The sequence below is a fragment of the Prionailurus bengalensis genome, chromosome A3, assembly GCF_016509475.1.
Source record: "Prionailurus bengalensis isolate Pbe53 chromosome A3, Fcat_Pben_1.1_paternal_pri, whole genome shotgun sequence".
NCBI classification, from domain to species: Eukaryota; Metazoa; Chordata; class Mammalia; order Carnivora; family Felidae; genus Prionailurus; species Prionailurus bengalensis.
Window position 1 is genome coordinate 78902657 of NC_057354.1, and position 132594 is coordinate 79035250.

Genomic DNA, 132594 nt, shown 5'->3' on the forward strand with positions numbered 1-132594 from the left:
AAATAGCAACCAACACCGCAGAAGTACAAACAATTATAGGAGAATATTATGAAAAATTATATGCCAACAAATCGGACAATCTGGACAAAATGGATAAATTCCTAGAAACATATAAACTACCAAAACTGAAGCAGGAACAAGTAGAAAACTTGAACAGGCTTATAACCAGCAAAGAAACTGATTAATAATCAAAGATCTCCCAACAAACAAAAGTTCAGGACCAGATGGCTTCACAAGGGAATTCTACCAAACATTTAAGGAAGAGTCAATACCTATTCTCCTATAACTGTTCCAAAAGATAGAAATGGAAGGAAAACTTCCAAATTCACTCTGTGAGGCCAGCATTACCCTGATTCTAAAACCAGACAAAGACTCCACTAAAAAAGGGGACTATAGGCCAATGTCCTGATGAACTTGGATGCAAAAGTTATCAACAAAATACTAGCAAGTCAAATCCAACAGTACATTTAAAGAATCGTTCGCCACAATCAAGTGGGATTTATTCCTGGCTTGCAAGGATGGTTCAATATTTGCAAATCAATCAACACAATACACCACATTAATAAAAGAAAGGATAAGAACCGTATGATCCTTCAATAGATGCAGAAAGGGCGTTTGACAAAGTACAACATCCATTCATGATAAAAACCCTCAACAAAGTAGGGTTGGAGGGAACATACCTCAACATAATAAAAGCCATACATGAAAAACCCATAGCTAATATGATCCTCAATGGGAACAACTGAGATCTTTTCCTCTATGGTCAGGAACAAGACAGGGATGTCCACTCTCATCACTGTTATTTACCATAGTACTCAAAGTACCCAGTCTCAGCAATCAGACAACAAAAAGAAATAAAAGGCATCCAAATCAACAAGGAAGAAGTCAAACTTTCACTATTTGCAGATGACATGATACTCCATGTGGAAAACCCAAAAGACTCCACCGAAAATTGCTAGAAATGTTACATGAATTCAGTAAACTTTCAGTCTACAAAATTAACGTAGAGAGCTATTACCTTTCTATGCACCAATAATGAAGCAGTTGAAAGAGAAATCAAGGAAATGATCGCATTTACTATTGCACCAAAAACAGTAAGATACCCAGGAATAAACCTAATCAAAGAAGTAAAAGATCTGTACTCTTAAAACTATAAAACACTGATGAGAGAAATTGAAGATGACACAGGAAATGGAAAAACATTCCAAGCTCATGGTTGGAGGCACAAAGATTGCTACCCAAAGCAATCTACACATTTAATGCAATCCTGATCAAAATACCACCAGCATTTTTCACAGAACTAGGACAAACAATCCTAAAATTTGTGTGGACCCACAAAAGACTCTGAATAGTCAAAGCAACCTTGAAAAAGAAAAGCAAAGCTGGAGGCATCACTATTCTGAACATCAAGTTATATTACAAAGCTGGAATGATCAAGACAGTATGGTACTGACACAAAAACAGACACATAGATCAATGCAACAGAATAGAAAACCCAGAAATGAACCCACAGCTATATGGTCAACTAATCTTCAACAAAGTAGGAAAGAATATCTAATGGAAAAATGACAATCTCTTCAAAAAATGCTTCTGGGAAAACTGGAGGGTGACATACAGAAGAATGAAACTGGACCACTCTCTTACACCTTACACAAAAATAAATCAAAATGGATGAAAGACCTAAATGTGAGACAGGAAACCATCAAAACCCTAGTAGAGAACACAGGCAGCAACCTCTATGACATTGGCTAGAGCAACTTCCTACTAGACATGTCACCGAAGGCAAGGCAAACAAAAGCAAACATGAACTTCGTTAAGATAAAAAACTTCTTGGGGCGCCTGGGTGGCGCAGTCGGTTAAGCGTCCGACTTCAGCCAGGTCACGATCTTGCGGTCCGTGAGTTCGAGCCCCACGTCGGGCTCTGGGCTGATAGCTCAGAGCCTGGAGCCTGTTTCCGATTCTGTGTCTCCCTCTCTCTCTGCCCTTCCCCCGTTCATGCTCTGTCTCTCTCTGTCCCAAAAATAAATAAACATTGAAAAAAAAATTAAAAAAAAAAAAGATAAAAAACTTCTTCACAGCAAAGGAAAGAATCAACAAAACTAAAAGGCAGCCTACAGAATGGGGGAAGATATTTGCAAATGACATATCTGATAAAGATTTAGTATCCAAAATATATACAAACTTATCAAACTCAACATCCAAAAAACAAACAACCCAGGGCGCCTGGGTGGCTCAGTCGGTTAAGCGTCCGACTTCGGCTCAGGTCATGATCTCACGGTCCGTGAGTTCGAGCCTCGCCTTGGGCTCTGTGCTGACAGCTCAGAGCCTGGAACCCGTTTCAGATTCTGTGTCTCCCTCTCTCTCTGACCCTCCCCTGTTCATGCTCTGTCTCTCTCTGTCTCAAAAATAAATAAATGTTAAAAAAAATTTTTAAAAAACAAACCAAAAATGAACAACCCAGTTAAGAAATGGGCAGAAGACATGAATAGACATGTTTCCAAAGAAGACATTCAGATGGCTAACAGACATATGAAAGGATGTCCAACTTCACTCATCATCAGGGAAATACAAATCAAAACTATGATGAGATATCATATCACACATGTCAGAATGGCTAAAATGAACAACACAGGAAACAACAGGTGTCAATGAGGACGTAGAAAAAAGTGAACCCTCTAACACTATTGGTTGGAATGCAAACTGGTGCAGCCACTCTGGAAAACAGTATAGAGATTCCTCAAAAAGTTAAAAATATTACCCAGCAATTATACTGCTAGGTATTTACCCAAATGATATAAAAATATAAACTTGAAGGGATACATACACTCCAATGTTTATAGCAGCATTATCAACAATAGCTAAATATGGAACGAGCCCAAATGTCCATCAACTGATGAATGGATAAAGAAGATGTGGTATACACATATACATACAACAGAGTATTATTCAGCCGTAAATACATTGAAATCTTGCCATTTGCAATGACAGAGCATTATGCTAAGCCAAATAAGTCAAAGAAAGACGAATATCATATGATTTCATTCATATGTGGAATTTAAGAAACAAAAGAGAAGAACATAGGTGGAAAAAGAGAAAGGCCAGAAAACTGACTTGTAACTTTAGAGAACAAACAGGGTTATTGGAGGGGTGGTGGGCGGGGGGATGGGTTAAGTGGGTGATGCGTATTAAAGAGGACACTTGTGATGAGCACTGCATGTTATATGTCAGTGATAAATCACTAAATTCTACAGCTGAAACTAATACTACACTGTATATTAACTAACTGGAATTGAGATAAAAACTTGAAAAAAATAAAAAAATTAAAAGTCCTCTTGTCAATCTATTTGTAACTGTCCCTCCTTGCCCTCCTCCTTTCCTAAATCATTACGAAACTGACACTCTCTTGGCCCCTGTTCTAGGCCTCATTGTCGATAATATTTTTTGAAACTTTGCAGATGGCTGATCCTAGCATGCCTCACACCTTTTCATCCTTGGCCAAGATGTAAAGTACTTGTGTTTTCTTTCCTTTGGCCCACTGGCCCGCTGCTCCCTCCCCCAAGCTTTATACTTTGCCCTATTCCACAGTAAATGCACTCCTCAACATTGTCAACTCCCCACTACCCCATTAAGCCTCTCCATCCTCTTGCCCTGAAAGTTGGCTCTCCTGAAAGTGTAGTTACCCTGCATTGCCTCTAGCAAAGGGGCTCATTCTCCCAAGTTCCCAATACCACAAATAGAACTGGCATTCATTCTGTTGCCAATGCCACTCTCAAAGCACCACTTCTCTTGTTTGTGCAATCCTGCTGCTCCACTGTCACCAATATACAAGGCTTTAAGTTCTCGTTTCCATCCAGTACCATCCCTATTCTGTGTAGCTTTAGCAACCATGTAAACAACAAGTCTTTACCTTAACCCCTTTCTTCCACCAACACCTGAGACCTCACATTGGACCTCAGATTTACCCTAATAATTGTCTCACTAGCTCATTCATACCCCCTCACACCACACTTGTCGTTCACTCTCATTAAGATGTCCAGGGTATCTTTGCCCACATAGCTCAGGCTTGTCACCTCTCTTCTTAGCCATCCTACCCTCCCCACTACTATTTTTCCACTTTAATACCCTTAATCATTTATATTTCTCCCCCAACTTCTCCCCTGGCCAAAAGTGCAACTGAATAAAGCTAACTGTTCTCCTTTTCTGCTCCCTCACTAATTACTGCTGTGAAGATACCAATAGCAAATATTTACTGACAACTGTATTAGGTAATACTATTGTTACCAACATATTACAAATGAGAAAAATAAAGCCCAGAGGAAATAAGTAAATTGCCATAGATCACATATCTAGTAAGCCAGACAATTTGCTTTAATCAAATGTCTTTGAAATATACAAAGCAAAAATTGATAGAACTACAGGGAGAAATTGACAAATTATCATCAAAGTGGAAGATTTCAGTTCACCTCCCCAGATCATTGGTAGGTCAGGCATTCAAAAACTTAGCAAAGAGGGGTTCCTGGCTGGCTCAGTCAGTACATAATGCGAGTCTTGATCTCAAGGTTGTCAGTTCAAGCTCCACATTGGACCTACAGCAAAAAGCAAAACAAAACAAAACAACACACAACTATACAACTTAGTATAGAAATACATGATAAGAAAACACTTAGGAACTTTGATTTAGTGGACATATATGGAGTCCTGTCTCTAAAAATTAGCACATATGGTATATTTACAAAAATTTACAATAAGCTAGACCAGTTATTCTTAAAATTTTTAGTCTCAGGAACCCTTTTATAGTCTTTTTTTCTTTTTGCAGTTTGGTAATCTTTATTAAAAGACTTAAAAATGGAGGAGAGAGCTAAGAGTGGAGTAGCTCTTAGCTACTCCATGGTGGAGTAGGAGGACTCATCTCGTCCCTCGAACACAACTAGGTAATTATCAAATCATTTTAAATACCCCAGAAATCAACCTAAGACTGACAGAATAAACTGCACAACTAGAGAAAGAGAAGAGGCCACATTCCAGAAGGTAGGAAATGCAGAGAAGCAGTTTAGGGGAGAAAGGGATCATGGGTGCTGCAGAGGGAAGGGAGCCCTGGTCGTGGAGAAAGGAGAGAAGGAGTGGAACACACAGGGATATGCACAAGGAGAACCCTTCCCCAGAGCCATTGTCTGGGAAAATGAAAGAGGCTGAATTTTATGAGTTCTTAAAAATAGTGGGGCTTAAAGATGAATTTTAAGCTTGGTGGGCTTGACTGGGGTAGAGCCCTGAGGGCACTGCCCTACTCCTGGAGGGAAGGCAAGCAAATAGCCCTGGGGGTGAGGGTAGATGGTGTGTAAACAGCAATCTGAAGAACACTTGGGGCACAGAGAGGGAAATCATTCACTCTTCTTAGAGCACATCTCTGAGAGGCAGAGTACGGGAGATGCCTCTTTGGGCACAAAGGAGAGGGCAGACACTATTTCCCTCCCCCTGCCTCCTCAGCATAAACACAGAGCCACCTGCAGGAAGCAGTGCATCACAAACACTGGCTGCCTAATTTGCTTATGCCAAGTCCCATGCCCCTGTGCTCTGGCGCAACTGCCTTCTCCATCTAGCTTGCAACTATCCCAGCATGGCAGGACCCTCCCCCAGAAGACCAGCTCAGGCTCCCACCACAGTCCATCCCTAAAGCCTGGAGTTTTAAAAGTCAGCGGGTCTGGCTGGGATACAGCCCAGAGGGGACTGCGCTGCTTCTGGAGAGAAGGAAGGCAAACAACCTGGAGGCAAACTGTGAAAACAGTGATCTGAAAAACACCGGGGATGCACAGGATAGGTGATTATTCGCATTCTCAGAATATTTCCCAGAAAGGCAGCATGCACAGTGATGCCTCTTGGGAACAAAGCAGCTGGTGAGTGCCATTTCCCTCTCCCGCCCCTCAGCATAGAAACAGAGCCACCTGTAGTAAATAGCACAGCACCAGCACTAGTTGCGTAGTCTGCTTACACAAGGCCCCACACACCTACACTCTGTCGCTACTGCTCTTCTCTTTCAAGTTTTCCTCAGTCCCAGTGCAGAGGTCCCCTTCCCCAGAAGACCAAAAGAAACCCCTGCCCACACCATATCTCCCAACCAGAGAGTTCTGCAAGGCCTCAGTTCCAGTGGAAGGAGCATGTCTCATTTAACAAGCAGACCAGAGCACACCTAGTTAAAACTTGCCACATTCTGGCCAAAGTTCAAACACTCCTCATTGCAGTCAAGGAAAAACCTCTGCAGATGACTGGCCTGAGGGAGAGAGCAGCCAAAACAAAACAAAACAAAACAACAGAGCACATGCAGGACACACTACAGACACTCCCTGAAGTGCCAGGCCCTGGACACTATATGACCTCTTCTTTATAAAGCCATTACACACAGGAGCAGGAAATATAACAAGCTTTTCTAACACAGAGAAGAAGAGAGACTCAGACAAACTGCCAAGACAGAGAAGTCATCACAAATCAAAGAACAAGATAAGGTGACAGAGATCTAATCAAAACAGGTATAAGTAACAAGCCTGATGGAGAATTTAAAGCAACAATCATGAGGATACTAGCTGGGTTTGGGAAAGGAAGGAGGACTACAGGGAGGCCCTTACTGCAGAGATAAATCAGCTAAAAAACAAGAGGGCCAAAATAAAAAATGCAATAACTGAGATTTGAAAATTAACTGTATGTAATGATCACAAGGATGGAAGAAGCAGAGGAACGAATAAGTGATACAGAAGATAGAATTATGGAAAATAACGAAGCTGGAAAACAGAAAAAATTCACAAAAGTACACTTAGGGAACTCAGAAACTCCATCAAACATAACATTAGTATCATAGGAGTCGAGAAGCAGAAGGATTCTCTGAGGAAATTATAGCTGAAAACTTCCCTAATCTAGGGAAGGAAACAGATATACAGATCCAGCAGGCATAGAGAAGGTCCATCAAAATCAACCAAAGCAGGCCAAAACCAAGACATATGTAATTACATTTGCAAAACACAGTGATAAAGAAAAAACCCTAAAAACAACAAGACAAAAGAAGTCCCTAACTCACAAGGGAAGACCCATAAGGCTACGTGCAGATTTCTCAACAGAAACATGGCAAGCCAGAAGGTAGTGGCATGACATATTCAATGTGCTGACCAAGAAAAATCTGCTGCCAAGAATACTCTATCCAGCAAGACTATCATTCCAAATAGAGGGAGAGATGAAGAGTTTCTGACATAAACAAAAACTAAAGGAGTTCATGACCACTAAACCAGCCCTGCAAGAAATATTAAAGGGGACTCTTTGAGTAGAAAGGAAAGACAAAAAGTGACAAAGACTAGAAAGGAGTAGAGAAAATCTCCAGAAACAAGGACAAAACAAGAAATAAAATGGCACTAAGTACATATCTATTAGTAATTACTCTGAATGTAAATGGACAGAACACTCCAATCAAAAGACATAGGGTGTCAGAATGGATTTAAAAAAACAAGACCCATCTATATGCTGCCTACAAGAGACTTGTTTGAGACCTAAAGACACCTATAATTTGAAAGTGAGGGCATGGAGAGGCATTTCTCATGCAAATGGATGTCAAAAGAAAGCCAGAGTGTCAATACTTATATCAGATAAACTGTATTTAAACCAAAGAATGTAATGGGAGACGAGGAAGGGCACTAGATCACAATAAAGGGAGCTATTCAACAAGAAAATCTAACCATTGTAAATATTTATAGCTCCAACTTGTGAGCACCCAAATATATACAACAATTAACAACAAACATAAAGGAACTTGTTGAGAATAACACAATACTACTAGGGGACTTTAACACCCCACTTACAATGATGGACAGATCATCTAAGCAGAAAATCAACAAGGAAACAATGGCCTTGAATGACACACTGGACCAGATGGACTTAACAGATATAGTCAGAACATTCCACCCTAAAGCAGCAGAACACACGTTCCTTTTGAGTGCACATGGGACATTCTCCAGAATAGATCACATGCCAGGTCACAAATCAGGCCCCAACAAGTACACAAAGACTGAGATCATACCATGCATATTTTCTGACCACAATGCTATGAAACTGACGTCAACCACAAGAAAAAAATGGAAAGAACATAAATACATGGAGGTTAAACAACATGCTACTAAAGAATGAATGGGTCAACCAGGAAAACTAAGAAGAAACTTAAAAATGCATGGAAACAAACAGAAATGAAAACATGACAGTCCCAAACCTTTGGGATGCAGCAAAAGCAGTCATAAGAGGGAAGTACATAGCAATATGGCTCTACCTCAAGAAGCAAGAAAAATCTCAGATAAACAACCTAACCTTACACCTATTGGAGCTGGGGGGGGGGGGGGGGTAAAACCTAAAGCCAGCAGAAGAAGGGAAATACTAATGATTAGCACAGAAATAAATGATATAGAAACTATAACCACAATAGATGAGATCAGTGAAACCAGGAACTCGTTCTTTGAAAAATTAACAAAATTGATAGCCCCCTAGCCAGACTTATCAAAAAGAAAAGAGAAGAGGCCCAAATTAAAAAATCACAAATGAGAGAGAAGAAATAGCAACCAACACCGCAGAAGTACAAACAATTATAGGAGAATATTATGAAAAATTATATGCCAACAAATCGGACAATCTGGACAAAATGGATAAATTCCTAGAAACATATAAACTACCAAAACTGAAGCAGGAACAAGTAGAAAACTTGAACAGGCTTATAACCAGCAAAGAAACTGATTAATAATCAAAGATCTCCCAACAAACAAAAGTTCAGGACCAGATGGCTTCACAAGGGAATTCTACCAAACATTTAAGGAAGAGTCAATACCTATTCTCCTATAACTGTTCCAAAAGATAGAAATGGAAGGAAAACTTCCAAATTCACTCTGTGAGGCCAGCATTACCCTGATTCTAAAACCAGACAAAGACTCCACTAAAAAAGGGGACTATAGGCCAATGTCCTGATGAACTTGGATGCAAAAGTTATCAACAAAATACTAGCAAGTCAAATCCAACAGTACATTTAAAGAATCGTTCGCCACAATCAAGTGGGATTTATTCCTGGCTTGCAAGGATGGTTCAATATTTGCAAATCAATCAACACAATACACCACATTAATAAAAGAAAGGATAAGAACCGTATGATCCTTCAATAGATGCAGAAAGGGCGTTTGACAAAGTACAACATCCATTCATGATAAAAACCCTCAACAAAGTAGGGTTGGAGGGAACATACCTCAACATAATAAAAGCCATACATGAAAAACCCATAGCTAATATGATCCTCAATGGGAACAACTGAGATCTTTTCCTCTATGGTCAGGAACAAGACAGGGATGTCCACTCTCATCACTGTTATTTACCATAGTACTCAAAGTACCCAGTCTCAGCAATCAGACAACAAAAAGAAATAAAAGGCATCCAAATCAACAAGGAAGAAGTCAAACTTTCACTATTTGCAAGACACATATAGAAAACCCAGGAGCACCTAGGTGGCTCAGTTGGTTGGGCATCTCACTCTTGATTTAGGCTTGGGTCATGGTCTCACAGTTCATGAGATTGAGCCCCACAAAAGGCATGGAGCCTGCTTTGGATTTTCTCTCCTTCTCTCCCTGTTCATCTCTCTCTCTCTCTCTCTCTCTCTCTCTCTCTCTCTCTTTCTCTCTCTCTCTCTTCCTCTCTCTCTCTCATAATAAATATATAAACATTTAAAAAAAAAAAAGGAGGGGTACCTGGGTGGCTCAGTCGGTTAAGCACCCGATTCAGCTCAGGTCATGATTTTGTGGTTCCTGACTTCGAGCCCCACATTGGGCTCTGTGCTGACAGCTTGGAGCCTAGAGCCTGCTTCAGATTCTGTCTCCCATTCTCTCTACCCCTCCCCCTTGCACTCTCTCTCTCTCTCTCTCAAAAATAAATAAACATGGGGCACCTGGGTGGCTCAGTCTGTTGAGCATCCAACTTGGCTCAGGTCATAATCTCGCGGTTCATGAGTTCGAGCCCTGTGTCCGGCTCCATGCTGACAGCTCAGAACCTGGAGCCTGCTTCAGATTCTGTGTCTCCTCTCTCTCTCTGCCCCATTCCTGCTTGTGCTTCGTCTCTCTCTGTCAAAAATGAATAAACATAAAAAATATTTTAAAAATAAAAACAAAAAATAAATAAATACGCATAAAAAAATATTTTAAAGAAAAGAAAACCCAAAGACTCTACCAAAAAGTTTTTAGAACTGATACACAAATCAATAGAGTTGCAGGATACAAAATCAGTGATATCTGTTGCATTTCTTCTTTAAAAATATTTTTAATGTTTATTTTTGAGAGAGAGACAGACCATGAGTGGGGGAAGGGCAGAGAGAGAGGGACACACGGAATCTGAAGCATACTCCAGGCTGTGAGCTATCAGCACAGAGCCCGACAAAGGGCTCAAACTCATGAACCGCGAGTTCATGACCTGAACCAAAGTTGGATGCTTAAACAACTGAGCCACCCAGGCGCCCCACGTCTGTTGAATTTCTATACACCAATAATGTAGAAAAAAGAGAAATCAAGGTATTGATCCCATTGACAATTACACCAAAAACCATAAGACACCTAGAATAAAGCTAACCAATGATGTAAAAGATTTGTACTCTGAAAACTTTAAGCACTTATTCAGGAAACTGAAGATGACAGAAAGAAATGGAAACACATTTCCATGATCATGGATGAGAAGAATAAACATCATCAAAATGCCTATACTACCCAAAGCAATCTACACATTTAATGTAATCCCGATCACAATACCACCAGTTTTTCACAGAATTTTACAACTCCCTATTTGTATTCCATACTAATACAAAAATTTGTATGGAACCAAAAGACCCCAAATAGCCAAAGTAACCTTGAAAAAGGAAAGCAAAGCTGGAGGCATTACAGTTCTGGACTTCAAGTTATAGTACCTAAACTGTAGTGATTTAGACAGTATAGTACTGGCACAAAAACAGACACATAGATCAATGGAACAGAATAGAAAACCCAGAAATGAACCCACAACTATATGGTCAACTAATCTTCAACAAAGCAGGAAGGAATATCTAATGGAAAAATGACAATCTCTTCAAAAAATGCTTCTGGGAAAACTGGAGGGTGACATACAGAAGAATGAAACCAGACCACTCTCTTACACCATACACAATAATAAATTCAAAATGGATGAAAGACCTAAATGTGAGAGAGGAAACCATCAACATAAGCAATAACCTCTTTGACATCACCCATAGCTATTTCTGACTAGATATGTCTCCTGAGGCAAAGGAAACAAAAGCAAAAATAAATTATTGAGACTTCATCAAGATAAAAAGCTTCTGCACAGCAAAGGAAACCATCAACAAAACTAAAAGGCAATATTCAGAATGGGGGAAGATATTTGCAATGACATGTCCGATAAATGGTTAATATCCAAAATATATAAGGAACTTATCTAAGTCAACACCACAAACACAAATAATCAAAAATCCAGTAAAAAATGAGCAGAAGACACGAATAGACATGTTTCCAAAGAAGACATCCTGATGGCTAACAGACACATGAAAAGATGCTCAACTGGAATTTTAAAAGAAGAAAAACTAGGGGCACCTGGGTGTCTCAGTTGGTTAAGCATCTGACTCTTGGTTTCAGCTCAGGTCATGATCTCATGGCTCGTGAGTTCAAGCCCTGCATTGGGCTCTCTGCTGTCAGCACAGAGCCTACTTCAGATCCTCTGTCTTCCTCTCTCTCTGCCCCTCCCTCCCTCCCTCTCTCATAAATAAATAAATAAATAAATAAATAAATCATTTAAAAAGTTAAAAGAAAAAATAAAGACTTAAAATGTCTGTACTTCCAAATTTAATTCTATGTTTTGATAACATTCTTTATCTTTTTTAAGTATTTATTTAACATAGACTTAGCTAACACAGTGTTACTTTAGTTTCAGGTATACAATATAGTGATTCAACACTTCTATACGTCACATGGTGCTCGTCATGACAAGTGCTTTCCTTAATCCCCATCACCTATTTCACCAATCCCCCCACCCGCTTCCCCTCTGATAACCATCAATTTGTTCTCTATAGTTAAGAATCTTTTTCTTAGTTTGTCTCTCTCTTTTGTTTTTCCCCTCTGCTCATTTGTTCTGTTTCTTAAATTCCACACATGAGTGAAATCATATGGTATTTGTCTTTGTCTGACTCATTTCCCTTGGCATAATACTCTCTAGCTCTGTCCATGTCTTTGTAAATGGCAAGATTTCATTCCTTTTGATGGCTTAGCAATATTTCATTGTATGTATGTGTATATCTGTGTATGTATATATATATATAATTTCTTATATATATTTCTTTCTTATATAATTTCTTAGAAGTTGGCTGAATGTAGAATCTGAAACCATCTCAGTGAACTCTGCACACTCCATCACATTAAAATCCATCAGTCTGTTTTGTGCTTTGAGTCAGTCTTTTACCTAAAAAAAGAAAAAAAATTTAGTACATGACAAAACTTTTAGGCTATAGCAAAAATTATATTTAAGGAAAAATTGTAGTCTTAAGTGCTTATATAAGGAAAAAAGACTAAAAATTAATTATATAAATAACTCGAGTTAACAAGGTGAAAATAGCAACAGAATGGCCCAGGTGTGCCTGGGCGTCTCAGTCGGTTGAGCACCCGACTTCAGCTTAGGTCATGATCTCACAGTTTGTGAGTTTGAGCCCCCCATCTGGCTCATTGCTGTCAGTGCAGAGCCCTCTTTGGATTCTCTGACCCCATCTTTCTCTGTCCCTCCCCCCACTTGCTCTCCTTCTCTCTCTCAAAAATAAATAAACATTTTCTAAAAAAAGAGTAGAATGGGTTCAAAAACATAGATGATCATAAGAATAAGAGAAGAAATTAAAGAAATGATAGGAAGGGTGAAAAAAACCCAAAAGTTGATTCTTTGAAAAGATACAAACTTGCGTCACACTAAACAGCAGAATGGAGGGATAGAGCAAAGAATTTGTAAACTGACAAAGTATTTCAATTTTCCTAATTTCAATTCTTTTGGACAAATATATTTCTGGATATCAGGTTCTTAAAGAGCTCTCTCCACTCCCATGTTCACTGAAGCACTATTCACAATAGCCAAGATATAGAAATAACCCATATGTCCGTTGACAGATGAATGGATAAAGAAAATGTGGTATATACATACAATGAAATATAATTCAGCCTTTAAAAAGGAAAGGAAATCTTGCCATATGGAACAACATGGATGAACCTACAGGATATTATGCTCAGGGAAATCAGCCAGTCACAGGACAGCTGATTCTGTACTATTCCACTTATATGAGGTCTCTGAAGTGGTCAACTTACAGAAGCAGATAGTCAAATGGTAGTTTCCAGAGGCTGGGAATGAATAAGTTCTATAAATCTGCTATATAATATAGAGCCTACACTTAAAAATACTGTCTTGTGTACTTTAAAAATTGTGAAATGGGTAAATCTCATATTAAGTGTTCTCACCACAACAAAAGAGGCAGAGCACAAGGAAACTTTTGGAGGTGATGGATATGTTTATTACCTTGATTGTGATGACAGTTTCATGATTGTATGCCTATGTCCAAACTCACCAAAATGCATACATTAAATTCGTGCAGGGTTTTTTTTGTATTATATCAATTATACATCAGTAAAGCTGTTGATTAAAAAAAGGAAAAGAATGAATTGAGATATCACCTCAGACCCTGCAGACATCAAAAGGATAAGGAAACACTAAAAAAAGCAAAAACAAAAAAACAAAAAACAAAACGAACAAAAAAAAAAAACCCTCTACACACCTGAATGTGACAACTTACATGAAATGAACAAATTCCTTGGAAAACACAAATTATCAAACAGTCTATAAAACAAACTGTTTGAATAGCCCTATAACTATTAAGGGCATTGAATTCATAATTTTAAAACTCCTAAAAAAGAAATCTCTAGGCCCTGGTGGTTTCACTGGAAAATTCTACCAAACAATTAAAGAGTTAATATCAACTCTACACAATCTCTTCCAAAAAATAGAACATTTCCTAATTCCTTTTATGGAGTTAGTGTTACTCTGGAACCAAAACCAGACAGAAATAGTGCAAAAAAGAAAACTACAGACCAATATCTCTCATGAACTTACATGCAAAAATTCTTAACAAATATTAACAAATCCAACCCAGGAATGTGTAAGAAAATATACTATAACCATAGTGAGACTTATTAGAAGAATGCAAAGCTGGGTCAACATTTTTTAAACAATCAGTGTAATCCACCATATCCACAAGCTAAACAATAAAAATTACATGATCAGATTGATTGATGTAGAAAACTTCATTTGATAAAACTGAATATCCATTTATTTTTTAATATACATAATTTTTGTATCTTAATTAGTTAACATACAGTGCACTATTTGCTTCAGGAGTAGAATTCAGTGATTCATCACTTAAATATAACACCCAGTGCTCATCACAAATGCCCTCCTTAATACCCATCACCCATCTAGCTCATCTCCCACCCACCTCCCTCCATCGACCCTCAGTTTGTTTCACTATTATTAAGACTCTCTAGTGGTTTGTTTCCTTCTCTCTTTTCCTCTCTCCTTCCCATATGTTCATCTGTTTTGTTCCTTAAATTCCACATGTGAGTGAAATAATATGATATTTGTCTTTCTCTGACTGACTTATTTCACTTAGCATAACATGTTCTAGCTCCATCTACATTATTGCAAATGGCAAGATTTCACTCTTTTTTTTTTTTTTAATTTTTTTTTTCAACGTTTATTTATTTTTGGGACAGAGAGAGACAGAGCATGAACGGGGGAGGGGCAGAGAGAGAGGGAGACACAGAATCGGAAACAGGCTCCAGGCTCTGAGCCATCAGCCCAGAGCCCGACGCGGGGCTCGAACTCACAGACCGCGAGATCGTGACCTGGCTGAAGTCGGACGCTTAACCAACTGCGCCACCCAGGCGCCCCAAGATTTCACTCTTTTTGATGGCTGAGTAATATTCCATAATACAAATACACCACATTTTCTTTTCTTTATCCATTCATCAGTTGATGGACATTGGGACTCTCTCCATAGTTTGGCCATTGTTGATAATGCTGCTATAAATGGAGTGCTGTATTTTTCAAATCTGTATTATTGTATCCTTTGGATGAATACCTAATAGTGCAATCACTGGTTCATAGGGTAGTTCTATTTTCAGTTTCTTGAGGAACCTCCATACTGTTCTCCAGAGTGGCTGCACCGGTTTGCATTCCCACCAACAGTGCAAGAGGGTTCCCCTTTCTCCACATCCTCACCAACACCTGTTGTTGTTTTTTGTGTTGTTAATTTTAGCCATTCTGACAGGTGTGAGGTGGTAACTCATAGTGGTTTTAATTTGTATTTCCCTAGTGATGAATGATGCTGAGATCTTTTCATGTGTCTTTTAGCCATCTGGATGTCTTCTTTGGAAATGTGTCCCAACAGTTCATTTTGCTTTTGTTCCCCTTGCCTTCAGTGACATGTCTAGTAAGAAGCTGTTTACCGATGTCAAAGAGGTTGCTGCCTGTGTTCTCCTATAGGATTTTGATGGTTTCCTGTCTCACATTTACGCCTTTCATCAATTTTGAATTTATTTTTGTGTATGGTGTAAGAGAGTGGTCCAGTTTCACTCTTCGGCATGCCACCCTCCACTTTTCCCTTTTTCCATTTCCATTTCTTTGCATCCTCTTCAAATTCGTTAATAAATGTTCTATAGTTTTTAGTATACAGAACTATTCCCTCTTTACTTAGGTTTATTCCTAGTTATCTTATGGGTTTTGATGCAATTTCAAATGGGATTAATTCCTTGACTTCTTTGTCGACTGCCTCATTATTGGTTTATAGTACTGCAACAGATTTCTGCATGTTGATTTTATATCCTGTGACCTTATTGAATTCATGCTATCCATTTATGATAAAAATAAGAATAGAGGGAAATTTTCCCAACTTTATAACGAGCATCTATAAAAAACGTATAGGTAACATTATTCTTAATGATCAAAGAATGAATATTTGCCCCCTAAGATCAGGAACAAGGCAAGATGTCCTTTCTGAACACTTTTATTTGGCATAGTGCTAGAAGTTTGCAAATAATTGTTTGTCTTATGTTGATGCTTCTTGGAAGTGATTAAATACTCATTGTTGATGTCAAACATTCATAGGTTATCTAAGACAGAGGAGCTGCAGGTGGCAGGTTAAGGTAGTCAAGAATGAAGAACCTCCCACGAAGCCTATTTCTCCCACTGTTTAGCTCTTCCAAGGGAATGTGCCTGAAGTACAGGGTACCCATGGAGCACCTGAAGTACAAGAGCCCCTAGAAGGTATCCAAACAAGTTAAGAGAGGGCTGCTATGACTTCCTGCCCCAGGAGGTCAATGCAGCCATGATTGTGGCCAAATATGCAGGTACTATTACTTTCCAGATTTACCCTTTTCTTAATGATATAATTTGTAATATATTTCAAAGGTGAACTATTCTACATACCTCAAGTCATTTTTTAAGCCAAGTTAAATTCAAATCAGATTCAGAAATTAATAATTAATCCCCTTGGCTCTTGCAAGCTAGATAGTTCCACCCAGAATGTACTGCTGAAGAGATGTAGCAGATCACCTGGTCCCTCCTTAACATCTTTGTGCCTCAGCTTCCTCACCTGTAAAGGAGTGATCATCATAACTCCTATCTTGTAGGGACCTGGAAGGGATTGAAGGAGTTAATTCAGGGGATGCACTTAGAACAGTGCTTGCACACAGTAGGCCCCCAGAAGTGCTTCCAGTCTCTGCCCACACTTATTAAGGGGACTGGTCTTTCTGAAGGGTTTAGGAGAGACTGCTTTATATCAATCCCATTCTGCATCCAGAAATGATTAGCCAACACTGCTTGCTCATCACTAGTAACTAAAGGCTGATGAAAGGAGAGATCATTAGGAGAGTGAACCAGAGATCACCCGCTGCCTGCCTGCATCTGCCTGCATCCATGTTTTATTTGATCTGATTCTCATCACCTGTCTGGCCCCCTGAAGCATTTGAATTTGTGATGTCTGATATTTTGCTAATTTTCTACATTATAGAATTTCCCACCACTTCACCCAAAGAGCCGTGGCTGAATGGCTGAGAGAGAGCAGTCTTCTCAGAGGAAAGAGAATAAAGGAAAGATTTTTGCATTTACCATCACTTTATGCCAAGTCACTTATTTAAAGATTTCAAAGAAAGAAAGAAAGAAAGAAAGAAAGAAAGAAAGAAAGAAAGAAGAAAGAAAGAGAGAGAGAGAGAGAAAGAAAGAAAGAAAGAAAGAAAGAAAGAAAGAAAGAAAGGTTTCATATATGAAACATCAAGACTAAGTGGAGGAGGGGCTGGGGGTGCTTTGAGGGATTTTCAAGGGTGCTTTGAAACTGGGACCCTCCTGGGCCTCTCATCACCCTCCTCCCATGCTCTGTGCCCAGGACTGCATCAACAGGCTGTTTTGCCTTCTGTCTTCCAGTCGGGTTCAGCTAAAGGTAGGGGGCCCTGGCAGAAGACGGAAGAGCAAGAGAACAAAGTCAGAGTATTTATTTCCCAATAGGGTCACTTTAGAGATCTCTGCTCCTGATAGGTAACTTTGTCCATACAGCTTTCTCTATCTCTGAATGCTGTAACTACTCCCTCCTGTGGGCTGGCAGTTGAAACAGAACCTGCAAGTGAAGTCCCAAGTACAGCAAAGTCCCTCAGGGCTTACCTACACACCCTGGTAAGTAGTCCCTGTGAAATAGTAAGAACTGTATATATTGGTCTCTGCCCCTTGCTCCTGCCTGACACAGGACTCCTAAAACCCTTGTAAATAGGAGTGCTAGGAAAATCTTTGATTCTAATATTAGTTTTTGACAACTGTTCCTGTCCCAGAACTCCTAAGACCTTTGTAATTTCCTGAGGGATAGGAGCATCTAACACATCTAAAACACACTCCTAAATCTCTTGGAATCCCCTGGGTGATAGGAATGTCTTTTGTTCTAATGAGGCAAATTTTGGTGGGCTTCTGGATGGGGCTGACTACCAGAAAGACCATGATTAGAAGCTTGGAACTTTCAGCCCTTCTCTCCCCCAGTTCTCAGGAGAGGGGAGAGAAGCTGGATGTGGAGTTGATAATCAAATCACGGCTAGGTGATGAAGCCCTCCATAAACATCCCCAAAGTATGGGATTCAGAGAGCTTCTGGGTTGGTGAACCCTTCCATGCTCCAAGAGGGTGGCACAGGACAACTCCATGGGAACCGAAGTTCCTACATTGTGTATTTCTTCATCTGTCTGTTCCTTTGTATCCTTTAAAATATTATTTTTAATTAATTAGCAATAGTAAGTAAACTGTCTTTCCTGAATTCTGTGAGCTGCTCTAACAATTTATTAAACCCAAGGAGGGGGTTGTGGGAACTCCCAATCTGTAGCCACATCCAACAGAAGTTGTGGGTAACTTGGGGACCTATTACCTGTGAATGGAGTCTGAAGTGGGGGCACTCTTGTAGGACCAATCCCTTAAACTGTGGTGTCTGTGCTAATTCTGGTTAGTGTTAGAATTGAATTGAATTGAGGATACCCAGCTAGTGTCAGAGAATTGGTCAGTGTGGGGAAAATCCACATACTTGGTGTCAGAAATGTATGTGAGAGTAAAGAAAATACAATGAATGAAAACATTCCCTTTTTAAATTCTCCTGAAATACCTTCTTTCGGCAGTGCATCTACTTCTTAGCACTATAACTAATGATATATGTATATAAAGCTTCACATTCATCTTTGAACCTAACCCCTGGGTAAAGTATGATTCCTTGTGCTAAGGGCCAGGGTCAGTAAAGAAGGCAGTTTCAAACCTCAGCCTGAAAACCTCTCAAGTGTATAGAAAACACAATGTTTTCTATTTATCTATAACTCGGCTTAATTTCTATTTCAACCACAGTCCTCCATGATTGCAAAAACATAAGCTAAATCACTTCATGGTCCCTCCTGACAATAAAAAACACAATAAATAAGTGTAAAAGCAGAACTACACACTAGGAATTTGGGAGCCAAGAGGAGCAACACCTAACACAGCCTCAAAGGAAGAACGGAGTGCCAGGGAACTTCCTGGACAGTGTGATGTCTGCATTGAGACAAAAGGATGAATGGGGTTAAACCAAGCAAAGAAAGAAAACGGCATGCTAGGCACAGGGCAAAGACACAGAGGCAGGGAACTACAAGTAATTCAGTGTTGTTAGAGGATAAGGTCAAGGCATGGAAAGGTGACAGATAAAACAGTGACCAGATCTTGAGGGCTCTATTATACCAGGTTAAGGAGCTTGATCTTTATTATAGGTCAGTGGTCCCCCAAAGTGAGGTGCACACATCCCAGGGTGTACACAAGAACGTTCACTGGACACCAGGAAGAAAATATTAGAAATTCTATCTTCTGCTTAAATTGTGTGTGTGTGTGTGTGTTGTATAATGTACATAGTATATTAGTGCCATAGGACAAATTATATAATAAACAAATAAATATTAGGTACACTCTGAAGTTTGGGTTCAACCTCAGAATTCACCCATAATCTGACAATTGACTTTGGCTCTGACCAAGTGCCCACTTGAATATCATATCTAACATCACTGTAACTGTGTGTAATCAGTGATTCTGTGAAAGCAGACATCACCATCCTATCTAATCAGTGTATCAGCAACAATTATATAAACAAGGTATGTGACTTGGTTTCACTGTTAGTATTAAAATGTTTGTTTTCCAAAATGAGTGAGTTTTCTAGATGTAATTTTGAATACATTTTCCTTATGTGTTTTATAAGTGGAAATTCTACATGGTAGATGAAATACATATATAGATTCATATTTATTATTGCAAGAGTAAAATACTACAGTAATCAATGATGACTGTGAAGCTAATGATTTTGCATACAAAGTCAATTTGAAACTTTCAAATTATTAAATAGGGAAATAGATTGCACTTAATATGAAGATTTAGAAAGAGTGAAGTGGCTGAATAACTTTATGAAACATATTTTTGAGCCACATGCTTATAAAATTTTTAAGAATAATGTAACATAGCAGGGCACCTGGGTGGCTTAGTTGGTTAAGCGTCTGACTCTTGATTTCAGCTCAGGTCAGATCTAGCAGTTCATGGGTTCAAACCCCATGGTGGGCTCTGCACTGATGGCATGGAGCCCGCTTAGGATTCTCTATCCTCCCCTCTCTCTCTACCCCTCCTACACTCATTCTCTCTCTCCCTCTCTCTTTTTCTCTCTCAAAAATAAATAAACATTTTTAAAAATAATAAAATGTAGAGTAAAACAGATTCTATTATAACTTATGGAAGCACTTGGTGCTACTAGCCTGCATTTATAATACAAAATAACCTGTAAGAACTGTATTAAAGTTTTCATTACTTAATTCCATTTTGGCCATGAGTCTTTCAAAAAAAAAAAAAACTTACACCTGTCAAATCGGCTATAATCAAAATGTCAAGAAATAAAAAGTGTGAGCAAGAATGTGGAGAAAAAGGAACCCTCCTGTGCGATTAGTGGGAATGTAAATTGGTGCAGCCACTGCATAAAACAGAATGGAGGTTCCTCAAAAAATTCAAAATATAAATCAAATATGATCCAATAATCCCACACCTGGGCATTTACCCAAAGAAAATGAAAATACTAATTTAAAAAGATATGTGTATCCCTGTGTTTATTGCAGCATTATTTACAATAGCCAAAATATGGAAGCAACCTAAATGTCCACTGATAGATGAATGGATAAGGAAGATGTGTATACACATACAACGGATTATTATGCAGCTATAAACAAGGATGAGACTGTGCCATTGCAGTCACATGGATGGACCTAGAGAGTATTATGCGAAGTGAAATAAGTCAGACTGAGAAAGACAAAAACCATATGATTTCACTCATATGTGGAATTTTAAAAACAAAACAAATGAATGAACAAACAAATAAAAAGTGGAATCATATCTGTAAATACAGAGAACGACTAATGGTTATTAGTCAGGGGAGGGGGAAGGGGATGGGAAGATGGGCAAAATGGGTGAAGGGGAGTGGGAAATTTTGGACTTTTGGTTATGGAAGGAATAAGCTGTGGGAGTAGAAGGTACAACATAGGTAATGTAGTCAATGGTATTATCATAGTGTTGTGACAGATACAGCTACACTTCTGGTGAGCATAGCGTAACATATAGAGAATTTGGATCATGATGGTGTACATTTGAAACTAATGTAACATTGTGTGTGAGCTGTACTAAAAAAATATTTTTTAAGAACATTTATTTGGGTGTTCTTTAATCCTGTGAAAGCATGGTGTCAACTCTGATACTTCAGAATTTTACTCCTATGTCAAGCACCACAGCATCCTTGATACCTTATCTTTAATTGAGATATAATAAGGAATATAAATAGCACATTTTTTAAAAAGGAAACTTTTAGAGAAAAATGAAGTTCTCAAAACATATTGCGATTTCATCAAACTTCCATCATTTTCCCTAGGTGAAGTAAAAAAATCTTTTGAGATTTCCCAAGTTATAAATCCAAGGTACAAAGTTTCTCCAAGAACTCAAGGTACTGGAAAATCTTTTCCAGAATCTAATTTGCTGAGCACAAAAAGGATAGTGCTTTTATTGAATGTATTCCTTTGGTGGTGTTTGTGTAGACATTTGGGCATGTGGAGAAAATACGGCATTTTTAAGTTTAACGGCTCTGTGGAATAATGACTAAGTCAACTCTCCTATTTTCCTTGGTGGCTGAGATAACTTAGGATCTCCCTAAAACTAATAGCATGGTAAATCTGACTGATGAAACACTAACAGAATGGAAAATCATTTAGGTAAACAAACAAGGTAAAGAATGATTAAGGAGTCACAAACATTCAGTATTTTATTCAAATCCGTTAGCTATATTCAATAAGGTAATTACAGTAAAGCATAATATAACAGGGTTACTAGCCAAGGATTAGCCAATGGTGGGCCCTCTCATCATTTTCAGCTAAAAGCAAGCTAATGAACATAGAAGAGGTTTAGAAGCTCTCTTTTACTTATTATAAAAGATGCTCAAATAAGATGGAACAGTAGCTGCTACATGTTTTTAAAGCATTTGAACAGAAGAAAGGCTTAATGTACTCCACAGAAAACAATAGCAATGAAGCAGGCTTAGCAGCAGGTTGATAGTTGCTTACAGAAAAACTGCTTCGGGGGCTCCTGGGTGGCTCAGTTGGTTGAGCACCCGACTCTTGGTTTCAGCTCAGGTCATAATCTCATGGTTCATGAGATCGAGCCCTGCTTCGGGCTCTGCAGTGAGCCTGTTTGGGATTCTCTCTCTCCCTCCTTGACCTTCCCCTGCTCCTGCTATCTCTCTCAAAATAAGTTAAAAACTTATAAAAAAATGCAATGACATAGTTAAGTTGAAGTAAAAGGATGAAAAAAAGTTATGCAAACATTAATCAAAAACATCTGAGGCTCTATTTTTTTTTAATTTTTAATGTTTATTTTTGAGAGAGAGAGAGACAGAGCACGAGTGGGGGAGGAGCAAAGAAAGGAGACACAGAATCCAAAGCAGGATCCAGGCTCTGAGCTGTCAGCACAGAGCCTGACACGGAGCTCAAACCCATGAACAGCAAGATCATGACCTGAGCCAAAGTCAGACACTTAACCAACTGAGCCACCCAGGCACCCCTGAGTACCTCTATTAATACCAGATAAGTACACATCAGAGCAAAGAAAGTTACTAGAGACAAAAAGGGACGTTATGTAATGATAAAAGGTAAATGATAAGTGTTCATCCACCAGGAAGACATTGCAATCTTAAATGTGAATCCACCAAGTAAATGAAGCTCATACATGAGCCACAAATCACATGAAGCAGACACTGATAGAGCTGAAAGGAGAAATAGACAAACACACAATTATAGTTGGGGAATTCAATACTCCATTCACAATGATTGATAGAACTTCTTAAGCAGGAAATCAGCAAGGATATCTAAGAACTGAACGAGACAGTCGACCAACAGAATCTAATATCCAATACCCAACAGCAGTGGAATAACATTTTTGTTAAATATCCACAGAACACTCTTTAACCTAAAAGAGTTAAAGTCATAGAGAGCATGTTCTCTGACCACATGACATCAAACTAGAAATCAATACCAAGAAAACATCCAAACATTTAGAAATTAAATAACACACTTCTAAATAATGCATTGGTAAAATAGGAAGTCTCAAGTCAAAAATACATAATTGAATGAAAATGAAAATATAGCATATCAAAATTTGTGGAATTTAGCTAAAGCAATGCTGAAATCAGGGGAAAAAAAATTGTAACACTAAAAGCTGTATTGGAAAAAAGAACAGGCTTCAAACCAAATCAGTAATGGGGCACCTGATTGGCTCAGATGGTTAAGCGCCTGACTTTAGCTCAGGTCACGATCTCACAGTTTGTGAGTTGGAGTCCCACATCAGGTTCTCTGCTATCAGTATGGAGCCTGCTTCAGATCCTCTGTCCCCCTCTCTCTATGCCCCTTCCCCCTCTCAAAAATAAAGAAACATTAAAAAAAAAGAAAAGTCTTCAAATCAAATCAATAATATAAGTTCCTAAATTGAGAAACTAGAAGATAAGAACAAAAATACCCAAAGCACACAGAAGAAAGTAATAAAGATAAGAGTATACATCAACAAATTTGAACAGAAAAAGAATGGAGAAAATCAATGAAACAAAAAGCTGGAACTTTTTGGAACTTTGAAAAAAATCAATAAAGTTGATCAATTTTTAGCAAGAATGACCAAAAAAAGGAAGAAAAAATGAATTACCAATATTAGAAATGAAACAGGGAATATCGCTACAGATTCTGCAGCTACTAAAAGGATGGCAAAGAAATACTACAATTTTACATTTATAAAATTGACAACTCAGAAAAAAAGGGGATAAATTGCTTAAACACTACAAACTACTAAAACTCAACCAAGAAAAAAATAGGCAACTTAAGTAGTCCTGTAGCCATTACAAAAATTCTATTTGTAATTTAAAATCTCCCCACCCCACACACAAAAATCTTCAATTCCAGATGGTTCCACTAGAGAATTAAATAGAACATTTAAAGAATTAACATTAATTTCACATAATCTCTTCCAGAAAATAGAAGAGGAGGGAACATATCCCAACTTATTTTATGAGGCTAACACCAAAGACAGTACAAAAATAGAAAACTGCAAACCAATATCCCACAATATCTCATTTAGATACAAAAATCCCCAACAAAAGATTAACAAACCTGATCTAGCAGCATATTAAAAAATTGTACACCATAGCCAAGTGGGATTTACTCCAAGTATGGAAGACTGGTTCAACATGCTTAAAAATAATCAGTGCAATCCACCATATCCACAAACTAAAGAAAAGTCATATGATCATATCCATTGATAGAGCAAAGCATTTAACACAATCCAACACTCATTTAAAAAAAAACTCTCAGTAAACTAGAAATAGAATGAAGTTCCCCAAACTGGAAAAGAGCATTTACTAAAAAACCTACAGTTAAGATCATACTTAATGGTAAAATACTGAATGCTTTCCCTCTAAAACAGGAGGTTCTCTCATTATTGTCATTCAACATATACTAAAAGTCCTAGCCAGTGCAACGAGTTGGAAGAAAGAAAGAAGAAAGAAAGAAAGAAAGAAAGAAAGAAAGAAAGAAAAGAAAAGAAGGAAGGAAGAGGGAGGAAGGAAGGAGGGAAGAAGAGAGGGAGGCAAGAAAAAAAAGAGGCAAAGAAAGAGAGAAAGAAAGCAATGGAAGAAAGGGAGGAAAGGAGGAAGGGAGGGGAAAAAGGAAGGAAGGAAGAGAGGGAGAGAAGGAGAGGAAGGAAGGGAGATATAAAGATGAAAGGAAATAAAGAAGGAAGGAAGAAGGAAAGAAAGGCAAAAAAGCAGTCTGGAAAGTAAAAAATAAAATCCCAATCTGCAGATGACATGATTGTCTAAGTAGAAAATCCCAAAGAATATACAAAACAAAACAAAAACAACCACACATAAAACAGGATACAAGATCAACACATAAAGTTTGTTTGCATTCCTATATGCTAATAATGAACATGTGGAAATTGAAACTTAAAACACAATACTATTGGGGTGCCTGGGTGGCTCAGTCGGTTGAGCATCTGACTTCGGCTCAGGTCATGATCTCACAGTTCGTGGGTTCGAGCCCTGAATCAGGCCCTGTGCTGACAGCTCAGAGCCTGGAGCCTGCTTCAGATTCTGTGTCTCCCTCTCTCTCTGCCCCTCCCCTACTCATGTTTTGTCTCACTCTGTTTCTCAAAAATAAATAAATGTAAAAAGAGGCCATAAGCTATTTATAACCACTCCAAAGAAAATGAAATACTAAGGTATAAATTTACAAAACGTGTACAGGATCTGTATGCTGAAAATTAAAAAATGCTAATGAAAGAAAAAATACCTAAATAAATGGAGAGACATACCATGCTCATGCATTGGAAACAACCTAGCAAGAGTGTGAGCACTCCCCAAATTTATCCATTCAATTTCTATAAGAAATCGTGGACATGGACAAACTTATTCTAAAATGTATATGGAAAGGCACAGGCCCTAGAACAATTCAAACAATCTTGAAAAATAAGAATCAACTGAGAAGAATCACTCTATCCAATATTACCGTTTACTATGTAGCTGGTGATCTACAGAGTGAGATACTGTTGGAGGGATAGTCACATAGATCAATGGAACAGAACAGAAAACCCAAAAATAGATCCACACACGTATGACCAACTGATTTTTGATGAAACTGTAAAAAGCATTACAATAGAGGAGGGATAGCCTTTTCAACAAATAATGCTAGAGCAATTGAACATCCTTAACCAAAAAAATTTAACCTGCCTAAACCTCACACCTTCTATAAAATTTAGCAGAAAATGGACCCTAGACTTAAATGTAAAATATAAAACTATAAAACTTTTAGAAAAAAATGAGAGAAGGTTTTAGGGCTATCAAGCTAGGGAAAGAGTTCATAGACTTGGCACCAAAAGTATGATCAATAAAAGAAAAAATTGATACATTGGACCTCATCACAACAAAAAAGTTTGCTCGATAAAAGAGTCTGTTAAGAGGATAAAAAAACAAGCTACAGACTAGAGGAAAATGTTTCCAAGCCTTTAATCTGGCAAAGTATGATTACCTGGAATATATAAAGAATACTCAAGGCTCAACAGTAAAAATGTAAACAATCCAGGGGCACCTGGGTGGTTCAGTCAGCCAAGCGTCTGACTTGGTTCAGGCCATTATTTTATGGTTCATGAGATAGAGCCTTCCATTGGGCTCCACACTGACGGCGAGGAGTCTGCTTGGGATTCTCTCCCTCTCCCTCCCTCTGCCTCTCCCCTACTCTCTCTCAAAACAAATAAATTTAAAAACTTGAAAAAAGAAAGTACACATTAAATGTGATTTCATAAATTTAACATGAAAGATGATTGCATAGATCAGAACATGAGCACAAGACATGAACAGATATTTCATCAAAGAAAATATTCAGAAGGCAAATAAGTGTATAAATGGATGTTCAACATCGTTGGCCATTAAATAAATGCAAACTGAAACGACAATGAGATGTCACTACACACCTATCAGAATAACCAAAATAAAGTGTAGTGACAGCTCCAAATGCTGGCGAGTATGTGGAGAAACTGGACTACTCACACATTGCTGATGGGGATGTAAAATGATACATCCACTCTGGAAAACAGTTTGGCAGTTTCCTATAAAATTAAATATGCAACCACCATTCAACTCAGCAACTGTCCCCCTGAACTTTTATCCCAGAGAAATGAAAACTAATGTTCACACAAAAACCTGTACAGAAACGTTATAGCAGCTTTATTTTTTAAATTTCTTAATGTTTATTTATTTTTGAGAGGGAGACAGAGTGCCAACATGGGAGGGGCAGAGAGAGAGGGAGACATAGAATCCGAAGCAGGTTCCAGGCTCTGAGCTGTCAGCACAGATGCGCGCCTGATGCGCGGCTCGAACTCCCAGAGCCAAAGTCGGATGCTTAACTGACTGAGCCACGCAGGCACCCCTATAGCAGCTTTATTTATAATAGCCAAAATCTAGAAACAACCCAGATGTCTTTCAACAAGTAAACTATGGTACCATGGAATTCTAGCTGGGAATAAGAAGGAATGAACTATGGATACACCACACAACTTGAATGAGTCTCCAGGGGTGTTGTGAGGTGTTAGACCACCATGTCAGCAATTCATGCTCCAATGGTTCAAGGAAAAACTACTCTTTGCCCTATTCTTGCAAGCCTGAAATTATTTCAAAAGGAAAACCAAGTAACTGACAGAATTAAAGTTTAATTGGACATGAGAAAGGCAGGAGTCAAGAAAGACTCCCAGGTTCCTAATTTAGGTCACGGGGGTTACCAGCTGAGGCTGAAATGCAAGGCTTCCCATCTTAATTACGATGTATATTAAATATTATTTCATAAATTTAATATAAAAAAGGATTGCATAGATTAGAGAGTCTCTTTTACTATCGCATATTCATTTATTAAGGTGATCTTGACAAATTTCCGTATCCTCAGCTAACTTCTTTCTTTTTCTTTTTTTAAATTTATTTTCTTAGATTCAAGTTAGTTAACATACAGTGTAGTATTGATTTAAAAAGTAGAACCCAGTGATTCATCACTTACATATAACACCCAGTGCTCATCCTATCAAGTGCCCTCCTTAATACCCATCACTCATTTAGCCCATCCCCCCCACTCACCTCCCCTCTAGCAACCCCCAGTCTGTTCTCTGTATTTGAGAGTCTCTTATGGTTTACCTCCCTCTCAGCTAACTTCTAAGAGTTGCCTGTGGTCAAATGGTTTGGTGCAAGAACAAGAATCAGAAATCCTAAGCCTTATTCCTGGCTCTAATTTTACACAGAGCACTAAATTTCTTCAATGCTTGCTTTCTCATCTATGAAGTGGGACCAATAATTCTAGTCTGCAAAATGCTTTCCTCAGGAGAGAGTCATAATTTGAGTGCAGTTAACAGCTTCTAATTTTTCAAAAAATAAAATTCTGCCTAATAGTGGAGACACAATGTCCCAAACTAATTGTTTCTACAAGTGATCACTATTTGGAAGCCATCAATTCATTTTGTGATAATTTTATGAAATGGCGACTAAATTGGAACTAACTCATATGAAAATAATATCTTTTAATATTAGCTGTAATGACAGCTTGATATCTTAATAGGGAAGTTGTGTAACATGAGAAAGGGGAAGAGATAAAAACAATGAAAAGTGTATTCCTACTTAAAACTCCAATTTTAAGCAGTGGTATCCACCTCTCCTATAAGTTTTCTCAGAAAGCACCAGACAGAATTATATGTAGTCCCCACGAGAAACTAATGAACTCAATACAAACAATACCACTAGACATGATAAGAGATGCTGCCTTGGAGTACTAGTGTCAGACTTGAATACTGAAGACCAAACTGGAGCCATACCTTAATCTAAAGGGACTGGGTCCAAACAAGATGCTTCTGGTTGCCCATTGTTAAGCCCCTTCCCTGACCTCTTCAGAGTGCTTTTAGGTTGTTCTTTAGAAGAAAAGACCAGGAGGACTCGGAGAGAAAGAACAGTTCATGCATTCGTCATCTCTCCTCACAGAGAAACAATGATTTTTATAGTACTGTACAATAATTTTTAAGTGGTTCCCTTTCCTATTTTAATGTGAGTCCTTAGTTTAAATAGATTCATAAAATGATAAGTCATAAAATTATGAAATATGCCTATAGTAGCAGAAATAAAAGAAACTAATGCTTAGAACATGTTTGAATAAAATTCTAGTCACTCTGCAGGGTTTGAGGGGCCATAGGTCATAGTATCGTTAAATTTTTAAGAATTTATATTTGAGGGGTGCCTGGGTGGCTAAGTCAGCTGAGCATCTGAATCTTGATTTCAGCTCAGGTCCTGATCCCCAGGTTGTGGGATCAAGCCCTGTGTTGGGATCCACAATGAGTGTGGAGCCTATTTGGGATTCTCTGTCTCTCTCCCTTTGCCCCTCTTCCCCACTTGCATGCTCTCTCTCTTTCTCTCTAAAATAGAAAAAAGGAGAGGTGCCTTGATAGCTCAGTCAATTGAGAGTCTGACTTCAGCTCAGGTCACGATCTCATAGTTCATGAGTTTGAGCCCCGCATGGGGCTTGCTGCTGCTCAGAGCCTACTTTGGATACTCTGACCCCTTCTCTCTCCCTGCCCCTCACCCACTCACACTCTCTTTCTCAAAAATGAATGAAAGTTTATTTTTTTAAAAAGGGAAAAAAATTTAGTAATTCTTATTTAAGTATAGCATACATACAGAAAGTGCATAAATCCTAAGTGTACAAATTGATAAATAATAAAAAGTGACCACATCTATGTAACCAACAATCAGGTCACGAAATAGTAATACATGAAAAACTAATTCCTGATACAAATTGGTCAGAATAGTGGTTAATGTTGGGAGTTGTCAGGGTGCCTGGGTGGCTCAGTCAGTTAAGCGTCTCATTTCAACTCAGGTCATGATCCCACGGTTTGTGGGTTCGAACCCCATATCAGGCTCTGTGCTGACAGCTCAGAGCCTGGAGCCTGATTCGGATTCTGTGTCTCCCTCTCTCTCTCTACCCGTTCCCTACTTGTGTTCTGTCTCTCTCTCTCTCTCTGTCTCTGTCTCTCAAAAATAAATAAACATTAAAAAAATTAACGTTGGGAGCTGTCATGTGGGTGAAGGATATGCTCACTGCGGTATTGAAAATGTTCTAAATCTTGGGGCGCCTGGGTGGCGCAGTCGGTTAAGCGTCCGACTTCAGCCAGGTCACAATCTCGCCGTCCGGGAGTTCGAGCCCCGCGTCAGGCTCTGGGCTGATGGCTCAGAGCCTGGAGCCTGTTTCCAATTCTGTGTCTCCCTCTCTCTCTGCCCCTCCCCCGTTCATGCTCTGTCTCTCTCTGTCCCAAAAATAAATAAACGTTGAAAAAAATTAAAAAAAAAAAAAAAAGAAAATGTTCTATATCTTGATCTGGGTGATGGTTATCACAAGTGTTTACTTATGTAACAATTATCCTGTACATTTAAGATTCATGCGTTTTCTCTACTTAAGTTATAGTTCAATAAAAAGTAAAAAATGTTAAAGGATTAGTTTTGCCTGTTTTTGAACTGGATGAAAATAAAATCATACCACATGTGTTCTTTTATACTTTGCCCAACATCATATTTGGGAAATTAATCCATGTGGTTCAATATAGTTGCGATTCATTCATTTTTTTCAATAGTGTTCAATCATATGAATATACCACAACTTATTTATCCATTATACTTCTGGGTTATATCCAGTTTGGGGCTGATATGAATATTATTTATGTACATGTCTTTTGGTATGTTTGTGTACACATTCTTACAGGGTATACGTTTAGGAGTAACATTGCTGGATCTTAGGGTGTGTGTGTATGCAACGGATATACTGCCAAAGAGTCTTCCAACATGCTCACCGATTTACATCCCCACCCACGAATGTATGAGAGTTCCCACCAGCCCCATATCCTTGCCAGTAGTTGATGCTGTCAGTTTTTGTAATCTTAGTTATTCTGGTCAAAGCATACAGTGCATTTTATTGTTTTCATTTTAATTTCATTGATTGCTAGTGAGTTTGAATAGTTTTTCATGTATGAGTAGTCATTTTGTGAAATTTGCTCAAATCTTTACCCCCTTTTTAAAATAGCCTGTCTGTATTTGCCTTACTGATCTAAAAGAGTTCTCTCTTTTTAAAATTTTTTAAATAAATTCTACCCCCCCCCAACTTGGGGCTCAGACTCATGACCCCGAGATCAAGAGTTGCATGCTCTACTGACTGAGCTAGCCAGGTGCCCCTGAAAGAGTTCTTTATATATTTTGGATATAAATCCTATGGCTTTCCTTTTCACCTTTGTAATGGTATCTTTGGTGAACAGATGTTTTTAATATTAGTTTGGTCCAACTTATCGATCTTTTTCTTCATGGCTAGTGCACTCTTTGTGTCCTACTTAAGAAATATTTTTCATCGTGGTCATAAAAATTGTTTCCTATGTTACTTTTAGAAGGATCATAAAGATTGTGTTCTATATTAGTTTTGTAAGTTTATTTTTAGATCTGTAATTTTGTAGTATTTAATATTCTATGTGATATGATGTAAAGGTCAGGTTTCATTTTTTCCGCATGGATATCCAATTGTATTCGCACTAGTTATTGAAAAGTTCAGCTTTTCCCACTGCTCTGAAGTGTCATCTTTGTCATAAATCAAATGTCCATGTGTATGTATCTACTGCCAGTCACTCTATTCTGTCTAGTTGATCTAATTTATCTTCCTTGCACCATATTATGCTGTCTTAATAACTTTAGATTTACAGTAAGTTTTGATACTCAATGGCAAACCTTTCTACCTTCTTCTTTTTAAAAATTGTCTTAACTATTTTTGCCTCTTTGAATTTTCATATAAATTTTTAAATAAGCTTTTCAAAACCCACCAAAACAAACAAACAGGAAGCTTGCTAGGAATTTTATTGGGGCTGCACAAAAATTTCAAACAATGTAAGGAGAATCATATTCTGTCCATGAACAGGATACTTTCCTCCATTTACACAATTGAGAATAAATTGCAGACATTTTACCATTGCTTTTATTAAAAACAAATTGAAATATTTAAAGGTAGAGGTGCCTGGGTGTCTCAGTAGTTAAGCATCCAACTTAGGCTCAGGTAGTGGTCTCATGGTTCATGAGTTTGAGCCCCATATCAGGCTCTCTGCTGTCAGCACAGAGCCCACTTCTGATCCTCTGTCTCCCTCTCTCTGTTCCTCCCCCATTAGCGTTCTCTCTCTCTCTCTCTCTCTCTCTCTCAAAAATAAAATAAACATTTTTAAATGAAATATTTAGAGGTAAAATATCTAGCAATTTGTGTTTTTAAATAGATTTCTACATATGTCTCATTGACCAAAACCGTGTCACATGGTGTCTCCTTACTACAAGGGATGAGATGGGACTGAGAACACGAGGTTTACATCTTTTTGTCCCCAGGAGCAGCTGGGTGGCTCAGTTGGTTGAGCATCCAACTCTTGATTTTGGCTCAGGCTATCATCCCAGGGTCATAGGATGAAGCCTTGCATAAGGCTCTGTGCTGAGGGTGGAGGCTGCTCAAGATTCTCTCTCTCTCTCTCTCTCTCTCTCTCTCTCTCTCATTCTCACTCTGTCTAAAATAAAATTTAAAAATTGTTTAAATTATTTTCATTTTAATAATTTATCAGTAATTTGTGAATTTTCTATATATACAAGTATGTCAATTGCATATAATGACAGGGTTTTTTTTGCCCTAAGCCTTATACATTTTATTTTGTTTCTTGCCTTTTGTACTGGCTAGCATAATATTACATAGAAATGGTGATAGTAAACATCCTTGTCTTGTTCCCAACTGCAGGGGGAAAGGTTTTGATATTCTACTATTTAATACATTTGTTATAGAGTTTGTGTAGAACCACCTGTGATATTACAGAAGATCCTTTCTATCCATTCACACTAGGCTTTTTTTTTCAGTAATGAATATATGTAGAATTTTACCAAAAACCTTTTCTTTCTTTCTTACACTGAGAATATTCTGCCTTTATCCTGTAAATATATTTAATTACATTTATTAACTTTTTAATGTTAAACCAACCTTGCATTTCTGGAATAAACCTGACATAGTCATCCATAGTCATACCCACTGGCTATGGTCTTTTCTGGGTTCTTGTCTTTTAAGACTAAATTGCAGTTACCCCCAAATCGTTAAAAAGAAAATCTCAAATATAACTTAGGGTAATTTATGCCTAGGTTATGCTTAATTTTGGTAACTGTTTCGGACTCCCTTTTCCAGACACTATGGTTATGTAACAAATCACCATAACTTAATGACTTAGAACAATAATAATTTTTCTCTCTCATGGTGTCCATGTGTCAAGAATTCCAGAGCAGCTCAGCAGGCCCAGCTCTGCTCAAGGTCTCTTATGGGTTACAAATCAGATTGGTTGGGACTGGAGTTATTTCAAAGGCCTTATTCACATCCCTAGTGCCTGGGCTGGGGGGACTCCAACAGCTGGCTACTGGAACATGGGGGTCTCATCAAACATCCCCCTCTGACTCTGTTGTCATCTCTGGCAAGACAGCTTCAGGGTGGTAGGATTTTTTGTATCAGCTCAGGGTTCGAGAGGCATGTGTCCCGAGGCAGAAGCAGAAGGAAACTATATTGCCTATTATGACCTAGCCTTAGAAGTCACATAGAATCATTCTACCATACTATTGGTCAGGTAGTTACAAAAGCCCACTCAGTTTCAAGGGTTAGGAACATAGGCCCATCTCCCAGTGGAGGAGTGTTAAGTCACACTGTAAGGAGAACATATGGAGCAGATGTATGTCAGCAAAGCCATCTTTAGAAGATACAACCTGCCACAGCAACATCTCCACAGCCAACCTACACAGTCATCTTTACCATCACCCACCTTTGGCCGGTCTATTTTAGGTCCCACACCTCCTTTCTTACCTCTGCCCCCAGTAGTATGGTGCCCATCTTCATTGTCCTTCATGTACAGCCACATACTGGGGTCCCACAAGATCACTCTTAAGACTCATTTCTCAGATATCTTCCCTAGAGTTTTGGAGGGAACCCAGTGGGCTTAAGAAATGGGTATCAAATGTTACCCCAGCCAGAGGTCCCAAGGAATGTTATTATGTACTTGGGACAGCTGGACAGACCTCTGAGTGCATTTTCATGACAATGTGCCAAGATGAAATTCTTTCCTCAATTCCAAGGATCTTCTCAGTGAGGGCCTTCTCCAGACCAGGACTGTGTTAGAAGCTGGGCGCATGAAAAAAGTAGGAACTCACAGTGGAAAGATGTGTCTGTAAACTTGTCAGCACATGACCCAGAGGAAAGGGAAGATTAAAAGATACTAAGCCAAGAAGTGTCACGATCAGGTTTGCACTTTGGAAAGATCATAACTATGGGGCGTCTGGCTAGCTCAGTCAGTGGAGCCTGCGACCCTTGATCTCAGGGTTGTGAGTTTGAGCCCCATTTTGGGTGTAGAGATTACTTAAAAATAAAATATATTGAAAAGAGAGGGAGGAAGGGAGGGAGAGAGAGAGAAAGAAAGAGAAAAAGGGAGGGAGAGAAAGCAAGCAAGCAAACAAGCAGGAAAAGTCATCACTATGTTTAAGTAAAGCTTGTCCCTTACTGCCAGGAACAATGCATACTCAGTGGCACTGTGTGTACAAATCTGCATTTCAATGTATTAGACCTGAGGGGGATTTCTTTGATATGAAGCCTCTTTGAGACAGAATCATCAAGGCCTCGCTTGTTTATATACATACCAGAAGCACACTTTGAAGAAAACCTGCAGTGGAATGGAGTCTGCTTTCCTCAGTTCAGAAAACTGGAGGATTTGGAGTTGGAGTAGCGACTACCTCATCTAAAGAATTTACTCCAGGGGAGACTGGGTGGCTCAGTTGGTGAAGTGTCCAACTCTTGATTTCAACTCAGGTCACGATCTCACAGTTGGTCACGATTTCACGGTCGGTTGGGAGATCAAGCCCTGCATCGAGCCCCGTATTGAGCTGTGCATTGAGTCCCATATGGGGCTTCGAAACAGGCGTGGAGACTGCTTAAGATATTCTCTCTTTGGGGCGCCTGGGTGGCTCAGTCGGTTGAGCGGCCGACTTCAGCTCAGGTCATGATCTCGCGGTCCGTGAGTTCGAGCCCCGTGTCAGGCTCTGTGCTGACAGCTCAGAGCCTGGAGCCTGTTTCAGATTCTGTGTCTCCCTTTCTCTGACCCTCCCCCGTTCATGCTCTGTCTCTCTCTGTCTCAAAAATAAATAAACGTTAAAAAAATTAAAAAGAAAAAGATATTCTCTCTTTCTCTCTCTCTCTCTCTCTCCCCCCCACCACCCCCTTCTCTCAAAAAAAAATTTACTCCAAAATCTGAATTCGTTATTAATGTTCACCATCCCAACAGATAAAGACTAATTTGATTCCGTAGCTGAAAAATGAGCATAGCAACATCCTTTGTAAAATATTTTGGAAATGTCCCTGATTTATTGAAAATGCTATGACAAATCATGACAAAGATCATAAAGAATTTTCACAATAGTCTTTTGTGGAATCCAGAGCAGCAGCAGCTATTCCTGGTAGTACTGTCTTTCCCTGCGCTCTAACCATCATTGGACAAGGAAACTGTACACCTGATTGATTCAGGAAATCAAAGTAATAAAACTGCCAGCAACAATGCGGCCAAGTGATTAAAAGAAGGCTGGTTGAAAATTTAAACACCCTTTTTACTCATTAATCTCCAACTGCTAAAGACAAACAAAAAGCAAAATTAACATGATTGTAAACTAAGCACTTGTGTCCTGTGGCTACCGTGTTAGCCTGCTGAGAGGGAATGGGCTGATCAAAGCCGCGGAGTCCGCAGAGAACTGTGGCTAAGAGCTGCTTCGGGGAACGCACAGCCAGGATCCATTACCGGCCCGGTTCAGAAACAGGTGAGTACCGTAATTAATCTTGCCCTCAATTTGGAGGGAAGTGGGAAACCCACCTGCTCTGTCCACTGAGTTTATATGTTAATCCTCCGAGCTCTGGGAAAAAGTTTTTAAATTGGTGTAAAGACTTTTTCTGCCCTTCCGAAAGTGTAGAGAAGAAACAGTTGGGAGGGGGTGTTGAGGTCTCTAACTTCAGGCAGTTAAGATGCCTCCCAGGAAAGCTGTTGATTGCTACCTTGCTTGGTTTGACGCATCTAAGCCCACAGAGCAAAGGCTCTTTCAATGAAGCTAGCAGGTTTTTTAATGCAAGAAATACTCAGAGACACAGAGGGCCTCACCCCACAAACATAAACCATGAAAATCCAGATACTTGGAATTAGAATTGATCTTGGGGACAAATCCACTAACCAATGGTCTCTTGAATTGCTTAAAGTATATCCAGTACTTTATATATTATTCTAGATAAGAAAAATGAATAGGCGTCTGCTTTGTCCCTTCTCTGCACCAAATTCATATTAAAAAAAAAAAAAACAATAGGGGCTCCTGGGTGGCTCAGTCGGTTGAACATCCAACTTCGGCCCAGTTCATGATCCCACCTGTCATGGGTTCAAGCCCCGCATCGGGCTCTGTGCTGACAGCTCGGAGCCTGGAGCCTGCTTCGGACTCTGTGTCTCCCTCTCTCTCCTCCCCTCTCCCACTCTCTCTGCCTCCCAAAAATAAATAAACATTAAAAAGCAATAAACTGTACAAACAAAATATCTGCATCAGCAATAGAGATTTCACATTAGAAAAACTGAGAACTACTAAAACTCAGTGCTGAATAAATGGGGTAACAAAGTCAAACCACAGAAAGCAATCTTTCTTCTGCAACGAGACAACAAATTATGGGCATAAGCAGAAGACGCTAGAAGGTGCCCTCTGACACCCCTAACATGGAGCGGTAGAGGCCACTCTGTGGCAGAAGGCTGAAAGCAAAGCTGTTTGAGGCGCCCGGTAGAAACTGTAATGCTTGGGTGCTCCTCCTTCTGAGACACCCTCAGTGATGCGCTGAGGCCCCAATGGGGCCCCAATTAGTCATCCAAGCATAAAACCTTAAAAAGCAAGGTCCCTTTCCTAGAGAACCTGCCCACAATGATAGAGGTGTGGCTTCACCAGAACTACCTCCCCCATTCCACTCTGCTCCCCGCCCCCCACAGTTCTATGATAAACTATTGCTACATTTCTGAAATGTCATTGCTGCCAGCTTCTTTTCCTCTTTATTTATCTGGATCTGCTATCCTACAATTAAAAATTTGGTTGGGACCTGTCTTAGTTTGGCCTGCTACAACAAGACCATAGACGGGGTGGCTTAAAACACAGAAATTTATTTCTCACAATTCTGGAAGCTGAAAAATCCAAGATCAAAATGCCAGTAGATTCGGCGTCTGGTAAGAGCCCATCTTCCTGGTGGCTCTCTTCTCACTGTATCCTCCCATGGCAGGGACCAAAAAGAGAGAAGCAAGAACTTTCCTGTCTCCTCTTATAAGGGCACTAATCTCATCATGAAGACTCCACTCTCACGACCTATTATCTCCTGAAGGCTCCATCTCCAGGTACCAGCACATTGGGGATTAGAGTGTCAGTTTATGTATTTGGGGGCAGGGTGGCAAGTGGCATCAAACACGCAGTCTGTAACAGGACCCATATCAATTTCTGACAACATCCAACTCCTATTTGTTCAAAATCAACTGAGCAGCACCGAACCTGAATCTATTGAGAGCAGATTCAACCACATATTTTATTTTAGTTGTTCAAATAGGTAGGGAGTCCCTGCATGGTCACTACCTATCGAGCAACAGGGTTTAGGATGAATTCCATATGGTCATTCAGCTTGAGTTAAGGAACAGTCTTTAATGGGGGAAATTACAAGCCGGGGGTCAGAAAGAGAAGATGGCAGAGTCTAGGATCTTCCAAACATCCAAGAGACAGGGGTGCTATGGCTGGGTGCTGTGTGTGTTCCAGTGGAGGAATATGTCCCCCCAGATTAGATCTTCTTAGAGTAAACTTGTGAGGAAGCAGCCTCATCAGAATGTTTCCCAAAGAAATTATTTAGAGCCAGGGTAACTGAAGTTAGGTGCCAGCTGCCCAATACCTGGTGATCTTAAGAAGTTCAGCCCTGCGGCACCTATGTGGTTAGTCATTTAAGCGTCCGACTTCAGCTCAGGTCATGATCTCAAAGTTGATGAGTTCGAGCCCCACATCGGGCTCTGTGCTGACACCTCAGAGCCTGGAGCCTGCTTCAGATTCTGTGTCTCCCTTTCTCTCTGCCCTCCCCCTTGCGCACTCTCTCTCTCTCTCTCTCTCTCTCTTTCTCTCTCCCTCTCAAAAATAAATAAACATGAAAAAAAAAAGAAGTTGCAGCCCCTTATGCAAGGGGTAGAAACCCATCCCAGGAAGCTAAGTGTGGGCACAGCTGTTTCTGCTGGTAGAAAGAGAGACCCTAGTCCTTTCTGGCACAATATGTGGGCAACCCCAGTGTCATCTCCCAAGGTCATTTTTGGATGATCCTACCTGAAGCACCATACTCTTCTATTCATACTTTATTATTTATTTATTTTTTAAAAGTGTATTTATTTTGAGAGAGACAGGGACAGCACAAGTGGGGGAAGGCAGAGAGAGGGAGAGGGAAAATCCTAAGCAGGCTTGACGTTATCAGTGCAGAGCCCAACACAGGGCTTGAACTCACGAACCGTGAGATCATGACCTGAGCCAAAACCAAGAGTTGGACACGTAACCAAATGAGCCACTTAGGCGTCCCTATTCGTACTTTAAAAAGTGTTAGTTATAACCTGCAAATGACCAGTACGAACAATCCTATGCTACAACAATCTGCCAGAGAAAGGAAATGCTTTGAGCTAGTAAAGGTTGTTCAGAGATGAAAAGGTTCCAATAGAATACTTGTATAACATTCAGACACATCAGAATATTAAGTTGAAGGCAAAGTGGAGATTGTCTACCAATTGGGGCAAAAAGATGGAGAGATAATAAGATGAAGGAAGACATAAGGGAGAATAATATTTGAAATTAATTCCTGCAACAAATATTTATGTTTATGAAGTTCTGAGACTGAGCTGGTGAGCAAGACAGATATGCCCTACTTGTTCTATAGACAAGTAAACAGCCCAGTAGATGTTTAAAAAGCTAAAATAATTTTAAAAGATTTTTCCCCTGAATTACTTGCATGAACATTTTAAACTCTCCCAAGTTGCATTTCTGTTTACCTGAACAAACAAACAAAAAAGAGCTGATTGATGGAACACAAGGAATTTTCAAAGTTAAAAAAAGGCGGGGGGGGGACTTAACCTAATCTTTTAAAAAGTACTCAGGAAAAAAATGTTCAATGTTTACTATGTTCTAGACACATTTTAGGGAAAAGACCGTCATACAAAGGCCTATTTGGACAGAATTTTTAAACTTCAAAAATAAGAATTGTACAAGTGTTTAAGACTCACCAGGGAACAATAAAGCACCATCTACCAAGCTTTGAAGGGAATGTTATGATTTAGTAAAAGGGCATTTTCAAATATGCCAGAACTAGGAAAATGTACCCCCTTTCTAAATAACCTATTTCAAGACTCATTCTAGAGCAAGAGATGATCATAAAGAAAAACTCAAGGATAGGGAAGTTGTAGCTGGAAGAGACTGGCAGTAAGCACCGAAAACATTTCATTTGTAGGGGTGAGTCTTGATAATTGGTGTAAATACAGTTATACCACAAGGAAAGTAGACAAAACATGAATCCACAGAGTAGGAAATATAAATGGCTGGTGAAATACCACTGATCAGAGACATGTAAATTAAAACCACAAAAAAAAATACCACTTTCCAACCTATCATACTGATTTAAAAAAATTTTTTTAATACTGGCAGAGGAACCAGCTTGACGGAGGAACCCACTGGCCAAAGCTGGGATAATTTTAGCATCAAAAGAACCATAACTGTAATTGATTGAAACATGCTGAATACATTAGAAAAATGAATCCATGTGATACTAAAAAAAAAAGAGGAATAAAATAAGCAATCAAATAAATAAGAATTTCTTTGAATGGGCCATTATACCAAGTTCTTAACTCTGGAAGGAAAAGGAATATTTTTTTTCTTTGCAGTAGGAATCATATTGCAGGATAACTAACAGCCCTAGTTAATGAGAAAAAAAGCTCTTCTTTCTATAAAAATGCCAGCTATAAATGTAGACAGAATTGGAAATCACAATTTGCAACCCCTAAGGAAATAATTAAGCCAAGAGTATCAACAGATGCTGAAACCATCAGGTGAATGGTTGATGGAGAGCTGGATATCCACCTAGTGCCAAAGTTATCACCCCACAGATTACTAGTTTGTTCCAAGATGACTGTCACTACATAAACCCTTAGTATCTTGGTATCACCAATGATAGGATAACCAGAGCTTCATAATGTGACTCCTGGTGTGATGCAGTGTTTAGTCTGAATCTAATCAAGCCTTCAGATCTAGCTTCCAATAATAGAAAATATGGCGCTTACTGTTAAATTACACCACAAGGGACCAGTCAGAAAAATCCAGAAATTGGGACATTCTAGGAAACAACTATCCTGGTCTTTCTGAATCAATGTCATTGGAAAAATAAAAAGCCGGGGGTGGGAGGTGAGGAGGAGATGAGAAGGGATAAGAAAGGGTGTGTCTCTTCTAAATCTAAATACACTTCAGAGACCCAGCAACCAAATACAATCATGGCTCTTAACTGGATCCTTATATGAACAAACTTGCTGCAAAAGACATTTGGGGGACAAGAGGGGGGAACTTGGGTGTTTTGGTATTATTGTGGTTATGCAGAAAAGTGTTCCTATTTATATATACATAACAAAATTTAGGAATAAAATGTCATGATATCTGTATTTACTTTAAATTTCTTCAAAAATAGGTGAAACATGACAAAATACTAAAATAATTGTTTAATCAATGTGATAAGCATATGGTGTTTATTATACTACTCTACTTTTACGTACGTTTATAATATTCATAATAAGTATAAAAAGTATTTTTAATATCTAGCATTTGTGAGGGTTTGAGGAAACAGACCATTCTATACATATTGTTGGTAGTAGTTAAATTGTTATAACCTTCTTAGAGAACAATTTAGAATATATAAATATCATTTTAGAGGTGCCTGGGTGGCTCAGTCAGTTGAGCGTCCGACTTCAATTCAGGTCATGGTTTTGCAGTTTGTGAATTTGAGCCCCGTGTCGGGCTCTGTGCTAACAAAGGGCTCAGAGTGTGGAGCCTGCTTCAGATTCTGTCTGTCTGTCTCTCTCTCCCTCCCCTGCTCATTCTCTGCCTCTCTCTGTCTCTCAAAAATAAATAAATGTTAAAAAAAATAAATATTATTTTAAAATATACATACCCTTTAACATAGTAATCTCATCATTAAGAATCCATTCATGGGACACCTGGGTGGCTTAGCTGGTTAAGCGTCTGACTCTTCGTTTCAGCTCTGGTCATGATCTCTCAGTTTTGTGAGTTCGAGCCCCGAGTCGGACTCTGCACTGGCAGCACGGAGCCTTTGTGGGATTCTGTCTCTCTCCCTCTCTCTGTCCCCCACCCCCACTCGCTCTGTCTCTCTCAAAATAAATAAATAAACTTGCAAAAACAATAATCCAGGGGTGCGTGGGTGGCTCAGTCAACCAATTAAGTAATCCAACTTTGGCTCAGGTCATGATCTCACAGTTGGTGAGTTCTAGCCCCACAGCGGGCTCTCTGCTTATCAGCACAGAGCCTGCTTCGGACCTTCTGTCCGCCCCCCTCCTCAAAAATAAACATTTTTTTTAAAACTTAAAAAAAAGAATCCATTCAATAACTAGTGACAGAAGAATAGAGGATGTATTATAAAGATATTTATTATAGCATATTGATAATATAAACAAATATGAGACAATAGAAAATGGTTAAGTATATTTCGACAATATATATTATCTATGACAAAGAACACCATGTTACTGTTAAAAAGGACAAAGTAGGTGCACATTTACTGTTCTGGTTTGCTAGAGCTTCCTGACAAAGTACCACTGACTGGGTGGGTGGCTCAAACAACAGAAATGTATTTTGTCACAATTCTGGAGGCCACAAGACTGAGACACGGTGTGTGCACGGCTGGTTTCTTCTGGGGCCTCTCTCCTTGGCTTATAGGTGGCCGTCTTCTCCTAGTGCCTTCACATGGCCTTCCCTGTGTACCCAGCTGTGTCCAAATTTCCTCTTCTTACAAGAACACCTGTCATCTTGGAGTAGAGGCCACACTAATAACTTCATTTAAACTTAATTATCTTGGGGAGCCTGGGTGGCTCAGTCGGTTGAGTGTCCAACTCTTGATTTCGGCTTAGGCCATGATCTCACGGTTCTGTGAATTTGAGCCCCATGTCAGCATGCTGACCCACACTGTCAGCACAGAGCCTGCTTGGGATTCTCTCTCTCTCCCTCTCTCTCTGTTCCTCCCCAGCTCGTGCACACATTCTCTCTCTCTCTCTCTTAAAATAAATCAATAAATAAAAACAAAAAAATTAATTTAATTCTCTCTGTAAAGACCCTGTCTCCAGGTACAGTCACATTCTGAGGTACTGGGAGTTGGGGCTCCAACATATGAAACTTTAGGGGCACACATCGTAACATTTACTGACATGGAAAGATGTGCATGACTTTTAGGCTAAAAAAAATTAAGAAGCAGAACAACATGTACAGTATCCCTTTTTCTCAAAATTTAAAAATAACAAAAGCAAACCTCTGGTACATATTTATACATAGCTTGGGATATATTGAAAACATACCTATCTGAAAGGATAGATATCCACCTGTTACAAAGGCTCCCTGGGGAATAAAATGGAGTTGGGAATGAAAGGGAAGGACATATTTCCACTCTTTCTTTATAAGCATAGGTTACTTTTGTAATTAGAAAATTTTAGCTTAAAAAAAAAAGAAAGACCCTTACAATGAGCTCCGGACAAGACCTGGAGGCATCAGAGACTCTCCAGTCCCAAGTGCCATGAGGCCAGGAAAGTAGACTTAGCCGCGCCGAGGACCAGACGTGCACAATCTGTCCTACCTCCGCTAATACATTGGCACCATCTCAAGAATTGGGGAAGGGTGACCAAGATTGTCTTTGTCTGCCAGCTCAGAAGAATGAGGGATTCAGGGTCAAAAATTCAGTTTTAGAAAATAAAGTGATATTTCTTGCATGTCTGAACTTTTAGACTGAGATCCATATGGCTACACATACTGTACTCATTTAATTCTCTCACAATCTTACTATCTTCATTTTACAAATGAAGACAGGGCTTTTTAAGGTTAATTTTCCTGAGTATGTAGCAAAACTGGAACTCAAATTTGGGCCTCCCTTGCACTGAAGCCCACACTACCTACTACTCTATGCTGCATGGAATAGGTTTTGCCTCTTCTCTCCACCACCTGTACCCAATCCCGACTACCAAACCTTGCTAATTCAGGCGGCATCCTCTCTTCTAGGAAGCCACTTTCCAACATCTCCTCTAACTTTAGGTGGCCTCTTAGGCCTCCCTAAATCCCTATCTGTATTTCCATGATCTCTGTGTATGTTTGTCCTCCTCCACAAGACTGTGAAGGGCAGGAGTTACATATCTCTAGTGCCTGACACACAGTAGGTGCTTTAGTTCTACGACAGAAGAACATCACTTACATTTTATTGTTTCCTCACTAAACTCTGAATTTCATAAGGTTAAAGAATACATCCGGTTTTATGCACCATTAAGCCACTGGTACCTAACAGCATTTGGTTTTCAGTAAATATTTTTGAAAGAATGAATGGATAATTTTATAAGCAATCGCCTCTATTTCCTGGGACTCTGAGTCACATTCCGAGAAAAAGCAGCTTCCTGACATCCTTTTCCTTGTAATGGTTTAGTGTATTAAATTATTTCTTGGATATCCTTCCATTGCAAACTGCTAGCGATTCTCACTTAACTGACAGAATGTCATGAATCAAGGGAGGTAGAGGTGAAGTGAACAGGTTAGCCTCCAATTTACAAGCTTGCTTTCCACTGGTTTAATTGTAAAGTCACACGTTCCTCGGTGTGACCCTCTCACGACAAAATCTCCACGAGTGGATTGATCACGTAGAACTCTGACTAATTAAAGATGTAGGATAACAGAAGAGTTAAAATTGTATTTGCTAGGCAAGGTTGTGATCTTTTAAAAAATATGTTATAGTCTTTCATTGGTGAAACAAGGAAAATATGGTCCAAATTACCTTCCAAGCGGTTTGCCTAGATTGACAGTCCCACGGACAAAGGAGGGGACAAAACACTCCTTCCGACCGGCGTTTGAGGCCAGAGCCGGCGCCCCCTGTGGGCGGGACCACTCGAGCCTCCGGGGACCCAAAGGAGGAGGGGGCGGGGTCGAAGGCGGGTCCAGGCCTCCGGGGGCGGGGCCGCAGCGGGCGAGGGGCAGGCTGGGAAGCGGCGCCATATTGGCGTCGGCCGCGCTGTATTGTCATAAATAGAGCCGGTTTTGTGGTGTTTTCACTACTCGGTTGGATGCCTCGGCCGTAGTAAGTGAGAAAGTGAGCGAGCAAGCGAGCTACAAGCAACCGGAGGAAAGTGGACAGGAGGAGAAGGAAAGAGCAAGAACTTGACTCCAGAGCGAAAGATACTCGGCGGTGAGGGAGACGCAGGAAGCGATGAAAGAGATGTCTGCGTAAGTGATGGGGGGCGGCGGTTGGGGGCGAAGCGGAGAGGGGTGGTTTGGGTGGTCGGCCGGGACCCCGTTTCCGTTCCCTGCCCCTCGCACCCTGCCCATAGCTCGCCGGAGTGGTCTCCTTCCCCGCTCCTGGCCGGTCGGCAAGGGCACCTCCCCTACACCGGGCGGCTCACCTGGCCACCCCTGAACAGACTGGGGGACTCTTGGAGCCCCCATCTGCCCTCGCCTGTCCCGCCTGTGAGGATGCCCCCAGGCAAATAAGCAGCCGGAGAGGCGCGGGTGTCCGTGGGGAGAAATTGTCGGTCACTCTCCTGCCCCCAGCGCTGTCTGAGCCCGTCTCTGCTCCTGTCTGCATTGGCGCAAATACCATCCCCCTACCTCCCCCTCCTCCCTCCCGACCGGCTGTCTCCTGGTCTTCAGGAGTGAATGACCCATGGGTTTCTTTTTAATAAAGACTATGATCTTTTCGCTCTCCCCCAGCCTCCCCCACCTACCCATAGTATATCTACCAGTCTGGACCTCCTGCTCACACTTTGATAAGTCACAAACGGTTTCCGTGCTTGGCAAGATTTTGTTGTGGCTTCTAACATTTTGGCTTATTAGGAAGTAATTTAAGCAGAAAAATGCAGAGAATAACATAAGCATCATTTGTGTAGTCACCATCCATCTCTCTCAAAGCATAACATTCTGTATGTGTGGAGTGTGTGTGTGTGTGTGTGTGTGTACATAAATACCTTTATTTAGAAGAAATCAACTATTACAGATGTGTTTGAAGGATTCTCCTACCTCCTCTGGTTCCATTCACCTCCCTCCCCATAGTACCCCACAGTCCTGAATTTGATGTTTATTGCTGCATTTTTAAAAATGCTCTTACAACATATGTACATAATAACTGGCATTGTTTTACTTGTTTTTAAGCTTTGTATAACTGGTGTCACACTTGTCATTCTGCATCTTCTTTAAGTGCAACGTAGTTAGTATCTTTGAACTTTGTCCCTGTTAATATTTTCAACTCTAATGAATTCATAATAAGTACTATATTGTATTCCATTGTAGTGATACACCTTAGTTTAGGTTTTTTTTTTTTTTCCTGTTTTGACTATTTCAGGTTGTTTTGAAGGTTTTTTTTAACTTTATTTAGAGAGAGTGCTCACACAAGCAGGGAAGAGGGGCTGAGAGAGAATCTTTTTTTTTTGTTGTTAATGTTTTTAAATGTATTTTTGAGAGAGAGAGTGCGCAAGCGGACAAGGGGCAGAGAGAGAGAGAGAGACAGAGGATTGTGAGCCTGATGTGGGGCTCAAACTCACAAAATGTGAGATCATGACCTGAGCCAAAGTCCAAGTCAGATGCCCAACCACTTGAGCCACCCAGGCACCCCATGTTTCTAAGTTCTTAATGGTACAGTGTGGCAGTAAACATTCTTGTACATGTTTCCTTGTACACTTGTACTAGAATTTCTCTAGAGTGTTTACTTGTAAGTGAAATTGATGCATTGAAGGGAATGTGGAATTCCTTTGCTTGCTTTTTCTTCCCCCCTTCTAGATGAGGGAGTTTCAGAATCATAGATTTAGAATTTTAGTGCTGGTAGGCATGTTCTTAGCTAACTTTTTCAGCATACAGATGAGAAAGTGGGACCCAGGATCATAGTATCGGAACTGAAGTACTTGTTGAAGGGAGAATGGAGTGGTGGAAAGATCTTGGGTTTTGGAGTTCAGATTCTGGCTCTTCGTATCCCTTGGATCTTGGGTACCTATCTGTAAGATGGCACTTATTCACTACCTACCTCTTACAGTTATTGTTGAGATTAATTGATCATATATACTCTGTCCCATCCATTTACCATACACTTATAAACACATTTTGTTTATTCAACAGGAAAATTGATACCAGAAAGAAATTAAAGTCACTAATACTGATGTTTCCCTTTTGTGTCTCTTAATCATTTCAGAAGATACATAGGCTATTGTATCTTTCATTTGCTTCTCCCTCCCTACCTAATCAAATCTTTACCCAAGGAGCATGCCTTACTGTATGAACTTAGTGAATAAGACACTGTTTTGACCAGTTAAAATTCAAAACAATCACTACTGTATTTTGGTGTGTTATTGTTTACAGGGCTGATGTATTATTTAAAAGACTGTTCTTTTATATTTTGAGATTACATTCTTAACTGTTGTTGTTGATGGTCCTTACTGTTGAATGGTAAAGATAGATGGTAGGGTTACTTGGTTATCGTGTATGTTTATTTTTACTTTACTTTCTTAGCAGAATAAAAAGTTATACCAACCCATGGTGGTCGCAAGATTTATTTTGAAATTATTGGCCTGTGTAAATACAAAATCAGAAATTGAGCTGTACTTTATTCAAAACTGTAATTCCCTGTTAGGATCTTTTGGAGGCTAGCTTATATTGTATCTATAAAAGTATAAAGAATTTGATAATTATTTAGTGTGACAATGGACTGGGTACCAATCTAAATAAAGAGAACAATTAACCAGAGTCAATGTTAGGACTGTAACTTCTGATTTGAGCAAAGGATGTTAATGTAGGTTTCTCAAGGACAAATCCTAGTTGTGATTTCTTTTTAAAAGCGAGTCACAAGGACCTACCTTCTAATGTGATGTTTTGTTTCTTTCCTGGGGGGGGGGGGGGACATTGTTCTTACTCAGAGCTTTCTTTTCAAGTGGCTGACTGCTCTTCAAAGATTGAATATAGATGGTACTTGACTTAAGTCCGCAGGGTGTAGTGGAGGTGGCCCTGGCCCAGCTCCCATTCAGGCTCTTTGCCTTTGAGCTAAGTGGTGCTGGCACAGTTGTCCTGATGCCAACACATGCTGCTTTTGGCTTGAAAAGACATCCTAACCATGAAAGCTGGAGGCAGTATGAATAGCCCTTCATCAAAATAAACACAAAATACCCTTTTTTCCCTTAAAAAAAAAAGAAAGTGCCTGCCCCAACTGTTAGTACTAAGTAAACTTTTAAGGTAGCTAAATTAATGAGTGGATTGAGAGATCCATGTATCAGTATGATATGATACTTTAAATTTTTTCTGCTGTTTCATTTTTCTTGAACAGAAACACCATGCTGGACAGCCAGCGTCAACAAAAGCATTATGGAATCACTTCTCCAATTAGTTTGGCATGTCCAAAAGAAATTGATCATATTTACACACAGAAATTGATTGATGCCATGAAACCATTTGGAGTGTTTGAAGATGAAGAAGAACTGAACCACAGGTATGTCATATAAAAATGCAAAATATTTAATAGCACATTAAATATTTAATCATTAATTCTGTAAATATATATCAGGTACTTACCATTATCCTGCCTAGGGATACAAAAATGACCAAATGTAGAGAAATTTTGGCCCTCCTAGAGCTTCTGTTTTTAGGTGGTTAGGGGAAAAGACAATTAGCCAAATAAGTACAATAAATACAATGTTACACATAAGAAGTGCTGCTGAGAAAAATGAAGCTGGAAGTGGAGTTGTCAGGAAGGCCTCATTAACATTTGAGGAAAAATTTGAGAGGGAGGGAACTATGTAGATATTTGAGGGAAGAGCATTCTAGGCAGAAGTTTTCAGGTGGGAGTGTACCTGGTATATTTAAGGAATATATAGTAAGGTAACCAAAGTGTCCAAACAGGGGGATATGGTCTTAAAGAATATGAGGTGGGAAGGAGCTTGGAGAGCTAGGTCACTTAGGACCTTATAAGCCATTATAAAAGTTTTGGCTTTAACTCTGAGTGAAATAGGAAGCCGTTACGTTTTTGAGCAGAAAATGGACATGATTTACTCATGCCTTAAGACAGTCCGTCTGGCTGCTATATTGAGAATAGCCTGAAGAGGGATCAAGGGAAGAAATGGGGAAACGAGTTAGAAGGCTATTACAAGAACCCAGGGAGGAAAGGACGGTGAGTTGAACTAGGGCGATGGTAGTGGAAGTGATAAGTAGTAGAGTTCTGAATATATTTTAAAGGTAGGGTTGTTTAATGACTGGAATGTGTGTGAGAGAGAGGTTAAGGATGATGTCAAGGGTTTGGATGTTAGCACCTCAAAGGATGGAATTTCATTACCTGGAGAAGGCTGAGGGAGAAGCACGTTTGGACGTCTCAGGAATTCCATTTTTCATGTCATCTTTGAGATGCCTAAACTCTACTCTTCCCCAACCTCTTTTTTTTTTTTTTTTTTTAATGTGGATTTGGATATGCTGTTGGTTGGAAGTTTGGTTTAATATCAAATTCTTTTATTAAGTAATATTATTTCATAAAAATTAGCCAGTATTTAATTTACTCATTTTAATTATCCGAAGACCTATGACTGTCAGTGAGACAATGCTAACCTCTATCACCACGTTCAATTGATTTTATTCCATAGTAAGGCCAAGAAAGTTGACAATTCAGTTGGCCTCTGCAGACTTATTGAAGGTAATTTTGATTTTTTATTAGGCTTTTTGAATTTTGAAAATAGCTCAAAGACCAAAATACTGTCATCACATTTGTCATTTCTTTGGAACTCTTAGGGACCTAAGAATGCCAAAGAGATGTGCCATGTACCAACAGATGCGACAGCATTAGCCCATGTATAATGTGCTTTTACTCTAGCACCAACACAAAGGTTCTGCCTATATGTTTAACTACTTTTTTAAATACTGGTTTTGGGTTTTCTTAGTTTTAATCTAAAGCATGTTATTTTTTATTATAGGCTGGTTGTTCTTGGTAAATTGAACAATTTAGTAAAAGAATGGATTTCAGATGTCAGTGAGAGTAAGGTAAGACTCTAAACTGCATTGAATTCATAGTTCATTATGTCCTGGTCCTTTGTCCTAGTTAATAAGATGTAGAAATTGAGAATAATCTGAAATATATTAAAACTAGGCTTTTTGCTCTGCTTGGTAATGAATTGGTCTAGATAGTTGAGTCTCTAAGTGAGAATTTCACTAGTGTCTAGCTATAGATCTACATAGATTTCTTGCTTGAATTATATATAGTGGGCCAAAGTGTAAATATCAAGGGATTTTAGCTTAAAAGCCAGATTTCAGACATCTTGTGAAATACCAGGTCTGGCAACATTGGACCTGCCTTTGGGCAAAGCAGGAAGAGGCTTCAGTGGATTTGGGCTCCTGCCTTCCAGTGCCTCGTGGCCCCCACCAATGCCTGGTCTCTCTGACACAGCACTTGTCACTTATCAATCAATTTTGTGTTTCTTATGTATACTTCCCTCCATTTGCATACCTGCCTGGCCCCTGAGACATAAGAGTTTGCAAATCCTAATTTGTAATTATACAACTTTTTTTTCCCCTTCCGGTAGCTTAACTATTTTTCTTCTAAAATAAGTTACATTTTCTTACTTTCTTAGAGTATTTTGAATGTAATTGAATTTTCATTTGAAAATCACTGAATATTATTTTACTGAGTATACTAAATTGAAATAGGGTGTGTGCGACTGGGTGATACCATTTTCCCCTTCACTATGTGGTCCAGACTGTTGTATTTTAAGTTTTTTGTTTGTTTTTATAATTTTTCCATTTCTCCCTTAACAATAATCAGTTGAAAGTTAATGTCTCACAGCAGTCAGTGTGTCTCTCTAAATTCTTTCTGCCCCTTACTCTGCCTGATTTTAGAAATTAGATAAACACCTGTCAGAATTCTTTCTTTTGTAAGTTTTATTTATTTCTGTACCTATGATACATGTTTAAAATTGGTTCTTTTAGACTCATGCGCTCTCAAAAATAAATAAAAAAACATTTAAAAAAATTTTTTTATTTCCAAAATTGGTTCTTTTAGACTCTGAATAAGGTCATGAGGGACTCTGGTACGTCTTCAGTCATTGAGTTTAAATAAATGGTCTTTATGTTGTTTATTTTTGCTGCCAGATAGCTATCTGACTCGTTTCTGAGCTCTCAGCAGGATTATCAGTAGTTGAGATTTTCAGATAAGTTGAATTCTGAGCAGGTGAAATGCTAGTCATGAGTAACAAAAAAAAAAATTCACTTTTGTTTTTCTGCTACTAGGTGATCAACTCCTTAAGAAAAAAGACCTGTCTTGGTCATCTGCCTAACTTCACGACAGAACTCAGGCATTAAATAAATGTTAAAGGAATCCATTGTCCCTTTCTAATCAGCCTATAATTGTTACAAATGTCCAAACCAAATACTCACTAGAATTATTTTAAAATCATAATAACAAGCTTTATGATTTATTGTGTGTGGTCTTTATGTCAGCTATTATGGTTGTACTAAGGTCTTTGTTTCCATCCCCATTCTATGATGCATTCAAGATAAATCAAGTGGTATTATCCACAAAAGAGGCTATAATAATTTTTTGAGAGATGTACCTAGTTTTCTTCACAATTTCTTTGCACTTAACTGAAAAATCCAGTAGAATTCTGTTTCTAGGTCAAAAGGTGTTTGTTTTTTATTAAATTGCTTTTTCTCCCATGTTAACTCACATCAGTAGTTTAATCTGCATAAAGCAATCACTGGTTTACATTTAATTTTTAGGCATAATAATTTAAGACTGCCACAATTTGGCTTTTTGTAGGCACAGTAAGTAAAATATCTAATTATGAAAAAAATTTTTAATTGGTTTTGACATCTTCCATTGTGTGGATAGAGTGATTTTTCATTTTCTGTATCAACTATTCCTTTTATCAATGCATATTTTAGTTTGGAAAATATTGGAAGAATATGAGTTAGATCAAAGCTCATTAAATATTCTACACACAGTTCGGATATTTTTAGATTGTAAACAATCTAAAACTCAAATTAGATCATTTTAATTACTGTGGTTTGTGATGGAATTTTGTTTCTAATGTGGAACGCTTCACAAATCAGTGTGTCATCCTTGCGCAGGGGCCATGCTAATCTTCTCTGTATCGTTGCAGTTTTAGTATTTGTTGCTGAAGCGAGCACTGTAATGAAAATATTGTACCCTGGTTAAGTGTATCATTTTCTCATAAAATCTGTAAGAATCTTGCTTTTCAAAGTAGAAAAGTAAAAAATAGAAAGTAGGAAGGTAAGCTAAAAGTTCCCTATCTTCTCTTCTCTACCTTTTTGGTTCATATTAGTCATCAGTATCTTTACTGACTTCTTGCTCTAAAATTACGTGTGGTACTCTTGAAACATTAATATCCATTAAACAGGGAATAACAAGCATATCTTGTTACACAGATAATTTCATTCAAGTGAATCAAGGATATTCTTTGGAACTTGCCCTGGGCATTATAAAAACTAAGAGAAGTAGTAGAGACAATTCTCATTTTTAAGGAATTTATAGTTGAAGAGATGGGACATATATTCAGCAAAGAAAGGTCAATAAATGTATAATAGAGGAGCAGAGAGGGAAAAGAGCTTGTTATGGAAGAGAGGGGGATCACCAGAGAAGGCTTCATGAAAAAAGGTAGAACTTGAAATGAATTTTGAAAAAATAGTTGGTACTGAGATACCCAGAGAAGGATGGACAAGTGCGATGGAAAGGAGACTAGATTGTGTAACATGTTGGCAGTTGGGGCTTTAAAAGGATCCAGGGATCCTTACCTCAGTAGTCAGAGAAGAGTGCATTAGTAAGTTTTGAGCAGAAGAGTTATATAGTAAGAACATCAGCAAGTGAGTTTTGTACAAAAAGAAATAGAAAATACAGACGAAAGGCAAGAAAGTAGCTTAAGATCCTAGAATTAAGGATTAAATTAGAACCTAGAATTAAGGGGGTAGTAGTTGAATAGGAAGGAGGTGACATGTGAGGGATATAAACTACAAATTGGTAAGCCAAGAAGAATAATGACTATAGGTAACAGGTGGTAAGGAGAATGAGGAACAGAAAGAGAAATCAGACAGGATACCTGTTTATCATAGGAAGAATATTTTGTTTCAAGCATGGCTATTGAAGTGGATCAGAATGTCTGAGTGAAAATACCGAAGGGGAAGTTAGAATTGGCTCGAGAGAGAGGTGAAAAGTAGCCTTATAATTCTGGTACAGTCTAAAAGATTTTATTAAAGTTGTTAGATTCGGTCATAAGGAGATCATGTCAAGAATGGCTCCACTTTCTTACAGAAAGGTTGCAAAGCTAGGATAAAGAAATTAAGCATATTTGTCGCAATAACTAAAGGGGAAATGGAGTCAGTTAAGTGTATGGTACTGGAAAGAACTGAAAGTGCATTAGTTTGGTGCTTAAGACCTCCTTGGTGACTTCTGAGTGATGGAGCCATTGAAAGACAGGCCATTGGAAGGGGACAAGTAGGGTCAAGTGATAAAAAATGTTTTTCATTGAGATTTGTGCATGCATGAATTTGTTTTATCTTCCCTCAGGAAATACTCTGATTACTTCAAGCTATAGCCCAAAAGAGCTCTGAAGTACTTTCACAAATCTCAATTTACCTAAGTTGACAAATGTAGTATATATCACTAGTATTTAGGCAATTTTTATGCTAAAAATTTTGAAAAATGGAATGCCATTTGTTTAATTTAATTTAATTTAATTTAATTTAATTTAATTTAATTTAATTTAATTTTAGAATCTCCCACCTTCTGTCGTGGCTACTGTTGGTGGTAAAATTTTCACATTTGGCTCCTACAGGCTTGGAGTACACACCAAAGGTAATTGCTTTTCTGTGTTCTACTGATAAGAACTTTCAGTAACAAGCTCTTATTTATTCATAATTTGAAAGTAAAGAAGAGGAAAATACCCATTATCTCACTACTCAGCTAATCATTGTTAACGCTTTCCTATATTCATTTTACATATTTTCTTCTGTACATGTTTGAATATACTTTAACAAAAACATACTTTACTCTTGTTGAGTAAATCAATAACTTTGATTTGCAGGAGCTGATATTGATGCACTTTGTGTAGCTCCAAGACATGTGGAGAGATCTGATTTTTTTCAGTCTTTTTTTGAAAAATTGAAACATCAAGATGGCATTAGAAACTTAAGAGTAAGTATCCTTTAGTATTTAATATTTTGAACTTATTAAGAAAAGCTAGGGCTTACGGTTGTCAAAATATTTAAGAAGTCACTACATCTGGAGGACCTGGGTGACTTAGTCGGTTACACATCCGACTTTGGCCCAGGTCATGGTCTCGCAGTTGGTGAGTTCAAGCCCTGCCATGGGCTCTATGTTGACATCTCAAAGCCTGGAGCCTGCTTTGGATTCTGTGTCTCCCTCTCTCTATGCCCCTCTGCCACTTGCGCTCTCTCTCTCAAATAAATAAACATTAAAAATTTTTTTTTAATTTAAAAAAAAAGGAAGCCGCTACATTTTATTAAAATAACAAATGATTGAAAACATGGGCTTTACAGTTATACAGACCTGGGTTTGAATCTGGAATCTACCACATATTAACTTTTAGATTTTAAGTTACCTATTCTCTTTGAGCCTAGTTTCCTCAGCTGTAAAATGGAGATGTAGTGATAACTTGTTACAAGGTTTTTCTGAGGATCAGTGAGATAATTGACATAAACATTTACTATAAGATCTGATAAATGGTTGATGCATATCAAACGATGGCTATTATTATGTATAAGATTAATAGTAACTTTGTGTATATGTAGCCATTCATTCAGCAAATGAAATTTCAGCACCAGTGATTTGTCAGATACTGTCCTTAGTCCCACAAATACAGTAGTGAATAAGACCGTTTATGGGAGGGAGGGATTGGGGAAATTAAACAGATAGCTTCAATACTATCTGAAGTGCTAGGATAAGGTGAAGTTGAAAGGATCTGCATTATTTGGGTATCTGGGAATGGAGAAGGAGGTTAAGAATTTGTTAGGCTGAGGGATTAAGGAAAGCTCAGAAAGACATCGGTTTCTACTAAATCAAATTATATTGATTGTATTTTTCTAACAGATTAAATCATGAGCTCTGGTCATGTTTTTATTTCCAGTACTAGTGCCCTTTGTAAATAATCAGTTTTCAATTTAATCTCAACAAATAGTACCCAGATGATAGCAGTTCTGCCTGCTAGTTTCTGATGAAGATTTTTAGGAGGATAATAAATTTGATAACTATGGTCTTGACATTTTGTGTGTCTTAAATAACACAAGCACAGAGTAGAAGTATTTTTCTAGAATGTGAGACCCAAGAATATTTTTGCTTTTTAGCAAAATTATTCACATTGGCACTTTAGGAAGGATAAAGAAAGGATTACACCTTTGAAGGGATTACTTATGTGTTGTCTTTGTTGTCCTCTCGTAGGCTGTAGAAGATGCCTTTGTACCTGTTATAAAGTTTGAATTTGATGGAATTGAAGTAAGTGTTTAATATTTTTCTGACTTTGTAATTGAACTGTTTAATACATAAGGTTTTTTCAGTTTTGTTTTCTTTTTTAAGTCAGACTCACACAGACACATATTTTAAAGAATCAAATAGTCTTTAAATAGTTCCTCACCTATCTTTCTCCTGTATCTATTGACTTCTCACTGTGGAAAATGAACCAGCTTCCATCCCTACCCCCATGAGTTTTATACACACCCTTTGCATTCCCATAATCTAAAATAATTGTATTACTATAATTTTGGTTGGAACATATTCAATATTTACATTATAATGATCTTATAAATGATGTTCAAAACTGAGCATAACGTGTACTAGATTACCATTCTTTGCTCTGTGGCACCTGTTTCTTGGGAGTCAATAATTGTTTTTGCATTTTGTTTGCTTGGTTTTTATACATAACACTATTTCAAACTCAGTCTCTGCTAGCTGTCTAAATCTCCAAATAGATTTAGATTTCTCAGGTGTTCTGTCATTATCAACTTAAAAAGATATCTGACTCTTCTCACCTGTTCGAATGCACACCCAATTCTCCATGAATGATATACAACTAGCATCCTGGCATCTTTCTTTACTATCATCCCGGGATTTCCTTTCACTTCTCTCTAGAGGTTTCTTCTTTTTTGACTTCCTGTCATTTTATGGGCACTCATCCACTAGCTTCCTGAAAAAGAGCACATATTTTTGAGATCTTGGATGTTTAAAAGTGACTTTATTTTGTTCTCACACCAAAATAATAGTTTGGCTGAGTATAGAGCTCTAGGTGGGAAATAATGTATCTCAGAATTTTGAAGACCTTGCTTCATTGTCTTCTACCTTCCATGCTTTGTTGAAAAGTGTGATGCCATTTTGATTTCACATCCTTTGCTTGTGACCTGTTTTACCTCTTTGGACACTTAATGTGATCTTTTTTTTCCTGGGCTTCATAGTTGTTAAATTCATGGCAGTAATATACTTTGGTATATCTTTTCAACCAAATATGCTAGGCACTAATAGTCCTCTTAAGCACTTTGGAAACTCCTATCCTTCTGTTCTTGGAAATTGTATTGAATTCTGTTGGGATTTCTTACCTTTGTTTTCTCTCGTTTTTCTGTGTATTAGACCTCCACATCCCTATATTTTTGTTCTGCTTTTTGGGGTTTTCTCATCTTCCAAACTTCCTATTGTCCTCCCTTTCTGCTGTCATATTTTTAAGAATAACTTTTTTATTCTCTAAATGTTCCCTTTCTATTTATGTATGTGTTTATTTACAGCCTCCTTCTTTCCTGGTTATAATATTTTTTATCTCTTAAATCTGCTGAGTCAGTTACCACTCATCCCCATCTGCTTTCATCATTTTTGCTGTTGTCTCTTTATTACCTTTGTCCTAGTGGGTGATGCCTTCAAAAACAAAATAATATAAAAAACAAATGAAATTATGCTGGTATTTTAATGGGGTTTCAATAGGGAGTGAATGTAAATGTGTGTTGGATCTGCCATCTTTTCTAGAAGTTCACTCATAAGATTTTGATGTTCTTTTTAATGCTCGGCATATATGCTAAATTAAAATGCTTTCTCTTAATTTGCAAACTTAATTACCATCACAGAACTTTGGTGATTTTCCCATGTGAGATTGCCTAGATAGGCTTTTTGAAGTTTTGGTAGACCTTCCCAAACTAATAATTAGAACTTTATGCTTTTAAGGTTGGTGGGGGGGAGAATGGACTAGAAGGAGAAAAAGTAATATTTTTCTCTTTTTTTTCTTTTATTCTCTTTTTTTTTTTTTTCATCTTTCCAAAGATTGATCTAGTCTTTGCAAGACTGGCAATACAAACCATATCAGATAATTTAGATCTAAGAGACGACTCTCGACTGAGAAGCCTTGATATAAGGTGTATTCGCAGCCTAAATGGTAAGCTTCTAAAAAGAAATCTCAGATACCTGCTTGAAAACAATTAGACAAAGAGATCTTTTTGCAGAACTATTAATGGACTTTTCAAGGGATTGGACTAAGTCAGTTAAAAATGATGTGATTTTCTTTATATAGATCATCTGACCACATTTAGGCGTTTTAAAAGATACATTTATTTGAAATGTTGTTTGTAGTAATGGTGCACAAACCTAATGGTCTCAGGACCCCTTTGCACTTTGAAAATTTATTGAGGACCCCAAAATCTTCCATTTATGTGGGTTATATCTGTCAGTATTTACTGTATTAGAAGTAAAAACAAAATTTTAAAGTATGAGTTTATTTCAAAATAATAAACCCATTCTAAGTGAATATAAATGCATCTTTTCTGTGAGAATGGCATTTTTTGCATTTTTGCAAATCTCTTTAATATTTCCAATATTTAATATTGGAAAAAGGAAGATAATTTTAATAGCTTTTTCAGAAAATTATGGATATTCTTTGATGCTACACCAAAACTTGACCAGCGACAGTGTCTTTTTTTTTTTTTCTCCAACAGCTCTATTAAGGTATAATTATATGCCATAAAATTTGTCCCTTTTGGGGTACAATTCCATAGTCTTTACTGTATTCACAGAGTTGTCCACCACAGTCCAATTTTAGAACATTTCATCATCTTCAAAAGATCCCTCTTACACATTTACGGTCATTCTCCTTTCCAACCCCCAGTCCTAGGCAACCACTAATCTACCTTCTGTCTATAAATTTGCTTTTTCTGGACATTTCATATAAATGGGATCATACAATATGTGGTCTTTTGTGTCTGACTTCTTTCACTTAGCATAATGTTTGTGAGGTTCATCCATGTTTGTAACATGTATCAGTAGTTCCCTTTTATTTCTAAATAAAAGACTTTTTTTTAAGGTTAATTTGAATATCAGTTAACTTTTTATACTCTTATATTAAAATCTATTGGTCTGTTTTGTTCTTTGAATGGATCTTTTACCCATACATGATTTTATATACAGTCATGCCTTAGTTGTTTGGAAAACTCTGGTTCACAAAGTTATTTGGATCTTCTAAATGTTAACACACAATTTCCTTATAAGGTACCCCAAAAAATCACATTCATTAATGTCCCCACCAATCTCACCAGACAAGTCTTTAAATACTGGAAAGCTGCCAGGCTGACAGCAGATACTGGTTGTCCAAAATTTTAGTTTTTACTTGAAAGCTCCAATTTTATTGTTGGTAGCAAGTTTTGTTGTTCGTTTTCCTTGAAGCGAAGGACTCACTTTGTTTGTTCATTGTTTTAGAATCTAAGTAAAACTGTTCCTTGAGAAAAGCAGGTCATTCAGCTTTCTTCAAACTTTTCAGACACTGCAGGGTTCCTTTACTGTTTTCTAACTGCAAATGTGTAGTGGTGAAGATACACTGTTTACTAGTACAGCTTTGGTACCAGCACTTTTACCCACCACTGCTTTTGCACCATCAGTGCAAATGTTAACACAGTAAAAGAGGCAAAACCTTATTGTTATTATAAGAACAGGTTTGACGAACTTTGGAGGAAAAAAAATAGGTTGACCTGACAGATTCCCCGGGGATCCACAGACTGCACTTCCGAGAACCGCTGGCTTATAGCATCTTTTATTTAATCATTGCATTTTTGTTGTACTTCAGGGTCCAACAGTAAATCACAGTGTTTGTGAAATAAGGTTTACTTTAAAGGAAAAAGTTTTGTAAGTTGGGGACATTGGATTAACAGTAAAGTCAAATGTTGGAGAAAGCTAAAGATACTCAGACCCACGTCTTCCTTTAATGTTGAATTACGTTACCCATGTGCTTTTTAATTCTTTAAAAGCAAAGTGATTCCTCATAAAAGTGCTAAATTTCAAATACATAGAGAAAATAAACCCTCGCATTTTATTATCTTTGATTTTTTAACCTTTGAGAGTCTGGAAATTAGAAGCCGTCTGAATTAACTGGATGTTGTTGCATAATGAAAAATGAATGCTTTATCTTTTTCAGGATGTAGAGTTACTGATGAAATTTTGCATTTAGTGCCAAATAAAGAAACTTTCAGACTCACCCTAAGAGCAGTCAAATTATGGGCAAAACGTAAGTATCCCAGATCTTTTAAGTTTACACTGTAAAATTACCGCTTTCAGTTACTAATGATAGAAGCACATATGAAAATTCCTGAACCTATTGATACTGTTAGGGATTGAGGTCCAGTAAGTTTTGGAGAATCTGTTTCTTTTTCAGGTACAGTGGTTATGGTGATCTGATATGTGACTATACCTCCTTCTTGCTTGATTGAAAACTAAAAACTCCTGACTTCCCATCTTGGGTTTTAGCCAGCCAGTCAGAATGAGTTAGAACTTAAGGAGTGAAACCTTCGTTGTTCTTCATGCTCTCTATGGGGCAGGACCATCTTATTCATCTTTGTCTCCCCATTACCATCAGAGTATAATTTATAGTAGGTATTCGGTAAAGTTATTAAGTGGAGAGCCTATAGTGATAGTTTCAGCTTCTTTCTGTTTTTGCCTTGTAACACTTTTCTAGTAAAGCCTGGAACTAATTTATATATATACATAGGGTATGGTTCATAAAAGGCCCAAACCTAAGCTGGCACAGCACATTTTTCATAATTTGTAATTATATTTAAGTAGTGCTATACTTCTGGCACCACGTTTTACATAGTCTAAAAATGCACTCGCCGATAAAATTTTTTGTGATGATGGAAATGTTTTCTGTGCTGTCCAAAAGTAACCATGTGGCTATTGATCACTTGAAATGTGCAACTGAGAAACCGAATTTTTTAATCAAATTAAAATTTAAGAGAAGTGAGAGCATATATTCATGTAAAAATTTGTACACAGATGTTCATAGCATTCTTCATAATAGCCAAAAAGTAGAGACAACCTCATATTCATGAATTGATGAATGGATAAACTAAAAGTGATAGGTATAGCCATAATGTGGAATATTACTTGGCAATAAAAAGGACTGAAGTAAATTCCATTTATATAAAATGTTCACATTAGGCAAATGTAGAGAGAGAAAAAGTAGATGAGTATTTGCCTAGGTCTGGGAAGACTGGGAGCAGATAGGAGGGGAGCAACTGCTAAAGGTTTCTTTTTGGGGTGGTGAAAGGGTTCCAGAATTAATTATGGTGATGATTGCACAACTCTGTGAATATACTAAAAGCCATTAATTTTAATCTGTTACATGGATGAATCTTATGGTATGTGAATGATATTTCAATAAAACTATTACAAAAAAAAAAAAGTACATATGATTTGTGGCTACCATGTTGGAAGTACATATCTAAAAAGACCTCAGGCAAGTAGGAGTTGTCCTTGGACTCAGTTACCTGGTATAGTCAGGATAAAGTAAGTTGCAAGAAAGGGGTATCACAATTTTTTTTCCTTACAAATTAAATTACATAACATGTTTTGTCAATCCTTAGATGTATATTTTACCCATTTAACATATCTAAAATTGAAATTTTTGTATCTTTTTCTCTTGCTTGCTTAGTGGGACATAAAATAACACTATGTTGGGGCACCTGGGTGGCTCAGTTGGTTAAGCATCCGACTCTTGATTTTGGCTCAGGTCACAGTCTCCTAGTTCATGGGATCAAGCTCCATGTCGAGCTCTTCTGCACTGACAGCTCAGAGCCTGCTTGGGATTCTCTCTCTGCCCATCCCCTACTTGTGCACGTGCTCTCTCTCAAAATAAAAACATTAAAAAAAAATGTCCTATTATGTAATTGAGGACTTAGTAGTTTTGATCAAATATGGTAATATTTTATAGATTGCTACAAGAAACAATCATAAGAAAAATGAGTACTATCAATGGTGTATTGTACTTTATGGAGAGGTACCCAAAGTCTGCAAAATTAGTCCAGCTTTACACTTGATTTTTAAATGCCCGTGAATATAACTAATGAAATGTTTATTCTTCCTACTTGTAGTCCCTCCAGATATCTTTTCTCTTTGTTTTCATTTTTTTCTCAACCATAGCTATTGAAAAGTGGGAAATTCCAATGTTTTATAGTAGAGCCTGCTTGGGCAGTCAGAACTGGGGCAGAGAACTGAGGGGTCTGTTTTTGGAGGGCAAAATAGGGGGATAGGATGCAGTTAATGGCTTACTAATAGAACTGTGGGCCTAGCATGAAGGTCTGCTTATTGATAGTAATGTTACTTCAATAACTAAGCAACAATCTTAGGAACTAAGTTATCCTATTCCTTAGAGTTGAATGTCATGGATAGTAGATCCTAACAATAGTTAACAAAACATTAATTTTCTAGGACGTGGTATTTATTCCAACATGCTGGGATTTCTTGGTGGTGTCTCCTGGGCAATGCTGGTTGCAAGAACTTGCCAATTATATCCAAATGCAGCAGCTTCTACTTTAGTTCATAAGTTCTTTTTAGTTTTTTCCAAATGGTAAGTATTTATGGGCATACTTTCACTATCTTATTAACTTCTCCCTGTATGTAAATTTGTTTGGCAATTTAAGAGTGATGCAGAGACGTTTTCTCTTGTCTTACATTCTTTTTAAGTTAAAAGTTTAAAAATGTCAAATTTGAGACAATGATGAGACACCAGATGGTGCTGTCTTCTGGCATTGAGGGTTTCTATAAATGTAGGCTTTTAGCTTGAGAGTGGTCATGATAGATTTTGCTCTGCTGACTACTAGCTATGTAGAGGTTAACATATCCTATGTAAAATGGAGGTGATAATCATAGCTACTGCATGGATTTATTAGGAGTATTTTCAGTTAATGTCAGCTCTTAACTGCTATTAAATTATCAGTTAAATCCATAAAAGCAAATAGAAGGAAGGGGAAAATTCAGATTTAAATTAGCTACAGCTTAATGAGCAAAACAGTATTTGTTTTGCCCTTTCAGAAGATACATTTAAAATAAGCAGCTTTTAAAAAAATAAAATAAAATAAAACAAAATAAAATAATAAAAAATAAATAAAATAAGCAGCTTTTTCCTTTGTGTACTTCCTTCCCTTGCCCACTTTTTTTTTTTTTTTTTAATACCAAATACCCAGCCATAATGTTTGCCATATGAAAGTTGAAACAGAGTCTAACGACTTTTATGGTTCCTGAAGTGAGGTCCTATGTCAGTTAATTTGCCTTATTCATGTTAGGGAATGGCCAAATCCTGTCCTGCTGAAGCAACCAGAAGAAAGCAATTTGAATTTGCCTGTTTGGGATCCTCGGGTATGTGACTTATTATGGAAATTAATTAAACCTTTTAGGAAAAGGACGATTCTCTAAACTGCAATCTAAAGATAATTTCTCTTGTTTCTGCTCATCTTCCTTCTGTATAGCTATAGTTCTTTCCTTCTGTCTGCTGTGTCTTTTGGTGAAGATGACCTGTATTCCAAATTCTGATCCAAATGTTATGTCATTAAAAATCACCCACATAACACTAGATGAGTGAGTGTATCAACCAAAATGTTGTAATCTGTTGCTAAAAACTTACAAGTAATTAATTACTAAAAGTGCTGAAGTATATAAAAGATTTACTTTGCAGTGCAATTTAAAGCAGACTCATGGTTCTAAGCTAGCATAACTCTCACCTTGCATTTTAATTTGCTTTTAGATTGAGTGCTCATTCCTCTGAGTTACCTAGGGGAAATTACCCATTGAGTAGGTGCAGAAAGAGGAGTGAGAAACCATTGGATTAATGCTTTTTGCAGCTCTGATACTGTGTTTCCTTGGTTTTAAGAGACCATCGTTTATAAGATGCACCATCCATTTAACAGCTTTTCAGGGGAAAAATAAACTTCTGCAGAGTTTCCTTTGACTATCAGACACATCTGACTTCAGAAATAAATGTAGTTGGGGAGGGAAAATGTACTTCTTAGAATTGAGGAACTGTAGTATTAAATTTATATTTCATATTCTTCAGACTTTTGGGGAAATGAAGTGAGGACAACTGAAATAGGAGAATAGATCAATTATTCTGCTTCTAATTTCACAGGTAAATCCATCAGATAGGTATCATCTCATGCCCATAATCACCCCTGCCTACCCACAGCAGAATTCTACGTATAATGTGTCCACCTCAACTCGAACAGTAATGGTAGAAGAATTTAAACAAGGTAAACTTGTTGGCCCTTTGCCCTTTATGTATTCCCACAAGTTTTTGGTTTACAACAGTTTTATTCTAAAGTTTAGTTATGCCTATTATTTCTAAAAATTCTTTCAAATATGTATTTTTTCAGTAGTTAGTTTTCTAAAATATAATATTAAGTCCAAAATGGAGCCAGCCCAATCTGTTTGAAATTGATTTTTGTGTTATGAGAAATTCCTTTTTTTTGTTTTGTTTTTTTACTCAAGAGTTTGTTGAGGTTAGAGATTTTGGGGGTAGGTTGATACAGAAACTGATAATAAAATAGCCAGTTTTCAAAATCAGTCTCTGTCTCGTTTTTAATTTAGGTCTTGCAGTCACAGATGAAATCCTTCAAGGGAAATCAGACTGGTCCAAACTACTTGAGCCACCAAATTTTTTTCAAAAGTATAGGTATTTGAAATTTTTCATTTTGTGTGTGTGTTTAAGGAAGAATGTTAAATTTACGAAGTTAATATATGATGGGTGACTGTTGTCCCTTACATTTCAAGTGAGGTAGAGAATAGGTTAGCAGAAATCCTAAATGATGAGTTTGTGTATTCTAGTAGTATCTCACCCAGTATTAGTGGTGTTTTTGCTTTTAGTGAATTGATTTTTGATTATAGGTCTAGAATTGATTTTGTGAAAATCAGAGCGTGTTCTAATTTTCATAAGCTATGTGTCTGCATTAGTTCTTATGTTCATTGGGAGGAAGAAAGGAAAAATAATGATGGAAAAGCAGACCTAACAATGTTTCTGGCTTTTTTTTTTCCATGACTGTTGCTAAAAATTCTTCACAGACATTATATAGTATTGACTGCCAGTGCATCAACAGAAGAAAACCATCTAGAGTGGTAAGTGATATTCAAGTTCTGTACTTAAATTTGTAGTGATAACACTTATATGATGTTTTAGGTTTATAAAATACTTTATCACTAAAATTATTAAATCTTATTAGTGACTGTTATACATGACCACGGAGCATCAGTGTTTAAGAAATGCCATCAAATGAATGTTTCAGAATTAGAGGTAATACAGGATAAGGATATATGTATGTTCTTTGCCTTTGCCACTTCTCAGATTTAAGCAAAATTGTGAGGCACTTCAAACAATTCTGATACCTAGGCTCAAGTTTTCCATCCTTGCCATCATGTTTCCCCTTCAAAACTAAAAGGAAAAGATATTTTATATATTCTTTTAATTTAGGAGATTAGGGACATGAAAGCTTCTGTCAACAGAGAGGCATTTTTGGTCAAGGAGCAGTGCTTTCTTTCTAGTACATCTAAGTTCATGCCCTTTGCCTCCAGTGTATAGACATCCCTAACTCTATTAGGCAGAAGCTATTAGGCCACCAGAGATGGTTGTGCTTTCCTTGGGTCTGACTTCTGGGAAAGAAAAACACAACACTGTCTTACTTTTGCTTCCAAAGTTTAGTGCTTATTTTATTGATAATTAAAGAGGCACTGAAAAGAATCCTTTCACTAAAACAACGTATTTCATTTGTCTAGATTGGGAATCAGGAAACTATGATCTGGGCCAAACCTAGTCTGCCACATGTTTTTATAAATAGTTTTATTGAAATACAGCCACACTCACTCATTTATATGTTGTGTATGACTGCTTTCCTGCTATATGGCAGGGTTGAATAGTTACAACAGAAACTATAGCCACAAAGCCCAAAATACTTACTCTCTGACCAACACTGAGTAGTAACTCAGTGTTTCATAAATGTGCTGTTGAAGCACACACAATTACAACGTATAAGCTTTTTCAAGTGTTTGAATAATTAAAAATGTTCTTGTAGTTTTTCTAATTAATAAAATCATTGTAAATTTACATAGCTGACAGCAGTCACATGTGTTAAATGAGATAGAAAATAAAGTTGCAGATACCTGATGAAACTTTCTATATTTTAGTAGTATCTGTTCTGACTTTACTGAATTCTGTTTTAAATGTAATATCTAGTACCAATTTTATGAAAATCAGCATGTTTTATTTCATTTAGTGCCAGTTATTAGCTTTTTTTGTTCACATGATTTAAACATATCTTAGCCTTACAGTTTAGATACAAGATTTGAAAGTGAAAAAAATCAACAGTTTTTGTTCATACTGAGATCATGACTATTTTATGGTCTAAACAGGCAGGGTAGTTTAGATTAGGAATTCATTAAGTAGATCATTTCTTTTAAGGGGGGGGGACACAGAAATTGACAAAGTAACTTGTCATTTACTTAAATGGTATTTTAAACAGTCCCTAATATATTAGACTGAAATTTTTTTTTTTTTTTTTTTTTTTTTTTTTTTTTTATTGAGCATGTAAAGCATCATATGCCTTTTTGGGTTACTTAGGTGTAGTTTCCAAATTTCATATGGAAAAATTTTGTCCACTCTTCTATTTCAGGGTTGGATTAGTAGAATCTAAAATCCGTGTGCTTGTTGGAAACTTGGAACGGAACGAATTTATTACTCTTGCCCATGTAAATCCCCAGTCATTCCCAGGAAATAAGGAACATCATAAAGAGTAAGTTAAATATTTTTTAATACTATGTTTCTTAAATAATGTTATTTGACAACAGGCATGATTTAAGATCAGTTGTGACATTGTCATTTAACAAACATTGATGGGGGATGATGATACATTATGTATTTGAACATGAGTGGTCCTACATTAAAACTAGTATATGCTATGTCGGTAGCCCACAGACTCCAGCAGAAACTCCCATCACAAGTTTGGAGCATCTTTATGAATATATTTGATACGTTACTTTCAAAGCCATTTAATCCTCTTTATTGCAACACAGGGTAACTGATCAGTGTTTTTTGGTGTCAATTTTAAGAATTTAGCCAAACCAGGGTGGGGGGCCACCTGGGTGGCACAGCCAAGCATCCAACTCTTGATCTCAGCTCAGGTCATGATCTCACAGTTCCTGAGTTTGAGCCCCACATGGGGCTCTATGCTGATGGTGCAGAGCCTGCTTGGGATTCTGTCTCTCCTCTCTGCCCCTCCCCTGCTTGTATGTATGTACACTTTCTCTCTCTCAAAATAAATAAATAAGCTTAAAAAAAAAAAAGAATTTAGCCAAACCAGGGAGACTGGGTGGCTCAGTCAGTTAAGCATCTGACTCTTGATTTCAACTCTGGTCATGATCTCCTAGTTCATGAGTTTGAGCCTTTGGGCGGAGCCTGCTTGGGATTCTCTCCCTCTCTCTCTGCGCCTCTCCTGCTCATGCTCGCTCTCTAAATAAATAAATAAATAAATAAACTTACAAAAAAAAGAATTTAGCCAAACCATTGCAAGTTGTATTTATGTTTCCATGGAGATTGAGTTTGAATTACCAAATGACATCTGTAAAATTATAATAAATAAATAAATAAATAAATAAATAAATAAATAAATAAATAGAAATTAAATTTTTTTATTTTATAGCAACAATTACGTGTCAATGTGGTTCCTTGGAATAATTTTTCGGAGAGTTGAAAATGCAGAAAGTGTTAACATAGACCTGACCTATGATATACAGTCGTTTACTGATACAGGTAAGACTTTGTCATCATGGAGCTATGGTTCTCAAGTTTGGTTGTAACACAGTATCATCTGCCATGGATCTGGCTGGCTAGATTTGTTAATTGGTTAAATGAATGTGTACATCCATATTATGAAAACCTATGCTGCTATTTTAAAAAGGCATAGTGAAATAATTTCCAAGACATTAAGTGGGGCTAAAGTTGCAAAACAGTATGTATAGTATGCTACAATTTCTGTAAATAAATAAACACATTTGCTTGTAAGTACCTAGAATATCTTTGGAAGGATATATAGTTTTAAAAAAAAGAAGGTGGTAGAACTGGTTGCTTTTTAGGTCAAGGAACCAGGTGTGTCTAGGGGATAATGTGAGGAGACTTCTTTGAACTGCTTGAGTTTTGTACCAAGTGATGGCATTATCTATTTCAGAACAAAAAGAAGACTAAAGAAACTGTACAGGTTATTTTTATTTTCAGTGTGCGCAGATATGTGCACTTGATAGCCTTGATTAGGTTTCAGAATCAGAGAAAGAGTGTCTTTTACATCTAGCTCCCTAATAACAGCCCTCTGGAATATCTTAACGTATCTTTTATAAATTTAGAGTTGTATTAATCTGGAATAGTGTACATTCATACTATTAATATTTTTGGCTTGGCTTATCTGAGTTTTCTAAATTCTTCTAAACTAGCTTTCACATTTATCATGAAAATGCAGATTCCTGTACATCACGTCGGCACTACCGAATCCCACACTCTGGGAGTGGAGCCAGAGAATCTGCAAGTTGAACAAGCACTCCTGGTGATGCTTTTATAAGCAATCTGGAATGAAAACATGGATATACATTTTTCCATTCTAATTTGGGCTCATTTTTCCAAAAGCAGGAGATTGGGAAGCTATGTTTGTTGTAGATTTATAGAATGTTCTTCTCCAGATAGAGATTCTGAGACCCCAAACGAGGAGATAATGTACCACATTTCACAGTAGTTAACTATGCAAAAGAAGCCTCTCCTCTGTGTCTTCAGTAAGCTTATGATCTAATTTGGTATTCACAGTTAAACGTACATTAAATAATTCGTGTTAATAAAACTGACTTTGTTACAAGATGTGAAAAGTGCTAGAAAGGGACTCTAGGGCTGTGTGTATTCCACCATCAGCAAGTATTCAGGGCTTTTGAGCCTCATTTCCCCACCTGTACAATAAGGATGTACTTCTGGATAGTTCCTGACAGTCCAATATTCTATGATTAGTGTAGTAAAAGAAACATCATGGTGGATGACAACTTGTATTGCATCTTGGATCTTTAGTATAAGGATTAGCTTAGACTTGGGTAATTATGAGAAGAGATTGTCTTTTGGGAAAATAACAGAAAACAGGATTTGGAAAAAACTTTTTTCATGCATTTTAATGAGATTTGATTATTGGAAAGTCTTAGAAGTTGGACATGGGAAAACTAGTTGGTACTTAAATAGGATTGTGAAATGAAAATGTTTTAAAAATACTTGTTCTGTAAGCAGAGTGGGTATGTATGTTTGTGAGATTATGGGGACATATCAAATATATGCATTTTGGAAAAAGAAAACAGACTTCCTGGTTGAGGAAGAAGTTGCCCATTTAACATACTAACATTGTTACAGTGTACAGACAGGCAAACAATATAAACATGCTAAAGGAAGGGATGAAAATTGAAGCAACTCATGTTAAAAAAAAGCAACTTCATCACTACCTTCCCGCAGAGATTCTTCAAAAGAAGAAAAAGGTGAGTTTGTAATGTTGACTCTCCAGTATGGTTCCCCTCAGACAGATGTTCCTGGGATCAGATTGGCATTCTCACAGCTCCCAAACCTATTAAGAAAAAAAGGAAAGAAAAGTACATTTCAGTCTAGAACTAAAATCTCCCCTTCATTCATCACAAAAGATTCATTTTATGTACTTCAGAATTGAAACCAGTAATTATTCTCATTTGCTTTTTGAAATCCTAACTGCTTTTCCCTCTTTCAGCAAAGTCTTTCTGATGTCAGTAGAAGTTCAGGTGGACCTCCATCCAAAAGATCATCTCTGGATAGCAATTGTTTGGATAGCTCCAGAGACACTGATAATGGAACTCCTTTTAATTCCCCAGTGTCTGCAAACAAACCTTCCAAGCCTGACGTTCTTCCTTCAGGAGAAACGGAAAGGTCTGCACTTCAGAATTTTCCTTTCAGTCTTCAGTTTGAGGATGATGTAAACTTTTCTGTACTTAGCTAAGTATCTTAACTGTTAAAATGCCTTAGCAGTTACTAGTCATTTTCTGACTAGAAATACTTGACAATGCGTTGTAATCCTGTGGAACGTGGTATCGGCTCATGAATATGTAGGACTTTAAAAGTACGCAGAAATGCCCAGGTCTTTGCAGTTTTTTCTCATTTTCCACTCAGTCCTCTGCCTTTTTTCCGCTTTTCTCTTCTTCCAATGGAACATTAAAGTAGGAGTACTTGAAAGAAGTCATCCTGAATGTTAGAATATGAGTGTTTTAAATAAGTCACACAAAGTATTTAATGATAATTCAACACTTTTAATAGGAATAATACTGAGCCTGCTGCTGTAATTGCGGAAAAGCCACTGAGTGTGCCACAAGCTCAAGGACTGTCTATCCCAGTCATTGGTGCAAGTAGGTATCTGCACTTCTGTTAATAACCATTCTACTATGTATATATTTAATTGCTAGAATTTTTCTTTTTTCCTTTTCAGAAGTTGATTCTGCAGTAAAAGCCGTATCGCCCCCAGCTGTGTGCACCATTCCTACTGTAGTCGGACGAAATGTCATTCCTAGAATCCCAACACCCCACAACCCTGCCCAAGGACAGCCACATCTTAATGGAATGTCAAACATAACTAAGAATGTTGCACATAAGAGGTCCCATTCCCCATCCGTAGATGGGTCGTCTAAGAGGTTGAAAGAAATAGAAAAGGTAAAGTTACAACCTTAGTGGTAGTCCTTTTTTTTAAGTTAAACTAGCACTAAAGAAATTCACAACTCTCCATAGCTGTCTTAGTGTTCTGTTAGGATTTGTTTAAAAAGAATATTTACCCAAACCCTAAAGGAATAATACTGATTGTTCATCCTAAATTCAGATTACTAAAACTTGATCTGAAAACTTGAGTAATTGGTCTGAGTTTCTCTTTGACTTACACAGAAGTTACTATTGGTAACCAGTCATATTTATTGTGTTATAATGTTGATGTTTTCTGCCTCCAGTAGGTGGTGGTAAAACTATTATCATCTGAATTGATTTAACTGAAAAGGTCACTCAAGTTGAAGTTAAAGGTGGCAGCTAAATTTAGTCTAATTTAAGTTGCAGTAGTTTTGACAGTAGCCTTATCATTAGCCTCTCAGTTTATATAGATTGTATGGGTTTTGTAGGTGATAATAGCAATTCATCTTAGTATTTATATTCCAGTTTATTCGACTTGAATCAACATTTAAGGAATCACGTGCTCCTGAAGACAGAAAAAGAAAAGCAATGGTAAATACGTTAACAGTGTGCTTCAAAATATTACTTTCAAAGAGCCATAGATCAGGAAAAGGACTGTATATTTGAAAATGGATCATATTAGATAGGTCTGTGAAGTTTGGGTTATGTTTTATTTTGTGTAGACATAAGCATACATAGGAAGGAAAGTTTTCATTTGTATATAATTCTATTTTTAGGATGCCATTGGAGGAGAATGTATGCCTATTCCAACTATTGATACATCACGCAAAAAGGTAAAGTCTTACTCGTAGATAATCTACAGGTACAAAAAGCTTAAGAGCCATGCACTGGGTGAAAGAAAAGGGTAATAAGATTTTGTCCCTGTCCTCAAAGATGAGCAGTATAGTTTGGAGTTGGGGTAGAAACGCAAGCAAGGTCTGGTCTTAAATGTATGTACTTCCAAAGTCAGGAAAAGAGGAAGTTATTTAAGCTTAGCTATTTATTCACATTATGTTCAACCTTTGTTCCTTTTTCAAGCACAGTAATTTCTTACCAACGCTTGATAGATCTTTTGATGTATACCATTGCTTACTGTCAAAACTTAGGCTTGATACTTATTAATATTTTGGAAGAACCTAATGTAATGGAATACATAGTACCTTTAAAACATGAGCTAAAGAACCCCTAAATCTTAATTTCAAAATTTATTTTTCAAAGAATTGCCATTGAAACTAATAATACAGTATTATTAAGCATGGAAGGCTAATAAGTAGGTGCTGAAAACTCAGCCTTGTGTAGATCAGAGAAGTCCTTTTCTGGGCATTTACAGTCAACAAAATGGCTTATTTTCACCCCTATCAAAGAGTAAAGTACTTATCACAATCAACCAGGCTCCTCACAATGTAATAGCCATTTAATTTTATTTGTTAAAGTTTATTTATTTTGGGAGAGTGCAAGTGGGGGAGGGACAGAGAGAGGGAGAGAGAGAATCCCAATGCAGGGCTCCATCTTCCAAACCGTGAGATCATGACCTGAGCCGAAGTCAAGAATCAGATGCTTAACCGACTGAGCCACCCAGGCACCCCTTTACTGGCTTTTGAAGCAAATAGTATCATACTTTCTATTATCTGTAGAATTCATAAAGTTCCTTTTAACATAAAGAGTACATTACAAAAAATATGAGTATGTGATTATATGTGATAATGGAAGAAAAAAATCTGATATGGTTATTAAGGTACAAGACCATGAAATGACAGGCTGGGTCTAGGTTGAAAATATTTCAAGTATAGAGGGTAAGGATATAAACCAAACAAATGTGGCAAATGTTTAATAATGTCTGAGTGTTAATTGTGGCATTAAAAAGTCTTCATTGTCGTATTCTCTACTTTTTTTCTATGTCTGAAATTTTTCATGTTTTTTGAATGGCTGTGGGTATGTAGGTTTGGCCAAGTTAGTGACATGAGAGAATTAACTCTCGCGTACTGTTTCCATCACACAACTATCTATAAGAGGTCTCCTTCTCAATTTCTCAGGATTTACCTTCATGATATAATCATCTTTAGTATCCTCAGAAGCCTTCATATAGATGTACCTGAGTTTCACTATCACTGAAGTTAACATTACCTGGTCTGACTACAAAGTCCATTTTCCTGAAAACTCATCTCACAAGTGGGATTTACAGTGTTGTTCTCCACGAATATATGACAGATCCTGTTTTTTTCTGTAGCACACTCATTTTTCACCCACCACCACTTTCCTGCTTAGTGACCCTGCTTTTCGTACTTCTCTTTACCATTGCCTGACTTTGTGCATTTCTCAATCCAGAAGTGGCGAGTGATTTAACAAAGCCCTTTTTCCTATACATACACTCCTCCCACTTGACCCTTTCCCTGTGCCTCTGCTTTTCACCTCTGACTGCATAAAAAAAGTCCCCAAACCAAGGAAATGACTATGAACATTGGAAGAAAGTATTTAACACATATGTGAGTGTTTAAGAGCTTAAGGAATTTGAAGGAAAACTCAGTTTTGTGACTGATTTACTAGTTGAGGCTTTATAATATATGTTTGCTTTTCCTTCTTTATTTCTATTCCTTTCTAATAGAGACTACCCAGTAAAGAACTACCAGATTCATCATCTCCGGTTCCAGCAAATAACATTCGAGTCATCAAAAATTCCATTCGACTGACCCTTAATCGGTAAAAGCAGTGCCTCCTTACTTAAGTGAATATGCAATCATTTAGTGGCATAGAGCAGCCACTCTTTTTAAAATAGAAGTGGCTGTCACACATATAATAAGGTGAAAGTTACAGTCATCGGACTAACAAGCTTGAAGTGGTTTTGAACTCTCACACTTTGACCTGCAGATGCCGTAGCATTCTCTCATTGATTTGCTACGTACACTTCTGTGAGGATCATCTGCTATCAGATTGTCATCTACAATGTTATGGCTTTGCGTTGGAGGTTTTACTGCCTTAACTTTCGATGCTTGTTTCTCTGTTGTGGGAACCAGTTCTCGGCTCTTTGGACATGGATAAAACGAGTCCAGAACTTTTTTTCTTTTTTCTTTTTTTTTAAGTCTTATGTTATAATCATTGTATAGAACTGAAAAAGTTGAAAACAAAAAAATTGTAATTTTCCAAATGTTAACACATTTACTTTAGCCTTGAAGCCACTTTGTGAAACCTGAGATAAGTGAATGTGAGGTATCTTTTCTGCTTTCCTCATTTGTGTAGATGTACTTATTGTCTATTCTGTTGATTTAAATTATTTTTTTCCAGAATGGCACATGGGAATATTTAAATTTTTATTTTTTTGTGCCTTTCTGTCCAAATGTTGCATAGTTACCAGGGAGGATTAGTCCAGTGATTACATAAGAGTTGGGCACCATAAATTCTCTATATTTTGCCTCCCATGGAGGCCTTCGAAATGCATCTTTATTAAGAATCAAAATGTAACCAAGATACTGAAAGTCAGTATATGAATGGTGAAATTGTTACATATCCTAGCTCATGCCATTCTTGTTAGTTGACTGGTGTTTTTTACCGAGGAGCAACTCATTCCAGCATCAACAATGAGATACCTTTAAATATGGCAGACTTGTATTCTTGAGGTGTAAAATTAACTCGGCATGATAATTCTTGACCATTACTTACCCCACAACTTCAAATAGTTTCTTCATGGACTAGGCATGCAGAAATAAGCAGTGGATTTTACTGAAACCTAAGGCATTTTTTGGACGACATTGTTACCAACCATTAATTGGCTCAGGACCTTTGTAATTTTTATTTAACGATATGAGTTGTCTTTTTTTACACTGCTTTTTTCAATGCATTTCTTAATATTTTTTAAGTTTCATGAACGCATGCTCAGTTTATTAAAATCCATAACCATGTAATTCTTGTAATATGTTGATTCAGTGTTTTGTAAATGAAGTCGTATGTATTTTCAGAGTATTTTTGTATGTACTGTAAGATACCATCTTTTCAAAGAGAAAACTTTAAAACCTTTACTGTCTCTCTTTAATTTTTTTAAATATGGATTATGCTTGAATTACTCTTAAAATGAAAATGTATAGATTGCACAGCCAGGAATGCTGGTATTTATTACTTTCTTCAGCTTTCACTCAGCAATTTAGTAGGTTCTGGTAGGAAAAACACAAATGGTACATTTGAATGGAGCAGGGAAAATACTTGGTTGTATATTTTATAGGACTCATGGGACCCGTTTAGCCCGTGGAATAATAGTCCATTTTCTCTCACAAGCCCCTTACCACAGAGTTGAAATGCTTGGAATCCTGATAGAGAGCAGTATCCTTCTCCCACTCCTGTTCCGTGATCCCTCGGTTGCTGAAACGGAAATTCTAGTATTTAATCTCTTACAAGGGACAACTTAGAAGAGCAAGGAAAAAATAGTTGTTGTTCTGTTACTCTCTTTTTACATAGTAAAAGGCAAAAGTGAAATCCTGTAACCAAGTTGTAGCTCACTTGGAAAGCTCTTCTTTTAGCCAACCCTTTCCTTTATTCAAATATTTTTAAATTTGTCCTATAAAAACTCTTTGAGCAGAAGTAAAAGATTATGAAAGGACTCAATAATTAAAAAATTCTTCAGTTAGGAAGATTTGATTAAATTTTCTGTATGTGCTATGTTTGCGTTTCTGTGTTTAATATCTATTTTCCCCTTCTTTTATCAGTATTCAAGTCTCTAAGAATTCTGTTTGCCTTCCTATATAAACATTCTTTAGAATGACTAGTAGAGTTTTTCTTCAATAAGAAAGCAACAGGCCTAACCCTTATACCACAGTATAGTCATTTCTTGTCTGTTCAGCATGGGGTTGAGACACAGCCAAATCGGTTGAATGTTAGACACCTCAAAGATCACATTCTTCAACCTGTTTGATAACTTGGGAGTTGAAGAGATACTTTTGAGATGGTGGGTTTGGTCAGAAATGAAGTGTTTTCTATCCTAAACAGTAGATAGAATGTTCAGTACACTTTGTGAGCGTATAGTAGGAAAGCTCCATTGTACTGGTTCCAAGTAAGTAAAAGGGGAAGGTTTGTATTGGGATTGTATGTTATGTTCAGAGGCACTAAATAAATGGGTCTTCAAGTTTGAAACTTACCCAGAAATATATTTTGTAAAGTTAATAACCTCCGGTATGTAGACACATGTTCATTTTCCCAAGGGTATGAAATCTTAATCTCAGTGTTCAGGACTGGCTCTGAAGAATAGTATGTATCAAAGGAAAATACTTGTCTGCTAGCTTAAATCACAGGGACTTAATTCATTTGAGTGGGTACATGGCTTAAAACCTTGTAAAATTGGGGCAAAATGAATTTTTAAAGACTATTGGTGCTTACAATAACTGTCTTAAAGCGACAAGTAACCTTATTAAAATGCTTACTTTACTACAGTAGCAATAAAGTACAGATGAACAGTGTGGAAATGGGCTAAACTTATTTTGTGTTCCTCAGCTTTGAAATAGGAATTCCTAACTCGGGGATCATGGGCCTTTGGGAATCCTTTGCAAATGTATATAAGAAATTTGTTTATATGCGTTTTTGTTTTGTTCTTTTCTGGCGGGGGCGGGGGAATTCATAAATTTGATCAGCTTCTCAAAGTGGTTCATGATCCTTAAAAAAAAAGGGATGATGGGGCATTCTTAGGAACCACAGCTTTGCAACATTGAATTATCCCAGACCCTTTGAGGTTTTTTCCCATAAGCTTTCTCTGTTGTAGATTTCTGAAAATGTAGTATGGCTCTTAACTAGTAAAGTGGGCTGTTGGAGGATTCTGGAATACCAAATTTCTCCGAATTTCTTTATATATTTCAGATGAACCAGTGTTTAGATGAATCAGTATTTAGAAGAATGCTTACTATTGAATTTATAAATGTCCTCATGTTTACATTCATTAACAGGGTCAAACTTTAATAACTTTCAACCTAAGACTGATCAGAGCAGAATAGCTCAGAATGATCTTTAGAAATAGTAAACAATAGAATTAATCAGTGAGGATCCTAATCCTTTGGTTTCAGCAGCATTAACGTTCTCTCTTGTTCCTTCAGGTTTGTGGTTCAGAGCAGAACAGTCTGAACAGAAAGATAAAGAGAGAACTTTAGTTTTAAAAAATAACGTGTTCTTAAATAACCATCAAATCTTCCAAAGCTTAGAATTTAGGTCATAATGATAGTGGTAAACAGTGCAGACAATGGAAGAAAACAGGTCTCAATAATGGTAACTATTTCCTTTGGGTTTTTTTAAAGACTTGTACAAGGTAAGATCCTCACCAGATTCCCTATTTTTTCTGAATTTTACTGATACCATTTTATATCTGTAGTTGAACATAAGATTATCATCGGGTTTGCTACAATTTTTAAGCCATTGCTGCATTTCAGCAAAGAGTCACATAATTACCTTATAAAGAACTTAAGATATCTTTGAGGTAAATGGTGCTACATCATTCCACAGTATTATGTAAAATGAATGCAGCTGCCGTTCCTTTGTAGATAGCTGTTTGTGTAGTTCATACTAATATTTCCTGCCTTTTATTTGGATTGTCTTATTTCTTAGTTGTACACACAAGCCTCACTTGTCTGGAATAAGTAATCAAATAAACTTGCTTTGCTAAATAGGTGTTGATGATTGATATTATTTGGGAGCAAGTCAAAATATCTTAGTTATTTTTCAAACCAACAGCCAATTTGGGTCATTTATCACCAAGACTCTTTCTAGCAGATAATCGTATCCAGTATCTGCTTAATATGAAAGCAAAGCTCATACTCAATTTGTCTCACAAACGTTAATTAAACATCAGCAAGCAGTAGCACATGGTGGCATCTGCCTCAAGAACTGGGGGCAAAATCTGTCACTTGTGGTCAATAGAAGGTGACCAGAATTCTCTACTAATGACAGAGGTGCATTTCACAATCAGGCCTTGGGTACTGTTTACAGAAGTACAAGTTACAGAGTTGATTACATTCTTGTTACTTTAACAGTAACTTGTTTTTAGCCAAGCCACATATCTTGAATACTAGTACTGAATTCACAAATAACCTGTGTCTACATCATTAAGATTATTAGCTAGCCATTCATGGCACCAATGGAAATACATTTGACATTAAGCTAATTAGCAAAGCCTCCTGTATTTATTGATCTATGGGTGACAACAGTAGGGCTTCTAAACAGTTACTTGGGATTTCTAATGTCTTGCTGATTGGACTGCCAGCTGACCATCCCTGGAGTGAATTTATGGAACAACCTCTTGCTCCTAGGATGTAACTTTTAACACGATTATCACACTGCTGAAATGTTCTCAAGAAAATTGGCAGGTACTGTATGGATCCCAGTGTCTTAAGGTATTAAGGCAAAATAGAATTGAATTTATTGCTGTTAAAGCACATATTCTAAAACCTATCTTTCAAACCACATGATCTAGCCAAACTTTTACTTCTTGGTCCCCAAAATGACATACTTCTAAACCCTTCCTTACCAGTGTCCAGTTGCTGGCCTTTCAGGCCTAATGGCTGCATAAAGCCTTCTGTTAACAGAATGGCCAGCGTGAATCACCCTACCTTCCTAACATACACCTTTTAACATTTCAATTATTCTAACTTGTGAAATGTTCAGTTGTTTCTCCTAAAGAGGTTGTAGGTTTGAGAGTAGTAACCTTTAGCCAAGAATCTATATGTAGTGGGTGCCCAGAAGATGCTGAAGAGGAGTCCTGTTTGGTTGGCTGGTTTTTTGATTTGTGTTTTGTTTCTTATTTGATTAAGATTATCTAGGAGACCTGATGAAGGATCTCAATCACAGAGGCAAACAAAAGCCAGTGAAAATCCTTGTTTTACAAACCTTTTCAACCGTTAATGCTAAGAAGTACATTTTATATTGCACGTGTACATACACCAATGTGTCTGTATATATATATATATATATATATATATATATATATATAATTTATATGCAAATTATGTATGTACACATACATAATTAATTCTCACCCCCCCCCCAAAAAAATGCTTTCCTTGGTGTGATACAGGTTATTTTTAAGTGCTAGTGTTGAAGTTCTCTCTCTAAAAGCTGGAGGGTGGGCTGGGATAAACTGAAGAAGAACAAGCATGCCTTACTAACCAAGTGTCACTCCAGTAAGGTGCAGAAATTACTCACTTTGAATATTACATGGTGCTGGGGAAATGACAGCTGCATGCAAAAAAAAAAAAAAAAAGAAGAAGAAAGAAAGAAAAACTGCACCACTTTCTTACACTATACACAAACTCAAAATGGATTAAAGGCCTAAATGTGAGACCTAAAACCATAAATCTCAAAGAAAACATAAAGCAGTAATCTCTTGGACATCATCCTTAACAACGTTTTTCAGATATGTCTCCTCAGGCAAGAAACACAAAAATAAACTATTGGGACTACACCAAACTAAAAAGTTTTTACATAGCAAAGGAAACAAAACAAAAAGGTAACCTACGAGATGGGAGAAGATATTTGCAAATGATGTATCTGATAAGAAGTTAGTATCCAAAGTATATAAAGAACTTCTCCAACTCAACATCAAAAAACCCCAAATAACTTAATTGAAAAATGGGCATGTATGTCTTCCAAAAAAGACATGGATTGCAAATAGTCACGTGACAAGATGCTCAACAGGGAAATGCAAATCAAAGCTACCATGAGGTATCACCTCCCTCCTGTCAGGATGGGTAAAATAAAAATCACAAGAAATAGCAAGTGTTGACAAGGATGTGGAGGAAAAGGAATCCTTATGCACTGTTTGTTGGTGGGGATGCAAACTGGTGCAGCCAAGAGAACAGCAGTTTGGAGAGTCCTCAAAAACTCAAAATAGAACTACCATATGATCTAGTAATTCCACTACTGGACATTAATGCAAAGAAAATGAAAATACTAGTTCAAAAGAATATTTTTTTGTTTACTGTAGCATAATTTACAATAAGCAACTGTGAAAGCTACCCAAGTGTCCATCAATGGACAAAGAAGATGTGGTATATGTATGTACACACACTGGAATATTACTCGGCCATAAAAAATAATGAAATCTTGCCATTCATGACAACATGGATGGATCTAGAGGCTATTATGTTAAATAAGGCAGAGAGAGCCAAATACCATATGATTTCACTTATATGTGGACTCTAAAAAGCAAACAAAAAAGCAGAAACAGACTCATCAATATAGAGAACTGGTAGTCAGAGAAGAAGGGGTAAGGGGATGGGCAAAACTGGGTGAAGGGGAGAGGGAGGCCCAGGCTTCCAGTTATGAGATGAATAAGTCACAGAGATGAAAGGTATAACAGGGAATATAGTCGATGAAACTGTGATGACATTGTGTGATGACGGATGGCAACCATACTTGCGGTAAGCACAGCATAACATATCCAGACTTGTCGAATTACTGTGTTGTACACCTGAAACTAATGTAACATTGTGTCTCAGACTATACTTCAGTAAAAATACCTCTTTGGCAGGAAAAAAAATTTTTATTGTACACAGCCATCATATAATATCCCAATGTGGTCCAGGAACTTAAGGATACAAGAGAATTGGGATTAAACAGTAAAAGTATTACTATCTCCTGAGAAATTCTAGACCATCATTATGAGTGTTTAACATTTACTAAGCATTTAGGATATGCCTTTTAAAACATTGTAGTGCTTAATCTTTACGATGATCCTATGAGGTAGCACTGTTAATTATTTTACAGATGAGGAAATTGAGGCTTAGAGAGATTATGCGATCAGCTCCAAATTGCATGACTATTTCTTGGCATTCTCAGGAAATATGATTCAAAGCCTAGTGTTCAACTGTATCTCCCACTTAGGAAAGTAGATGGAGGTGTGGGGCAAATCTCTGCCTCCTTGCACTCTTCCGTGGAATCTGGAACTTTTGAGGTTAGCCTGGCCAGCAGCAACAATGATCATCTGTGCCAGGCTGCAGGGGGCACTGTAGCTTCCTGCAGGGAGCCCGTGGCTAAGTCAGGACAGCCCAGTTCCAGCCCAGCTCTGCCACTTACATCTGTGTAAGTATGACACTCAATCCCCACCCTGCTTTGTTTTCTCCCATCTGAAACACTTGCCCTTCAAGCCTCACAGGGAACAGAGAAGACCCCGAATAGCCAAAGTAATGTTGAAAAAGAAAACCAAAGCTGGAGGCATCACAATTCTGGACTTCAAGCTGTATTACAAAGCTATAATCATCAAGACAGTATGGTACTGACACAAAAACTGACACATAGATCAATGGAACAGAATAAAAAATCCAGAAATGGACCCACAAATGTATGGCCAACTAGTCTTTGACAAAGCAGGAAAGAATATCCAATGGAAAAGACAGTCTCAGAGTACCCAGGTGGCTCAGTCAGGTAAGCGTCTGACTGGCTCAGGTCATGATCTCATGGTTCATGAGTTCGAGCCCCACGTCAACTCTCTGCTGTCAGCACAGAGCCCACTTTGGATCCTCTGTCCTCCCCTCTCTGCCCCTCCCCTGCTTGTACTCTGTCTCTAAAATAAATAAATAAACTTTAAAAAATAAAAGAAAAAAGACAGTCTCTTTAACAAATGGTGCTGGGAGAACTAGACAGCAACATGCAGAAGAATGAACCTGGACCACTTTCTTACACCATAAACAAAAATAAACTCAAAATGGATGAAAGACCTAAATGTGAGACAGGAAACCAACAAAATCCTGCAGGAGAAGACAGGCAATAACCTCTTTGACCTCGGCCACAGCAACTTCTTAACTTGACATTTCTCCAGAGGCAAGGGAAACAAAAGCAAAAATGAATTGGGACTTCATCAAGATAAAAAGCTCCTGCACAGTGAAGGAAATAATCGACAAAATTAAAAGGCAACCTTCAGAATGGGAGAAGATATTTGCAAATGACATATCTTGATAAAAGGTTCGTATCCAAAATATAGAAAGAACTTATCAAATTCAACACCTCCCCCAAAAAATAGCCCAATTAAAAAATGGGCAGAAGACATGAACAGACACATTTCCAAAGAAGACATCCAGATGGCTACTAGACACATGAAAATATACTCAGCATCACTCATCATCAGGGAAATACAAATCAAAACCACAATGAGATACCACCTCACACCTGTCAGAAGGGCTAATAGTAACCACAAGAAGAAACAAGAAATGTTGGTGATGATGTGGAGAAAGGGAAACCCTTTTGTACTGTTGGTAGGAATGCAAACTGGTACAGCCACTCTGGAAAACAGTGTGGAGGTTCCTCAAAAAACTAAAAATAGAACTACCCTATGACCCAGCAATTGCACTACTAGGTATTTATCCAAAGGATACAAAAATGCTGATTCAAAGGGGCACATGCACCCCAATGTTTATAGCAGTGCTATCAACAATAGCCAAATTGTGGAGAGTCCAAATGTCCATCAACTGACAAATAGATAAAGAAGATGTGGAATATTACAATGGACTATTACTTGGTGATCAAAAAGAATGAAATCTTGGAGCACCTTGGTGGCTCAGTCGGTTAAGCGTCCAACTTTGGCTCAGGTCATGATCTCACGGTTCGTGGGTTCGAGCCCAGCGTCAGGCTCTGTGCTGACAGCTCAGAGCCTGGAGACTGCTTTGGATTCTGTGTCTCCCTCTCTCTCTGCTCCTCCCCCACTCACACTCTGTCTCTCTTTATCAAAAATAAACATTAAAAAAAATTATTAAAAAAAAAGAATGAAATCTTGCCGTTTGCAACAACATGGATGAAAATAGAGTGGATTATGCTAAGTGAAATAAATCAGTCAGAGAAAGACAAATATATGATTTCACTCGTGGAATTTAAGAAACACAACAGATGAACATAGAGGAGAAGGAAAAATATGATAAAAACAGGCAGGCAAACCATAAGAGACTCTTAAATACAGAAAAAAAACAGGGTTGCTGGAGGAGTGTTGGGTGGGGGGAAGGGCTAAGTGGGTGATGGGCATTAAGGAGGGCACTTGTTGGGATGAGCACTAGGTGTTATATATAAGTGATGAATCACTAAATTCTACTCCCGAAATTTAAAAAAATAGGCAATAATAAAATCCAGAAGGCTAAAAAAAAAAAAAAAAAATGACCATCATAGGGAAGCCACAACGTGAAATTATTCCAACAGATTGGCAAGGTTCTACAATTAGGATGGACAGACAGACAGAATCTCCCAGAATAACATCCATGTAGCATTCCTTAGCCATCAATCTAGACTGGAGCAGGAAGAAAATGAATCCAGGAGAGCTATCACCAAGAAAAGCAAAGTGAAAATGAAGGTTCATCTGATAGGCTTAATCACAATGAGAGGATATTAACATTTCTCTCAGAGTTTGAGAGCAATCAAGTAAACTCTTAAGTGACACATTAATTTCGGGGAAATGAAAAAGCTAAATGAAAAGGAAATGTAACTAGGAGCGCATGGGTGGCTCAGTCGGTTAAGCGTCTGACTTTGGCTCAGGTCATGATCTCACGGTTTGTGGGTTCAAGCCCCAAGTCGGCTCTCTGCTGTCCGCCCAGAGCCTGCTTTGGATCCTCTGTCCCCGCTCTCTCTCTGCCCTTTGCCCCCTCCCTTTCAAAAATAAACATTTTAAAAAAGGGAAATATAACTAGAGTGTATCACACGGCTCAGCTGTGAAGATTCACAGTCATAATAATATAAGTAGATAATATTGAACTAGCCCCAAATTGTAAGTACATTGAGAAGTGGGATGAGGGAGGAAGGGGAAGGCAGAAGACAGTGAAATCCTCATCTTTAGTGTAGTTAAGTAGAAATATCTAAACCCAAAACGTGTAGCAGAATGTAAGCATATTATTTAGAAATAACAGAAATGTCTTAAAAAGTTGAAAATCATTGCCTGTAGGGAGCAGAAATCAGGAATGGGGAAGAAGAAAGAGGAGGATTTAAAAAAAAATTTTTTTTTAAAGGAAGATTTCTGGGACTTTTTGACTTTCTAACCGGCACGCAGTAAGAGAATGTTGTAAGCTTTGGAACAGACAGATCTCAGCTGCGCCTCCTACTGCTTGTGGGACGTTGGGCCAGTTGCTTAAACTCCTGGGGCTCCAGTTACTCATCTGTAAAGTGGGACCATCAACACCTATCTCACAGGAGAGGAAGTATAGGGAAGTGGTTAAGAGACCCTGCAGTCACACCGCCTAGACTCAGATTCCACCCAGCTCTTACTGATGGACTGTGGGGAGCTGTGAAAATTACTTCATTTCTCTGGGCCTGTTTTTCTCTTTGCGAGAATGGTGAGTATAATAGAACCTACCTCAAAGAGTTGCTAAATGGATTAAGAGAGACAATCCAGAAGCTCCCAGCACACAGTGGAGTTCAGTAAATAACTCTGAGGCATTACAAGGGTTACACAAAATAACACACCAGGAGCTATCCGGAGCACTTGACCCACAATGGGCATCCCCTTCTCCTAAAAACACATCAGGAGAACCCAGGAGGAGAGCCGCTGTTGATCTCCAGCCAGACTAAAGTAACATGTCCAGCTCCCCATGCAATGATGCCAAGGTAAGTGCTCCTTGACCCATCACCAAGCCCGGCTTGTCAGAACAGCCGTTTTATTTGGAGGAAGTGTGTAAGACTCCTTTAACGCTGATGGAGTTTCACCAGCTTGTTCTTACAGTCTACTTACACATGGGAGAGCCTGTCAAGGCCGTCACTGCCAGGCCAGGACTCAGACTGCCCAGCACAGCAGGTACACCACGAATGTGCAACACACGCTCTACAGCTTGAACAGCCTTCCCCTGACGCCAGATCAGACTCCCTCTGGAAAACCGGCCACAGGAATGCTCTAAAGCCACACCCATACTCCAATCGATGCCCCTAACCCTCATTACTCCCACCTCGCCCGGGAGCAAGACACCTAACCCAAATCCCAAGTCACTTCCTGCCAAGGCTTCTCAGCAATTCAGAGAACTTCTAAGTGCAGGTTCTTTCCAAATAGATCAGTTTCTTGAAACTCACAAGGAGTCAAACACCAGAAGAGAGGGGATTTCTGAAAACCACCCACTAGGATGGCAACTGGTGCTTGGTAGTTTCAAATATTAAGAAAAGAAGAAACAAGCGACGTTGATTAGGCCATATCTAATCTCCCTGAGCACAGGAAGTGAGTGAAGGCGAGTGAGTCTGATTTGCAGGAGGCCCTGAGGTTGCACAAAGCAGCCGCTCCTCCATCAAGGCCCACTCACTGCGGAGACAAGACACCCGCTTTGCCTGCCTCCAGCTGAGCACACCAGAGGGAAAGCACCACTAAATTCCCTGTGAGCTTTGAGCCAATTAGCTGCAACAAGGTCACCAGGTGAAGGGGAAGGGAAGGGGGAAGGAGGGAAGACATGGGTTTGACAGGACTAATCTGACGGGGCCGATGGAAGACAGTAGCCAGGATGCCGCTCATTTCTAAATGTTTATAGAGCCCCTACCATTCACTAGGCACTAAATCAGGCACCCAGGACACACAGAATAAACTCGTCCCCACACTGAAGGACCCCACAGACTAGCAGGGAAGCTGGCTGACATCCTGGTTAGCTGCACTGTGGGAGGCACAGATGGTGTTAGGGAAGAATAACCTCAGGGTTGAATGCTGTAGGGCAGTTAGGGGTTGTCCGGGCAGACAGACAGCTGGGGGAGGTGGGCGGAAGTAGAAAGAGAAAACCTCATGTTTCAAGGATGAAGATTCTGGATATTAGATGTTGTTGTAGGGGTGTGTGAAAGGAGTATTAGATGCATTTTGGGGAACAGGTGTAGGAAGAAGCTGGAAATGTAGGCAGAGTCTCGCTACCCAGGGATGGGAGGGGCAGAGGCAGGGAGATGGGTCCTGGTAGGGTACAGCGGACCAGGAGAGTAGACAGTGGGAAATACTGGCCCGGAGCCCAGGAGGGAGGCCTTGTCTGGATGTCCAGATGTCACAGCGCAGCAGGGTTGTCTTCAGAGATATTTATTTGTTAGAGGGCAACGAGCCTCATGAAAGGGGTTCTTCCACTAGAGAAACAGGGAGGAAGAAGATTATCTGATCCCCCATAGTGTGCCTGGGGAAGGAATGTGCATGCACAGCCTGGCCCCACGCACTCAGACCCTCCTCATGTGTTGGGCCGTGTGCAGGTGGCTCCCCGGGGACTGTAGCAGGTTGGTCTGTAGAGTGAACTGCTCAGAGCAAACCCAAAGCCATGGTCTCCAATCAGCTTTATCCATAATAAAGTTAAAGTTTTGATCTCCATCTATCTCCTACAAACTCATGAGGGAGAAAGTGTTATTCATTGAAGCTACTGCCAAACTCCTAACAATACTAATGTATGTTTTGTCCACTGTGCTTTTCTATCCCCGCATTCCAAGCTGGTGGTCGGGCATGCAGGAGTCCCTTTCCTAACACGCCTTCTCAGGGTGAAAAAGCAATCACTCACTGGTTGTCTGTGCTTGGTGTCCTGGGGTAGGGACTGTGAGAGCCTCACAAGGAGAGAGAAGAGATTGGCCCCTGGAACTGAGAAGAGGGGAAATATCAGGTCCCTGGGGGCTGGGGCCTAGACGCTGCCCTTGTCAAGTCCTCAGAGAGGGCAGCTGATCAGTGTCATTAGGAAGGCTGGACCCCAAGCCCAGGAGAACTTCCCTTGAAAAAGACTCCTCTGTTCCAAGTAGCAAGGGCACTGGACCTGAAGGGCCTGTGTGGCCGGACAAGGGAACACCTCAGCAGTGATCAGCCAGAACCAAAGAGCAATGACTTTGCCTGGAAGGGCGATAGTGACATAACCCCTGGGTGGAGGGGCAGGCATTCCACAATCAGAGATCAATTTCCTGCCAGCTCAGTAGAATGGGGGCTCTGGGCAGCCTGAAGCTAATTTAAACAAAACCAAGAAGTGTGTTTCCTTCACCTCAGCATTGGACGACTAACATTCACAGCTCCAACAACAGTCATCAGGACACAGAGGGTCTGGGAGTGCTCAGCATGGGAATTCGGGAGTGAAGCCAAGGCATGTGGGCAAAGCCCAGACAATCTCAGACTTGGCGGTAAGTGAAGAAAGAAGGGGCTGAAAAAAATGCAGTCGGCAAGGCAAGAGACACTAAAGAGGAGAGTTAACAGCGTGAAATATTGCAGAGGTCAATTGAGGAAAGGAGTGAAAAGGTAACCCTGTGATCTGGCATTTGGGGTGACCTTAGAGCAGAGCTGTGGTTGTGGAAGTGAATGCAGGGAATAAAGGTCGCATTCTCAAGAAGAGCAGCAGGGGGAAGAAGGAGAGAGCAGGGGTCATAGATCAAGATGGAAGAAAGGCTTATTTTTAACTCAGGAGATTTCCAAACGTGCCTACGGTTGAGGGGAAGGAGCCAACGGAACAATGGTAGATACTTTATAGAGCTAGATGGGGAGAACAGGAACATTTGCACGTGTTAAGAACTAGCCCCGGCACAGAAGAAGTGGAAAGGAGTGGAGAAGAGCGGTAGACAGTTTCCCACTGATTTCTGCCTCCTGGTGCTCATGCCCTTGGGTAATCCCCTCCCCTTAAATGGGGGTCGGGCTTGTTGACTCACTTCTAACAAACAGAATGCTGTAGCAGTGATGATATGCCACTTCAAATATCAGGTTATGAAAAGACTGTGGCTTCTATCTTGGGCCCTCTTGTCTTGCTCTCCCTTGGATCATTTCTCCAGGGAGACATCAGCTGCCAGATTGGAAGGCAGCCTTATGTAAAGGCCCACACGGGTGCCCTCAGAAGAGCATCCTTCAGGCCAGTCAAGCCTTGAGGCGACTGCAGCCCCAGCCAATCACTTGATTGCAATCTTATGAGAAACCTTAAAGGAGAGGCACCCAACTAAACCACAGCCAGAGTCCACATACTGTAAGATAATAAGTGTTACTTTAAGCCACGAAGTTTTGAATGCAGCAATAGGTAACTAGTAAGAAGTAGATAAGCTGGTGTGCAGGGCAGACAAACATTTTAGAGAGCATGTGCCCAAAGGCCTTCCGTTTTCTGTGCCAAGAACAAGTTGAAAAGAGGGACAGAAGTTTGGCATGGCCACAGTGGAAGATGGGAAATTTAGTTGGACAAGGATGCATGAAAGAATGGACCACTACTCTTAAAAACCCAGCTGAGATTGGCGACAACAGTGTTGAGGCTACTGCAATATGCAGGTAAGGAGCTGTCGTCCAGCTACCCCCACACCCTGAAATAGAAGAGGTTGTTGCAATGACCAGGATTGGGAGTTTATAAGATGATGGAGTAGAAAGCCAAAGAGGCAACTTAGGAAGATGCTAGCCAGACATGGGCTACAGTGAAGGAACCACAGGAGGGGAACAAGAGGTGGTTGGAAGGTCATGGTTAGATGGGCAGAAAATGGCAGTCTCTGTAAAGCTGATGAGCTGACGTCGTAAGTTAAAGAGTGAGAAAACCAAAAGGCCCCAGGTCTGGGTTGAGAGGGGAAGCAGTTCTAAGGTGACCAGATGACTCAGGGTGTATGCATGGGTGGGGTTCTTAAAATGGAATGCCCTCTGCCAACTCTCCCCATCCAACCCAAGCCACTCTGAGCTCCCTCTAACCCATCTCCCTGAATGCCATGCTCTCCCCAAAAAGGAATCCTATGGTTCTGTTCTTGCCATGTCTGCCTGGACAGCCCCCCATTCCATTCCCATCTCCCCCCTTCCAATGTATTCCTTTCATTTTCCCCCAACATATTCCTTTTCAACTCTCAAGCTCCAGCTCACATCCTGCTTCCTTAGTGAGATCCTCCCCCAAATCTCCAGTCTGAATTAACATCTCCCCAGCCTAGTGTTGCACCTGTTACAGCCCTACAGCTTGTCACACGTTATCATTAGGTTGATGGGGTTTTTGGTTTTCTCCATTGGAAGGCACATCCTTGGAGGGTAGAAAGTGTGACCCGGGATCTTTAAGTGGCTGATGTTCTTGACAGAGTGGCTGATTCACGGTCAGTGCTCAGTCCTGAACCATGTAAAGTAGTTAAATAATAAGGCTGAAGACACCAAGCTGTAATAGGTCTGCCTGAGGAACTCTGAGATCAGAGAGGCAGTGAGCACTTTATCCACTGTGCTTCTGCCAACACTCCCAACAACGGTGCAAGAGTAGACCTTCCACCGTTTGGGAAACTAAGGCTCAAAGGTTCAGATACTTGTCCATGATGGGTGTTTTCACACCTCGCTAGGCTCTCATCCAGTCTCAAGGCTAAGTTCCATGATTATGCTGATGACCCCCAGATTTCATCTCCAGCCCAAGCCATTCCCATACTGGAAACAATTCCCAACTGCCTATGCTGCATCTCTAACAGACTTCTTAATCCGCTGTCTTCATCCTGCTAAATGGCAGCTTCCCTCTACCAGCTAGGACTAAAGCCGGCTTCTCGCTTTCACACACCCATACCCAGCCATCCTATCGGCACCTGTCAGCTCCGCCACCAAAGGCTGTCTAAATTTGACCACCCACTCCCACTTCAGCACCTGCTGGGAGCCCCCAGCACTGCCCACCTGAATTATTTCAAGCTCCTTACTATCTCCCTGCTTCCACACCTGCACCCTACAGCCTGTTCTCTGCACAGTAGCAGAGAGGATCTTGCCAAATGTAAATCCAACCAGTTCACCCTTCTGCTTAACACCTTCCAGCAGTGTGCCCATCTGAGTAAAAGCACAAGTCCACACGAGGGCCCACGGGCCCTACATGATTCAGGCTCCTGTCAGTCGCTGCTCAGATTGTTAAAATAGCTTCTTCAGGTGTAATTCACATGCATACAGTTTACTTAATGTGTGTGGTTGTGTGGCTTTCAACATATCCTTAGAGCTGTGCAGCCACCCTCTCAGAGAATTTTGGAGCACTTTCGTCATTTCAAAGAGAAATCCTGCCTCTTGCAGCTGGCACTCCTCAGCCTCCCCTCTCCCTGGCCTAGGCAACTTGTTTTCTGCCTCCACAGATTTGCCTACTGCAGAGATTTCCTATAAACCTGTCTGATTTTATCACCTACCTCTGTCCCCCTTCCCCAGACACCTCCTACCTCTCCCCCCGCTTCCCACACCTGAACACCCCCCAGCACACTCCCTTCCCAGGGCCCTTGCCCTGCAGCTCTTGCGCTGAAAGCCACACTGCACAGCCACACCTTCCCCTCTTCAGGTCTCTGGTCAAAATGCCACCTTCTCAGGGAAGCCTTCCCTGACTTCTGCACAAAACAACCCTCCCACCGTTCCTGAACCACTCCCCGCTCTACTTAATTTTGTCCATATCACTAATCATTATATCACAGTATATATCATAATTATTATATATATTATATATTTGATATTTGTTATATATATATTTTTTAAATTGTGCCCCCTCCGACACCCATGGAATATAAGTTCCAGAGGCAGAGATATCATCACTTTTGTACCCTCAGTGCCTTGAGCAGCATGTGAAATATACTCTATAAATATTGCCAAATGAATGGCAACAATAGTTTTCCAACAGGAGCCTATCAGACTCCAAAATCCATACCCTTGGTGGTGCCTGGGTGGCTCAGTCAGTTGAGCGTCCATCGTCAGTTCAGGTCATGATCTCGTGGTTAGTGAGTTTGAGTCCCCCGTTGTGCTCTGTGCTGACAGCTCAGAGCCTGGAGCCTGCTTCAGATTCTATGTCTCCCTCTCTCCCTGCCCCTCCCTTGCTCTCACTCTCTCTCATTCTCTCTCTCTCAAAAATAAATATTTTTAAAAATCTATACCCTTAAACATTATGCTCTGCAGATCTTAGAGAACAGGGAGGATTTGAACAGATGGTAAAAGGCCAAGATCTACCGCCCACGCTCAGTGTGGTGGATGCTGAGGTACATTGCCCAGCTCTCCCCTCAGGACAGGGCATACATTACCCCAGCTGCAGCTCACAGTTGCATCTTTAGGGCTTGCCCTGGCCTAAAGACTGCCCTACCCAAGACCACTTCCCCTTTTCAGCACAGCCTGTATTCAATGGTCAATGCAGGGGCAGAAAGCCTACCCTGAGCTCCGGTTTTAAAAGGCCATCCTATATGATCCAATAATTCCACTATGGGGTATTTATCCAAAGTAAACTAAAAAACTAACCTGAAAAGATATATACACCCTTATGTTTATTGCAGCATTATTTATAATAGCCAAGATATTGAAGTAGGCCAAGTGTCCATCCATAGATGAACAGATAAAGAAGAGGCAGGGTGTATGGGTGTGTGTGTGTGTGTGTGTGTGTGTGTGTGTGTAATGGAATATTACTCAGCCATAAAAAAGAGTGAGATCTTGCCATTTGTGACAACATGCATGGGCCTAGAGGGTATTATGCTAAGTGAAATAAGTCAGACAAATACCATATGATTTCATTCATATGTAGAATATAAGAAACAAAAGCAAACAAGAGACAAACAAGAACCAGACTCTGAAATACAGAGAACTAAGGGGAGGTGTGTGGAAAGATGGGTGAAATGAGAGGATTAAAGAACACACTTAATCATGATGAGCACTGAGTAATTATAGAATTGTTGAATCATTTACATTGTACATCTGAAATCAATATAACACTGCATGTTAATTATACTTGAACAAAAGAATCTTTTTTTAAATATGGCATATACATACAACGGAATGTTATTCAGCCTTAAAAAGGTATGAATTTTTGATGCATGCTGCAACATGGATGAAACTTGAAAGCCTTTTGTTAAGTGAAATAAACCAAACACATAAGGAAAAACTAATAATAAAAAAAATAAAGGACCATCCTAGCTTCTGAGCTCCTTGTGGTACTGGCTGAAGCCTTTGTTGTGACAGCATCAAAGTTCAACTTTTCTCTGTGTCCATCCTGTTTCCTTCCCTCCCCCCGAAGGCGTCCATCTTGAGAACACTCCCCAATAAGCTTTGTTGTGCACACAAATCTCACAGGGCCTGCCTCCTGGGGAGCTCAACCTGTGATGCTCTGAACAAATCATCTGATGGCTTTTTAGAAAGGACGAAGGATCTTTGGGAAATTGGACACCGAACAAGCTGGGCCTCTGAAATCCACACCAACAACCAGATGAACCAGTCCCACCTGTATCTGCATGAACCTAGTTCTCATCATGGCCCTTTTAACAAAAATAACATGGAAAGGAAAAGAAGCTGGTATGCATAGCCCACGATCAGCTCCACTGCTCTGAAGTGTCCCTCACGTGAAAAACAGCCCCATCTTGGTCAAGCACAGCTGAGCTTGGACTGTCTGTGCTGTGACCTCACTCTGCTGAGCCAAGTGTACAATGACTCATAAGTCATCCGGCTCAATCAAAATTTCCTCTTGGCTACATACCCCGCCCCACCACAAGGCCCGTGGTTATCTCCACCTCCCCCTTCTGGAGCGTGGCTGCTGAGTGGGAGAGAAGTGGGAAGTGGGAAATCAGTCAGTCAAGAAGTGACAACCCCAAGGGGGCAGCAATATCCCTGCCTGAAGTCTAGAGAGGAATAAGCAAAAATGATTAAAATCATACTTGCCTGTCAGTCTTTTAGTAGAATAAGAAATTAGAGGGGCGCCTGGCTGGCTCAGTCAGTAGCATATACAGCTCTTGATCTCGGGGTTGAGTCTGAGCCCCACTTTGGGTGTAGAGATTACTTAAAAATAAAATCTTTAAAAAAAATTTTTAAGTGTTTATTTATTTTTGAGAGAGAGATAAAGAGCAAGCGAGCAGGGGAGGGGCAGAGAGAGAGGGAAACACAGAGTCCAAAGCAGGCTCCAGGCTCTGAGCTGTCAGCACAGAGCCCAATGTGGGGTTCAAAACCACAAACCGTGAGATCATGACCTGAGCTGAAGTCAGACGCTTAACTGACTGAGCCACCCAGGCACCCCATATAATCTTTTTTTTTTTAAAGAAAGAAATTAGAGGGTGCAACCCTCCCTAGTGTGGGAGCAACTTGAGGGCAGGTATCAATTATCGACGTAATAGTAAAGGTCAATGCTCACATTGGAGAGAGAGTGTGCCAAGCGTTGTTTCTGAGCACTTCACATATATTCACTAGTTTCATCCTCATAACAACACTAGGAGGTAGGTACATTATCACCCCCCATTCTGCATATGAGGACACTGCAGCTCAGAAGACCTAAGAAAGGGTGTGAAACTGACGAGGGCCATACAGATCATAAGTGGGTTTAGCCAGTATACTACACAGCTGGTGTGTGTACTTCAGGACTAAAGGCAGTGCCTGGGGCTCTGCGGGTTACACCGCCCCATTGCCCTTCTCACAGCTGACCACATACACCTCAGGAGCAAGCGAACCTGGTTATAGACAACACAGGTTAAGAAGTACCACAGGGGCTGCTCTCAGAGCCCCCCTTCTTCCCGCCTGATGTCCAAGGGGCCACTCGCATCTCCCCTTGGCTTGATTTGTGGTGTCTGCTTTCTGTATGATGCATTCATTCTTTCCAGATTTTTTACTTTCTTTCCATTTGCTCACAAGGGAAGGCCTGCTGGGGTGGAAACATCACGCATGAGTTAAAGGAGAACAATGGCCGCTGGGGTGCTGAGGAAGCCCTGAGTGTGGTGGCTGTATTGTGGTTCCTGAGCTTCCTCCAGGCAAGATCTGATCACACATTACACCCAGCAGGGCTGATGGAGACATTTATCACTTCCTCCCTCAACAAAAGGTGCTAATCAAAGAAACTTTTGCTCTCAGGGGCCAGTTGGCCCCTGTGCTGACTACAGCAAGAGCTGTACAGACTCTGGTTACTTACTTGTCCTTTCAGAATGGGACTGTGTCCTTATACCTACAAGCCCCAGCCCCTCCCAGTACACACACAGGTGCTCAGCTGCGTTCTTCCTTGGGCATCTCTGAGTAGCATTGCTTATTCTCGACTTATCCTCCTTGACCAAAAAGCAAAGGGATCCCCTGAGGTTCCAGATTTTGGAGATCGGAGACTGTCTAGATTGAGCTAGACCAATGTTGCTCAAGCTGTTTTCATTATCACTCCCTAAGGAGCCTTGACAGGTATTTTTTCCCCTAATCACCCTTCTTCCCATGGCATTATTATGTATCAGTATTTCCCAGATATTACAATGGTTTGTGTCCCTAAGTTTTTTGTCCCTACACTCCGTCCCCTCAAGAAACGATTTTCACCTCCTTGGGAGCAATACTACCTATTGAGAATACTTGAGATAGAATCAGTCCCCCACCCTGGCATTCTCTTCCTTTGGGTGGTGACTGTTGACATCCTGCCCCGACACTGCATGTCATGTTCATGGTTGAATATAAACTCCCATCTATCTCTCACAGTGGAACCTAAAGCCTAAAGCGATTTCCCTCCCAGGTGATAATGACCCAAGAGAAACTGAGTGCCTTTGTCCACCAAAAGACCAGTTCAAGAACATTCATAGCAGCTTTATTGATAAAAGCCGAAAACTGGAAACAACTTAAGTGATCTTCGATAAAAGAATTATGATATGTTTACACAATGGAATACTACCAGCAATAAAAAGGAACAAACTATTGCCACATATGACAACACAAATAAATTGCAAAAACATACTGTGAGTGAAAGGAAAACAGACACAGAAGAGTACACACCATTTGACTCCGTATCTGTGAGGTTCAAGAAAGGCAAAACTAGCCCACAGGTAATGGTCTGAAAAGCACATACTGCTGGGAAGCCTCAAGATCTACCTTGATCTGAATTGTTGCACAGGTACATACAGGTTCAAATGTGAGTACTTGCATAAAAATTCTAGCTATACATTTAATATTTGTGCCCTGACTCTAAGTAAATTATACCTTAAAATTTTAAACAAGTCCTTGAAAGCTCTTTAAGAAAAATTCAACTAGGGGTGCTTGATTAAGATACAGATTTCCGGAGTGGCTCAGGTGGTTAAGCCTCTGACTTCAGCTCAGGTCACAATCTTGCGGTTCAAGCCCTGCGTCAGGCACTGTGCTGACAACTCAGAGCCTGGAACCTGCTTTGGAGTCTGTGTCTCCCTCTCTCTCTGCCCCTCCCCCACTCGTGCTCTGTCTCTCTGTCTCACTCTCAAAAATAAACATTAAAAAAAAAATTTTTTTAAAAATTAAAAAGATACAGATTTCAGAGTCCTTCCCAGAGACCTAGCCTATGGGGCAGGGCTGAGAAACAGAATCTTACCCAGCCCCCCAGGTAATTCTGGTACAGGTTGTCCTGGAACAGTGCTCTAAGACACAGTGGTCAAGAGTTTCCACAGATCTCTCCTGGCTCCATTAGCTTCCCCGCACATGTTCCCATTCTGTAAACTTAAACAACTTGAAGTGAATTTAACAAACGTTGCAAAATGTTCCCTGAAAACCTGTGAGGAGTACAACAGAAATAGACCCCAGTGTCCTATAAGTTTAAATTGAATCTCTGTACAAACCGGCCCCTAGGAATAAAGGCTGTGATGTTGGAAGCAAGGAAAAAAAGCAAAGATACGAACACTTATACGAAACGGTTTTTGAACTGCTGCGATTGAATACTCTGGTTTGAGCCCATCCTACATTACTGGGTGGAGAAAGGCACAGATCCTAGCTCCTCCTGTTGTGAGCTGTGTGACTTTGGGTGAATTACTTAACAACTCTGATCTCCAGGTCCTGCTCTGTAAAATGGGAATAATAGGGTTTCCTTTCTGTGGTTGTTGTAAGGCTTAAAAGAGATTTTAAAAAGGGGGCGGGGCGCCTGGATGGCTCAGTCGGTTAAGCATCCGACTTTGACTGAGGTCATGATCTCATGGCTCATGAGTCTGAGCCCCACGTCGGGCTCCCTGCTGTCAGCTCAGAGCCTGCTTTAGATCCTCTGTCTCCCTTTCTCTCTGCCACTCCCCAGCTTGTTTTCTCTCTCAAAATAAATAAATAAACTTAAAAAAGAAAAGAAAAGAAAAAAAATGTAAGGACCATATGTAGGGGAGGAAAAAAATCTTTCACTCTGCCGTTTTCAATTTTCTGCCTGGAGCCCTGCAAGTTAGACTGACAAAAGACAAAGTAACAAGAGAAAAAGAAACAGAAGTTTAGAAGTTTACTAACAAATGCAGTGCCTATGTGCAGGGGTACCAAGTGATGAGGGTATGAAGCACAGGGGTGGTTAAAACTTAGCTTATATAGCATCTCTACAAGAAAGAGAAAGAGACTTTTAGCAATTGATGGGAAAAGGAAGAGAATTTTGAGTTCCTAGGGCAGCAAACTGTGGGAAGGGAAACGGAGGAAGGAAACTAACGGAAGATAAGGGCTAGCACTAAGGTTTGTGATGTAGGCCCTTCTCTGGGGACCGCCTCGGGCTGATATAAGCCTATAGTTGTCTTTAGTGATTAACGTCCCTCCTTTCTGGTAAAGAGGGGAGGCGGACACATTTATAAACTTTTTCCAGCTTTTAGACAAATGGGGGAGAGCAGAGAAGTTTTCTTGTATCTGTTTCTTCTCAACTGTCTTCAGCTCAAAATAATTTTTACACAAAAGTGGCATACTTTGGGGTGGTGTAGTCACCACCATTTAGACGCATGCAGATGGAGCTTTTTAAGAGTAGCTTTCTCCAATCTTTCCTAAAATTTAAGTTCCTGTGTGCACTAGCTTCAGCCCCGTATTCACACATTAAATATTTATTGGGGTGGGGGGCGGGGGGCACCTGGGTGGCTCAGTCCGTTGAGCGTCCGACTTTGGCTCAGGTCGTGATCTCACAGTTTGTGAGTTTGAGCCCTGCATCCAGCTCGCTGCTGTCAGCGTGGAGCCCGCTTCGGATCCTCTGTCCACCTCCCCCACTCACACTGTCTGTCTTGAAAATAAACATTAAAAAAAATAATAATAATAAAATAAAAAATAAATATTTATTGGGCATTTAATGCCAAACACTGTGCCAAGGGTGGGGGTTAAAGGGATGAATGAGATGGGGCGGGTAGAACGACCTGGGAGGACAGGTACTGAGGATACCCTGCATAGTTGCAGGCATCCCCCCCATCTCTGGGAACTAGGGAAGTCCTCTCAGAGTTCCCCTGAGCTGACTTTAGCAGGATACATAGAAGTTGCCAAAAAGGCAAACCAAAAAAATGGAGAAACAAAGGCTTGGAGTGAGGAGGAGATATAGCTGTGTAAGCTTTCTGGGTTCTCTTTCATGGGGTACACTCATTCGAAAGTCAGCATCTAGTGAGAGGCAACAGGTCAGATACCGTGAGAAACATGGGGATGACTAAGACAGTCCATGGTCTCAGGAGGCTCACCATCGGAATCAAACCTTCCCAGAACTATTTGGGTGGTAGAAAGCAGACAATCAGAATTATACACATAATTCTATTTGTCCTATGTTACTAACCAAGTGCTGGTCTTCAGAAGGGTGGGAAGGGGTCTTTGGTGCCTTTAGTACTTGTCCCCGGGATCTGGGGAGAGTCTCTGACCATGAGGGAGTCAGCAAGCAGTGATGACTGGCCACTTCCAACCACCTCTATCGCCCTCAAATTATAGCATTTAGGAAGCCCTGCCCTTGAAAGTCAACTTCCAGGGAACATTCACAAATAACAGAAATCACACTCCATCTCAGGTGGATCAGAAGCATCTTTTCCCAGCTCTCTCCAGATCCAAAGGCTACCATGTCACTTTGCCATAAATCCAGCCCTTTCAAGAAGACTTGTGATGCTCAGTGAAACTGGTAACTTCTCGAGAGGTCTGTGAGAGGTCCTTCATGCTCAGTGGCATGCTAGTAAGTGGTCAACGTCGGCTCTCCAGGAGAAAAAGCCCTGATCTGTTGGGCAATTTTTCTAGTGTAAATGCTCCCACCATGACCGAACCACCAGTGTGAGGCCACTGAACACAGAGTTGGGAGAGACATGTGTCATTAGCTCACAAGCAGAGAGGACCTGCTCTGACACACCACCACGCCATGCTCTCCCATAGCCCTGAGAGATGACTTCCAGAATATCTACAAATGTTACCCCAGTGATGAACAACAGCACACTTTTTTTAACTTTTTTTTTTTTTTCAAGTGAGCTCTATCCTCAACATGGGGCTTGAACTTACAACACCAAGATCAAGAGTTGCATGCTCCACAACTGAGCCAGCCAGGTACCCCAACAACAACATATTCTTACCAGCCCCAAAGCATTTTTGAAACAGCTTCAGGCACCATAGTGACCTGCATTCAGAGCTGGGTCCAGGCCTCAGGGACCAGGCCACCTCCCACAACAGGTCCCATCCTTTCTCTGCCTGGTCACCTCCTACTCAGCCTTCCCATTCTCAGCTTGAGTCACTTCCTCAAGGAAATCTTTCCAACACCCCACCCCAGCCTAGGTCAAATCCTCCTACCAGGAGCTCCCAAAGCCCCACCCACCTCTCCTTCCTGGGCTCATCACAGTTTAATGGTAGATCTTGTAGGTGTGATTATTTGATTTGCATCTCTCTCCGTTTAGACTAATCTCCCAATGGATACAGACTGGTCACCACTAATCCCTCCCTGGCACATGACAGAAACTCAGCATATACTTGTGAGACAATGAAGACATGATGTGACGAAGTGACTAAACCCAAAAAGCACGGACACCGGGCAGAGCCAGAACTACCTTTCAGGGTTACCCTGCGGTGTTCTCTCGCCTTTACCTTCAGTCAGTTTCAAGGTTTGGGGCTCTGATATCAACTTAGCCACTCAGTCATCATCCAGTAGAGGAGGTAATTTTCTAGCTCTGAGGAGGAGGCCAGCTAGCCACGGGCCACCAGCAGCCTGAATGGCTGTGTTCAAAGTAAACAAAGATCTCCCCTCTAGCCAGATGCAACTGCAAGAACTCTTGGATTTGCTACAGAATGTCCTTTGGGGACCAAAAAATGCACCTTTTCTCAGAGCATACAGCTTGGTGGGCACATGGGGCTGAATTTCAAATTGCAGCCTGGCATCTGTGCCAGGGCAAAGCGCATAGTGTTCACAGCCGCCCTGCTGGCTTGGCCTCCTCCAGAGCCAGTCTTGCCAGGATCTAGGGGCAGAGAGTTCCAGACAGAATGGCAGTTTGAATCCCCTGAGGCAGGTCTGACCTCAGGCAGTTCGAAAAATGAGGCCAGAGTGGCTGGAACACAATGAAGGCAAAAAGGAACGGGGAACGGGGGAAGAAGGGGGTCAGAGAGGGTGGCAGGGGCCAGAAAGGGAAGAAGGGCTTTAAGTGGAGAACTTGTATTTTCAGTGTTTGTTGACTTGAATGGAAGTCATAAGATTGGATAAAACAAAGTTTTTTGTTCTTTTTTTTTTTTTTTTTAATGTTTATTTTTGAGAGAGTGCAACCGGGAGAGGGGTAAAGAGAAAGGGCGACAGAGGATCTGAAGCAGGTTCTGCACTGACAGCAGTGACAGCAATGAGCCTGATGTGGGGCTGGAATCCATGAACCATGAGATCATGACCTGAGCTGAAACCAAATCAAGAGTCGGATGCTCAACTGACCGAGCCATCCAGCTACACCCCAAAGTTTTTCATTCTTATTGTCCTTATCTATTGACAGTGCATGAAGAATAGGCCCTAGGAAATGTATCAAGGTCATCCCCTTACTACATACAAGAGTTTGGGGACAAGGCCCTCCCCCAGGACATGTGAGACCTGAGCCAAATTATAACATGAACTTCCTTACTCCACTTTCCCCTCCAGGTAAAATCAGACCACAATAAGCATCAAGGATGGCCTAAAGGGGTAGATATTTATTGTTGCATGTATCTACCTCCTCGCCTCTCTTTGGGGATTGTTTCTTTCCCTACTCCAAACATGTAGTTTGAACAGGGACTTCCATGTTCTCACAGACCCTGCTCCCAGCCACGGTGCCGAGATGGAAACTTGGCCCTAGCTAAGCCAGTCAGAATTCTCCTCTGGGATTTTTATTATAGTATGGACCAGGGGTCCTCAGGAAGTCCTTACTGGTGCTTTCACTTAGCCGTTTTTCATTTGTGGGGTGAGCACTTATAAAAACTGTACTTAGGTATTAGGGATACACTGGTAATAAAAGGAAAGGACACAGTCCCTGGCTCCCTAAAGCTTTCAGTCTGGTGGGAGGGACAGAGGAGAGTCCTTCCTGCTGGCCTGTAAAATTCCAGTGGGGACAGTGATTACAAGGGACAGGCAGGTGGTGCTCTGAGGACCTATGAGAGGAATCTGCCTGGTGAAGCAGGTCAAGGACAGCTCCCAGGAGGCAGTAAAGCTGAAGCAGAGGTCTAGGCATCTGGAATGGCTTGTGAGAACCTAAGTGGCAGGATATGGCGAGCATAAGGAGAGAAGACAAGAAGGAGAAGGGTAAAGTAGCATCTGGTGCCCAACGAGGATGAAGTGCAGAAGGAGCACACTTTATCTGTTAGGTTCTAGTTAGAGAAAGGAATGGCTTCAAAAAGATAGAAAGTCTTCATTTCTCCCCTGAAAGTGATCTATAGAAAGTAGGCCTCTTCATCCCAGGCCCCTTTCACCATTTTCTCTGCCAGTTTTAGTGCTCGTTTTCATCTTCAGGTTTTCCTCACTCTCTCAAGATGACCACGGTAGCACCAGCTATCATATCCCCTTTCAAGGCAGAAGGAGGAGGAAGCCTTAAGAGCAATAACGGCAAAACTTCCAGCTGAGTCAGCCTTTTGTAAAGGACTTTCCCAGGAAGCTCAATTTCATTACTTCTGCATACACTTCACTGTCCATCCCTGGCTGAAAGGGCTGGAAACTGTAGTCTTTTCGGCTGGGTACATTGCCACTTCCAACAACATGGAAATTCTGTCACCAAGAAATAAGGGGAAAGTTTCAGATGCCCTTGAGATACCCAAGAGTAGATGCCAGCTAGGCATTTGGGTACACTGCAAAGTTGGAGAAAGGTCTGTGTTGGAGAATTAATTAGTGAATCCTCTAAGTAGAGATAGTGATTGCATGAATGAAATCACTGAGAAAGGGAGTAAGAGCACCTTGGACACCTGAGGAACTCCAATAGTGGACAGCCAGCTCAGGGGCTGAGCCTGCCAAGGAGACAGAGAAAGAGAAGGTTGGAAACTGGGAAATGTGAGGCTGTGGCCCCACCATCATGGGGAAGACCCCTATCTGCAGAGTTAGAGAAGAAAGTGTCCTTTGCAAAGAGTTAGCTGGAGAAGAAGAAGAATTATAGGATGGGGAGGAAGGGTGAGGGGGGAAAAGGATTCCCTGGTTCCCTCATAGCTGATGCCCTGCCCTTCCTGTGACTGTGTTGAACTTTCTTCCTGTTATCTGAGCCTTTTAATACATCTTCTCTCTTGTCGAAGTCACTGGGAGTCCATCCCTTTATAGTTTATTAATGTAGACAAGTTGAGGCCTGAGGAGTGTGGAAAGTAACACCATCCACTGGGTAATGTGAAAGAGGAAGCAGCAGCTAATGGTAGATGAGTCTCAGGTCTTTTCAGCACATTTGCTGGGCCCACTTTGGGATGAGTCCTAAGTGTGAACTCTCAAGGTCAGACCTTGTGCCTTTATGGCTCATAAAAGGCTCCTTGTGTTTGAATGAATAAATGTTTGTGGGATGAGAACCACCATGGTATGATCATTGCTCAAGCACTCTTGAAACCACTGGCTTAAGAGTTGGTTCATTTAGTCATTCACTTCCCTTCTCCTCTTTCACTCCATCACTCTTTCAATGATCCCAAGGCAGAAGCCCCACATCACATTTCTTCTAGCTACAGTGACAAGTAGACCCAATGGCAACAGAGAAACAAACAAAGATAAAAATTCGTTGCTAATAGTTGTGTTTTTGACTACAACATTTATCTGAAGGGCAGGGGCAGCTTATGTCCTGATGAAAAAAAAAAAGTGTTAATCATTATGTAAATGACATTCCTGAATTTTCAAGATGATGAATCACCTAATTATCTATATAAAAATTCAACAAGCAGAAGTTGTTAACCAAGCTCTCTATCCACAAAGCCTGAGAGGAAAAACAAGATCAGGTATGACCAAGTGGAAGAAGGAGCTTTGAATAGCAGGGAAAGGCCAGTAAAACTATTGCCCATTTTTTGGTGGGAGGATGGGGAATGTTGGAGTAGAGAGGTCCAACTGATATAAACCATATCTAGTTTCCATGTGATTTAAAGTTCTCTAGATACTGATATACAAGGATATGAAACACATGTCATCTCTTCTCAATTAACTAGACCAATATACTTATATTCACATTGGCTATTACTGGCCGTAAACTTCTCCAAAGCTCCTTTTCCAATCCAATCCAATTATACACACACAAACCATCAACTTTGTCAGTGCTAGAGATGAACAAGGAAAATAACTCAGTCTGAATCCACTTCTCTACAGGAGGGCTTAGAGATGAGCGTTTTAACTCAAGCCAGTCTTAGCAGGTAAAATCTTACCCATCCCCATCAACTCTCTTGAGAAGGAACTAAACAACTATGATGAACCTGGAAAAGTGAGCATTTGATTCAGGAAGGGTGGTATCTAATACTTTTCAAACTGAAATCTTTTTATTCTAGGAAGAATTAGTCCTAAACAAATGGTGGGTTTCTCACTGGCTCAAGGTTTAATCTAACTGGTGGGTAACTGTCCATGAGAGACCAGCTGGTCTTAAGAGTTTGTATCACCATATACCATGCTTGGGTGAGCTGTACACACACACACTTTGCCACCTTGAAGTCTTTGCCCTCAACGTTTACGGCATTAAACCCTTTTGGCTTCCCCCTTACGGGGATATGAAGCTGTTGTTTGTTCTAGTTCAGTCACTGAATTAGACAAAACTCAGTGACCTCTGAATAAGCCAACTCACTTCTGGAGTCAACTTGAGCAATATTCACTTATGTCATTAGTACTGGGGCGGTGGGGGGGAACCTTCTAATGTGCAACTTTCAATAGCCTAAGTCATTCCCTAATAGAAAATTAAGAGTTCAGTGATTCATACCAACCCTTCTCAGCCAAAAAAGATGCCTCCAATATTATGACTCGGTAGTCCCTTATATACTTTTTCCCCTGGGGGACAAAGAGTGACCTACTACCACAAAATGTTTCCCTCTGTCCCACCCTACCAGTTAGGGTAGGACAAAACTTGTTGCCTTCCCTCCCAGGAACCTCCCTCTCCCATTTAAATGAAAACTCCCCTCAGAAGAGCAGTAGCTTTACTTTAATCTGATTCACACAGGAGAGAATGTGAGGGAGGGCAGGCTTTCTTTGGTAAAGATTTCCACTCAGACTTCCCACTAAATATCACTGTCTCAATCTACTCTTTTCTCTTGGGGCCTCCAAGCCATTCCTGGGAAGGAGTTTGGAAAATGATCTCAAAGGCAGGATGGAAGGTAATATTGTGTCAGTTAAGGGAACACATACAGGTCTGCATTGGGATCTGCTACACACAGGCTGGATGACCCCAGGCAAGTTACTTTAACTTCTCAGTGCCTCAGTTCCCACATCTGTAAAATGAGGATAATAATGGCACCCACTTTGTGTACCTAAAGTATAAGATATGACGATGCTGAAAATCTCTCTCCATTCTTCTCTTCTCGATTCCAATAAGAATGAACTTCTTTTCAGTTCCCTAAAACCCTCTCCTGTCTCTGTGTCTTTCTCTCCTGATATGAGCCTTCTAGAATGCTTTCTCTTTTATTGGGACAACCCCTCCCCCAACTTTACCCCTCCAATTCACCTAACACAGTCAGGTTTTACCTTAGATATTACTTTCTCCTGGAAACTGTCCCTGACCAGCCACCCCCAAGTCCAAGGGGACTGTCTATAAATATTCCTGCCACATCCTACATTTAGCTTATCCAGCACCCATCATACTGAACTGTAAGTGTTAGATTAGACTACACTTCCTGAGGACAGGCACTGTATCTATCTTGTCCAAGGACTGAGCACAGTTTTGATAAATATTTGTTGAATTAAGGAATGAATCAAGTGTTAGACAAAAGCTTACTAATACCAATTTATGGAAATTCCTATAGACATTTCAGTGGAGAGGGTATAAGAATGGAATTACCCAGAGAAGGGATCCTTGCCATCAAATAAAGATTTAGTGCCCAGACATTACTTCCTTGCCTTTTAAAAACTGATGGCATTTGATGCCAATGGCTCAAAAACTATTTATTGTTTCATTTAACTTATCTCCACATATGTAGTAGTAATATACTATCAGGATAACAATACCAAGAAGTTTCTTTTAGGTATTTCTTTTTTTATTTGAGCAGAGGACAAACAGGAAGAAAAAACAGGAATTGAATCCCCTAGCTTGTAGTCATGTGTTTCTGCTTCTCAGAGCCTTGGTTACAGTGAAGAGGTGAATGACATTTAGATATGAAGCTAGTGACTTCAGATCTCAGTCTCTGGTGAAGTAGGGTATTTCCATTTGGAAATCACTGCTCTAAAAACGGCAATAGTGTGTCGTCATTATGCTGAACAGAACTCCAGCCCAAAGGAATTTCCCTGGGAGCCCTACTTCAGCCATCTCTCTGGCCTCTGGAAGGGTTTGTCTGGTTTTTGTCGAGTGCTCCATATGAGGTCATCACCATCACTATTGCTTTTCAGGATGCTATTCCAGGCACTGAGAAACTGAAGGGTAGGAGCTGAACATAGTGCCCATCCAGGAAGCAAAGGGGACCCAAGGAAACACAGAGCCAGGGAAAGGAATGAGGCTTTACCCAGTAAATGAGTGACTAGACAGGCCAAGGAGTACATGAAGGAACATAAGAGGTGGTGAAACAGACATTCTCCTTTTTTTTTTTTTTTAGTTTACTTATTTTTTGAAACAGAGTGAGCGAGTGAGCAGAGAGAGGGGGAGGGGGAGAGAGAGAATCCCAAGCAGGCTCCACATCGTCAGTACAGAACCCAATGTGTGGTTCAAACCCACAAACTACAAGATACTGACCTGATCTGAAAACAAGAGTCAGATGCTCAACCGACTGAGCCACCCAGACACCCCAGAGACACTCTTCCTTTTGACAGGCTGTGAGTGAAGCAAAGGAAGCAGGGCAGATGGAATGTGTATGCAGGGGAAGAAGGCACTTGGGAGGGGAAGCTGAGCCATGGGAGAGGGAGGGGATAGTTAATGGAGTGAAGTGCACTAGGGAACAAGAGGAAACCAAGATCAAGATGGGTGGGGGAAACTTGGTGTTGAAATTACTTTCCTTCTTCCAAAACCTAGGAATCAAGACAGAGGCATTTTCAGAAGAAGAGAGAAGTACAGGGAGATGGCATACTAGAGATGGCAGTCCTGGGACCAAACACCTGCATTGACTTGGAAGAAGTGAAAGGCCTCTTTAAAGCTCTGGTTTCATCACGTGCAAAGCAGGGTTGTCTATACTCACCTTGCAGATGAAACACATATATGGCACCAACCTAGTGCTTGCGGCTGCTGCATAAATGATAGCAGCTGTGATTGTTACTCATCTCAGGAAAACAAGAGACAAGGCCATCTGCAGAAGGGAAGCAAGAGACAGGCCATCTGCCGAAGGGAAACAGGAGAAAATGGTTTGGGGCCTTGAGGGAAGTGAGCCACCATGGGAATAAGGCAGAGATACAATCAGTAGGTGACCAGAAGGAAGGTCAAGAGGACCAGCTGAGGTCAGAGGGCAGGAATTTGGGGCAGTCCATTGGCAACTCTGGGATTTGAACTAGTAGGGTTCAGCAGCATAGAAAGGTGTGGACATTTCCATCAACATTGCATTAACATCCACATTGTTGAGGGAAGTAGCTGATTGTTTTAGTTTGGGGGAAGCAGCTCTTTTGATCGGGAATGCCACAACAAAGCACCCCTGTGGTGCCTGGGATTCTCTTGTAGTGCTGAAGCCATTTGGAACCCAGGTCCTTCACCAAGGGGCAGACTCTGTTTCTCTGTTTCTCGCACATCGCTGCCTGCACCAGGTTTTCACTATTGTGTTTATTAGAGCCATTGTCCTGTAACCCTTTGCATGTGTGTATGTGGGAGACAGGTGGTGGGTAGGAGTGGAAGTTAGGAAAGAAGAGCCAGATACCTCCCGAAGATGGTTTATGGGGAAGACCAAACTGCAAAAACGCCTTTGAGAAGTTACCTTATACTGTTTGCTGATTGTTCATTTTGACAACATGAATTGTCAGTGACCTGCAGTAAAAGGAATACCCTGGGAACAGGATTTTTCAACATCAGAACTACTGACATCTGGGGCCAGATACTTCTTTGTCATAGGGAGTTGTCCAGTGCACTGCAGGATATTTAGCAATATCACTGGCCTCCACCCCTAGATGCCAGTAGCAGCCCTCCACATCCCAACCCATTTGTGACAACCAGACAGGTCTCCAGATGCTGCCAAATGTCTCTTGGGGGAAGGGGGTGTAAGGGTTAAATTGCAGTATAGGGCTAACCTGTAGCTTTAAGAAACAACAGCTTTAACAGTATAGGTTAAGAGATAACAGCCTTATCCTATCAATCAAGGGACAGATTAGTGTTTGATTGGATTGGGGCAAGGGTCTGTTTGAACTGTTTCCACCTGGGAACTATTCCTTTGTTCTGTTCCCAGGTGATAATAAGACGATGTGGTCGGCTATAAAAACTCTGTACCCTGGCTGTTCAAGACCGCACTCTGGTCAAGAGTGTCGGTCCTGATCGATCGGTTTGCCTTACCTCTCATTGTAATAAACTTTGTTGTGACTGTCACTGGTGCCCGTAGCATTCTGTTTCAGGAGTCGTGTGGATGCAACAGGGGGGAATCACCAGTGGTTGAGAATCCCCACCCTGGAAGGAAAGGACAGTCCTTGAAGGAAGCCATCCTAGCCTCTGCATTTCATCACTTTAAACTCCGCTGTGGTGGTTTCTCCCCTCCCGGCAGTTCTCCTGGGCTCTTCTTCCTCATCATCACATCCCCTACTCAATCATCACAGCATCACCTTCTTGGCAAGGTGGGACTACATGACTGCAAAATAGTCCATCCGGAAGGCAAGAGCAACAGAACGAGAGAGAGGCATTTCATCAGGAGCAGATTGAGAGGGCCTGAAGCTTACATAATTTGGGTAACCCATTTATGAACACTAATGCAAAATTACAAACACAAAATTGCCAGGGTCCCTCTTGGGGCTCTGGAAGAGTCTGTACATTAGGGTGGAGCCCCGTATCTCAGGCTTCATTACTTTCACCATAAACCCTCTTCTGCACATCATGCAAACCTGAGTCTTTCCTCAATTTTCTTCTCTTGCCTGAACTTTTATTCCCAGAATACTATATGTCGGGTGACCTCACATAGGACATCCAGTGTGTTGTTCTCTTGTAAACAGATACGTAAGACATTATCCCTTTTACTTCCCCCCCACCACCAATAAGGTATTTAAGCTGAAACCGTACTGCTTTCGGCAAAAGAGGTACAGAGTTGACCAGAGATTGTATAAAAGGAACCATCTAGATTTTATTTCCTAGGCTGCATGGAAAATGAAATTGTTCTACTTATTAAAATAGCCTTTCTTCAAATTCTTGTGACTTACTAAAAATGACCATTAACATTTTCAGTTGGTTCCATTTTGGTTTTGGTCAGAGTTTCTTCTGAATTGAGTTTCACTGACAACTTTGGTGACATTTATCCTTCACTTCCTTTTTTTTTTTTTTTTTTTCTGATGCCTTCTGGGACTGAGGCTAAGGGATGTGCTGCTCTTGTGGGCACAGCAGCTTTCCTCTCTGGATAGGACTGAGACCTGATGCTCCAATTATGGCAATAAATCATATTTTTCTTTCCAAAGCACTTGTTTACTCTCCTTAATGTTCTGTGTAAGAACCTCTTGTGAGCACAACATAAACCCAGGCTTATTTGGGAATCAATCCAACAGCAGATAAAGCCCTCTCCTCATCTCAAAGAGATCTAATAGGAATGACATAAGTATATATAAACAATAACAACAATAACAGTAATGGTATTAGTAATACAGTTGGCCTTTGAATAATGTGGAGGGTAGGGGCACTGACTCCCGCACAACTGAAAATCTGCATATAATTTTTGACTCCCCCAAAAACTGAACTGATAGCCTGTTGACCAGAAGCCTCACCAATAATATAATACATATACAAAATATGTGTCATTTATATATTGTATTCTTATAATAAAGCAAGCCAGAGAAAAGAAAATGCTATCGAAGGGCACCTAGGTGACTCGGTTAAGCATCCAACTCTTGATCTCAACTCAGGTTGTGACCTCATGGTTGCTGAATTCAAGCCCAGCATCAGGCTCTGTGCTGACAGTGTGGAGCCTGCTTGGATTCTTTCTCTCTCCCTCTCTCTCTGCCCCTACCCCACTCTCTCTCTCTCAAAATAAATAAACTCTAAAAAAAAAAAAAAAAAAAGAAATAAAAAAGAAAAAAAGGGGCACCTGGGTGGCTCAGTTTGTTAAGTGTCTGACTTTGGCTCAGGTCATGATCTTGCAGTTCATGAATGTGAGCCTTGTGTTGGGCTCTGTGCTGACAGCTTGGAGCCTGGAGCCTGCTTCGGCTTCTGTGTCTCCCTCTCTCTGGCCACCCCCCCCCCCACCTTGCTCGCTTACTCTCTGTCTCTCTCAAAAATAATAAACATTTAAAAAAAAAGAAAATGCTATTGAGAAAATCATGATAAAGAGAAAACACACAGTACTGTAAAAAAAAAAATCCACTGATGTATAAGCAGAACTTCACTGTTAAAACCTGTTTTTCAAGGGTCAACTATAATTTGAGTATGCTCCTATACAGTTCAAGCACTCTACAAACATTAACTCACAAAATCCTGGGAAATACTGGATATATGTTATAATAATAAATGACAAATAATGTTATCTGAGGCATGTTAATTACAGCTATGGTGGAGAGCTGCCAGGAAATCTTCACAGAGAAGGAGGGATTTGACCTGAGCCCCTGAAATCACCATGCTTTCTATAAGCCGAGAGACTTCCAGGCATCAATCACACACTTATTTCTTATCAACTCTTATCTTCTCACACAGTATTTGAAGCTACTTATAATAAAAAATGCAGTCACAACAGAATTGTTAACCCAAGACTTAAAACACAAAGATCACTTGGAGAAGGGAGAGCTATATGAGAGAACCCAAACTAGTTCTCAGAATTGAGGTAAAATCAGAGTCTCCTGGCAACTTAGGTATAATGAGTTTCATAACTTCAACTCCCATGTAAAAACAAACAAACAAACAAACAAACAACAGACAATACACTTGCTCTAAACGCTAAGAAAATTGACAGGGTGAATCTTTATCCGACGGCAGGATACGGGAGCAGGAGATGGGAGGTGGGAGGGTGGTAATAGCAACATAAATTGTTTTCCACAGATACAGAAAGATCTTTCACACATGTGTTTCTCACACTTAAATTACTGTCTTGTGATGGCACTTCTGTGGGGGGCTGAGAAGCTGCGATCCAAGAATGCACATGTCCTGTGTTCTAATTCTGACCAGATAGAGGGAAAGAGCTTAGAGCTGTGCTTTTCAAACTCCAATGTGATCGCAGGGACATGGGATTCTAATTCAGTTGGCCTAAGTTGGGGCCTGAGGGTCTGCATTTCTCATAAGCCTGTGAAACACTGGCACAGAGCAGCAGTTCTCAGATGTGAGCGTGAACCAGAACGCACAGATGTCTAGGTCCTATCTCCTGAGTTTCTGACACAGAAGTTCTGAGGTGGAGCCCAACAGTTTGCATTTCTTAAAAAAACAAACAAAAAACAAAAACACCCCCACCACTTTATGGAAGTGTGATTGACATACAAAAAGCCGTCGAATTTTACATATACAATTTGATGAGTTTGGAGAGAAGTATACACTTGTGGACCTGTCGCCACAATCTATGCCGTAAACATATCCATCACCTCCAAAAGTTTCCTCCTGCCCTCTTTTTTATTAAGTCTTGTGGTGATAGGAGTTTGCATTTCTAACATGTTCCCGGGTGACACTCATGCTGCTGACACATCTCTCCCCAGCCACCACATTTTAAGGACCACTGGCTTAGAACATCCCCCATGAGTGTTCAGTGGTCCCTCCTGGGCTTTGCAGGAAAGTTGGGGGGTAGACAATTCAAGATAAAACAACCAAGATGGGCCTTCCAAGTAGGTATTTTGTGAGCTTAAAATGAAAAGGGGTCCGCACGCTTCAGATAATGAAGGTAAGGATAGCTGGCATTTGTTGACATTTTCTCTGTGCACCAAAGGGTTTAACTCACATCATCTCAGCATCCGGTACGGGCAGCAGAGTTGGCGTCTGAGGTGCAGTGGAAGGGCCGGCGGCCCTGTGTGCGTGCCAGGAGGTAGTGTCGCATCTTCTGTGCATTGCTGTGGTCTGCAGAGGTACCTGCAACGCAAGGCCAAACCGGCTCTCAGGAAACATCTTTAGATCTGGACAAGCAGACGCTGGAGGCCTGAGTTCTGCTTCACAGGGCTTGCAGGAAACAACCAGAAGAATTTGGGGGCAGGTGTTAACAATCATCTGTCTCGACCACAAAAGTACCTGAATATAGAACAGAGTTTATCAGCCCTGGCGCACACCAGAAGCACCTGGATGCCCAGGACCCATCTGGGGAGATGCAGTTTTAAAGGCTTTCCAGCCAGGGTTGAGAACTACTGGTGTAGCTGTGATTTCGGGAAAGATGAGTGGGCCAAGGACGAGAGCAAACACCAAATTTATCAAAGAAATCACCTATTCCCAGAGTGGGTCACTTAGGGGCTTGCCTAACTGACCACACTGGTTTCATGCTCTTCTTTAGAGCAGAAGTCATCCAATTTCCGGACAGACCAGCATCACCTGGAAGGTTTGTGAAGGCAGGTTGCTGGGCCCATGCGTGGAGTTTCTAATTCAGCAAGTCTGGAGCGGGCCCGGGAATTCAATTTCTAACACGTTCTCAGGCAATGCTGATTCTCCAGATTCTAGAAGTTTAGCTGGTTTGCTGTTAAGACCTTAACTACTACATAGAGAGGGATGCTTGTATTTCAGATTTTCTATTTTTTTCTCAGCCTTTTTTTTTTTTTTTTTTTTTTTTACTGGAGCAAAAGGAAAAATGAAGATAGACAAAATAAGCAACAACCTTTTTTCCCTACACCCTAAATATGTATATACACAAATTTTCCAAGAAATAATAACAATTATATGAGGAACATTATTAGATCTAGAAAGATAAATATACACTCAATGTCCCTTATATAAAAATCTATACAATAGGGGCACCTGGGTGGCTCAGTTGGTTGAGCATCCAACTTTGGTTTAGGTCATTATCTCACAGTTTGTAAGTTTCAGCTCCACATCAGGCTTGCTAGTGTCAGTGCAGAGCTAGCTTCGGATCCTCTGTCTCCCTCTCCCTGCCCCTTCCCCACTTGTACTCTCAAAAATAAATAAACATTTTTTTTTTAATCTATACAATAAAATTTGCTTTGGGGTACTTGACTGGCTCGGTTGGTAGAGTATGTGACTCTTGATTTTGAGGTTGTGAGTTTTTTTTTTTTTTTTTTTTTTTTTAATTTTTTTTTTTCAACGTTTATTTATTTTTGGGACAGAGAGAGACAGAGCATGAACGGGAGAGGGGCAGAGAGAGAGGGAGACACAGAATCGGAAACAGGCTCCAGGCTCTGAGCCATCAGCCCAGAGCCTGACGCGGGGCTCGAACTCACGGACCGCGAGATCGTGACCTGGCTGAAGTCGGACGCTTAACCGACTGCGCCACCCAGGCGCCCCGAGGTTGTGAGTTTTTAAGCCCTATGTTGGGTGTAGAGGTTACTTAAAAATAAAATCTTGTGGGGCACCTGGGTAGCTCAGTGGTTTAGCATCTGACTTCAGCTCAGGTCATGATTTCACAGTTCATGAGTTCAAGCCCCACATCGGGCTTCCTGCTGTCAGTGCAGAGCCCACCTGGGATCCTCTGTCCCCCTCTCTCTCTGCCCCTCCCCCACTCATACTCTCTCTTGAAAATAAACAATAAAATAAAATCTTCAATAAAATACAATTTGCCTTGAGTTTAGAGCTATAACAAAGTTTATTTCCTTTGATAATGAATTAAATGTCTTATAATTAAACATAGTTTTAGAAAAGCTATATCCAGCTATTTAAATAAAGGTTTAAAAGGCTACTATAGCCTTGTTAAAATGCTATTTAAGGTTGAACTGTAGAAGTATTATTTTGCTAAAGCCTCTGAAGAAATGCATAAAGTGTAGGATCTCTATCAAGCTACAGAGTTTGGCCCATAAATGTTTCCTTTTATATACTCAGAATAATCGTCAACAGATACTAAAAGTTTTCAATGTTTATAACTCTTTTCTCTATTGAGTAAAGTCAAGAACAGCAAAGATTAAGAGTCGAGGGGCGTCTGGGTGGCTCAGTCGGTTGGGCGGCCGACTTCGGCTCAGGTCATGATCTCACAGTCCGTGGGTTCAAGCCCCGCGTCGGGCTCTGTGCTGACAGCTCAGAGCCTGGAGCCTGTTTCGGATTCTGTGTTTCCCTCTCTCTCTGCCCCTCCCCTATTCAAGCTCTGTCTCTCTCTGTCTCAAAAAAATAAATAAATGTTAAAAAAAAAAGAGTCGAGTGCACTTAGAATTTGCTTATCCCTCACATGTGGGACAAGAGTTAGAAAAGCAGCCCAGACATCCTGGCATATGACAGTACAGCCTTTGGATGTGGCTGTATCACCTGTGGGCTAAAAGATTCTATATTAAAAAGAAGACAGGGGGCACCTGGCTGGCTCAGTCGAAAGAGCATGTGACTCTTGATCTCAGGGTCACGAGTTCGAGCCCCATATTGGGTGTAGGCATTACTTAACAAAATAAACTTTAAACCAAATAAATAATATAAAAACAAAAGAAAGCCAGAAAAGCATTAAAACAACAACTAGGTCACTACAGTAAAACACAAAAGTACAAATGAAGAGTCAAAATCCCCACAAAGAGCCAGGCAAACAAAAACAATGAAAATCAGCAGAAACTGTTCTGATTTATTTCAAAGAGTGAACTTGAAATTAAACTCAGGAATCACTTCTTAAGCAAGGATGGCCACAGGCAGTCCCTGAAGGCTGGTGTCCCTAGTGGTAGTCTTCAGTCACTGCCCCAGGTGAGGAGCCTCACCCTCACCCTCATAGTGTGTCCCCCAGGGTCAGTCTTGCTGGCCATCTGTACACAAGGTCCCCCAATTGTCTCTCCACCAGACAGCCCCATCCTCCCCACCGCTCTGAGGCACACCCAGCCAGCCCCCAGGCACCAAGCCGCCAGTCTTCACTCCTGGAGAGAAGGGCACCAACAAGGAGGGAGGGCGGTTTTCTCAGCTCTGGATACACTCCTGAAAATGTCCATGCCAGGGATTCTATTTAATTGGTCTGAGATGGGAACCAGCAGCAGTTTTGTTTCTTAATCAAAGTAAAATATGTAGACAAAAAAGTACACAAATCATAAGTATGCAACTCAGTGAATTATCCAATGTATATGTATTTTTTTTATTTGTATAACCATCACTGAGGAACACACACACACACACATGGACATTACTAGCAACCCAGAAGCCCTTCTTGCGTCCTCCCTATTATCTACCCATTTCCCCTTCTCTAATGGTCCTGGCTTCTAACACCATAGAGATTTACAATTTTCCTGATTTTCATTACTTTATGATATCTCATATTTTGAGGAAAATCTTTTATGTCAGTATCCTTTCACTGACTGCTCTATTTGTGAGATTAATACTATTTGTAACTATAGTTTGCAAACTTTTAATACTGTTCAGGATACCATTATATGGATATACCACAACTTGTTCATCTATTCTACTGATGGGCATTTGAGTTGTTTGTGCTTTGAGCAATTGCAAATACTATTGCTGCAGATATTTTTGTACGGGTGTCTTGGTGCACATGTGCAAACATTTCTCTTGGGTATAAACCTAGAAGCAGAATTGCAGATCACAGGGAGATGTTGGTTCAACTTCAACAGATACTACAAACGGCTTTCCAAAGTGGTTGTACCAATTATACTCCACTTAACATGTTTGTGAATTTTACTTGCTCCACATCCTAGCAGGAGAGCAGTATTTGTAAAAATCCCCTGGAAGGTTCTGCTATGCATCAGGTTAAGAACCACTGGTGCCATTATATGTCAAATACTTTGGAAATGGCATAAGGTCTCACATACTGCTGGAGTGCTAGAGAACGGGAGGATAAAGGGTGATGTTTTCGCAACCACCCAAGAAGCAGACAGGACACCTAGTTTTATTCTCATTTGGCTAATGAAGACACTAAGACTCAAGGTCATTGACTTGCCAGAAGTAAATCAGCCACATAGTGACAGACTAAAACCCAGAACTCTTGATTTCTATCCCTTTGTGTGTTCCAACACACAACACAACATTATTCATTAGATGTCCAATATATAGAGGTTTGGGCCAAACCAGATGCCAAGGCAACTTCTCTGTTGTCTCCTGTCCCAGACTTTAAGAAAGAAGAGAAAGCAAGGGCACTTGGGTGGCTCAGTCAGTTAAGCATCCCACTCTTGATTTCGGCTTAGGTCATGATCTCATGGTTCGTGAGTTCAAGCCCCACATCAGGCTCTGTACTGACAGTGCAGAGTCTGCTTGAGATTCTCTCTCCCCTCTCTTTCTGCCCCTCCTTCTCTCTCTCTCTCAAAAATAAATTTAAAAAAAAAAAACATTAAAAAAAAAGAAAGAAGAAAAAGCAGAAGTCTCTAGTCATGATTGTGAGAAGCACACACACTCTTCCTTCAGGCAGGAATGTAAAACAGTAAATGGGCCCTTCGTTGCCTGGGAAGCTCCATGACCAGAAAAGTGGTCAGTCCCCTCAGGAACAATATGGTCTGAGCTTCCCTCTGACTCAGCTCTTCTCTGTCCTTACTGGGCAGCCTTGGACAAGGGACTCAATCTCTGAGTTTCAATTTCCTCATTGGTAAAGTGAAAATGATAATATATGTACATCTCGTGTTTTAAGGAATGAAGAGCATACATAAGAACCTAAAACATATAAGCACTCAATACAATGTAGATACTCTTAACATTACCAGTGAGAGTCCACTAACCCTGAATCTTCCCTTTTCCCTTTTTTTTTTAAATGTTTATTTTTTGAGAGAGAGAGAGACAGAGACAGAGTGTGAGTGGGAGAGGGGCAGAGAGAGAGAGACACACACAGAATCCGAAACAGGCTCCAGGCTCTGAGCTATCAGCACAGAGCTGGACGCGGGGCCCAAACTCACAAGCTGTGAGATCATGACCTGAGAAGAAGTCAGACGCTTAACTGACTGGGCCACCCAGGTGCCCCCCCCCCTCCTTTTTCCTTCTTTACTGGATCTTTCCCAACAATGTACAAATGTGGTTATCTCCCCTATTTTTAAAAATCTCTCTCAACCCTACTTCCTTCTCTAGCTGGAGCCCCATTTCTCTCTTCCGTTTACAACTTATGGCCTTCAGGGCATCGTTTGTACTCACTGACTGCAGTTCTTCCTCTTCATTTGTTCTTAAACCTTTCCAACAAGACTTTCACCCTCACCACTCCACTGACACTACTCTTTTTCAAAGTCACCAATGACATGGACTTTGGAAGCTTCTTGGTCCTCATCTTATTTATTCTGTCAGCAACAAGGGGTACAGTGGAGCACTCCCTCCTCCCAGATACATCCTCAACTTCCAGGACTTCCAGGCACTATACTCCCCCTCCTCTCCTCCTATCTCATTGGCTGGTCCTTTTGTCTTTTCTGCTTCTTCCTTCCCATCCCCGTCATAAACACTAGACTGTTCCAGGGCTCATGTCTTTACACTTCTCTTTTCCATCTACTGTCATTTCCTCAAAAACTCTCATCATCTCTTAGTTTTAAATACCATGTATTCATTGATGACTCCCAAAAGTTTCTTTCTAGCCCTGACCACTCTTCTGAATTCCAAGCTCATAGATCTGACTGCCTGCTTGGGTTCTCCTTTTGGATGTCTAAAGGGATCTAACATGTAAGTCCCACCACTGAACTTCTGATCTTTTTCCCATCCTGAACCCCATAAGTCTTCCCTGTCAGTTCACAGACTCCCTTTTTAGTTGCTCAAGCAAAAGACCTTGATGTTCTATTTAACTCCTTTCTTTTCCTCACACCCCACAACCAATCCATTAGCAAATCTTTTGATTCTATTTTCAAAATATGTCCAGAATCTCACCACTCCTCACCATTTCTAATATTACTTGGTCTAAGAGACTTTCTTCTCATCCTCGGATTATTTCAATAGCTTCCTGACTGGTTTCACCATGTCCTTCACAGGCTACTCTCAACAGCCAGAGTGATCCAGCTAATATGCAAATCAGACCATGTCACCCCTTGGCTTACATCGTATTGTCGCTTCCCATCTTGTTCTGAGTAAATCAACATGCTAACAAGAGCCCGCCGTGATCCTCCACCCACACACCCACGCTTTTCTGACCTCACCTTCTACTCTTTCTTGTACTCATCCTGTTCCTGAGTCAGTCACTCTTGGCCCGCATGTTGATCCCTAAACTTGCCAGGCATGCTCCTGCTTCTGGGCTTTGTCATTTGAATCTTTCCAACAAGGTTCTACCTGTGCCGAGAATGCTTCCAACCCAGGTATTTTCTCCTCTCCATCTCCTTCATGTCTTTATTTATTTATTTATTTATTTATTTTTTAATTTTTTTTTTCAACGTTTATTTATTTTTGGGACAGAGAGAGACAGAGCATGAACGGGGGAAGGGCAGAGAGAGAGGGAGACACAGAATTGAAAGCAGGCTCCAGGCTCTGAGCCATCAGCCCAGAGCCTGATGCGGGGCTCGAACTCACGGACCGCGAGATCATGACCTGGCTGAAGTCGGACGCTTAACCGACTGCGCCACCCAGGTGCCCCCTTCATGTCTTTATTTAAATGTCACCTTCTCAGAGAGGCCTTCCCTAACCACCCCATTTTACACTGTACCCTTCTTTATTTTCTCCCTAGCACTTCTCACCACCAAACACAAGACACACACATTGCTGTTGTTGTTATTAATCTTATTTACCAGTTGTGTTTCCCAAAAGAACGTACAGGGCACAAAGGCAGGGCGTTTGCCATTTCAGTTCACCCCAATATCTCCAGCAACTGCAGCAATGCTTACTTATAACACAAGCTCAGCAAATTTTGATTTAATGAATGAATCAGTCTCTACTCACAAATGAAAAACAAATAAACACATCCTTGGTAAAAGAGATCCTGGGGGAAATCCTCAAGAGTTCTTTGGCCTCTCAGAAAGAAATATAACTTATTTGAAGGGGAAATGGTTTTGGTTTTCCCCTTTATTTCTGAAAGTTCTATTTAACAAAGACTAGCCATATCTACCCCCAGTAACTCATTTCCAATATTTAAGATGCTTTAATGAGAGCACAGAAAAGAACAGGGAGTAGGAGCTGGGGAAGGGGTGAGGAAAAGGGAGGAAAGGAGAGGAAGACAAAGGAAGGGCCCAGGGCTCCAGGGAATGCAGGAGCCACAGAAACCAGACTTGCCCTGGGTCTTTCTGTTTCAATTCAACCAGGTCCTGAAGCAGGTTTTCCGCCTGCGGCTCTGCTCTCTGGTCCCTCCCAGGTTCATCACTCCTCCTAACCAAAAAATCCTTCTGGCTGGTTGCATCACTAATGGAGCTTCTTTCAGGTTATGTCAGAGCCCTCCCATTTAAAATTTCCATCATACAATGGTACATATTAAGAAAGAATAAAAACTACTTATAGCCAGTATAAATACCATTTCTCCCAGTAGAGGGCGGAGAGGTTGGGAAGGGATGCTGACTGCCCCAGTGCTTGATAAAGAGGGGGCAGTTCACTTTTCTCACTCACACACCTCCATGATAAAGGAATGGCCAACCGCAGTTCTCCATAGGACCAGCTAGCAAAGGCAGATAGGCAGCCACTCACCTGGCATGATTTGAGAAGCACAGAAGCCTGTTGCTCTACTCACCTGCCATAGCATTTGCCCTGCTCTAATTAGGACTGCTCTTCTTTTATGTTGTGTCACTAGGAGTTGCCTATCAAAGCCCCAGATGCCCTGTGGAAGGCAGACAGTCCAATCTAAGATAGTTGCTCACACCAGTGCAAGAGTGCAAATGGAGGCCTATAAATATGTGTTTAAATATTTAAAAGTTATAAACCAAGCCAACAAACTGATGAAATATGTTCCATTTTCCCCACCCTGACACCAACCTGGAAGGCTGGGTTCAAACTTAAAATTCTCAGATTCTTTAGACCTCTCCACCAGAACTGGTGGCATATGAAGGGCCAGCCCCCAGGCCCCAGGTGCACGGCTTCCCTTCTCCCATCCTGGCTCCATCCCACACCACAAGGGCCTCCTGCACATGCATGTGGACATCCCAGTGTGCACCTCCGAGTCCTGTTCACCTCCCCAGACAGCTGGGCACAGTCTTTCCTCAAGAGGACCCATATTTGGAAAAGGCCTGAAAGTGACCTGGGGCTCTTTGGGGCCTCAGGTTCCCAGAATGTGCTCTAGAAGGAGAGCATAGGCTCTGGGATAGGAAAAGAGCATGTGCCTTCAGCCCTAAGGATTCCTAACCCCATGGGGAAAGGCAGGGCAGGAGCAGCCCTCTAAAGCACGGGGTTCAGTGCAGGGCCCCTCTTGTTTGGGTCTCAGGGTTACGTTTCCCAGTTCTGGGGAGTGAAGGAAAAGACAGAGAAGTATGAGGGAGGGAGAAGAGGGCACATCTCATGTGCCCAGCATGAGATGCTTCCTGCAGAGCTGCACACAGTGAGGGGTCCCTGGACAGCCAGGCGGCCAGTCCAAAAGAGGGGTAAAGGAAAGTCAGGAGAAAAGGAATGGGAAAGCAGGTGAGTGGAAAGTGAAAAGGCACTCAAAACAAAACTATTTTATAAGTAACCTTGGGCGTACTTTATCTATGTAAGTATAATGTATTTTTTTAATTGAACTACTAATCATACTCCCCAGCTCATTACATGTTATCATCATCATTACTATATCATTGGGTGGTAAAGAGACAATCTTGTTTTATGTATTTCTTGCATTTCCTCTCCATTCCCTATTCCACGCCTCTCATCCCCACTGGCAAACATTCTACTATATTAACAAGTATTTTGTATGTAGAGGGGGCCATCCTGGTTCCTCTCTATCTTTGGGTGCAATAGCCTTGTGTCCAGCCATGCCTGAACCAAGAGATCATTCCTCTGCATGGACCCATTATGTCTCTTTGAAGTGATCATGTATCTTCCGTGTCCCTAGACCTAGTCAGCTCTCTCCTAGACCTCAGAAGAATAGAACCACATTAAAACTGCCACAAGACCCTGTTGACCCTGGAATGGATTTGCTAAGACTCCACCTTGGATCCCAAAGGAGAGGCCAAAATCTCATTAGAATTATCTTCATCTGCAAATAAGTCCAGGCAGTTTTATTGTTCTCATGCTGTTTTGAAGTCTATTACATCCAATGTAATATTTTATCTGCTAAAAAAGAGTTTGGTATATTTTATACAGTAGATAGAGCAATGTTTCTGTACTTACTTATTCTTGGGAAACAGTCCATTTTTAAGTTTCTGGCTACTCCATGCACAGTAACTTTTTAAAATTTTATTAATAATTTATTTATTTTTTTAATTTATATCCAAGTTAGTTAGCATATGATGCAACAATGATTTTAGGAATAGATTCCTTAATGCCCCTTACCTGTTTAGTCCATCCCCTACTCATGCACAGTAATTTTGATCATTTTTATCTTGCATATTCCAGTTATCTCTTCCATTTAAACATTTCCTATTCTTTCTATTGTCATTCCACTTACCTTTGAACACCAAAAATATGTACGGGTAGATTTTCATTAACTTAAAAGTGTTGTCTAATTGACTCCCAATTACAGTATACAAAGTTAGACTTTTAAAATCTGGCTGTTTAGGGGCGCCTGGGTGGCTCAGTCGGTTAAGTGTCCGACTTCAGCTCAGGTCACGATCTCGCAGTCCGTGAATTTGAGCCCCGTGTCCGGCTCTGGGCTGATGGCTCAGAGCCTGGAGCCTGCTTCCGATTCTGTGTCTCCCTCTCTCTCTGCCCCTCCCCCATTCATGCTCTGTCTCTCTGTCTCAAAAATAAATAAACGTTAAAAAAAATAAAATAAAATAAATAAAATAAAATCTGGCTGTTTAATAGGATTGCTGTGTGTGTGTGTGAGAGAGAGACAGACAGAGACAGAGAGAGAGAGAGACAGAGAGAGAGAAATGACTTACATATTTAAATTATCCAGAGGCCAATTTAAAATAAACTTTTAGGGTGCCTGGATGGCTCAGTCAGTTAAGCGTCTGACTCTTGATTTCAGCTCAGGTCATGATCTCATGGTTTGTGAGTTCGGCGCTTGGAGTCTGCTAGGAATTCTCTCTCTCTCACCCTCTCTACACCTTCCCCACTCACACTGTCTCTGTCTCTGTCTCTCTGAAAATAAATAAACTTAAAAAAAAATTTTTAATTAAAAAATAATAAACTTTTAGCATCAATCCTAATTATTTTCCTTCAATAAGAGATTTAAATTTTAATGTAAACTAAACATACCTTTGTAGTAATATGTTTTTATTTATGGAATTTTATTTATATTACAGGAAACACACGTTAAGAAGGAAAACAAATACTAAGAGACCCATGAGATCTTAGCAAAATTGCCAAATTCTCTCTCCCAAGTGTACTTATTTTATTTTCCTGATATGTGGGCATATGATAAATGGTTTAGGAGACTAGAAGAATGTGGAACTAGCAGAGGGAAGCTTATCATTAAGAAGTCTCTGATGGTAATATTTCTGTTATGTCAAAGTTAGAAATAATTTAATTGAAAAAGTAAGACATTATAAAAAGGGGTTAAGTGCATGGTTATAAAAATTACATCTAAAGACCAGCTCTTAAAGAATATGGGCTCTGAGACTAGGGGTAGAAGGTAGGGAGAGACCACCAACTGGTCCAGGGAGCACTCTCCAATCCTGAGAAGCAGAGGCTAGTCTGTTACCTTTGTAGGCCCCTCACCATTAATCTAAAGTGTGGATCTCTCGGGGACTAAGGGGTTGTCACTAAGGACCATTGGATCCTGATCATTCTTACCAGATCAGGATTTAAATGAAAAAAAAAAAAAAAAAATGGTCAAATGAAAAAAAAAAGGTCAAATGAAAAAAAAATTGCATCCCTCCCCCCAGATAAATAAATAAATAAATACTTGGTCAACTTGTGCTAAAACAATCAAGGATTGCCAAAAATATAGGCAAACTCTTTTTTTTTTGGTAATTTTTTAAACATTTATTGATTACTGAGAGACAGAGAGACACAGAGAATGAGCATGGGAGGGCCAGACATAGTATCTGAAGCAGGCTCCACGCTCTGAGCTGTCAGCACAGAGCCTGATGCAGGACTTGAACTCGAGAGCAATGAGATGATGACCTAAGCCAAAGTCAGATGCTTAACTGACTGAGCCATCCAGGTGCATAAATACAGGTAAACTCTTGAAGTGAAGAAGAGACTTTCTTGTTTCTGCCCTGGGGGATTGGGAGCTCTCTGTGCACTTGGAGCCAGAAGCCTTCAGCATCTAGTCCTAGCTATGCAGGTGACTATGTGACCTACTATCCTTTATGCCATCTCTTGTGTACCAGCATCCTCCCATCCAGGGCTACTGTTAGCTCACACTGCATCTTCGTGTGAATTAGGAAAAGGTACCCCATGTAGACAGATGGAACACTCCACCCAAGGTACCTGGCCTAGAGAACAGGGTACCAGCTATTTGCCCCAACCACAAGCTCAGAAGGCTGTCATTTCCCATCAGCTTTCAAACAAGCTTTGTCCCTCTTGAAAAAGCCTCCCCCTCAAAACCCTCCAAAGACTACCCCAAAGCTTGGTTCCCCTTCCCACCCTTCAATAAGGTCACCATATGGCTAAATCTAGGGGACAGTTTTTGTTCTCATTTTACAGGCCCTCTCAGGAAAGTTTGACCCTGCTGATCACTCGCTCCTTAAAATGATCTTCCCCTGGCCCCTGTGGCACCACATGCTCTTGGTCCTCCTCCTCTATCTGGCTGGGGCTTCCTCCTTGAAACCATGTTTAAAAGTGAGCCTTCCTCAAGCCTCAGTCCTGACCATCCCCTCTTCCCATTCTAGGCTCTTTCCTTTGTGCCAGTGACCTCAAATATTATTTCTACAGCCAGGGAAAACCTTATTCCTTCATCATCCCATTCACCCCAGGAGGGAATAGTACTGGAACACCTGTCCTGGCCGTCAACCCACAACTTACCACTCTCCTCCAAAGACCAAGTAATAGAGCTGATTGGGAAGGTTGGGGAAAGGCTGCACTAACTCTGGTGACAACACGATTGGGTCTGGCAATCTCCCCAGCAGACCAGGAGGCTAGCAACTGGGGTGGGGAGGTTCGATTCAAGGTGAAGATATGAGGAAGCCCAGAGATGGCTGCAGATTCCTAGCTACATTTTCCAGTTCGACTTTATCAGCAATAAAAGCCGTCTATTGATCCCTAGTGGTTGTCTGATCCTATTTCTCAGTTGGTTCTGAACTCAGATAAAGGGGATTAGATTTGTTTCCTCCTCACCCCCAAGCCCCATATATGGCCCACAAACCAGGAAAGCTTGAGGAACAGGCACAAAGATGAGGCTTTGGAGACATAAGATATACTCAGAGAGTTAGATGCTGTGGGTGTGGCTGGGATAGGAGGTGTCAGTACTTTGTAAGCACAGGGCTTCTTGGCCCTTGATTGCTTGAAGACACAGCAGTTTAATGAGACTGGTGTCACAGAGCTTCAGCAAACCCAGGCCTTTGCAACCTCGGTGCACACAGGCCGAGCAAGCTTTTGCAACTTACAAACCTAAGCAGGTGCACCCAACATGGGGATTAGATGAATCTCTCTGTCACTTAAAATATACAGAGCTCCAGTGGAAAAAATTCTTTAGGCATTAGTGGTTGGGAAAATTTCTTGCTGCTCCTAACATATTTCTCAGGCAGGAACAGCCTAAAGGAAGCTGTTTCACATGCAACTTCCTGTAAATGGAGCTAAGTGCCACTTGGGAGAGAACTGTGGTTCTTGACTCATCTTAGTGAGCTTGTTTAAGTAGTTTCCTGGGCTCCTGCCCCCAGTAGGTCTGGGTCAAGGCCTTTGAATTAGCATTTCTAACAAGTTCTCAGGTGGTGCTAATGCGGCTGGTCTGAGAACGACTTGAGAACACAGGGTTAGAATGTACTAGTTATGTCGTTCTAGCTTTAGGTGCATTAAGTCAACTACCTCAAATTCTCTTCCTCTTAGTCTGTTGAACTGAACCCAGTTTTAGGGCCAAAGAGTGAACTGTGGTTGATTTAACCTCCTGGTTCCTTGTGGCTTACCTACAGACTTCTAGAATTACCCTCAAACCCCACCACGTGGATCAAAGTCCTCTAGATTTGTTACCTAAGCCTGGCCATGGCTTTCATCAGAGATTCAAATAAGGGCCTTATTTGATGGGTAGCAGGCCATCTTTTGGGGCATTAATAAAAATATTATTTTTTAGTCTCAGAAAGAATAATAAAAGGCCTGTACCAGGAACATGCTGTCTGTAGGAATCAAGGAGGAGCTGGATTGGTTTAGAAACTAACAAAGATCCTTTCATTAACCAAACTCTAGTAAGTCTCCTCTGAACTCTTTTCTCAACTGGGCCCTGATTTCCGGGCTTCCATGTTCATCTCTACATTGTCCAATTGTAACCAGAATCCTGCTAAGTGAGTTTAACCAGACCACCCCCACCCCAACCTCAATATCTGATCAGGTTCCTCATCCTCCTCGGCCCACAGGTGATATCTGGTCACCCTGGCCTGCCTTCAGCAAAAATCCTATGAGCTGGGTTCAGCCAGAACCCCCTTGTCCCTGATGTTTCCTCTTAGTAATTTCCCATCCACTGACCACCCCCCTCCCTGCCCCTTGGCTATAAATTCCCACTTGCCTAAACTATATTCTGAATAGAGCCCAATCTCTCTCCCCTACTGCAAAACCCCGTTGCAGTGGTCCCTACACCTAAATAAAGTCTGCCTTACCATTCAGTCTCTAACATGAGGTATGAATAATTTTTTCTTTAACAAAATTTTGATCTTGAAGCCAGAATCAGAGCAGTTGGAGAGAGAAAGATAAATAAAGGAGCCAGGATGATAATGGAGGGGGTGGTCAGCAGGGGAAGACTGAAGTTCAGCCAGAGACACACCCGGGTTGTTTGCAGGCAGTGTCTATTCTGATCATCCAGCACTGTACCTTACCACCACTGTCATGCAGAGAGAAGGATTTCCTTAAGAGACACATTTTGATCATGGAGGTCAGGCTAGTCCAATATGAAAGGTGAAATAAGGGGCACCTGGGTGGCTCTGTCAGTAGAGCATCCGATTTTGGCTCAGGCCATGATCTCTAGGTTTGTGGGCCTGAGCCCTGTGTCAGGTTCTCTGCTGTCAGCACAGAGCCTGCTTCTGATCCTCTGTCTCCCTCTCTCTGCCCCTCCCCCACTTGTATGCATGCTCTCTCTCCTCTCTCTCTCTCTCTCTCTCTCTCAAAAATAAAATAAACCATAAAAGAAAAAAAAAAAGAAAGGTGAAATAAGATATGCCTGGACCTAACAACTCTCAAGGAAGGTGTTAGAAACCTTTTTGTTTAGGTTATTACTAGACCAGAAAAGTTGACTAAATAGGATCCAAAAACTTCTAATAGAAGGAGGTAAAATTTCAGAGAACAGACTGGAATAATCTAGACCCTGCCACCCCCAACCAGGGAGTACAGTTCCAGGAAGCTCTTGAGAAGTGCCCTCTTAAAAGGTCAGATAAGGAGTCAACAATAAGTTTAATTGGGGAATCACCTTTTAAAGATTGCCACAGTTATGATAGGTAGTCATGCAACTGTGGCCAGATTTGAGGGGAGAGGTCTGGGAAGATGGGCCCAGAATGCTTCTAGCATTACCAGTGAGCTTTCCAGTGGCTCAATTATTATAGGAGACAATTCAGACGTGGCATGTGCCTTGAGGGAACATACCCGGGAACTTCTGGAGGAGGGCTTTCAGGAAAGGCACAGGAAGATGAAATGAACTGCATGCAAACCAGCCAGGGCAGTGGTAGATAGAGTCCCAGCCTAGGTTAGATACCCGTCTAGGCTAGTATCGACAGCCATGAAAGAACACCCACCCACGAAGAATAAATAAAGGAGGACAAGACCAGTATCATCAGCCATGTTTCTGGCAGACTCAAAACCTCATAACTTCAAATTGTTCACTGTGGTGGACCCCACAAGACAGAATCTAAGGAATGTATCAGGAAAACAAATGTCTTGATTCAAAAGCAAAGGGAAAGAAAGAGGAAAACACTAATCAATACAGTGCTTGGCTGACATGATAAGGAAGGAAATGATCAACTTAAGAAGCAAGTTAAAATGTTAAAAACATGGCTGAGTCTTCCTAAAAAGAGAAGTGGAATGACAGAGGCAAATGGATAAATGAGAGATGTGTCGCACTTCGCAGAAAAAGACAGGACAGTCTCTGCTGCCTTTGACACAGCTTTAATACCTGAGAGAAAGGCAATGCTCTGTGGACTAGCACATGGCGGAGGGGGTTGTCCTCACCAGCCTCAGAGAAGATCCTCAGAACCATCACCACAAATATGTGCTGAGACCCTCCATGTGCCAGGTATGTCCTAGGTTCTAGGAAGACAGCTTGAACAAAGACCTCTGCCCTCATGGAACATATATTCAACAGCAGCTCTGGTTGAGAAATCCACTATGAATGATTGTCCAGATTAAATAAGTAGGAAAACTGCTTCAGGAGGCAGGTAGTAGAGACATTCCAGGAAAGAGGCAGCGGCTTTTAGGGGCTCAGGAAAGCTGCTAAATATTCAGGGATTTTGCAAGGCACAGCTTTGGTAGCTTGAAATCTTCCATGGTAGGAGTACTTACACCGAGGAAATTGGCAAAAGCGATAAATCAGGATCTCTTTCTTTCTTCTTCCCTCCAGAGAACCTGCTTATCAGTATACCATTGCAATGATTGCTCATAAGAAGAAATGTGGCTGTGTCCTTGGTTTGACAGAGACAAGGGGAAATAGAATTAGGGATTTTAAAATATACAGAATGGGGAAGAAAGGAGCCTCTAGTAAATTTTGGAGCATCATTAAAAATTACTAAATTTTTCAAGGGGGTGAAAAGGTTACAATTTCTAGATATGATATGGTAAACCCAGGCCATAATTAACCTCTTGATGAAAGACTTCTCCCAACACTAAAGAAGTCCACAGGTCAAGAACTATAGAAAACTCCCATATAGACTGAGACGCATGCAAGATAAGCCTGATATCGGCAAGATTTTATTTCACTCTTTCATGTTTTCTCAGTTTTCCTTTCTTCCCTCAGATATTGCTATACTCTGTCAGGGCTTTCAGCTGGTGCCAGTACTATGTGTCTGTTCTGGGATTCTAAGAACTTGATTTTGGGGCACCTGGGTGGTTTGGTCGGTTAAGCATCCGACTTCAGCCCTGGACATGGCCCTGTAGTTCATGAGTTCGAGCCCGACATCAGGCTCTATACTGACAGTGCAGAGCCTGCTTGGGATTCTCTCTCTCTTTCCCTCTCTCTGTCCCTCCCCTACTCATGCTTTCTCTCTCTCTCAAAATAAATAAATAAACTTAAAAAAAAAAAGAACTTTATTTTGATTGAAGTAGATATTCATCATGATTTTGGCTGCCCATCATCCGCTGACCTCTCCCCCCTCCCTAAGAGTCTTGATGGGAGGCAGAGTCTATCTCCTTTTATAGAAGCAGAAAATGCCATTTACACAATTTCCCAGCTTCCCTACAGCCACATGGCAAGGGTGCGGCCATGTGACCAAGGCCCAGAACTTTGAATCCGAAGTCAGTGACGTACAGATGTGGGCCTGGCAGAGAACTCCCCATGAAAGTGGGTGCAAAGCTCTGCTCCCGTCAACAGTGCCTTCATGGGGACATTTCACAGGTCACACTACTCAAAGCCAGGTTTTCCAGACTTCCCTGCAATTTCCCCACCTTTCCAAAGAACTGTCAATCAATTCCTTCTCTACTTACATCAGGCAGAGTCAGTTTCTACAGCTCACAACCCAGAATCAGGGCTGACACAGCTGGTCTAAATGCTACAGGGCCGGGCAGATTTGCTCACGTTTTCTAAGTTTCTCACATGTGGGTGGGGCTGGTGCTGGGGGAGCCTTCTATGTCCTGTAACCCTTTGGACTCCAAAAGTGGAATATGTAAGAGACTTTGGATGCAGCCATGGAGGGACCCCTCACTTCCCAGGCACTGAGTGAAGCCCCTGGGCTGAGGCTGACCAGAACGAGTCTGTGTACCAGATAGCTGTGTACTTCCATATCTGCTCTTTATCTTACAAGAGCAAGGAGATTTGGTTTGGGAGCTTTTATTCCTCTTTGGGAACGGAACACTATATTTCATAACATCGAAATACCACCAAGAAAGGGGGAGAAACTGCCAATTTAAACTTTAACACAACACTTGTCACTTAAAATGTTGATTTTATACTTACTTAACAAGCTCTTTTAGACTGACTTAGACATAGATTTTTACCATATGTTGTTCTTGTGCATACATAAAAAGGAAAATATGAGCAAAATAACTTAAAGTATTCTTAGAAGCTCTTTATATTCAGAATCCAAATATTCTGAATCATGTTTGTTTTCAGAGTTGGAAAAGAGCTTTTATTGAATATCTTTTCACTTTTTTCTTAAGGGTTCACACAAGTCTATAACATACTCTGCATACAGATTTTTTTTCATTTTAAAAAATTTTAAATTTCTTTTTAAAGTTTATTTATTTTGAAAGAGAGAAAGAGAGAGAGAACACACACTTGCAAATGAGTACAGGGGAGCGGCTAAGAGAGAGGGAGAGAATCTCAAGCAGGCTCTGAGCTGCCCATGTGTGGCTCAACATGGAGCTCAATCCCATGACCCTGGGATCATAACCTGGGCCTAAATCAAGAGTCATATGCTTAACTGACTGAGCCACCCAGGCACCCAGACACCCAGGCATACAGATTTTTTAAATAAGACCTCCATTTTATACAGTATTCCCCCCTACAAATTTTTTCAAGCTTTAAAAAATTTTTTTAATGTTTATTTATTTTTGAGAGAGAGAGAGAGAGAGACAGAGTGCAAGTAGGGGAGGAGCAGAGAGAGAGAGGGAAACACAGAATCCAGGCAGGCTCCAGGCTCTGAGCTGGCAGCACAGAGCCCAACGCGGGGCTCAAACTGATGAGCAGTGAGATCATGACCTGATCTGAAGTCAGACACTTAACCGAATGAGCCACGCAGGTGCCCCTTCAAGCTTTTTATTGTGAAATAACTTTGGATGCAGAATAACTTGCAAACATAGCACAAAAGTAGTATATCCATTACCTAGCTTCCCCCAATATGTTGAGTCACTTTTTTAAAAAATTGAGATATCATTCACATACCACAAAATTCACCGTTTTAAAGTATACAATTCAATGGTCTTTTGTGTATTCACAAAGTTGTCCACTGTCACCATTACCTATGCCAGAACATTTCTATCACCCCAAAAGGAAACCCTGTGCCCATAAGCAGTCATTCTCCAGTCCACTCTCCCCACACTCCTACCCCTGCAACCACTAATTTACCTTCTGTCTCTACGGCTGAGCCACTTTTAAAATCAGAGTGGCCCATGTAATATCTGATGGTGTCACTCTCTGTGCCATCAAGAGCACTGGTGATGGAGCATTTTATAACAGTGCTCTGCTCTATCTGCCGGGTTTTCTTCTAAGTTGCTGATATCCATTCTGCCAGGTTTGATGCATATGGCAGGTGATGACACCACCATCATAACAGCTGCCTGGTGGATGAGACTATAATATGACTCCCAATTTTAAAGAGGTTAAAATGTGAAAAAAAAATGTTTCACATCTTAGTACTGAAACAATGTAATGGAAAAAGGTTATTTGGGACATTTCCATTTCATTGGTATTGCATCACTGTCAAACATCGCATTGTCATATATTTATATTGTCATTTGATCCCATTGCATATCTGCTGGTAAACCTGTTGGACAAAACAGCTGAGCAAATATGAGATAGGAATTTTCTTTTCACCCTAGGTGAAAAATGAGGATAGTCATTTTCTTTTCACGCTAGGTGCAGTGGGCATTTAAAGAACTGTTCTGCTTCCATTTCAGAGCCTTCTTGGAGTAAAGCCTAAACTACCCAGCAATGGTTGAAGGAGGGACCCAAAGGAGCAGTGGATGGTAGGGTGCATGTATAGAGGTTAGCCTCCTAAAGGTGGGAGCAGAACAACAGGTTTCTAATCCTCACCTCAGGGAAGTTCACTGCCAGGACTGAACTGTACAGTGACACCTCTTGCCCTCTCTCTAGCCCTTACTAACAACATGCTGGTTATGTTTTTAAGTTTACTTATTTATTTTAAGGCAGGCAGAGAAAGAGAGAGCAGGAGAGAGAGAGAATCCCAGAGAGCCCGGACCCCGATGCGGGGCTCAAACTCAATGACCCATGAGATCATGACCTGAGCCGAACTCAGATGCTTAACCAACTGAGCCACCCAGGAGCCCCCATGCTGGTTATTTTCTGATTGCCCATTCCCCACCTTTTTCTGCCCTCTGTGCCTGGGCAGGCTGACTGCTACACATTGCATTCCCCGGTCATTATAGTCCACTAGTTTCCTGTGGGTCAATGGGACAGAGTTCAGACGGTGAGAAGAGCAAGTAGGCAGGATATTTATCTTCCCCCACAGCCTAACCTCACCCCGGGGCAGTCAGAGCCAGTTTTGGCACTGGCTCCTTTCCTCAGCCACATTCCTGTTGGACGGCATCTCTTCCTTAGCTAGAGCTCTTGCTGAGTTCTGGTAAGAGCTCCCTTCCCTGATCCCCACTAGAATTTCCCTGTACGTAGTTCCTGGATGTTTCTACATCCCTTGTTGGTTCCATTAATCTTGCCCACGCCTCAGTTAATAATCCCTTTGCTATATTCCCCTCAATTACCTCTTTGAATATACCATTTGTTTCCTGCTGAAATACTCAGTCCTTCCCCCAGGAGGAGTGACTCACACACAGCTTGGGTGTCTCTCCTCTTCTCTCTTTCTCTCTTTCTGTATAGATCTGTCGCCCCTGCAGCAGGAACACAGTCCTTTTTCTCACATGACACAATCTTGTTAGGCCAGGCTCTGTTTCTGCAATATGGAGGTTTGCTGTTGGAAGCCAATAGGTTAAATTCAGGGGGAGGATATTAAAAAGCCCAGTTTTGGGGCTCCTGGGTGGCTCAGTCAGTTGGGCATCCTACTTCGGCTCAGGTCATGATCTCACTGTTTGTGGGTTCGAGCTCCACATTGGGCTCTGTCTGTGCTGAAAGCTTGGGGCCTGGAGCCTGCTTTGGATTCTGTGTCTCATTCTCTCTCTGCCCTTCCCCCACTTGTGCTCTGTCTCTAAATAAAGAAATGTAAAAAAAAAATTTTTTTAAGCCTTGTTTTGTCTACTGATCAAAGCTGTATTGTACAATACAATTTAACCAATTAAAAAGCTGGGATTTTGTCTGTTGCTCTGAACTCATAAGATAGGGAGCATTATTCATGGGTCCCCTTAAATCCCAACAACCACTCTCAAATTATATCTCCAGTTTCAGCTCCATATAGAAAACTGTATTGTTTAGCAAGCTGCTCAGAACAAACATATCCATGACAAACTCAAGATCTACATCTTTCTACCCCAAAATTCCAATGTTCCTTATTTCATTCTACTCTCTTCCCAGTTGCTGGAAACCAGAAAGTCATTCTTGACACCTTCTTCACCCTTAAATGCACAAACTTTCAAATACTGAAGATCCTCTTTCCATTTGCTACAACCTTGGTATAAGACACCATTAACTCTTGACTGGACCATAATAATACCTATTTTTAAAGGTTTTAAGGTATAAACACACTAAAGAGACAAAAATTTTCCCACTTTCTAGTCTTGGATGTATTGTGAAGCTTCCAGGAAGTTCAAAATAGCTAAGAAACATTCATTCTAGTATAGAATGAATTCTAGTCCTTTTGCTGACAGTAAGTGACATTTTTTTTTGTCTTTATTTTTTTTAAGTAAGCTCTAGGTCCAGCATGGGACTCAAACTCATGACCTAGAAATCAGGAGTCACAGGCTTCACTGACTGAGCCAGCCAGTCATCCCAAGTGACATTTTTTTCTTTTCTTTTCTTTTCTTTTCTTTTCTTTTCTTTTCTTTTTTCTTTTCTTTTCTTTTCTTTTTTTTTCTTTTGAGAGAGAGAGAGAGAATCTTGAGCAGGCTCCATGCTCAGCAGAGAGCTCTATGTGGGGCTAGACCCTGCCACTGTGAGATCATGACCTGAGCTGAAATCAAGAGTTAGACACTTAACAGAGCCACCTAGGTGTCCATCAAGTGACATATTTTTTAATGAAAGCACTTAACTAGTATCTAGGGGCCTTAAAACAACAAAAAAATAGTGTCCAAGTGTTTGGAGCTGTGGTCAAGAAGGGTAGTGCTACATGCTCCAGTTTTACAAATGCAAGGAAGACCTTTGACCCTAGGATCCTCCAGAGCTCTCTGTCAAGTCCTCTGCTGTTGTGGGTTAAATTGTGTTCCCCCAAAAAAGATATGTCCAAGTCCTAACCCCCAATACCAGTGAATGTGATCTTATTTGAAAATAGGGTCATTGCAAATGTATCTAGTTAAATAAGGTCACACTGAATTAGGGTATGACTGGTGTCCCTATAAGAACAGGAGAAGAAATACAGACAGATACAGAGGGAAGATGGCCACGTGAAGACAGAGGCAGGGATTAGAGTGATATTGCCCAAGGAACACCTAGGGCTACCAGATGCTGGAAGAGATAAGGAAGTATTCTCCCCCAGAGCCTTTGGAGGGAGCATGGCCCTGCAATATTGATTTCATATTTCTGGCCTCCAGAACTGTGAGATAATAAATTTGTGTTGTTTTAAGCTACCCAGTTTGTGGTACTTTGTTACAGAAGCCCTAGGAAACTAATAAGCCAGACTTTAGAAATATAGGTCTCTAAAGCAGGAATTGTCAAAAATATGGCCTATGGGCCAAATCCAGCTCACTGCCTGTTTTTATATGGCCCAAGAACTAAGAACTTTTTTTCTCGGAACATTTGTTATCAATTTGATGATAGAGAATATTACCTTGAACCTCAGTTAAATGAAATGTTATCTCCAAAAAAGAATTATTTTCATTGATAGACCTATATGACACAAAAATTCTGCTCCATTATTATATTTTTAATTTCATCATTTTAATATGTGCAGGAATCTGTTTTCTCTTTCATTATATGAGTAGCTACATACTATCCACCATTTTGCCTCTTGGCCTGCAAACAAAGCCTGAAATAATTTCTGTCTGGCCTTTTACAGAAAAAGTTTGAAAAAGAATAAAAGTTTGCTAAAGTTTGAAAAAGAATAAAAGTGTGCTAAACCCTGCCCTAGAAGAATCTCAGCATTATCTTCTCATTTAGCCAAGGGGATTTCTAAGCATCAGTAAAAACATTTTAGTTGTGATCAAGAGGATTGATTTAATATTTTTATTTTACATAAACTTTTTTCTCATGTTATTTTTTTATATATATAATAGCTTCGTTGAGATATAATTCACCCATTTAAAGTATACAATGCAGGGGCACCTGGGTGACTCAGTCAGTCGAGCATCCAGTTCTTGATTTGGGCTCAGGTCATGATCCCAGGCTCGTGGGATCGAGCCCTGCATCAGGCTCTGCACTGAACGTGGAGCCTGCTTGAGAGTCTCTCTCTCTCTCCCTCTCTCTCCCTCTGCCCCTCTCCCCTGCATGCTCTCTCTCTAAAATACAAATATAAAATAAAATAAAATAACAATGCAAAGGCTTTTCGTATATTCAGAGTTTGTAATCATCACCACAATCAGTCAGTCCCCAGGTCCCCCTAGCCTTCTGCCTCCAACCCTAAGGAATACCTAGTCAACTTTCAGTCACTACAGATTTGCCTATTCTGGTCATTTTATATGTAATAGGTCAACTTATAAGATATCAGAACGCTAATTGTATATATAATTGTATATAAGTTTGGCTTAAACTCACCTTTCATGAGTAGTTGAGATAAAAGGCTTATGTAGTTCTCTGTTAGGTTTATCAGAAATTACTAATGGCCCTATCTCGCTTCTGTGACCTCGCCTGCTTGCTAAATAGATAAATTAGGATGCAAAACGCTCCCCACCCCTTCTGCCAAGATCTGGCCTAGGCAAGACCAACATGTAAAAAGTCATGTACTCGGGGCCCTGCAGAATCTCAGGTGTCTAACTATGATTGGTCATTTTAAACCCTCTTAGGACAAAGACCTTTAAATTGATAGGTTCCTGCCAAAATTAACGTCTGTGTGTCACAATATAATTGGCTACCATGAAATGTTGTAAATTGTAATTGGTTAACCAAATAATGACGGTATGCTGACTTGCTAAAATCCATATAAGCTCACTGCTGCCTTTGTTTGAGGGCCATTCTCTGCACTTTCCTCCTTAAGATTAGGAGATCAGGTTTGGCCTGGCTGTGAATAAAATCTTGCCTCCCTTCTATTCGGCGTCTGGTGGTTTTTTTCGACAGCACCCTGTTTCATTATATCTCTGTTCCATGTTACTTTTTTCTACATTTGCTTTGGCTGATCTTAATTTTTATTTCATTTTTTTTTTCGGTACTTTAAAACAAGAACTAATACCAGAAGTGTGAGCCGTAGGAGGCTTTGACTTCTCTGACATAAATCTTTCCTATCCTGAAATATAGCCCACAGATATGGCCCCACTGGCTACATGTCCTATATAGACTAAAAATGTCCCGGACTTTCCCTTCCAGAAATGTTCTGTGACTAAACGTCCTAAGGTCAGGAAACGAACACAGTGGATAGGGATACTAAACCTCCTAGCTTGTAGCTTTTTGAGTTGCTGAGTTGACAGGTTAGGAATCAGCCTAACTATCTGTCCTAGTTTGCTGGTACAGTAGTTCTCCCCCCTCTCTCTCTATCTGCAGTTTTGTCTGCCATGGTTTCAGTTACCCATGCTCAACCTTGGTCTGTAAGCAGATAATCCTCCCTCTGACCTATGGTCAGAAGGAAAAATAGTAGCCTAATGCTAAGTCACAACGCCTCAAAATTTTCACTTCATCTCATCACGTAGACATTTTATCATCTCACGTCATCACAAGAAGGTTGAGTACCCACTTAAGCTGTTTTGAGAGACCACATTCACATAACTTTTATTACAGTATATTGTACTTGTTCTATTACATTATTCTTTATTTTTGTTAGACTCTTACTGTGCCCATTATATAAATTAAATGTTATCATAGGTATGCATGTATAGGAAAGAACATAGTGTATATATGATTCAGGACTACCCATGGTTTCAGGCCTCCATTGGGGGGTCTAAGGACATATCCTCCACAGATAACTGCAGATACAGAGGAACTACTGGAATTTGAATCTCTGAAATAGGAATAAAAAGTGGTGAAAAGAAAATTACTTATACAAATTACCTTTGAGAGATATGGCATAATCTTTAAACATTTCATATGAATTAAAACAAAATTCTTTCAGAGTCAATATTTT

The 132594-nt window shown here is 40.2% G+C and overlaps 1 protein-coding gene, 1 long non-coding RNA gene and 1 other non-coding gene across 4 annotated transcripts; 1 reads left to right on the forward strand and 2 right to left on the reverse strand.

Moving 5' to 3' along the window:
• Positions 1–4345: 4345 nt before the first annotated feature.
• On the reverse strand, positions 4346–6163 carry LOC122466982. The gene is made up of 2 exons (XR_006292804.1): positions 6003–6163; positions 4346–4586 (listed from the first exon to the last, which is right to left on the reverse strand). It is a non-coding gene; the product is annotated as an uncharacterized LOC122466982 (long non-coding RNA).
• A 37941-nt stretch (positions 6164–44104) lies between these two features.
• PAPOLG (poly(A) polymerase gamma) lies at positions 44105–75762 on the forward strand. 2 transcript variants are annotated; one of them, XM_043603448.1, is made up of 22 exons: positions 44105–44357; positions 47434–47595; positions 49064–49130; positions 52872–52953; positions 53183–53292; positions 54556–54609; positions 56413–56524; positions 58550–58639; positions 60838–60976; positions 61692–61764; positions 62531–62651; positions 62989–63073; positions 63460–63513; positions 65061–65180; positions 66087–66196; positions 67817–67938; positions 68181–68356; positions 68741–68829; positions 68910–69130; positions 69620–69685; positions 69871–69927; positions 71736–75762. In XM_043603448.1, the coding sequence occupies exons 1-22, from the start codon at positions 44341–44343 to the stop codon at positions 71832–71834; spliced, it is 2226 nt and encodes a 741-aa protein (XP_043459383.1). In that variant the 5' UTR covers positions 44105–44340; the 3' UTR covers positions 71835–75762. The 2 variants fall into 2 exon arrangements, with proteins under 2 accessions (XP_043459383.1, XP_043459384.1); XM_043603449.1 differs by lacking the exons at positions 68181–68356; positions 68741–68829; positions 68910–69130; ... (1 more) ...; positions 69871–69927; positions 71736–75762 and adding an exon at positions 66897–66980 and having other exon boundaries at positions 44111–44357; positions 67817–67922.
• On the reverse strand, positions 51168–51272 carry LOC122467475. The gene has a single exon (XR_006292983.1). It is a non-coding gene; the product is annotated as a U6 spliceosomal RNA (small nuclear RNA).
• Positions 75763–132594: the final 56832 nt, after the last annotated feature.

Coding starts and splice junctions, on each gene's coding strand:
- PAPOLG (XM_043603448.1), top strand. Junction 49,131..52,871: donor CAGATGTCAGTGAGAGTAAG/GTAAGACTCTAA, acceptor ATTTAATTTTAG/AATCTCCCACCTTCTGTCGT. Junction 63,514..65,060: donor GAAGAAAACCATCTAGAGTG/GTAAGTGATATT, acceptor CTTCTATTTCAG/GGTTGGATTAGTAGAATCTA.